At 58.8% G+C, this 136,579-nt stretch overlaps 3 protein-coding genes and 1 long non-coding RNA gene across 5 annotated transcripts; 2 read left to right on the top strand and 2 right to left on the bottom strand.

Annotated features, from left to right (window-relative positions):
- Positions 1-30,410: 30,410 nt before the first annotated feature.
- Positions 30,411-76,797, bottom strand: PNPLA2 (patatin like phospholipase domain containing 2). Its single transcript, XM_068166637.1, has 9 exons — positions 76,444-76,797; positions 49,707-49,939; positions 48,659-48,724; positions 43,811-44,020; positions 42,928-42,988; positions 40,406-40,573; positions 39,835-39,967; positions 38,220-38,342; positions 30,411-36,600 (listed from the first exon to the last, which is right to left on the bottom strand). The coding sequence occupies exons 1-9, from the start codon at positions 76,628-76,630 to the stop codon at positions 36,336-36,338; spliced, it is 1,446 nt and encodes a 481-aa protein (XP_068022738.1). The 5' UTR covers positions 76,631-76,797; the 3' UTR covers positions 30,411-36,335.
- Positions 76,798-90,869: 14,072 nt separating this feature from the next.
- On the bottom strand, positions 90,870-102,135 carry RPLP2 (ribosomal protein lateral stalk subunit P2). The gene is made up of 5 exons (XM_068166630.1): positions 102,030-102,135; positions 101,428-101,551; positions 98,186-98,234; positions 92,505-92,603; positions 90,870-90,988 (listed from the first exon to the last, which is right to left on the bottom strand). Exons 2-5 carry the CDS (start codon positions 101,548-101,550, stop codon positions 90,912-90,914), a joined length of 348 nt encoding a protein of 115 aa, XP_068022731.1. The 5' UTR covers position 101,551; positions 102,030-102,135; the 3' UTR covers positions 90,870-90,911.
- Positions 102,136-106,164: 4,029 nt separating this feature from the next.
- LOC137455642 (uncharacterized) lies at positions 106,165-109,114 on the top strand. Its single transcript, XR_010990860.1, has 3 exons — positions 106,165-106,501; positions 106,979-107,117; positions 109,009-109,114. It is a non-coding gene; the product is annotated as an uncharacterized lncRNA (long non-coding RNA).
- Position 109,115: 1 nt separating this feature from the next.
- Positions 109,116-135,227, top strand: PIDD1 (p53-induced death domain protein 1). 2 transcript variants are annotated; one of them, XM_068166629.1, is made up of 15 exons: positions 109,116-109,380; positions 114,228-114,641; positions 116,053-116,250; positions 117,372-117,426; positions 117,858-118,059; positions 118,645-118,773; positions 120,571-120,750; positions 121,671-121,818; positions 123,628-123,763; positions 123,949-124,027; positions 125,540-125,663; positions 129,326-129,444; positions 129,811-129,921; positions 132,455-132,660; positions 134,500-135,227. In XM_068166629.1, the coding sequence occupies exons 1-15, from the start codon at positions 109,116-109,118 to the stop codon at positions 134,735-134,737; spliced, it is 2,604 nt and encodes an 867-aa protein (XP_068022730.1). In that variant the 3' UTR covers positions 134,738-135,227. The 2 variants fall into 2 exon arrangements, with proteins under 2 accessions (XP_068022730.1, XP_068022729.1); XM_068166628.1 differs by having other exon boundaries at positions 123,949-124,099.
- Positions 135,228-136,579: the final 1,352 nt, after the last annotated feature.

The following is a 136,579-nucleotide window of genomic DNA, read 5'->3' as shown; positions in this document are numbered from 1 at the left end:
AAAGGGCTCTTCCAGTCACAGCAGTTCTGGGAGCTGCATTAGGTGACCCTGAAAGGTCCCTGCCAGCCCAAACTCTTCCCTGAGGCAAAGGAGGGAGTCTGTGTCACCCCACAGGGCTCCGTGCTGCACCCACCAGGGGGGCAACCAACCTCCCAGCCCTGCCCCTCCACACTCTGATTCCCCTTTCCCTCACCAAATCCATCCCAGAGGATGACACCAGCTTCCTGAAGGGACTTTGGACAAGGGCTGGGAGGGCCAGGCTGAGGAACAATGGCTTTGAGCTGGGAGAGAGGAGACTGAGAGAGGAGATGAGGCAGAAATTGTTGAGAGTGAGGCTGGGAGACTCTGGCACAGGCTGCCCAGGGAGGCTGTGGCTGCCTCCTGCCTGGAGGGGTTCAGGACCAGGCTGGATGAGGCCTTGAGCAGCCTGTGCTGGTGGGAGGTGTCCCTGCCCATGGCAGGGGCTTGGAGGTGGCTGAGCTTTGAGCTCCCTTCCAACCCAACCCATTCCCTGGATCTACCTTTGCTGAAAAGCCTGCTCCACAGACCCTTGTTTGGTGCAGGCTGTGCTCCCACCTGCCAACAGCTCAAGCCTGGCAACCTTTCTCTTTCTTCATTTCCAGAGGTGAACAAACAAATCTCTCCCAGCCTTGCCCTGCAGCTTCCTGATCCCACAGCCCAGCAGCCGGCGCCTGCCAGGAGCCAGCCCTGCAGCAAGCCTTCAGCACAGGCAGGCAGCCACCACCTACCCAAAGCCACACTGCTGCCCCCAGAGACTGCCACAGCTCCTCCATCCCACCCACCCCTGGCCAGGCAGTGTCACTGGAGCTCTCCCCACCCTGCCACAGCATCCCCACCACGCTGGAACTGCTCCTCCTGAAGAGGGCTTTGGCTCTGCTGGCTTCGGCTGGGGGGAGCAAGGAGGAAGCATCACCAGGTTCAACCAGACCAAGGGCAGGGTCCTGCAGCTGGGTGGAGGCAATCCCAGGCACAAATGCAGGCTGGGCAGGGACTGGCTGGAAAGCAGCCCTGAGGAGAGAGCCTTGGGGGTGCTGGGGGAGGAGAAGCTCAGCAGGAGCTCTCAGTGTGCACTTGCAGCCCAGAAAGCCAAGCAGAGCCTGGGCTGCAGCAGGAGAAGTGTGGCCAGCAGGGCAAGGGAGGTGATTCTCCCCCCTCTGCTCAGCTCTGGGGAGACCCCACCTGCAGTACTGCCTCCAGTTCTGGAGCCCCTATGACAAGAGGGATGTGGAGGGGCTGGAAGGTGTCCAGAGCAGGGCCAGGAGGATGAGCAGAGGGCTGGAGCTGCTCTGCTGTGAGGACAGACTGAAGGAGGTTGGGGCTGTTGAGTCTGGAGAAGAGAAGGCTCCCAGGTGACCTCATTGTGGCCTTCCAGGATCTGAAGGGGGCTCCAGGAAGGCTGGGGAGGGACTGCTCAGGATCTCAGGCAGTGATAGGACTAGGGGGAATGGAATGAAGCTGGAGGTGGGGAGATTGAGGCTGGAGGGGAGGAGGAAGTTCTTCCCCATGAGAGTGGTGAAGCCCTGGAATGGGTTGTGCAGGGAGGTGGTTGGGGGCCCTGTCCCTGGAGGTGTTTAAGGCCAGGCTGGCTGAGGCTGTGGCCAGGCTGATCTAGTGTGGGGTGTCCCTGCCCATGGCAGGGGGGTTGGAACTGGCTGATCCTTGTGCTCCCTTCCAACCCTGACTGATACTATGATACTATGATTTTCCTCTGGCAATATTTAGGCCAAGACTTAATTCTCAGCAGCTTATAAACCAAAATCCAAAGCACTTGGATTTATTCCCCACACACACACACACACAAGCAGCTGGCAGCCTGGGATCTGTCCCTGTGAGCATCACACAGCCACCATGAGCAGCAACAGCCAGCAGGAAAGCAACCAACTGCCTCAGATCCCTGCAGGGGCTCCTGAGGCTTTGGGCTTCCATGAGACACAAGAGAGCACTGCAGCATCTCAGACAGTGTAGCACAGCACAGAATCCCAGCAGGGTGGAGGCTGGCAGGGTCCTCTGGAGCTCACCCAGTCCAACCCCCTGCCCCAGCAGGGCACCCCCAGCAGCTTGCCCAGCAGCACAATGCCCAGGGGGGGTTGGAAGCTCTCCACACCAGGAGACTCCACAACCTCTCTGGGCAGCCTGCTCCAGGCCTCCAGCAGCCTCACACCAAACAACTTTCTCCTCCTGCTCAGCTCCAACCTCCTGGCTGCCACTCTGTGCCCCTTGCTGTCCCTTGTGCTGTCCCTGGGCACCACTCAGCAGAACCTGGCCCCAGCCTCCTGCCCCCCCACAGCTCCTTTAGCTCTTGCTGAGCATTGCTCAGCTGCCCTCTGGGGCTGCTCTGCTGCAGGCTCTCAGCCCCAGGGCTCTCAGCCGTTGCTCCTCACACCACAGCAGCAGAGGGAGGGGAAGACCAACAAGAAGAAGACTTCATGGCATTGTCATGGGCTGGAGGTGACATCCAACTAGGCCATGGTTGGCCAGCAGTAGGTAAACTCCACTCACTTAGGCAAGCAGTAAATACCCTGAGCTGCTTCCCACTGCTGCTGTGGCTCTTCACCTTCAACAGCAAAGCTGTGGTTGGTAGAGGAGATCTCCAGAGACAGAGAGAGCTCCAGAACATAAGTGAGGCAGGACAGAGCTTTAGGAGTGAGGAGCTGGTGCAGCCTTCCCCCAGCCTTGGCCAGCAGCAGCAGCAGCCATGGGATGGGGGAGGGAAGTGCTGCTCTGGGGGACAGCAAGCAGCAGGCAGGGCTTGCTGGTGTGACACCAAGCATGCTGAGCACACAGCAGCTCCTCTGCTCTCCTGCTGCTAACTATGGGCAGGCAAGAGGCAAACAAACTCCCTCTGCCAGCCCAGCTGCAAGGGAGAGAAGACAGAGGACTTGAGTATCTTCAGGGGGCTACAGGAAGGATCTGGAGGTGCTGGAAGGTGTCCAGAGCAGGGCCAGGAGGAGGAGCAGAGGGCTGGGAGCTGCTCTGCTCTGCAGACAGCCTGAGAGAGTTGGGGGTTGTGCAGGCTGCAGAGGAGAAGGCTCCCAGGAGACCTTCTGGTGGCCTTCCAGGAGCTGCAGGGGGCTGCAAGCAAGCTGGGGAGGGACTTTGGAGGGGTGTCAGGGAGGATAGGACTGGGGGGATGGAGCAGAACTGGAAGTGGGGAGATTGAGATTGGCTGTGAGGAAGAAGTTGTTGGCCAGGAGGGTGGTGAGAGCCTGGCCCAGGTTGCCCAGGGAGGTGGTGGAAGCCTCCTGCCTGGAGGTGTTTGCAGCCAGGCTGGAGGTGGCTGTGAGCAAGCTGCTGTGGTGTGAGGTGTCCCTGCCCATGGCAGGGGGTTGGGGCTGGCTGAGCCTTGAGCTCCCTTCCAGCCCTGACAGCTCTGTGATTCTAGGCCCTGGCTCATGCCACCAGACACCTTGGACCCTTTGTGAGCCAAAGTGCAAGCTGAGGCCCAGGAGCTGGGGCCAAAGCAGACAGCCATGCCTCACCAGCCCCAAGCCTCCTGTCTTCCCCTCCTCTTTTCCAGAGGCTGGTGTGGCAGGCAGCAGTGCCCCACAGGGAGGACAAGCTCCAGCCCCAGGCTGGCATTTAAAGCTCTTCAAACAGGCTCAAGAGGTAAATGACAGAGAGCCAGGGCAGCTCCTCAGCTCAGCTGAGCATTGCTGGCAGCCCCTCCTGCCTCACTGCCCCCTCCAGCACAGGCAGCACTTGTGTGCAGAGCAGGCTGGGCCAGGGACACCAAGCAGGAGTCAGCAGGCATCTGCTGGGCTTGTGCCACTCATTGTTTGACCAGCCAAGATGCCATCCAACCCTGACATGATGAGCAGCACCTTGGCTGCTGCAGCTCAGCAAGGACACCTCAGCAGCAGTGCTGCTGTGCAGTGGGATCCTGGGGGGCAGAGTGTGGCCAGCAGAGCCAGGGAGGGTCTCCCTCCCCCTCTACCCTGCCCTGCTGAGGCCACACCTGGAGTATTGCATCCAGCTCTGGGCTGCCCAGCTCAGGAGGGACAGGAATCTGCTGGGGAGACTCCAAGGGAGGGCTGCAAGGATGCTGAAGGGACTGCAGCACTGCCTGGGGAGGAGAGGCTGAGGGACCTGGGGCTGTTCAGTCTGGAGAGGAGAAGGCTGAGAGGGATCTGATCAATGTCTATCAATAGCTGAGGGCTGGGGGTCAGGAGGGAGGGGACAGGGACAGGCTCTGCTCACTGTGCCCTGGGATAGGCCAAGAGGCAATGGATATAAATAGCAGCACAGGAGGCTCCACCTCAGCAGGAGGAGGAACTTCTGCACTGTGAGGCCTCCCAGAGCCTGGAGCAGGCTGCCCAGGGAGGTTGTGGAGTCTCCTGCTCTGGAGCCTTCCCAGCCCTGTCTGGATGTGTTCCTGTGTGACCTGTGCTGGATTCTCTGCTCCTGCTCTGGCAGGGGGGTTGGACTGGAAGAGCTCCAGAGGTCCCTTCCACCCCCTGACATCCTGTGAGCCTGTGAGACTCAAAAGCAGCAGAGAGCCCAGGACACAGGGTTCATCCCCAGCCCTCAGGAATGCAACCACCACTTGGTGTCCTGCAGAGAAAAGCCAAGCTGGGAGGAGGCAGAGCTCAGGCCTGTGCTGGTGGAGGCTGAGGTGGACACACCAGTGGCCTTCAAGCCCTTCAAGGCAGAATGATGTGCTGCAGCATCAGCCTTTTGCTGGAATCTTTGCACACCTCAGGGGGTTCAGAAAGGCCAAGCACCGGGGTGGGGGCAGCCCCCAGTATCAATCCAGGCTGGGGGGGTGAAGGGCTGGAGAGCAGCCCTGAGGAGAAGCCAGCACCAAGCACTGCCAGCCCAGCCCCAGCCTGCCCTGGGCTGAGCCCCAGCAGTGTGGGCAGCAGGGGCAGGGAGGGGATTCTGCCCCCCTGCTCAGACCTCCCCTGCAGTGCTGGGGCAGCTCTGGAGCCCTCAGCACAGGCAGGGAGCTGCTGGAGCAGGGCCAGAGGATGCTGCAATCATCCTGCCCAAGGAAGAGCTGCCTGGTGGGGAAGCAGCCAGGCACAGGGAGCCCGTGGGACACACAGGCAAGGCTGCTCCAGCTGGGACTGGGGAGCTACAGGGAGGGATGCAGGAAGTGCAAGCAGCTTTAGCTCATCCCAGGAAGCTCCAGAACCTTGGGAACTGGACACTGTCACAGGACACAGCTCAGCCCTGCAGTCATTCCTGGGCTGCATGCAGCAGCAGGACCAGGGAAAGAAGCTTGACCTCTCTGCTCTGAATCTGCCAGAGGCACTGAGGAGCAGGGAATGGCTTGGGCTGGAAGGGACCTCTCAGGCTGCCCCAGTGCAGCCCCCTGCAGCCCCCAGGGACAGCCCCAAGCAGAGCAGGCTGCTCCCAGCCCCACACAACCTGCCCTGCACTGCTGCCAGCCATGGGGCAGCTCCACCTCTCTGGGCAGCCTGGGCCAGGCTCTCCCCACCCTCAGCACCAAACATTTCTCCTTCTCTCCACTCTCCAGCTCCCTCTTGCAGTTCAACCATCCCCCCTTGGCCTGGCCCAACAGGCCCTGCTCCAACCTCTGTCCCCAGCTCTCTGCTCAGCCCTTGGAGCACTGCAAGGCCACCAGAAGGTCTCCTGCAGCCTTCTCCTCTGCAGGCTGCCCAAGGCCAACTCTCTCAGCCTGGCTCCCAGCAGAGGGCTTCCAGCCCTGCCAGCACTGCTGTGGCCTCCTCTGGCCCTGCTCCAGCAGCTCCCTGCCTGTGCTGAGGGCTCCAGAGCTGCCCCAGCACTGCAGGGGGGTCTGAGCAGAATCCCCTCCCTGCCCCCTGCTGCCCACACTGCTGGTTCTGGTTGCCAGCTCAGGTCCAGCTCTTCATCCACAAAGGACACTTCTCACCTGCCTAAGGGCCAGAACTGCCCAGCAGGGATTACCTGCTGAAACTGGCCAGTGTGGTCCCCATCCACCAGAAGGGTTGGATGGAGGGAACCTGGAAACTCCAGGCCTGGCAGCCTGAGCTCAGTGCCAGGGAAAGTGATGGAGCAGATTATCCTGGGGGCAATAACTGCACCTGAAGGATGGCCAAGGGCTCAGGTCCAACCAGCATGGATTCAGGAAGGGCAGGTCCTGCCTCTCCAACCTGAGCTCCTTCCATGCCCAGGTGACTGCCTGGGGGCTGTGGGGCAGGCTGTGGATGTGGTCTGCCTGGACCTCAGCAAGGGCCTTGGACACCATCCCCCACAGCAAACTCCTGGCCAAGCTGTCAGCCCCTGGCTGGGACAGCAGCTCTCTGAGCTGGGTTTAGGAACTGGCTGGAGGCTGAGCCCAAGAGAGTGGTGGTGAATGGTGCCACAGCCAGCTGGCAGCCAGGCACCAGTGGTGTGCCCCAGGGAGCAGTGCTGGGGCCCTGTGCTCTTTAAACATCTTCATTGATGATCTGGAGGAGGGCATTGAGTCAGTCATCAGCAGTAAATTTGCAGCTGACACCAAGCTGGGGGCAGGAGTTGATCTGCTGGAGGGTAGAGAGGCTCTGCAGAGGGACCTTGCCAGGCTGGACAGATGGGCAGAGGCCAAGGGCAGGAGATTGAACACATCCAAGTGCCAGGTGCTGCACATTGGCCACAACAACCCCAGGCAGTGCTACAGGCTGGGGGCAGAGTGGCTGAGAGCAGCCAGGCAGAGAGGGACCTGGGGGTGCTGGTGGATGGTAGGCTGAACAGGAGCCAGCAGTGTGCCCAGGGGGCCAAGAAGGCCAAGGGCATCCTGGCCTGCATCAGGAACAGTGTGGCCAGCAGGAGCAGGGAGCTCATTGTGCCCTGTGCTCAGCACTGCTCAGGCCACACCTTGAGTCCTGTGTCCAGTTCTGAGCTCCTCAGGTTATGAAGGACATTGAGAGACTTGAAGGTGTCCAGAGAAGGGCAAGAAAGCTGGGGAGGGGTCTGGAGCACAGCCCTGTGAGGAGAGGCTGAGGGAGCTGGGGTTGCTTAGCCTGGAGAAGAGGAGGCTCAGGGGAGACCTTCTTGCTCTCTCCAACTCCCTGCAGGGAGGTTGGAGCCAGGTGGGGGTTGGGCTCTTCTCCCAGGCAGCCAGCACCAGAACAAGAGGACACAGTCTCCAGCTGTGCCAGGGGAGGTTTAGGCTGGAGGTGAGGAGAAAGTTCTTCCCAGAGAGAGTTGTTAGCCATTGGAATGTGCTGCCCAGGGAGGTGGTGGAGTCCCCATCCCTGGAGGTGTTCAAGAGGGGATTGGATGTGGCACTTGGAGCCATAGTTTAGTCATGAGGTCTGTGGTGACAGCTTGGACCTGGTGATCTTTGAGGTCTCTTCCAACCTTGGTGATTCTGTGAGACTGTGATACCTGGCAGGAATGAGTATGGAGAGGACTCCAGGGGCACCACAGCTCCCAGGAGAAGCCTCTGTGTGGCTGCTGCTGCCTTGGGCTTGCCCAGGAGCCATGCCTGCAGCCATGGACAGTTTGACCTCTCTGCTGCTGCTGTTAAAACAACAACCAGAGCAGAGGCAGCTGGGGGAAGCTGGTGTCCAAGAAGGTGGTTAACCCATTCCCTGGCCTGAGGGAGCTGAAACAGGCCATCTGCAGGGGTGTGTGACACTTGGGTATCACATGAGAGGCTGGAAGGGACCTCCAGAGATCCTCCAGTCCAACCCCCCTGCCAGAGCAGGGTCACCCAGGGCAGTCTGCACAGGAAGGCATCCAGGGAGGTTTTGAATGTGTCCAGAGAAGGAGACTCCAAACCCTCCCTGGGCAGCCTGCTCCAGGGCTCTGTCACCCTCACACCAGAGAAGTTTCTCCTCATGTTGAGGTGGAATCTTCTCTGTTCCAGTTTGTCTGCATTGCTCCTTGGCCCCCTCCCCTTGCCCCCCACCCCTCAGCTATTGATAGACATTGATCAGATCCAGCTCAGCCTTATCCTCTCCACAGTACACAGCCCCAGGGCTCTCAGCCTCTCTCCATAGAGGAGATGCCCAAGTCCCTAAACATCCTCCTGGCTCTCCCTTGGACTCTCCCCAGCAGGTCTCTGTCTCTCTGCACCTGGGGAGCCCAGCACTGGGCACAGGATTGCAGCTGTGGGCTCAGCAGGGCAGAGCAGAGAAGGATGAGCGTCACAGAAGTGTCAGGGCTGGAAGAGACCTCAAGGCTCAGCCAGCTCCAACCCCCTGCCATGGGCAGGGACACCTCAACACCACAGCAGGTTGCTCACAGCCCACCTCCAGCCTGGCTGCAAACACCTCCAGGCAGGAGGCTTCCACCACCTCCCTGGGCAACCTGGGCCAGGCTCTCACCACCCTCCTGGCCAACAACTTCTTCCTCACAAGCCAATCTCAAGCTCCCCACTTCTAGTTCTGCTCCATCCCCCCCACTCCTATCCCTCCCTGACACTCTCCAAAGTCCCTCCCCAGCTTGCTTGGAGCCCCCTGCAGCTCCTGAAAGGCCACCAGAAGGTCTCCTGGGAGCCTTCTCCTCTCCAGCCTGCACAACCCCCAACTAGGAAGAGCCTCCCCAGCCCTGCTGGCCACACTTCTTTTGCTGCACCCCAGGAGTCCACTGGCTCTCTTGGCCACAAGGAGACATTGCTGTGCCATGCAGAACTTGCTGCCCACCAGCACTCCAAGGTCTTTCTCCACTCAGCCAAGCTTCACCCAGGTAACAGTGGGTATGAGGGTAAAGGTTCACCCCCTCCAGTGAGCTAAGGAGCTGCTGGCAGTGCCAGGCAAAAAAACCCTCTGCTGAAATGCCCTGGAAAAGGATGAAATTCCTGGCCTGAGCAGAGACTCCTCTTGGGATGCAGGAGAGGGGCACAGGTGGAGTCTTTGATGCAGGGACAGAACCCTGCCACTCGTTCAGAGCTGATCCCTCTGAACATCCAAGAGCTGCAGGCTCCAACAGAATCACAGAGTCATAGCATCAGCCAGCTTGGAGAAGAGCTCAGGGATCATCCAGTCCAAGCTGTCACCCAACCCCTCCTGACAGCTAAACCATGGCTCCAAGTGCCACATCCAATCCCCTCTTGAACACCTCCAGGGATGGGGACTCCACCACCTCCCTGGGCAGCACATCCCCAGGGGCAATCTCTCTTGCTGGGAAGAACTTTCTCCTCACCACCAGCCTGAACCTCCCCTGGCACAGCTTGAGACTGTGGCCTCTTGTTCTGGTGCTGGCTGCCTGGGAGAAGAGCCCAACCCCGAGCTGGCTCCAACCTCCCTTCAGGGAGTTGGAGAGAGCAAGAAGGTCTCCCCTGAGCCTCCTCTTCTCCAGGCTAAGCAACCCCAGCTCCCTCAGCCTCTCCTCACAGGGCTGTGCTCCAGACCCCTCCCCAGCTTTCTTGCCCTTCTCTGGACACCTTCAAGTCTCTCAATGTCCCTTCTTAACCTGAGGAGCCCAGATCATCAGCAAATGTGCAGCTGACACCAAGCTGGGGGCAGGAGTTGATCTGCTGGAGGGCAGAGAGGCTCTGCAGAGGGACCTTGCCAGGCTGGACAGATGGGCAGAGGCCAAGGGCAGGAGACTGAACACATCCAAGTGCCAGGTTCTGCACATTGGCCACAACAACCCCAGGCAGTGCTACAGGCTGGGGGTCAGAGTGGCTGAGAGCAGCCAGGCAGAGAGGGACCTGGGGGTGCTGGTCAATGGTTGGCTGAACAGGAGCCAGCAGTGTGCCCAGGCAGCCAGGAGGGCCAAGGGCATCCTGGCCTGCATCAGGAACAGTGTGGCCAGCAGGAGCAGGGAGGTCATTGTGCCCTGTGCTCAGCACTGGTTAGGCCACACCTTGAGTCCTGTGTCCAGTTCTGGGCCCCCAGTTTAAGAAGGACATTGAGAGACTTGAAGGTGTCCAGAGAAGGGCAAGAAAGCTGGGGAGGGGGTCTGGAGCACAGCCCTGTGAGGAGAGGCTGAGGGAGCTGGGGTTGCTTAGCCTGGAGAAGAGGAGGCTCAGGGGAGACCTTCTTGCCTCTCTCCAGCTCCCTGAAGGGAGGTTGGAGCCAGCTGGGGGTTGGGCTCTTCTCCCAGGCAGCCAGCACCAGAACAAGAGGACACAGTCTCCAGCTGTGCCAGGGGAATTTTAGGCTGGATGTTAGGAAGAAGTTCTACACAGAGAGAGAGATTGGCCATGGGAATGTGCTGCCCAGGGAGGTGGTGGAGTCCCCATCCCTGGAGGTGTTCAGGAGGAGACTTGACAGGGGTGCTTGGTGCCATGGGTTAATTGATTAGGTTGGACTTGATGATCTTGAAGGTCTCTTCCAACCTGGTCTATTCTATTCTATTCTATTCTATTCTATTCTATTCTATTCTATTCTATTCTATTCTATTCTATTCTATTCTATTCTATTCTATTCTATATACTTCTATTCTACTCTACTCCTCTTCTCTTCTCTTCTCTTCTCTTTTCTCTTCTCTTCTCTCTTCTCTTCTCTTCTCTTCTCTTCTCTTCTCTTCTCTTCTCTTCTCTTCTCTTCTCTTCTCTTCTCTTCTCTTCTCTTCTCTTCTCTTCTCTTCTCTTCTCTTCTCTTCTCTTCTCTTCTCTTCTCTTCTCTTCTCTTCTCTTCTCTTCTCTTCTCTCTTCTCTTCTCTTCTCTTCTCTTCTCTCCATCCAATCAAATAGCAGATAGCAGAACCCTCCTCTGCCTTTCTCCTTCAGGGAGGGGACAGCCACCACAACAAACCTCAAGCCTCAGGGTTTCTACATGACAGAAAGCTCCAGGAGCAGCCACCAGGCCTGGAATGCTGCTGCCACAAGGCAGGCAGCTGAAGGCCACATGGTCCCTGGTGCCAGGCACAGCTCAGTGCAAGGAGCAAGCAAAGCATGGAGTGGCACTGCTGAAAGAGCCATGGAATGGCATTTGAAAGAGGCATGGAATGGTTGGGGGTTGGGGAAAAAAAACCTTCAAGATCTCCCAGTTTCAGTCCCCCTGCCTCAGAATCCCAGCAGGGGGGGTTGGAAGGGACCTCACCCAGCCCCTCTGAGGCAAACCTGGGAGCAGAAGCTGTCTGAGAGGGGCTGTGGCTCAGCTTGTGCAAGGTGAAACTCTCCCCTGGGACTAAAAGCTGTCACTGCATCAGGAGCCCAAAGGTGCAGGAGGAGAGGAAATGGGGCAGGGGACAGGGATGGTTATGAGAGACAGTGGAGCATCCCCTGACAAAGGGCTTTGGAGCCCAAATGTCTAACTCTTCACAGAGCATGGAGCAGAAAAACCCTCTGGTTTTAAGCTGCCCAGGTCAAGACATGGATGTCCTAAAGAGACAGCCACTCCAAGCAGGCACTGTGCCCCCTCTGCTGCTGCAAGTGTACCCAGCAGGTGTCCAAACCAGTGGGGCACTGGAATCACAGCACAGAATCATAGACTCAATAAGGCTGGAAAAGACCTCAAAGATCATCAGGTCCAACCTGCATGAGAGGGCTTGGAAGGGAGCTCCAGAGCTCATCCAGCCCAACCCCCCTGCCAGAGCAGGGCACCCAGGGCAGAGCACCCAGGAACACAGCCAGGGGGGATTGGAAGGGACCTCCAGAGCTCATCCAGCCCAACCCCCTGCCAGAGCAGGGCACCCAGGGCAGGGCACCCAGGGAATGGCACACAGCAACACATCCAGGGGGGACTGGAAGGGACCTCCACAGCTCATCCAGCCCAACCTCTCTGCCAGAGCAGGGCACCCAGGGCAGGGCACCCAACAACACAGCCAGGGAGGGCTGGAAGCTCTCCACCCCAGGAGACTCCACAACCCCTCTGGGCAGCCTGCTCCAGGCCTCCAGCAGCCTCACACCAAACAACTTTCTCCTCCTGCTCAGATCCAACCTCCTGGCTGCCACTTTGTGTCCCTTGGCCTTCCTCCCACGACAGGGCAAATCCTGACACCCATCCTGCAGAGACTTATAAACATTGATAAGATTCCCTCCCAGCCTTCCAAGTCTAACCACCCCCAGGGCTCTCAGCCTTTCCTCCCCAGAGAGAGGTTCCAGTCCCTGCAGCATCCTCACAGCCTCCACTGGACTCTCTCTCAGCTCCCCCTGTCCCTCTTGAATGAAGCTGAACAACCTGCAGCACCACGCCAGCACCAGCTCAGCCCCTTCATAGAACCACAGAGCTGGCAGGGCTGGAAGGGAGCTCAAGGCTCAGCCAGCTCCAACCCCTCCTTTGTCTGCCTGGCAAGGGGATGGTGTCCTAAAGAGCTCTCCTCGGGCAGGCTGGGTTGGAACTGCTGAATGCTGCTTTTTTGGGGGAGGAGAGGTGGGCTCTGCTGTGAGAAGCAAAGCTGGCTGCCAACCCCCCAGCTGTGGGAGTTAGCTTGCCCTCAAGCATGGCAACAGCAGCAGAAAATAACAGAGCTAGTTGAGGGGATGCTGCAAGCACTAAGGATACAGAAAGGAGAGGGTTTAAACCAGCTGTGCAGCCAGGGCTCTCCCTGGCTCCCCCTGAGCTGCAGTGACACTCATTTGACATTCATGGAAGTGTCAGGGCTGGGAGGGAGCTCAAGGCTCAGCCAGCTCCAACCCCCTGCCATGGGCAGGGACACCTCACACCACAGCAGGTTGCTCACAGCCACCTCCAGCCTGGCTGCAAACACCTCCAGGCAGGAGGCTTCCACCACCTCCCTGGGCAACCTGGACCAGGCTCTCACCACCCTCCTGGCCAACAACTTCTTCCTCACAGCCAATCTCCATCTCCCCACTTCTAGTTCTGCTCCATCCCCCCCAGTCCTATCCCTCCCTGACACCCTTCAAAGTCCCTCCCCAGCTTGCTTGCAGCCCCCTGCAGCTCCTGGAAGGCCACCAGAAGGTCTCCTGGGAGCCTTCTCCTCTGCAGCCTGCACAGCCCCAGCTCTCTCAGGCTGTCCTGAGTGCGGCACCGGCCAAAGCCTGGGGTGCAGCAGGCTGCAGCACTAAGCCTGTGGTCACTGAGCAGCTCCAGCTCCTGCTAAAGCCAGCCCGGAGCAATCCCTGGGCCAGCACAGGACACGGACGGCTCCCAGCTGCGCTCCCGGGGCTGCGGCTCCAGGCGCCTTCCCCCGCGCCGCGCACAGCCCTGGCAGGAACCTGGGACACAAAGTTCCCAGGGAGAACCTCTGCTGAGAGGCAGCAGCTCCCAACCCCCCTGCCGACCTCCCTCTCACCTCATCCCAAGCCCCCACGACAGAGACCTTCCTCCCTGCCCCTCCATCCTGCAGCCAGCCCCCGGTACCTTGGGAGGCAGGAGGGATCTGCTCCCCCCGGCTGGAGCCAGCGCCGGGAGCCCACAGCAAAGAGCCAGCAGAGAACAAACACCAGCGCTGTAAATAGAGGATCAGAGCAGGTCCGGCCTGAGAGGTGTGGTTTGCAACGCTCCCCACGCATCCCAGCCCCTTCCAGCAAGGGCTGGGAGCTGACAGCAGCACCACAAACCCTGCCTCAAGCTCCTGAGCTGAGTTCCCTCTGCCCCTGCACACAGCAGCACCACAAACCCTGCCTCAAGCTCCTGAGCTGAGTTCCCTCTGCCCCTGCACACAGCAGCACCACAAACCCTGCCTCAAGCTCCTGAGCTGAGTTCCCTCTGCCCCTGCACACAGCAGCACCACAAACCCTGCCTCAAGCTCCTGAGCTGAGCTCCCTCTGCCCCTGCACACAGCAGCACCACAAACCCTGCCTCAGGCTCCTGAGTTCCCTCTGCCCCTGCACACAGCAGCACCACAAACCCTGCCTCAAGCTCCTGAGCTGAGCTCCTTCTGCCCCTGCACACAGCAGCACCACAAACCCTGCCTCAAGCTCCTGAGCTGAGCTCCTTCTGCCCCTGCACACAGAAGCACCACAAACCCTGCCTCAAGCTCCTGAGCTGAGTTCCCTCTGCCCCTGCACACAGCAGCACCACAAACCCTGCCTCAAGCTCCTGAGCTGAGTTCTTTCTGCCCCTGCACACAGCAGCACCACAAACCCTGCCTCAAGCTCCTGAGCTGAGTTCCCTCTGCCCCTGCACACAGCAGCACCACAAACCCTGCCTCAAGCTCCTGAGCTCAGTTCCCTCTGCCCCTGCACACAGCAGCACCACAAACCCTGCCTCAAGCTCCTGAGTTCCCTCTGCCCCTGCACACAGCAGCACCACAAACCCTGCCTCAAGCTCCTGAGCTGAGCTCCCTCTGTCCCTGCACACAGCAGCACCACAAACCCTGCCTCAAGCTCCTGAGCGGAGTTCCCTCTGCCCCTGCACACAGCAGCACCACAAACCCTGCCTCAAGCTCCTGAGTTCCCTCTGCCCCTGCACACAGCATCACCACAAACCCTGCCTCAAGCTCCTGAGCTGAGTTCCTTCTGCCCCTGCACACAGCATCACCACAAACCCTGCCTCAAGATCCTGAGCTGAGTTCCTTCTGCCCCTGCACACAGCAGCACCACAAACCCTGCCTCAAGCTCCTGAGCTCAGTTCCCTCTCTCTGCCCCTGCACACAGCAGCACCACAAACCCTGCCTCAAGCTCCTGAGCTGAGTTCCCTCTGCCCCTGCACACAGCAGCACCACAAACCCTGCCTCAGGCTCCTGAGCTCCCTCTGCCCCTGCACACAGCAGCACCACAAACCCTGCCTCAAGCTCCTGAGCTGAGTTCCCTCTGCCCCTGCACACAGCAGCACCACAAACCCTGCCTCAGGCTCCTGAGCTCCCTCTGCCCCTGCACACAGCAGCACCACAAACCCTGCCTCAAGCTCCTGAGGTCCTTTCCAACCTAAGTTATACTGTGATACTGCGAGTTCCCTCTGCCCCTGCACACAGCAGCACCACAAATCCTGCCTCAAGCTCCTGAGCTGAGCTCCCTCTGCCCCTGCACACAGCAGCACCACAAACCCTGCCTCAAGCTCCTGAGCTCCTTCTGCCCCTGCACACAGCAGCACCACAAACCCTGCCTCAAGCTCCTGAGCTGAGTTCCCTCTGCCCCTGCACACAGCAGCACCACAAACCCTGCCTCAAACTCCTGAGTTCCTTCTGCTCCTGCACACAGCAGCACCACAAACCCTGCCTCAAGCTCCTGAGCTGAGTTCCCTCTGCCCCTGCACACAGCAGCACCACAAACCCTGCCTCAAGCTCCTGAGCTGAGTTCCCTCTGCCCCTGCACACAGCAGCACCACAAACCCTGCCTCAAGCTCCTGAGCTCAGTTCCCTCTGCCCCTGCACACAGCAGCACCACAAACCCTGCCTCAAGCTCCTGAGTTCCCTCTGCCCCTGCACACAGCAGCACCACAAACCCTTCCTCAAGCTCCTGAGTTCCCTCTGCCCCTGCACACAGCAGCACCACAAACCCTGCCTCAAACTCCTGAGTTCCCTCTGCCCCTGCACACAGCAGCACCACAAACCCTGCCTCAAGCTCCTGAGCTGAGTTCTCTCTGCCCCTGCACACAGCAGCACCACAAACCCTGCCTCAAGCTCCTGAGCTGAGTTCTCTCTGCCCCTGCACACAGCAGCACCACAAACCCTGCCTCAAGCTCCTGAGCTGAGATCCTTCTGCCCCTGCACACAGCAGCACCACAAACCCTGCCTCAAGCTCCTGAGTTCCCTCTGCCCCTGCACACAGCAGCACCACAAACCCTGCCTCAAGCTCCTGAGCTGAGTTCCCTCTGCCCCTGCACACAGCAGCACCACAAACCCTGCCTCAAGCTCCTGAGTTCCCTCTGCCCCTGCAGACAGCAGCACCACAAACCCTGCCTCAAGCTCCTGAGCTGAGTTCCCTCTGCCCCTGCACACAGCAGCACCACAAACCCTGCCTCAAGCTCCTGAGCTGAGTTCCCTCTGCCCCTGCACACAGCAGCACCACAAACCCTGCCTCAAGCTCCTGAGCTCCCTCTGCCCCTGCCTGCTGCCTGGCTGGGAGGGAGCAGGCTGGTTGCTGAGGTTGGAGGGGATGAAGCACTCAGAAAGCATCTCCCTCACCTCGTGCTGAACTCAGTGGCCTTGAGGAGCTCTCTAATGTGCCTGTGGGTAGCTCACTGCCCACCTCCCAGCCCATTTCAAGAGGGGCAGGGGTGGAAACTCCCCCTAGGAACCTCCCCTCCAGCCTCCTGCCACATTCACAGCGCTGTTTCACAAAGAGAGGGGCAGAGAGCTTAGGAAAAACAAAGGCAGAGCAGAAGGGGAGAGTGCAAGGAGCATCCTTCCAAAGCATCACAGAACACCCCCTGGGGGTGTGGGCTACACCCCAGCATCTTCTCACTAAAGCAGCAGAAGCCACTGACCCAGGCACTCCTCCACCAACACTCAGCCAGGCCAGCACTGCTCACTGACAGCTGGAGATGCCAGTGGGGATTTGATGCTCCACAGGAGCTCCACAGCCTCCTGGCAGCATGAAGATGCCCTCAGCTCTATCAGCTGCCAGTGGAGAGAGAGGGTTGGGCAGCCTGGAGAAGAGAAGGCTGCAGGGAGACCTCAGAGCAGCATTCCAGTACCTGAAGGGCTCCAGGAGAGCTGGGGAGGGACTTCTGAAGAAGGCAGGGAGTGACAGGACAAAGGGTGATGGCTTCAAGCTGCAAGAAGCTGGATTTAGCTTGGGCATTAGGAAGCAATTCTTCCCCATGGGGGTGGTGAGGCACTGGCACAGGTTGGCCAGAGTGGTGGAAGCTCCAAGCCTGGAAGTGTTGAAAGCATTGTTGGATGGGGAGTGGAGCAAGGTGATTCCAGCAGGAGATGTCCCCTGCCCATGACAGGCAGGTTGGAACTGGATCATCTTGGAAGGTCCCTTCCAATCCAAACCATTCAGTGATCCTGTGGTGAAGCCTGAGGGCTCCTTGGAAGGTGACAAAGGATGCTGAGACTCCAGCAGGCTGGGATGGATCTGTCCCCTTTGCTCACCCCTGCCCCAAATGCCTCCTTGTGTCAGCCCTCAAGGATAATATTTGCCCAGCAAACAAGTTCTGCCAGACCAGCCAGGAGTGGGCAAGCCCAGCCCCTCTGGAGAGCAAAACCTCCTTCCCACCCAGTCCCACAGGGACCTGAACAACAGAGACCTTATCAGCCCTCAGAGGAGCCCCAGGCAGCCCCATCCTGCCAGCAGCAAGCCACGAGGGGCTCTGCAGAGAGGAAAGGTAAAGGCAGTGCCCTCCCCAGGGGGTTGAAGAGTAACAAATGCACAGGAAGACTATCACAGAGCTGGCAGAGCTGGAAGGGAGCTCAAGGCTCAGCCAGCCCCAACCCCCTGCCATGGGCAGGGACACCTCACACCACAGCAGGTTGCTCACAGCCACCTCCAGCCTGGCTGCAAACACCTCCAGGCAGGAGGCTTCCACCACCTCCCTGGGCAGCCTGTGCCAGGCTCTCACCACCCTCCTGGCCAACAACTTCTTCCTCACAGCCAATCTCAAGCTCCCCACTTCTAGTTCTGCTCCATCCCCCCCAGGCCTATCCCACCCTGACAGCCTCCCAAGTCCCTCCCCAGCTTGCTTGGAGCCCCCTGCAGCTCCTGGAAGGCCACCAGAAGGTCTCCTGGGAGCCTTCTCCTCTCCAGCCTGCACAACCCCAACTCTCTCAGGCTGTCTGCAGAGCAGAGCAGCTCCAGCCCTCTGCTCCTCCTCCTGGCCCTGCTCTGGACACCTTCCAGCCCCTCCAGAGCCTTCCTGGCACAGAGGCTCCAGAACTGGCCCCAGAGCTCCAGCTGTGGTCTCAGCAGGGTGGAGCAGAGGAGCAGAATCACCTCACAGGGTCTTCAAAACAGTTCTGAGCTCCCTTGAACCATCCTGGAGGGCTCTGTGCTGCCAGAGGCAGCTCTGCTCCGCTCAGACCAGGACAATCTCCTCACCACTCCTCCCAGACTCAGCTTTGCCTCAGCCCCAGGACCTCACATCCCCTGGGGCAGGCTCTGGCAGTGCAGCCCAGGCCAAATCAGAGCCCCAGACAAGCCCATGCCCAGCAAGGTGCCCCCCTCTGAGCAGGAGAGCTTACTCACCACTTTGTTCCAGCCTGGCTGCTGAGGGGGTGCTCAGCACAGACCCCTGGGCTGAGCTGGGGCTGGGGGCTGCTGGAGCAGCACAAGGGAAGGAGCAAACTGCCCCTCTGCACCTCACAGCCTGTCCTGTCACTGCTCTCCTCCTGGGAGCCTTTATAAAGCTTCTCCTAGCCCTGAGCAGAACAAAAGAGCTTCTCAACCACCCAAACCAAACAAACCAAGAGCATTTGGGAGCCAGGCTCAAGAACCCTCCACATCAGGTGGCTAAAGGTCAGGAGAGACAAAAGGGAACTTGTGGTTGCCAGAGTGATGCTAATCCAAGCACAGCTCACATCCTGTGGATGGAGTGGCACAGCCTGAAATGCAAAGGGCTTCACCCACCAGGGCCAAGGAGGGGCTTGGTGTAAGAGAGGCACTTGGACACCACCCCCCCAGGCAGCAGTCCTTGTCCAGGGGAGTGGATTGCCAGAGGGAATTGGATGAAGCCAATCCAAGCATCACTGCAGCTGCCCACAGCTAGGGCAAGACTGAGAGCTCTCAAGCAGGATCAGAGCCCAAGAGGGCTTTGCCCAGCCTGAAGGAGGAGCAGGTTCTGGGCACTGGAGGGAGCTGAGTCACCACTGGCTGCACTTGGGCACAGCAGGGAGGTGGTGAGGAGGGGAGAGAAGCAAGCAGCTGCCCCCAGCCCCAGGCAGCAAATGCTGATCTACTTCTGTATGCTGCCAACATCCCCCTGGCCAGCATCCCACCTGCCCCCTGAGAAGGAGCTGCAGCCATGCTGACCTGCCCCAGCTCCAGCCCACCTCTGGCTCTGCTCTCCCAGCTCCTGAGGGCTCTCAGCAGAGAACCACAGAATGGCTCAGGTTGGAAGGGACCTCAGAGATCATCTGCTCCAACCCCCTGCCATGGGCAGGGACACCTCTGAAACAGACTCAAGCCTCACCCAGCCTGGCTGCAAACACCTCCAGCCAGGAGGCAGCCACAGCCTCCCTGGGCAACCTGGGCCAGGCTCTCACCACCCTCCTGGCCAACAACTTCTTCCTTACAGCCAATCTCAATCTCCCCACTTCTAGTTCTGCTCCATTCCCCCCAGTCCTATCCCTCCCTGACACCCTCCAAAATCCCTCCCCAGCTTTCCTGGAGCCCCCTGCAGCTCCTGGAAGGCCACCAGAAGGTCTTGTGCCAGAGTCTCAGCAGCCTCACACTGAAGAACTTCTTCCTCAGCTCCACTCTAACCCTGCTCTGCCTCAGCTCCAAACCATTCCCCCTTGGCCTGGCTCCAGACCCCCTCAGCAGAAGTCTCTCTGCAGCCTTCCTGCAGGATCCCTTCAGCTCCTGGCAGGCAGCTCTGAGGTGCCCCTGGAGTCTTCTCCTCTGCAGGCTGCAAAGCCCCAGCTCCCTCAGCCTGTGCTTGATGCTTTCCATACAGCCCACAGCACTCTCCAAGAGGGAACAGCCACAAGTGGTCTATTTGCATCCAGCCACTTGAGCTGAGCAGTCGGATTTGCATGGGGAAGCAAAAGGCTCTTTCTGTGGCACAGGAAAGGCAGCACATCAAAAGGCTTTGTGCTAGAGCAGGGATTTGCTCCTCTGGTAGTGCCTGGGGAGAAGAACAGCAAGCTGGAGGCAGGAGTTGATCTGTTAGAGGGCAGAAGGGCTCTGCAGAGGGACCTTGCCAGGCTGGACAGATGGGCAGAGCCCAACAGGATGGCATTCAACAAGTCCAAGTGCCAGGGGCTGCACTTTGGCCACAACAACCCCAGGCAGAGCTACAGGCTGGGGGCAGAGTGGCTGAGAGCAGCCAGGCAGAGAGGGACCTGGGGGTGCTGATTGACAGCAGCTGAACATGAGCCAGCAGTGTGCCCAGGGGGACAAGAGGGCCAAGGGCATCCTGGCCTGCATCAGGAACAGTGTGGCCAGCAGGAGCAGGGAGGTCATTGTGCCCTGTGCTCAGCACTGCTCAGGCCACACCTTGAGTCCTGTGTCCAGTTCTGGGCTCCTCAGTTTCAGAAGGACATTGAGAGACTTGAAGGTGTCCAGAGAAGGGCAAGAAAGCTGGGGAGGGGTCTGGAGCACAGCCCTGTGAGGAGAGGCTGAGGGAGCTGGGGTTGCTTAGCCTGGAGAAGAGGAGGCTCAGGGGAGACCTTCTTGCCCTCTACAACTCCCTGAAGGGAGGTTGGAGCCAGGTGGGGGTTGGGCTCTTCTCCCAGGCAGCCAGCCCCAGAACAAGAGGACACAGTCTCAAGCTGCACCAGGGCAGGTTTAGGCTGGAGGTGAGGAGAAAGTTCTTCCCAGCAAGAGAGATTGGCCATGGGAATGTGCTGCCCAGGGAGGTGGTGGAGCAGCAGCCAGGCACAGGAGCACACAGCACAAATCCTTCTGCCCACAGACTTACAGAAGCAGCCAGGGTGGAAGAGACCTCCAAGGTCATCAAGTGCAACCAACCACCCAACCCTAACTGATCAACCAGACCATGGCACTGAGTGCCTCATCCAGGCTCTTCCTAAACACCTCCAGGCACACTGACCCCAACCCCTCCCTGGGCAGCACATTCCAAGGCCAATCTCTCTGTCTGTGAAGAACTTCTTCCTCACCTCCAGCCTAAACCTCCCCTGGCACAGCTTGAGACTGCATCCTCCTGTTCTGGTGCTGGCTGCCTGGGAGAAGAGGCCACTGCCTGGCTGTCCCTTCACTCACATCCCTCAGGCCCTTCTCTTGCTGTCACCATCCCTCAGGGTGCAGCCACCTCTCCTGGGCTCCAGGTTTCAAAGAGGTTTTGCCACTCTCCCCACAGCTGCCAGGGCAGCATGGAGGCAGAGCTGGCTAGGGCAGGCAGGAGCTGGCCAGGCGTTATCTTATCGGCGCCACGCCGACGCTCGTCTGCCTTCTGGGGCAAAGCTCAGCAGCTCTGCCCCTGCCAAGGAGGGCAGCTGGGCACAGGGCAGCAGCTCCAGCCTGCAGCAACTCACCCCAGAGCGGGGCAGCTCTGCCTGGCCCACCCCACAGACACCCTGCTGTTGAACCCACAAGCAGGAGTGAGGGGGAGCTCAGGCCACATCTCACCTCGGCCTCTGCCAGCACAGCCACCCCAGAGCCTGCCAGCCCACAGCAGCACACAATGGCAGGGCTGGGAGGGGACCTCTGGAGATCATCCAATGGCATCCCCCAGGGATCAGTGCTGGGCCCTGTGCTCTTTAACATCTTCATTGATGATCTGGAGGAGGGCATTGAGTCAGTCATCAGCAAGTTTGCAGGTGACACCAAGCTGAGGGCAGATGTTGGTCAGTTAGAGGGCTGAAGGGCTCTGCAGAGGGACCTTGCCAGGCTGGACAGATGGGCAGAGGCCAACAGGATGGCATTCAACAAGTCCAAGTGCCAGGGGCTGCACTTTAGCCACAACAACCCCAGGCAGAGCTACAGGCTGGGGGCAGAGTGGCTGAGAGCAGCCAGGCAGAGAGGGACCTGGGGGTGCTGATTGACAGCTGCCTGAACATGAGCCAGCAGTGTGCCCAGGGGGCCAAGAAGGCCAAGGGCATCCTGGCCTGCATCAGGAAGAGTGTGGCCAGCAGGAGCAGGGAGGTCATTGTGCCCTGTGCTCAGCACTGCTGAGGCCACACCTTGAGTCCTGTGTCCAGTTCTGGGCTCCTCAGGTTAGGAAGGAGGTTGAGCTGCTGGAAGGTGTCCAGAGAAGGGCAAGAAAGCTGGGGAGGGGTCTGGAGCACAGCCCTGTGAGGAGAGGCTGAGGGAGCTGGGGTTGCTTAGCCTGGAGAAGAAGAGGCTCAGGGGAGACCTTCTTGCTCTCTCCAACTCCCTGAAGGGAGGTTGGAGCCAGGTGGGGGCTCCTGCTCCTGCTGCCCACAGCATTGCTGCTCCACACCAGGCTGCTGGTGCCCCCTGGGCACCCCCTGGCTCATCTCCAGCTGCTGGCACCCAGCACCCCCAGGTCCTTCTCTGCTGGGCAGTTTGCAGCCACTCTGCCCCCAGCCTGGAGCCTTCATGGAGTTGTTGTGACCCAAGTACAGGACCCAGCCCTTGGCCTTGTTGAACCTCAGCCCCTTGGCCTCAGCCATGGACCCAGCCTGGCCAGAACCCTCTGCAGAGCCTCCCAACCCTCCAGCAGATCAAGACAGCCTCCCAGCTTGGTGTGCTCTGCAAGATGACTGAGGCTGCCTCCATCCTCTCATCCAGATCAGTGACAAAGATACCAAAGAGACCTGGCCCCAGTGCTGAGCCCTGGGGAGCAGCCCTGGTGAGCAGCCCCCAGCTGGAGTGAACTCCATTCCCCAGCACCCCTTGGGCCCAGCCAGCTCTTACCCCAGGGCAGCAGATGTCCATGGACAGCCAATCTCCAAGGCAATCAGAAGTCAGCTCAGGGAAGCAAATGAAGAGGATGATTTTCAGACAGAGCTTCCCAGGTCATCCCATGCCTGGCCCATGGGTGTTGGAAGCTTAGAAGAGCATAGCATAGCATAGCATAGCATAGCATAGCATAGCATAGCATAGCATAGCATGGAATAGAATAGAATAAGCCAGGTTGGGAGAGACCTTCAAGATCATCAAGTCCAACCTATCATCCAACACCACCTAACCAACTAACCCATGGCACCAAGCACCCTGTCAAGTCTCCTCCTGAACAACTCCAGGGATGGGGACTCCACCACCTCCCTGGGCAGCACATCCCAATGGCCAATCTCTCTCTCTGTGTAGAACTTCTTCCTAACCTCCAGCCTAAACCTCCCCTGGCGCAGCCTGAGACTGTGTCCTCCTGTTCTGGTGCTGGCTGCCTGGGAGAAGAGCCCAACCCCCACCTGGCTCCAACCTCCCTTCAGGGAGTTGGAGAGAGCAAGAAGGTCTCCCCTGAGCCTCCTCTTCTCCAGGCTAAGCAACCCCAGCTCCCTCAGCCTCTCCTCACAGGGCTGTGCTCCAGACCCCTCCCCAGCTTTGTTGCCCTTCTCTGGACACCTTCCAGCAAGTCAACCTCCTTCCTAACCTGAGGAGCCCAGAACTGGACACAGGACTCAAGGAGTGGCCTAAGCAGTGCTGAGCACAGGGCACAATGACCTCCCTGCTCCTGCTGGCCACACTGTCCCTGATGCAGGCCAGGATGCAATTGGCCCTCCTGGCTGCCTGGGCACACTGCAGGCTCATGTTCAGCCTACCATCAACCAGCACCCCCAGGTCCCTCTCTGCCTGGCTGCTCTCAGCCACTCTGACCCCAGCCTGTAGCACTGCCTGGGGTTGTTGTGGCCAATGTGCAGAACCTGGCACTTGGATGTGTTCAATCTCCTGCCCTTGGCCTCTGCCCATCTGTCCAGCCTGGCAAGGTCCCTCTGCAGAGCCTCTCCACCCTCCAGCAGATCAACTCCTGCCCCCAGCTTGGTGTCATCTGCACATTTACTGCTGATGGACTCAATGCCCTCCTCCAGATCATCAATGAAGATGTTAAAGAGCACAGGGCCCAGCTCTGAACACCTGCCCTGAGCAGAGCACAGGGGAATGCTTGGGGGATCCAAGCAGCTCAGCTTTGCTCAGCCAGATCCAGGACCCAGCACAGGGAAATCCCTCTGGACACCTCTGGCCCAGAGAGGAAGGCCTCAGGACACAGGATGGGGAGAAGAGAAGCCTGCTGGGGAAGGGGCAAGCAGAACATCAGGAGCACCTCCCTGTGAGCTGTCCCACCCCGAAGGCACTGACAAAGCACAAAAGCCTTGCTGCTGGCTTCAAATCTGCTCTTTTGATGTCACTACAAAGGGGATCCTGATCCTGCCAGATACAGATCTCCAGAGCAAGCCAAGCATGGCCATCTCAGACTGCACATGGCCTCAGCTGGGGCTGCTGACTTCAGAGCTCCTTTCCAGCTGAAAGAATTCCATGGCTCCAGGACAGGAACAGGGAAGGGGCTGCCTGGCCCAGGGGGAGAAGACACATTTCCTGCAGCTGAAGTTTGTTGCCACTGTCTCTAAATGCAAGCTGAGCTCCTGCAAGCAGGCAAGGAGGGCTTGGTCCCCTGAGCAGCCTTACCAAACCCAGGAGAGTCAGAGCATGAGTCATGTGTGGGCTCTGGGGTGGAAACCAGAGCCAGCTGATTGCACATCAGGATCAATATCTGCAAAGCTCTCTGACCATGAAGAGCATCATGCATGCTGCTGTGCCCACATCATTTATGTCCCTGCCTGCTGTCCTCAGCCCTACAGGTCATCCTCTGAGGCTGCCTGGCACAGTCACCAGTTGAATCATAGAATCCATAAGGGTGGAAAAGGCCTCAGAGATCATCAAGTCCAAGCTGTCACCCAACCCCTCCTGACAACTCAACCATGGCTCCAAGTGCCACATCCAATCCCCTCTTGAACACCTCCAGGGATGGGGACTCCACCACCTCCCTGGGCAGCACATTCCCAAGGCCAATCTCTCTTGCTGGGAAGAACTTTCTCCTCACCTCCAGCCTAAACCTCCCCTGGCACAGCTTGAGACTGTGGCCTCTTGTTCTGGTGCTGGCTGTCTGGGAGAAGAGCCCAACCCCCACCTGGCTCCAACCTCCCTTCAGGGAGTTGGAGAGAGCAAGAAGGTCTCCCCTGAGCCTCCTCTTCTCCAGGCTAAGCAACCCCAGCTCCCTCAGCCTCTCCTCACAGGGCTGTGCTCCAGACCCCTCCCCAGCTTTGTTGCCCTTCTCTGGACACCTTCAAGTCTCTCAATGTCCTTAGTCCTCCTCTGCAACACAATTCCAGAGCAGAGTTACAGATTCAAGGCCAGGATCAATGAGAAGAATTCCAGATTCAAGGCCAGGATCAATGAGGCCTTGAGCAGCCTGTGCTGGTGGAATTGTCCCTGCCCATGGCAGGGGGTTGGAACTGGATGAGCTTTGAGCTCCCTTCCAGCCCAAACCATTCTATCAGTCTATGATCAGTAGACAGTGGGGTCTTGATTCATTAAAGGCAGCAATGTGGGGTGGGAGGACACAACTGTTCCTGTGTGATGGGGACAAAGCAGCCAGGCTGACTTTCTGACAGGACAGTGTATACCACCCAGCTCAGCTTGCCACAGCAGAGACCAAGGGCAAAGTGATGCTCTGGAGAATGAGAGAGAGGTTTTCTGCCCAGCAAGGTAGCTTTGGATGGATTTTAGACCATCTCATCAAGGATCCAACAATGTTGTGCCTCAGGCCTTCCAGGAGGATGCCCTGGGTTCCCACAGGCATAGAATCACAGGATGGTCTGGGCTGGAAGGGAGCTCCAGAGCTCAGCCAGCCCAACCCCTCTGCACTCAGCAGGGACATCCTCCCCTGGAGCAGGCTGCCCAGAGCCCTCTCCAGCCTCACCTGGAACAGCTCCAGGGATGGAGCCTCAGCCACCTCCCTGGGCAGCCTGCTGCAGTGTTCCATCAGCCTCCTGCTGCAGAACTTGCTCCTAACATCTTCCTGGGTTCTTCCACTCCAGGCCATGGCAGCCTCACAGAACCCACAGCAGTTTCTCTACCTGCTTATACAGAAGCACAGCATGGGAGGGGTTGGAAGGGACCTCCAGAGACCATCCAGTCCCAGCCCCTGCCCGAGCAGGGCACCCAGGGCAGGGCACACAGAACACAGCCTGGTGGGGCTGGAAAGTCTCCACACCAGGAGACTCCACAACCTCCCTGGGCAGCCTGCTGCAGGCCTCCAGCACCCTCCCAGGGTGAGGTATTCCTCATGCTGAGGTGGAAGCTCCTGGGTTCCAGCTCATACCCTTTGTTCCTTGTCCTATTACTGGGCACCACCAAACAGAGCCTGGCACCTTCACCTTGCCCTCACCCCTCAGGTGTTTGTAGACATTGCTCAGATGCCAGGGCAGGGCACACAGAACACAACCAGGGGAGGTTGGAAGCTCTCCACACCAGGAGACTCCACAACCTCTCTGGGCAGCCTGCTCCAGGCCTCCAGCAGCCTCACACCAAAGAAGTTTCTCCTCCTGCTGAGGTGGAACCTCCTGGGTTGCAGTTTGTGTCCATTGCCTCCTGTCCTGTCCCTGAGCACCACTGAGCAGAGCCTGGCTCCATCCTCCAGACCCTCACCCCTCAGGTATTTATAGACATTGCTCAGCTCCCCTCTGGGGCTGCTCCTCTGCAGGCTCTCAGCCCCAGGGCTCTCAGCCTTCCCTCCTCACACAGCTGCTCCAGGCCCTTCAGCATCCTCACAGCCTCCCCTGGACTCTCTCCAGCAGATCCCTGCCCCTCTTGCCCCAGGGAGCCCTGAACTGGCCACAACACTCCAGGTGCCTCCTCAGCAGGGCAGAGCAGATTCCCAGCAAGAAATGCCTCTCAGAAACAATCACTGCTGCAAGGACACAAACAAGCCAGCTGCAGTCCCTGCAGGACCTGGCTGAGGCAAGGCCATAGAGGAGTTCCCAGGCTCCTGAGAGCCCCTGGATGGCCACCAGCCCTCACCTCCAGAACAAGCAAGGGCTTGGTGGGTGACACCAGAAAGCATCACACCCCAGGGAAGCCCAGGTGCAGCAGCTGGGGCCAGCTCCTGCCTCAGTGGAGCTCCCTTCAGCCTGCTTTGCCTCCCTCCTCACTGCCAGGAAGGCCTCTTCCCCACAGGCAGAGGTTCTGCTCTCTCTCAGGCCCTTCAGCAGGCTGCTGAGGGGATTGCAGAGGGGCAGCCCCAGAGCCAAAGCCTCCCCAGGTGCTGTGCTGCCAGCCCCTGCTGCCAGCCCCGTGGTGAAGCCAGCAGGGTGAGAGCTCTCCTGACTGCAGCTCAGGCAGCTCCTCCTTGCTGGAGAACCTTCAGGGAGGGATGGGAGAACAGGAGGCAACAGCAGCACTCAGCCTTCAAACAGGCTCTGCCAGGACACAGAGCAAGGCTGCAGGCTGCGAGGCAGCAGCAGGGCAGGTCCCAGGGCAGCCGCTTGGCTCAGCCCGCTCGGGGCACCCCCGGGCAATGCCATCCCCTGCGTGGGACACCGGCGGGCGGCCGCGGCCGCTTTTCCCCTCGGCTGTCGTCAGGAAGTCCTACAGGAAGGACCTGAGGTTCAACCCAGGAGTTCACCCAAGGGCGTCCCACCACGGCACGTTAAAGGGAAAGAGGCTGCAGCGTGAGGAGAGAGGGAAGCCCTGGCAGCTTTTGCTCCCAAAGAGAAGGAGAAGCAGCGCTAAGGCAGCTGCCACAGGGACCTGCGGCATCCTGGGTGCCTGCACCTGGATCGGGGCAAAAAAAAAACCCCAAAACATTCCCTTATGGGGGGCAAAGGAGAAAAGAGAAGACGGCCACTCAGGGCCAGCACGGCAGAGCAAAGCCCCTGGAGCTCACAGACCGCAGAGCAGCAGCGGAGGGCGGAAAGTGGAAGGGATGGAGCCCAGCAGGGCAGCAGACCCCATGCACGGCACGGTCCCGGGACGGGCTGAGGCAGGAAGGGGCTACGCACAGGGCTGCGGATCCTCCACTCATCCTCCACCGGCAAAGCGCCGCCGGCGGCCAGCTGCGGGCAGGGACACCCCCAGCACCCGCAGCCCCAGCCCTCCGCGCCCCTCACCCCCAGCCGCGGGGCAGGGACGCAGCAGGCGGGGCCCTCGGCGGGGGTGGCCGCTCCGAAACACCTCCGAGGGTCCTGCCCCGCGGCCGGACACAACGGCGAGGGGACCACCCGGCCCCGGGGGGCATGGCGCCCGCGGCTCGCCCGCCCCCGACCAGCCCCTCACGGCGCTTACCTGGCTCTGCGCAGCGGGAGCGGAGCCAGCACCTGCGGCTGCCCTGCCCGGGGGAACGGAGCCGCCGGCAGCGCTGGAGCCGGCCCCGACCCGGAAATGAGCGGCGCCGCGGGCGGGCGGCGAGGGACAGCCGGGGAGCAAAGGGACGGGGCCGGCAGTGAGGGACAGCCGGGGAGCAATGGGACCGGGCCGGCAGTAAGGGACAGCCGGGGAGCAATGGGACCGGGCCGGCAGTGAGGGACAGCCGGGGAGCAATGGGACCGGGCCGGCAGTAAGGGACAGCCGGGGAGCAATGGGATGGGGCCGGCAGTGAGGGACAGCCGGGGAGCAATGGGACGGGGCCGGCAGTGAGGGACAGCCGGGGAGCAATGGGACCGGGCCGGCAGTAAGGGACAGCCGGGGAGCAATGGGATGGGGCCGGCAGTGAGGGACAGCCGGGGAGCAATGGGACGGGGCCGGCAGTGAGGGACAGCCGGGGAGCAATGGGACGGGGCCGGCAGTAAGGGACAGCCGGGGAGCAATGGGATGGGGCCGGCAGTGAGGGACAGCCGGGGAGCAATGGGACGGGGCCGGCAGTAAGGGACAGCCGGGGAGCAATGGGACGGGGCCGGCAGTAAGGGACAGCCGGGGAGCAATGGGACGGGGCCGGCAGTGAGGGAAATCCGGGGAGCTACGGGACTGGGGCGAGCAGTGAGGGAAACCCGGGGAGCTACGGGACGGGGCGAGCAGTGAGGGAAACCCGGGGAGCTACGGGACGGGGCGAGCGGCAGATTGAAAGCCTCCACACGGCCCGGGACAGCCGGGGAGCAATGGGATGGGACCGGCGGCAAGGGAAAGCCGGGGAGCAGCGGGACGGGACCGACTTCCCCCTGAGCCACGCTCCGAGCCGACCCCAGCCACCCCCCACGGGACACGGAACCGGTGGGCCGGGGGCTGCGCTCCCCGCCGCTCCCCAGCACCCTTGGCTGGTGTGTGGAGGAAAGATCAGAGCGGCGGTCGCGGCCCCGAGCGCGGGGTCTTCCTACAGCGTACTGCTGGCGCTGGAGACAAGAAAAGGAACCCAAGGCCCGCAGCAGCGCCAGGCAGAGGCAGGAACCAACCCCAGCCGGTGTGCTGATCCCTGTCCCGGGAATGCCAGCCCACAGCAGCCCTGGAACGATGCCCGGCTCTGTTGCACCAAGGAAAGCTCCCGGGGTTCCCAGAGCCTGAGGGCTTCTGGTTTCCATGTGCCCCAGATGGAGATGGAGATGATAGAGCTTGGTGCCTGACCAGACCAGGCAGGTACACAACAGCCAGCACTAGCTGGTAGAGGGAGGGTGAAACTTCCCCAGGGGATGCTCCCAAATGAGAGAGGTTTCAGGCCCGTGAGCAGCTCTTCCCCAACCCTCTCACAGGTGCCAAAGCCCTGTAATCCCCACCGCAGGGTGCTTTAGAATCACAGCATTGTTTCAGCTCATTGCCTCCAGCTCTACCAAGGCTGGTGCCCAACCAGGTCCCTCAGCACCACACCTCTGCCTCTCTTTAATCCCTCCAGGGATGGGCATTCAACCACCTCCCTGGGCAGCTGTTCCAATGCTTCAGAACCCTTCCAGTGAAGTTTGTTTTCATACCCAGCCTAAAACTTTCCTGGTGAAGTCCTCTTGTCCTGTCAGTTGTTCCATGGCAAAGAGCCCAACCCCCACCTCACTCCAACCTCCTTTCAGGGAGCTGTAGAGAGCAATGAGGTCCCCCCTCAGCCTCCTCCTCTCCCCCTAGCTCCCTCCCCAGCACTGTTCTCCAAACCCTTCCCCAGCTTGGTTGCCTTTCTCTGGCTCTGCTCCAGCTCCTCAGTGTCTTTCTGGTAGTGAGGGGCCCAAAACTGAACCCAGCACTGAAGCTGTAGCCTCACCCATGCCAAATAGAGGAGGAAACTAAGTCCACCCAGAAGCTCCAATGAAACCCAGACCAGTTGCAGTGGCCAGAGACAGCGCAGATCACACTACTGCTCCCCTTCAGGTCACTGCTGTCTACAACTCCCTGAAGGGAGGTTGGAGCCAGGTGGGGGTTAGTCTCTTCTCCCAGGCAACCAGCCCCAGAACAAGGGGACACAGTCTCAAGCTGTGCCAGGGGAGGTTCAGGCTGGAGGTGAGGAAGAAGTTCTTCCCAGAAGGAGAGACTGGCCATGGGAATGTGCTGCCCAGGGAGGTGGTGGAGTCCCCATCCCTGGAGGTGTTTAGGAGGAGATTGGATGGGGGGCTTGGTGCCATGGTTGAGTTGATCAGATGGTGCTGGGTGAGAGGTTGGACTAGATGATCTCAAAGGTCTGTTCCAACCTGGTCTATCCCATCCCATTCCATTCCATTCCATTCCATCCTATTCTATTCTATTCTATTCTATTCTATTCTATTCTATTCTATTCTATTCTATTCTATTCTATTCTATTCTATTCTATTCTATTCTATTCTATTCTATTCTACTCTATTCCATTCCATTCCATTCCATTCCATTCCTTCTCCTCTCCTCTCCTCTCCTCTCCTCTCCTCTCCTCTCCTCTCCTCTCCTCTCTTTCCATTCCATCCCTACTCCTATCCTATCCTATCCTATCCTATCCCTTATTCTATTCTATTCTATTCTATTCTATTCTATTCTATTCTATTCTATTCTATTCTATTCTATTCTATTCCATTCCATTCCATTCCATTCCATTCCATTCCATTCCATTCCCCCCCATTCATTCCATGCTGCTACCCAAGAGGCTTTGGCTCCAGCCAAACCAAACCAAACCCAGCCGAGGGCAGGGCCCCCACCCCCCATGACAAACAAACCCAAGGCAGGCAAAGTCGTCGTGTCCCCCCGCCCCCCCCAGCCAGGTGAATAGACTCAGAAAGGTTTTTATTAGAAGATATATTTCTGCCAAAATAAATAGTTACATTTTCTTCAGCCAAACGTTAGAAAACAACAAGGAACAAAGGGGGAGGGGGGGAGGGAAGCCTTGGCAACTTAATACTGAGCTTTTCAAGTGAGTGTGAAGACTACTGAGTGCCGTTTGCCGTGTGAGGAGGGGGACTCGTGTGTGCTGGTGCTGCTCGAAGGGCAGTGATTGCCACCCGCGGTGCTGTGCTCAAGGGGCTCCTCCAACCCCCCGGCAGCAGTGGAGCCCCCGGCTGTGAAGGAGCTCAGAGGTGCTGCTTCCCAGAGCCAAGAGAAAGCCCCGGGAGAAAGAGGTGTAGAGAGCCAGGTCTCTGTGGCTGCTGTTTGGAAGGAGAGGTTTCCCCTCCCCCTGCAGGGCGCAGATGGAGCAACGTCCCCCGCGGTGGGCAAGGGGGAGAGGAGCGGAGCCGACGCTGCTGCCTTTGGCCAGGCGGCCAGGCAGGGAGCCGCAGGGCCCTGCAAAGGCACAGGGGGTGGAGGAGAGAGACACAAAGCAGGAGAAACCTGCTGCTGAGGCCACGCTCAGTCCTGTCCCCCACCGCCTCCAGCGTGTGCCTGGCACAGATGGACCCCAGAAGGAAAGCACACACGTGGAGCGTGGGCTGCTTCCCCCACACCCACCCCTGGAAAGCAGGAGTGGGTTGCCAGAGTCATTTTCAGGTGGACAAAAAGCACTGGGGGGGAGGAGGGGTGTACAGTGAGCAGCAGGGACATCCAGTGCTGGCCCACAGCAGGTTCTGTGCGCTGCAGATACACAGCCCCAGCAAAGCAGTCAGGAGAAAACCATCCCCAGGTCCTAGAGACAGTGGTCAGAAGTGAAGTCTTCTCTCCTGGCCCTTGGAAAGCAGCCTACAGTGCTTCCAGGAGGGCAGGCAGCAAGCCAAACCCAACCTACCACACAGGGAGGGTGGTCTACAGAGCACGCCACAGCCAGGGGCTCTGGTGCCCAAACCCAAACCCAACTCTACAGCAGGTTAGGGGCAGGTTAGATGCACAAGGAGCTCACCATCAGCCTTGTTAGAAGCAGCCAGGTTGCCACAGGAAGGGGAACAAAACCAAGTGGGTTTCTGGATGCACAGCCCCTGCAGGTAGAAAGGCTTGGGTGGGACTGCTGCAGAGCTCAGATGAATGCTGGAAGCACAGCTGGATGGGGATGGTGTAGTGGTTTGAGCCTGCAGGTAGAAGCAAGGGCTTGGGTGGGGACTGCTGCAGAGCCCAGCTCAATGCTGGAAGCACAGCTGGATGGGGATGGTGTAGTGGTTTGAGCCTGCAGGTGAAGCAAGGGCTTGGGTGGGACTGCTGCAGAGCTCAGATGAGTGCTGGAAGGACAGCTGGATGGGGATGGTGTAGTGGCTTGAGCCTGCAGGTGAAGCAAGGGCTTGGGTGGGACTGCTGCAGAGCCCAGCTCAATGCTGGAAGCACAGCTGGATGGGGATGGTGTAGTGGCTTGAGCCTGCAGGTGAAGCAAGGGCTTGGGTGGGACTGCTGCAGAGCCCAGCTCAATGCTGGAAGCACAGCTGGATGGGGATGGTGTAGTGGCTTGAGCCTGCAGGTGAAGCAAGGGCTTGGGTGGGACTGCTGCAGAGCCCAGCTCAATGCTGGAAGCACAGCTGGATGGGGATGGTGTAGTGGCTTGAGCCTGCAGGTGAAGCAAGGGCTTGGGTGGGACTGCTGCAGAGCTCAGATGAGTGCTGGAAGCACAGCTGGATGTGGATGGTGTAGTGGTTTGAGCCTGCAGGTGAAGCAAGGGCTTGGGTGGGACTGCTGCAGAGCTCAGATGAGTGCTGGAAGGACAGCTGGATGGGGATGGTGTAGTGGCTTGAGCCTGCAGGTGAAGCAAGGGCTTGGGTGGGACTGCTGCAGAGCCCAGCTCAATGCTGGAAGCACAGCTGGATGGGGATGGTGTAGTGGTTTGAGCCAGCCCCTAGCTTAGGTAGTAACTGTGAACAGGAGAAGAAGGTAGTGGGGGAGATCTAATTCAACCCACAACAGATGGCAAGCTGAACTTCTGGTCCAGGAACCTGATCTCTCAAGCACCATACACTGGAGAGCAGACAGGCCTGACAAGCACAGCCACACCTTGGGCTGGAGGAAGAGGAGGAGGAGGAGGAGCTGCTGCAGCTCTTGTTCCTCTGAACCTGGCCAAGTGGAAGTAAAGCAGCAGCAGCTGCCCAGAAGATAACCTGTGCCAGGAGAAGAAAGGCTTGAAGGATTCCATTCAGCACTAACAAACCTCTCCATCTCCACCCCAGAGCCTACCATGAGGGAATTCAGGAGTGGGGCCCGACCTGGACAAGGCACAGCAGAAAGCTGCTCATCAGGAGCAGCCACAGCCCTTTGCCTTTGCAAGATCTTCCCTAAGCTCTCCATGCTCTGGAATGGAGGAGCAGCCAGAATTTCAAGCACAGGTGTGAAGCTTAAGGGAGAGGAAGGTGGTTTGAGATGCTTTTGAGTTGCTTTATCAGAGCTTAAAGCCAGCGAGCCACCAGCCAGAGGGGCAGGAAGGGTTAACTCGGAGTGGTGCTGCCCCAGGGTCCCTCCACACCCTGCCCATTAGCATAGGGAAAACTGCAGGTCCCTCCCTGCAGTCAGGCCTCTCGAGTTAAAGCCAGGCTTTGCTTCGTGCTTGCAGCTTGCAGAGTGCAAAAGCTTCTCTTGGAGAGGTGAACAGAGCCAAGGGCAGAGGGGGGGGGGGTGGGAAACACAGAGAGGCCTTTTGCCTGCAGCCCTGGCAGACAGTGGCCACAGCCCACTTGGTTCTGCTGCAGGAGGAGGGCAGAGAAGGAGATGCAAGGGACAGAAAGGTGCCAAGCTGCCTTTTCTTAGCTGGCTCTGCTGCCAAGAGGATTTTCTTTCCTAGGTTAGTGGTTTACACAATCACTCAGTGGTTCTAGCAGTCCAGGAAGCAGGGATGAAAAAACCCCACCACAACAGTAATAATCAAAAGCAAGTGGTTGCATCATTTTCTCCACCCATGTCTGCACACAAACAAGGCAGAGTCAAAAGGGCAGCCAGCAGCTTGCAAGCACAACATTTGCCTTCCCCAGCTTTGCCCTCGCAGATGTTTGGCTTCTGGATGAGACAGATGCCTTCCTTTCTCGCCATTCAACCCCTGGGTGCCCTTCCCTCAGAGGGAAGGGACCTGGCATGCACCAAGCAGTGGTGCATGTGCCACTGCCCCAGAGAAAGCAGTGCCCCAACCTCCCCTCCCCAGCAAACAGCTCTTCTCCACTCCCACCTTCATCACATTCAGCCTGCTCCCAGCTAACCAACAGCAGCTGCTGGCTGCTTCACTTTGACAGCAACTAACAGCCAGCCAGCAGCAAGCTTTATCCACAGGCTTTAGGCAATCCTCACAGTCCCAGGCTCCTGTTGTGGCTCCACAATCCCAGGTTCCTGGTGTGGTGCCACAATCCCAGGCTCCTGTTGTGGCTCCACAATGCCAGGCTCCTGGTGTGGCTCCACAATCCCAGGTTCCTGTTGTGGCTCCACAGTGCCAGGCTCCTGGTGTGGTACCACAATGCCAGGCTCCTCTTGTGGTGCCACAATGCCAGGCTCCTCTTGTGGCTCCACAACCCCAGGCTCCTGTTGTGGCTCCACAACCCCAGGCTCCTGTTGTGGCTCCACAACCCCAGGCTCCTGTTGTGGCTCCACAATGCCAGGCTCCTGTTGTGGCTCCACAACCCCAGGCTCCTGTCCTGGTTCCAGTATCCTCCCAGGTTTTGGGGTGGGTTTGTTTGGTTTTGGGCTTTTTGTTTGGTTGGTTTTGCTTTGGGGTTGGGGTTTTTTCCCTCCCTCTTCCTGTAGCAACTTCCCTGTGCCTTCATTGCCCAAACTCTGTGAAGCTTCAGCACCAAAGCTGACTGCAGAAGTGCAGGGCTGCTTCAGCAGCTGTGCAGCCCCTTCTGTGTTACACAGGTAGGTTATGCACCCGGGGGGGAGGGTGGGCAGTGGGGGTGACACTCACAACTTCATCTTTGCACTGGGGGTGGGGGGGGGGGTCTCCTGGGCAGTTGCTTTGCCACCACATCTGCCCAGTCTAACTGCCTCCCAGGTGCCAGGGCTTGTCAGAGTCTCCCTCACAAACAGAAGGGTGCTGGGAGGAAGCAGCAGCAGCAGCAGCCACCACCTCAGCCCACCCTGCAGAGGGGAGGGACTCACTGCTTTCTCCAGCTTGTTAGTACAGCCTCTGGGGTTAGTTTTACCTTTCTAAATCGAAAGTGCCAAAAGAGAGCTTCTTAGACATCACCACTGCACATCTAGGCTGTGTCCTTTGGGTCAGCTAGAGCCTGCCTGCTCCCCAGCAGGGGCAGGGGATGTTTGCTTTGGCCAGTGGCGTGCTGTTTGTGCTAGGAGAGGTAGAAGACGCCTCAGGCAGCTAGACAACGCTGGAGACAAAGGCAGCAGGAGCTGCTTGTGTGTCACAGTGCAAGGATTTAAGGTAGAAGCAGATGCAGTCCCCACAGGAAGCCACCTGCTCACCCTGTGAAGGCAAAGAGAGCTCACAGTGGCACAGCAAGTGCCCCCCAGACCACCACCGAGAAGGCAGAAGCTTGCCAGGCGCAGTCCTGCCCTGCTGCAGACCCATGAGCTCTGCTCTTCCCTGGGCCAAGGCTAAAGCAGCCTGCTCCAAGTGGGCTGTGTGTGCTCCCACTCTCCCAGCTGCACTTCCACTTCCCATGCTGCTGCTGGTGCCAGCTGCAGAGCTGTACCTGCCAGCCACACCACGAGCCAGGCGAGCTGTGAGGGCGGCGTGGCTGCAAGCCTAAGTCCTTCTCCCTCCAAAGCCTCAGCATCCAATCTCCTCCAGCAAAAGCTGGAGCTGGTTTGGCAGGAGAGCCCTTCTGTACCAGCCACTTGGAATTCCCTTCAGCTGCATGGTCCCTCGAGGAGCAAAGGGCAGCTCCTGTCAGAAGCAGCCCCTTGCCCAGCACTTGCTGTCACACTCCACCACAAGCCCAGCACCACCTCACCTTCCTACAAGCACTTCACACTGCTTCAGCTGCTAGCTCAGCCTGACAGGGAGGCTGAGCTTTTCCAGGGCAACCCCCAGGCTAATTCCATTCCTGGTGACAGGAATGGGGCCTCAGACTCCACACACTGCCCTGGAAAACGACCCCAAACACTCTGCCTACATCACCTGATTCCAGGCAAACCCAACGACTCGCTCAACACTTCCCAGCTCCAGCTGCAGCAGTCCCCTGAGGACAAAAGTCAAAGAGGGAGAGACCATGACAACATGAACCAACTCTCACTGCATTCTGCAGTCCCAGGGCAGTCTGCAGCAGGGCCAGGCCCTGGCCTCTGGTGGGGATGCAGCCAAAGGACAGAGGAAAGGAAGGGTCTTCAGCAAAAGGAGGGAGAAAAACTGGAGAGGAGATTTGGAAGCCGTGAGGAAAAGTGGTTGGGCCAGAGGCTGTTTCACCTTTCAGCAGCACAGAGAGCTAAGGGATGCCAGGGGGCTGCAGGAAACCCAAGAGCCACGCTCTGGAAAGCAGAGGAAGCTGAAAGCTGTGAGCCTGAGAGCGTCATCTACCTCCTGGCGATTTGGCAGTCGGAAGCCAGCGGCTGGTCAAAGTGCATCGGTGGGGACAGCCCAGCTGGGGCAGCCTCAGCCTGGCCACCAGCAATGGCCAGGCCTCACCACAGGCCTGAGGCAAGGTATCAACCCCCCAAGAGCCTCTGAAGGCAGAGGGGCCCCTGCCTGGCCCAGCGGGCAACGAATGGCTACAGTCAGTTCCAGCAGCACCCCCCAGGGAAGCCTCCTCGGCAGCATGCTCAGGGGCACAGGGCAGGCTGCTGCTGCTGCTCGGGGAGGGGACTGCTCCTTCCCTTTCCCACCCACCCTCCTCCCCCAGCAGGAGCAGGCTCAGAAGAGTGGCAGGCACTCTTTTGCACAGTCTAGAGGTGGCAGCTTTATCTGGAAGCCCTCCTGAGGGAAGAGGGAGGCCTGCATGTCCACGTTGATGCAGAGCAAGCCCAGCATGAGCTGGCGCTGGTACTCCTCCCACTTCATCATGACATCAGAGAGGGAGCGGTTGCTTCTCATCCACATGGGCAGGGCCTCACCACAGGCAGGGGCAGGAGAAATGGACAGGCTCTGGGGTCTGCCAAGCTCCAGATGGTAGTAGAGCCTGAAAGGCAAACACATGCAAAGAGTCAGCACATGAGGAGACTCAAGCAGGTCACCAGAGAGTAGAGTAGAGTAGAAGAAGAGTAGAGTAGAGTAGAGTAGGAGAAGAGAAGAGAAGAGAAGAGTAGAGTAGGAGAAGAGAAGAGAAGAGAAGAGAAGAGAAGAGAAGAGAAGAGAAGAGAAGAGAAGAGAAGAGAAGAGAAGAGAAGAGAAGAGAAGAGAAGAGAAGAGAAGAGAAGAGAAGAGAAGAGAAGAGAAGAGAAGAGAAGAGAAGAGAAGAGAAGAGAAGAGAAGAGAAGAGAAGAGAAGAGAAGAGGAGTAGAGTAGAATAGAATAGAATTAAACAGGTTGGAAGAGACCTTTGAGAGCATTGAATCCAACCTATCCCCCAGCACCATCTAATCAACTCAACCATGGCACCAAGGGCCTCATCCAGGCTCTGCCTAAACACCTCCAGGGATGGGGACTCCACCACCTCCCTGGGCAGCACATTCCCATGGCCAATCTCTCTTTCTATGAAGAACTTCTTCCTAACATCCAGCCTAAACCTCCCCTGGCACAGCTTGAGACTGTGTCCTCTTGTTCTGGGGCTGGGTGCCTGGGAGAAGAGCCCAACCCCCACCTGGCTCCAACCTCCCTTCAGGGAGTTGCAGAGAGCAAGAAGGTCTCCCCTGAGCCTCCTCTTCTCCAGGCTAAGCAACCCCAGCTCCCTCAGCCTCTCCTCACAGGGCTGTGCTCCAGATCCCTCCCCAGCTTTGTTGCCCTTCTCTGGACACCTTCCAGCAGCTCAACATCTTTCCTAACCTGAAGGGCCCAGAGCTGGACACAGAAAGAGCACAGCTCCAGAAAGACAGAGCTGGTTTGTCCCAGCCCTGACTGCAGGCATCTCTGTCAGAAGCCTTTGTGTGTGCCACACTCCCTCCCCTTCTCATCTCCTGGTGAGTCAGACCAGGAGCTCTCTGGGTGAGAAGACTCTTCTTTAGCCTGGAGAAGAGGAGGCTGAGGGGGACCTCAGTGCTCTACACAGCTGCCTGAAAGGAGGCTGCAGTGAGGTGAAGGTGTCCAAAGTGTCCAAGCCCACAGGCTTCTCTTCTCCCTGCTGTCAGGTGACAGGAGGCTGCTGTTGGTCTCTTTTCTCAAGTAACTAATGATAGGCTGAGAGGAAATGGCCTCAAGCTGTGCCAGGGGAGGGTTAGGTTGGAGATGAGAACACATTTCTTTGCTGCAGCAGTGGTCAGGGCCTGGCAGAGGCTGCCCAGGGAGGTGGTGGAGTCCCCATGGCTGGAGGTGTTCAAGAAGCCTGGGGCCATGGTTTGGTGGCCATGGTGGGGGTGGGTTCTGGATGACCTTAGAGGGCTTTTCCAACCCCAACAACTCTCTGGTTCATTGCAGGCTGCCCTGTGACAGGAAGAAGGCAGGGGACCATGTGCTGAGTCTATCCAACAGATAAGGAAGCCATGAGGCCATGGTCCAGGCCTGCACTTTGGGCTGGGCAGTAAATCCTTCTGGTCAGTCTGTGCCTTCCCCTGCTCCACTGCAGTGGAGGTTGTGGAAGGCAGAGGGGAAAGGGGGAAAGGGAAGGCTGCTCCAGAGGAGGGCAGGGGAGGAAAGCTGCCATACCTGGCTGAGAGGTGGCTGCCCAGCTTCTTCTTGGCTTTCTTCATAAGGTAGTTGAAGATCTCAGTCACCTGCTCCCTCATCCATCTAATATCCTCAGGGATGTCTGGGAGCCATTCCAGCAACCTGGGGAGAGAGAGCCATCAGCTGGGCCACACGAAGGACAGGCTGGCAAGAGCACCACAGCAGCCTCCTGCCCAGAGCTGCTCAGGGCTTTCAGTGACACAGGCACTGGGAACCACTCACAGCAGCCACAGGATTAAGGGGAGAAGCTGTGGAGGCTGAGAACAGTCCAGGAACTTCTTCTTTCCCATCCTCTTCCTTCATCTTCACATTTGAAAGAGGATTTCCCCTAAAGCTATCTCCTGCCAGAGACCTTTCAGAGCAGCAGTCTGACCCCTGCCCTCCCAGCCAGGGCAATGCAGAGCTGGCAATGGCTGCAGCCACTCAACCCCTTGCTCCAGGGGGCCCACAACCCTCTCCTGTGGTCCCTGACTTCAGGCCTGCACTCCCAGCTCAGAAATCTCTCTCCAGGCTCCAAAATTCATCACTCTTTTCTAGGGCAAGTTCCAGCAGACAACCATCTCCCCTCAGGCTGAAGATTTTGCTCTAGCTAAATGCCACAGAAAGGTAGGGAATATTCTGCGTGGCCCTTTCTCCACCCTCACATCTCTGGTGAGTGGCAGGAACTCTGTTCCCTGGAACTCCCTGAGCTAGCACTTACAGGATGGCCAAAGGATCAGGCCCAGCCAGCATGGATTTAGGAAGGGCAGGTCCTGCCTGACCAACCTGAGCTCCTTCCATGCCCAGGTGACTGCCTGGGGGCTGTGGGGCAGGCTGTGGATGTGGTCTGCCTGGACTGCAGCAAGGCCTTGGACACCATCCCCCACAGCAAACTCCTGGCCAAGCTGCCAGCCCCTGGCTGGGACAGCAGCTCTCTGAGCTGGGTTAGGAACTGGCTGGAGGCTGAGCCCAGAGAGTGGTGGTGAATGGTGCCACAGCCAGCTGGCAGCCAGGCACCAGTGGTGTGCCCCAGGGAGCAGTGCTGGGCCCTGTGCTCTTTAACATCTTCATTGATGATCTGGAAGAGGGCATTGAGTCCATCAGCAGTAAATTTGCAGCTGACAGCAAGCTGGGGGCAGGAGTTGATCTGCTGGAGGGTAGAGAGGCTCTGCAGAGGGACCTGGACAGGCTGGGCAGATGGACAGAGGCCAAGGGCAGGAGATTGAACACATCCAAGTGCCAGGTGCTGCACATTGGCCACAGCAACCCCAGGCAGTGCTACAGGCTGGGGGCAGAGAGGCTGAGAGCAGCCAGGCAGAGAGGGACCTGGGGGTGCTGGTTGATGGTAGGCTGAACATGAGCCAGCAGTGTGCCCAGGCAGCCAGGAGGGCCAAGGGCATCCTGGCCTGCATCAGGAACAGTGGAGATCTCTTCCAACCTGGTTTATTCTATTCTATTCTATTCTACTCCATTCCATTCCATTATATCCTATCCTATCCTATCCTATCCTATCCTATCCTATCCTATCCTAGATCCAGTTGTGTCCATTCATGCTCCACCAAACACCCTGCTGCCCTGGGCAGGCCTCCAGGGAGGGAAGCAGGCAAAGGCTCACCTGACAGTGAAGGAAACTGCAGACTCCAGAGGCAGCATGTAGGGCACCATCATTGCCGTGGCCACACGGATAGGCAGCATGTTGGTGATGCCATTCAAGAAGCTTCTCCTTTCAGCACAAGCCTCCAGAAGAGCTGAAGGCAGAAGAGAGCACAGCTGAAACCCCACAAAGGGATTATTCCCTTTCCTGGCCACACCCTAGAAGTTGCCCAGACTGATGTCCCCCCTCCCCACCTTCCACTTCTCATGGAAGCCTTGCTTCAGGCTGGCAGCTCCCTGAGCACAGCTTTTAGCTTTACCAGGCTCCCAAAGGAGTCAGCAACAAGAGCTCCTCCCCTCTGCACCGTGCAGAGCACTGTCAAAGAAGCCAAACTCTCCCAGTTCAGCCTCCAGAGGGCAAGCCACACCTTATCTAAGAGGCCCCAACTTCAGCTGGCCATCAGCAGGTGCCAGTTCAGTGCCTGGGTATGTCCACTCCCAGCCAGGAGCAGCACCCACGCTCCCCAGCCAGCCTCTGAGGTGGAGCTGGCAGCACAGGGAGGTTGCCTGGGCTCTCTCCCTTTGGGTCCTACCTTGGTTGAGTCTGGGAGGCAAGTGTTCAAATATGTGCTCCTCAACAACAGCAAGAGCAGTATTGTCTTCAGGCTGGTCCTCAGCTTCTGCTTCTTCCTCTTTCTTCTCTCCTGGAGGGGCTTCTATGGCAAGGAGAGGCCGGGCAGGGCTGGGACGATGAAGGAGGCCTGAGGAGAGAAGTCACACCATAAAGATACCAACCAACTGTCCTGCCTTGGAGTGCCAGTGCTCACATCCCCCTAGCCCTCCCCAGACACACAGCTATCAGACCCAGCCTCTTTAGCTTCCATCTGTTGTAATGCCACTGCAGCACCATAGAAAGGATGGGCTGGAAGGGACCTCCAAAGCTCATCCAGCCCAACCCCTCTGCACTCAGCAGGGACATCCTCCACCAGATCAGGTTGTCCAGAGCTCTCTCCAGCCTCACTTTGAATATATCTCCAGGGCTGGGGCCTCAACCACCTCCCTGGGCAACCTGTTGCAGTGTTCCACCACCCTCATGGTAAAGAACTTCTTCCTCTCATGAAGTCTTAATCTGCTCTGCTCTAATTTGAAGCCATTTCCCCTCATCCTATCACTGCAGGCCTTTGCAAACAGTCTCTCTCCATCCCTCTTGTAGGCTCCCTTCAGGTACTGGAAGGTTGCTGTTAGGTCTCCCTGGAGGAGATGCTAGTCAGTGTCCTTGCTGATTTGAGATGATCCTCTCCTTCCTTTATTTAGAATAAACCAAACCAGGTTGGAAGAGACCTTCAAGATCATCATGTCCAACCCATCAACCAATCCAACCCACCTAAACAACTAACCTATGGCACCAAGCACCCTATCAAGTCTCCTCCTGAACACCTCCAGTGATGGGGACTCCACCACCTCCCTGGGCAGCACATTCCAATGGCCAATCTCTCTTTCTGTATAGAACTTCTTCCTAATATCCAACCTGAACCTCCCCTGGCGCAGCTTGAGACTGTGTCAGCTTCCTGCTGACTGCCTGGCTTGGAGTAAGAGCCTGTAGCACTGCCTGGGGTTGTTGTGGCCAATGTGCAGAACCTGGCACTTGGATGTGTTCAATCTCCTGCCCTTGCCCTCTGCCCATCTGTCCAGCCTGGCAAGGTCCCTCTGCAGAGCCTCTCTACACTCCAGCAGATCAACTCCTGCCCCCAGCTTGCTGTCAGCTGCAAATTTACTGCTGATGGACTCAATGCCCTCCTCCAGATCATCAGTGAAGATGTTAAAGAGCACAGGGCCCAGCACTGCTCCCTGGGGCACACCACTGGTGCCTGGCTGCCAGCTGGCTGTGGCACCATTCACCACCACTCTCTGGGCTCAGCCTCCAGCCAGTTCCTAACCCAGCTCAAAGTGCTCCCGTCCAAGCAAGCAACTCGCACTTTTCCCCATAGAGAGCCGGTTGGCAGCGTTCTGTTGCTGTAATCTGCCAGTCTTGCAGGCAAGATTTGCCTCCCGCAGCTTAATCCAGAAGCAGAGCTGCATGGCTGCATGGCTGCATGGCTGCATGGCAGCACGGCTGCTCTGATCCGCGGCAGGCTCTCCGCGGCAGGCGCTTGTTCCGCCGCACGCTGCCACTAGGTGGCAGCAAAGGCACTGGCGCCCAGCTACAGCCCGGGGCACGGCGCCGCGCCGCGCCGCCCTGCGCCCAGGGGTAGGGCTGGAAGGGACCTCCGAAGATCCAACCCCCAGCAACACAAAGGTCACCCCCAAAGCAGGGACACCTAGGGCAGGAACGCATCCAGATGGGGCTTGAAAATCTCCAGAGAAAGAGCTGCTGCTGCCCAGGAAGGTGGTGGAGTCCCCATCCCTGGAGGTGTTCAAAACAGGCTTGGATGTGGCTCTTGGAGCCATGGTTTAGCTGTCAGGAGGTGTTGGGTGACAGCTTGGACTTGATGATCTCTGAGGTATTTTCCAGCCTTACTGATTCCATGATTCTATGAAAAGAGACTCCACAACCTCCCTGGGCAGCCTGCCCCAGGGCTCCAGCACCCTCACACCAAAGAAGTTTCTCCTCCTGCTGAGGTGGAACCTCCTGGGTTCCACTTTGTATTCGTTGTCCCCTGTCCTATGACAAGACACCATTGCCAAGAGCCTGGAGCCCTCATCCTGACATCCACCCCTCAGATATTTGTAGACATGGATCAGAGCCCCTCTGGGGCTGCTCCTCTCCAGCCTCAACAGCCCCAGGGCTCCCAGCCTTTCCCCATCAGACATGTGCCAGGCCCTTCATCATCCTCACAGCCTCCACTGGCCTCTCTCCAATATGTCCCTGTCCCCCTTGAACTGAGGAGCCCAGAACTGGACACATTACTCCTGATGTGGCCTCAACAGGGCAGAGTAGAGGGGGAGGAGAACCTCCTTTGCCCCGCTGGCCACACTCTTCGTGCACCCCAGGAGACCATTTGCCTTCTTGGCCAGAAGGTCACACTGCTGTCCCATGGATACACTATCGTCCCTGTGCACCCCTGAGTGGCCCAGAAGAAGAAGTCAGTGCAGGCAGGCACAGCCAGAGGCTCACCATTCCTCTTGAGGAAGTGCAGTGCATCCCGGTAGCCCTGCTTGCACATGTCCCGCAGCACCTGTGGGCAGAGGAAGGCAACAGCAGCTCAGGTGGGGGCTGCCTGCTGCAGCACAGCAGACACCCAGCTCACTCCTGGCTCCAGAGGAATTCTCCTCGCTCCTGAGCTGTCCCAAGGTCAAATCCCACCCTTGCCAGCCCTTCTGGGGCTGTGAGCAGCAGTGGCAGGCGTGACCTGAGTGCATGGGATATGGGAATCACAGATTGGAAGGGGCTCCTGGAATCTGACCTGTGCATGGGCTTAGAGCTGCAGCCACCTCAGTTCCCTGTCTGGGGCTGATGCTGCTGTGGGCAACCTTCCCTGAATCGCTGTGACAAGCAGCCCAGGACTGTGGCCACCGAGTTTGTGGACAAAGCCAGCTAAGACTGGAGAAGGGGCAGGGAAATCCTGGCCAAGGCATTCAGCAGAGGAGCAGAGGCTGGCTGCGCCCCTGTGGCAGAGCCCCCTGAGGCTGCGCTGGCTCAGGCAAAGCTGCCTCTCTTTCAGGAGAGAGTCAGTGGCTGCAGGCTGGGCTGGCAGCTCCATCCTGACCTTAAAGCACTCAAGAGCACGTTGGTTGGGGTGGCTGGCACAGCCTTGTTTACAGCTGAGCCAGGCTGCTGGGGGGCGTGCCAGGGGAACGCTTTCCGAGCAGCTGCCACCAGCCGAACCCCAGCTCACGAGGGCGAAGCAGGCGGCCCTCGGCTGCGGATGGGCAGGGCCTGCCAAGTCCCCGGGCTGGTAATGTCAAGGTCAAAGCCCAGCCAAAGGGCAGAGACACAGCTAGGAGCCTCTGGAAGCTTCTGCCCGAGCGCCTGCCGGCCGTGGCGCCGCCAGACCCACCTGCGGCTCCGGGGGAAAGAGGGCCTTGGAGAGGCGGTAGAGGTTGCGCAGGTTGAACTGGATGCTGGTGTTGGTGACCCTCAGCTCGTGCATGTTGGTGGAGCTGTCCCGGGGGCAGATGTCACTCTCCCCTGAGAAGGGGGACACTGTGATGGTGTTCTTCAGCTCATACTGGGGCAGGTTGTCAGAGATGCCTCCGTCCACGTACCTCTGCCGGCGAGACAAAGGCAGCGCCCGTCACTCCCAGGCTTTAGCCGCGCTGGGCCCCTGCTCAGAGGGCTTTGTCCAAGCTGGGGGCACGAGTGAGCCCAGCCAGCAGCACTGCAGGAGTCAAAACCCTCCCTTTTGCTCTGGGCCCTCCTGGCCAGGGTGAGGTGTGCTGGCCATGAGCATGCAAAGAGAAAAGCACTGGTGGGAGGGCTGCCTTGCTCCGCTGCGGGACCTGCCTGCTGTCCAGCTCAGTAGTACAGAGCATGGAACTACTGTTTGGGCTGGAAGAGACCTTTCAGATCACATCCAGTCCCACCAGCACTGCCAGGGCACCTCTGAACCATGGCCCTCAGCACCACATCTGCACAGCTTTTCAATCCCACCAGGCATGGGGACTCCACCACGGCCCTGGGCAGCCCGGGCCAGGGCCTGGCAAGCCTTTTGGGGAAGAAATGGTTCACCATGTCCAACCCCTACCTGACTGCAGCCTCCTCTCAGGGAGCTGTAGAGAGATTCCACTGCTCTGCCCACAGCCTGACCCTGGGGGACCAACAGCTCAGCTCCTCCTTGCCCTGCTCTCCCTCAGCCAGGCTGCCAGAGCCACTGCTGGCATCTGCTGCAAGTCTCCCCTCAGCCTCTTCTTCTCCAGGCTGAACACCCCCAGCTCCCTCAGCTGCTCCTCCTCAGCCCTCTTCTCCAGACCCTTCCCCAGCTTGGTTGCCCTTCTCTGGCCCTGCTCCAGCACCTCAATATCCTTCTTGGAGTGAAGGTCTCAAAACTGAACCCAGCATCAAGCTGTGGCCTCCCCAGTGCTGAGTCCAGGGGGACAATCCCTGCCCTGCTCCTGCTGCCCACAGCATTGCTGCTCTAGGCCAGGCTGCTGGTGGCCTCCTTGGCCACACTGCTGGGGCATTGCCTGCTATGCTACACCACCAGCAAGTCAGCACTGTCCCAAGCTGTCACTCTGTGCCATTTCCTATTTGTGTTGAGAAGGAGCAGGCTCAGAGCCTCTGGGCAGCAGGGGCACGATGCAAGGGCAGGAGCAGCAATCCCACACATGCTGGGAATCTGCTTGCTGTGCTGTGCTGTGCTAACAGAGCAGAAGGGACTTTGGGTTGGCCCCTGACAGGCTTCCTCTTATCAGGGAACGTCCTGTTCCTACGTAGCACAAACACATCTGCAGGAAGGGCAACCCCAGCAGCCTGCACTCAAGGGAGGAGCAGGAGCTGTGCAGGAGCACAACTGCACAAGGAGCTGAGTAAGACAGTTCCTATCACAGGCCTTTGGCACAGTGAGCAACACAGAGGAGATAAAAGGAAGAGGACATTGGTCCAGCCAAAAGAGCAGGAGGCTGAGACCTTTGCAGAGCAACAACTCAAGCTCTGGGTGAACCTTGGTTACAAAAGAGCTCTGCTGACTTTGGATCAGGGCTGATCTTCCCTTCTGCTGCCTGGAGCCCTCTGGATAGGCTCAAAGTCATAGACTCAGAGAATGGGTTGGGCTGGAAGGGACCTTAAAGACCATCTAGTTCCAAGCCCCCTGCCATGGGCATGGACACCTCCCACTAGACCAGGCTGCCAGCCTGGCCTTGAACACTTCCAAACACCCAAAACCTCCCTGGGCAACCTGTTCCAGGGTCTCCCCAGCCTCACTCTAAAGAGCTTCGGGGCTTCAGGCACATCTGGAGCTAGAGCCCTCTGGCTGACTCCCTCTGCAAGGATGAGATCAGGCTGGGTGGGCAGAAGCAGGCAGCAAAGCAAAGCAGGCAGCACCAGCTTTGTTTGAGGACTCATAGAAGGTGGCTGGAGGGAAGTGTTTTGGCCACTGAAGGCCACCCTGGTGAGGCCACAGAAGTGCACAGCCCCTGAGGGGGGCATCAGCTGCACACAGAAAGGAGGCTTCACTGCAGCAAAGCTGAGAGGCAAAGCCTTCTGACTGCAGAGAAACCCAAGGGCAGCTGTGCAGACCCTGATCCCTGGTCCCCCCTTCCCCAGGGAATGCTGATTACTATCCCTCCCTCCAGCCAGCTGCTGCTCCTTGGGATCTGGTCCAGCAAGCCAAGCCTGACCACCCTCCAACTCCTGAGGGCACAGTGCTGGAGCTCTGTGGGTGAGCAGCAGCAGATTTTGGGGGGGTGGCTCATGACTGGAGTCATCTCTGTAAGCTAGGAGGAGGTACACTGCCCAAGCTCTCCCCTGGGCTCTGCTGACACCACACAGGGGCTGTCCTCACAGTGGCTCTCTTCTCTTGTTGGAGGTGTTCAAGGCCAGGCTGGATGGGGCCTTGAGCAGCCTGGGCTAGTGTGAGGCAGGGGGGGTTGGAACTAGATGGTCTTTAAGGTCTCTTCCAACCCAAAGCATCCTATGAAGCTCTGATTCTCTGGGGCACTGAAGCTCATTCCCTTATGTCCTGTGCACAGGGCCTGGTAATTCGCTTGTTGAGCCTCATCAGGGGTTCAGCTCAAGCCTAGAGGGTGGGGAGAGGTCAGTTACTGACTCTTCCACCTCTTGGTATCATAGTATCATTCAGGGTTGGAAGGGAGCACAAGGATCATCCAGTTCCAACCCCCCTGCCATGGGCAGGGACACCCCACACTAGATCAGCCTGGCCACAGCCTCAGCCAGCCTGGCCTTAAACACCTCCAGGGACAGGGCCCCAACCACCTCCCTGCACAACCCATTCCAGGGCTTCACCACTCTCATGGGGAAGAACTTCCTCCTCCCCTCCAGCCTCAATCTCCCCACCTCCAGCTTCATTCCATTCCCCCTAGTCCTAGCACTGCCTGAGATCCTGAGCAGTCCCTCCCCAGCCTTCCTGGAGCCCCCTTCAGATCCTGGAAGGCCACAATGAGGTCACCTGGGAGCCTTCTCTTCTGCAGACTGAACAGCCCCAACTCCTTCAGTCTGTCCTCACAGGAGAGGTGCTCCAGCCCTCTGCTCATCCTCCTGGCCCTGCTCTGGACACCTTCCAGCCCCTCCACATCCCTCTTGTCATAGGGGCTCCAGAACTGGAGGCAGTACTGCAGGTGGGGTCTCCCCAGAGCTGAGCAGAGGGGGAGAATCACCTCCCTTGCCCTGCTGGCCACACTTCTCCTGCTGCAGCCCAGGCTCTGCTTGGCTTTCTGGGCTGCAAGTGCACACTGAGAGCTCCTGCTGAGCTTCTCCTCCCCCAGCACCCCCAAGGCTCTCTCCTCAGGGCTGCTTTCCAGCCAGTCCCTGCCCAGCCTGCATTTGTGCCTGGGATTGCCTCCACCCAGCTGCAGGACCCTGCCCTTGCTCTGGTTGAACCTCCTGAGGTTGGCTTGTGCCCACCTCTGCAGCCTGTCCAGCTCCCTCTGGATGGATCCCTTCCCTCCAGCTGTCTGCTGCACCACACAGCTTTTGAGATCTCTTTCTTTCCTCCCCCCCTCCCCCTTCTTCAACATCCAGCCTGCTGGGCTTCCAGAGCTCAGAGAAGTGAACACAAAAGCAAAGATCAGGAGGAAGGCAGAAGATGGTTTTCACACCCTGCACACAACCAGACTGCCCTGAGAAGTGGTCCTCCTGTCTGTCTGTCCACCTGTCCTGTGGCAAGCAGTCACCCTGGCCATGCCAGCAGCCACACAGTCCTGCTTCACAAACCCTCTCCCAGGCTCACACCCAGCCCAGGCTAACCTTTCCCCTCACAGCCTCCCCTCCAGAGACACAGAGCCAGGGTTTTCTGGGGAAGAGGCAGGAATTCATTTCCTCATCTTATTTGTTCCCTCCATGCTTTCCCCTGGGAGGAACCTTGGCAGGAGAAGGCACCCCTCAGCGTGCCAGGTCAGCTGCACATTCCACCCCCCTGCTGTTGCAGGCAGCCTGGAAGCTGAGAGTTGTGCCTGACCCACACTGACCTCAACTAGCCCCAAAGAGGCAGCAGGTGAGAGGCACCACTGTGGGCCACAGCCCTGCCTGCAGCTGCTGAGCCAGAGCCAACCATTGCTGATTCTGGCAGCTCTGCCTCTCCCTCCAAGAAGGACACTGAGGGCTGGAGCAGGGCCAGAGAAGGGCAACAGAGCTGGGGAAGGGTCTGGAGAGCAGGGCTAGGGGGGAGCAGCTGAGGGAGCTGGGGGTGTTCAGCCTGGAGCAGAGGAGGCTGAGGGAGACCTCATTGCTCTCTGCAGCTCCCTGAAAGTTGGAGTGAGGTGGGGGTTGGACTCTTCTGCCATGGAACAAGTGACAGGAAGAGAGGAAATGGCCTCAAGTTGCACCAGGGGAGTTTTAGGCTGGATGTGAGAAGAAACTTCTTCACTGGAAGGGTTCTGAAGCATTGGAACAGCTGCCCAGGGAGGTGGTTGAATGCCCATCCCTGGAGGGATTAAAGAGAGGCAGAGGAGTGGTGCTGAGGGACCTGGTTGGGCACCAGCCTGGGGAGGGTTAGAGAGTGGTTGGACTCAATGACCTCCAAGGGCTTTGCCAACCAAAGGGTAACTGCAAACAGCAGTGGCCTGAAGGCACATCCACTGTGGGAAGTTGCTCATTTGGGGCTCTCTCCTAGCTCTTCAGGCTGGCAGCAGCCAGGTGAGCAGACTGCTCAGATGGAGCAGCAGCACTTCTGCCTTCCCCTTCCCCAGGGCATGATTTAATGAAGGAGGGAGCACCTCAGAGCCCTACTCACCACTCCACGGAAGGTTGGAGGTATCAGCCCACAGTAGACAGGGATGAAGGTGCTGCAGACACAGGCCTGGAGGAGAAAGAGAAGGTGAGCAGCAGCTCCACATTACTGACCCCATTACTCCCCTCAGGCACATGCTGATAGGCCAGCAGCAAGGCCAAGGGCATCCTGGCCTGCATCAGGAACAGTGTGGCCAGCAGGAGCAGTGAGGTCATTGTGCCCTGTGCTCAGCACTGGTTAGGCCACACCTTGAGTCCTGTGTCCAGTTCTGGGCTCCTCAGGTTAGGAAAGAGGTTGAGAGACTTGAAGGTGTCCAGAGAAGGGCAAGAAAGCTGGGGAGGGGTCTGGAGCACAGCCCTGTGAGGAGAGGCTGAGGGAGCTGGGGTTGCTTAGCCTGGAGAAGAGGAGGCTCAGGGGAGACCTTCTTGCTCTCTCCAACTCCCTGAAGGGAGGTTGGAGCCAGGTGGGGGTTGGGCTCTTCTGCCTGGCACCCAGCACCAGAACAAGAGGACACAGTCTCAAGCTGTGCCAGGGGAGGTTTAGGCTGGAGGTGAGGAAGAAATTCTTCCCAGACAGAGAGATTGGCCATGGGAATGTGCTGCCCAGGGAGGTGGTGGAGTCCCCATCCCTGGAGATGTTTAGGAAGAGCCTGGCTGAGGCACTTGGTGCCATGGTTTGGTTGATCAGAAGGTGTTGGATGACAGGTTGGACTTGATGCTCTCTGAGGTTTTTTCCAACCTGGTCTATTCTATTCTATTCTATTCTATTCTATTCTATTCTATTCTATTCTATTCTATTCTATTCTATTCTATTCTATTCTATTCCATTCTGTTCAATTCTGTTCTATTCTATTCTATTCTATTCCATTCCATTCCATTCCATTCTATCCTATCCTATCCTACTCTATTCTATCCTGTTCTATTCTACTCTGTTCTACTCTATTCTATTCTAGTCCAGTCCAGTCCAGTCCATTCCATGACACTGGGAGGCCAAGGCAAGGCAGGAGTGGAGGAATGTCCTGCCTGGCCCTGTGCAGGAGGCCTCCACTCACCTGGATCAGCTCCTCCTTGGAGTTGAAGTCGGACAGGATGACATTTTCTCCATCAGAGACGCGGGTGAGGGAAATCCCCAGGCGCCCTGCTGCGACTTCGTGCCCATTCTCCGGCACAGCCTTGGACAGGCAGCTCCTGATGGTCTTCACCAAGTTGAAGGAGGGATGGAGTGGGCCCAGGAACCTCTTCCTGGCTTCCTTGGAAGCTCGGATAATGCTGGCACCAGCCTCACCTGCAGCGAGAGGAAGAACAACGCTCTGTAAGGCTGCTCCTCAGGCCACACCTGGAGTCCTGGGAGAGCTGCAGGGAAGGGATCCATCCAGAGGGAGCTGGACAGGCTGCAGAGGTGGGCACAAGCCAACCTCAGGAGGTTCAACCAGACCAAGGGCAGGGTCCTGCAGCTGGCTGGAGGCAATCCCAGGCACAAGTGCAGGCTGGGCAGGGACTGGCTGGAAAGCAGCCCTGAGGAGAGAGCCTTGGGGGTGCTGGGGGAGGAGAAGCTCAGCAGGAGCTCTCAGTGTGCACTTGCAGCCCAGAAAGCCAAGCAGAGCCTGGGCTGCAGCAGGAGAAGTGTGGCCAGCAGGGCAAGGGAGGTGATTCTCCCCCTCTGCTCAGCTCTGGGGAGACCCCACCTGCAGTACTGCCTCCAGTTCTGGAGCCCCTGTGACAAGAGGGATCTGGAGGGGCTGGAAGGTGTCCAGAGCAGGGCCAGGAGGATGAGCAGAGGGCTGGAGCACCTCTCCTGTGAGGACAGGCTGAAGGAGTTGGGGCTGTTCAGTCTGGAGAAGAGAAGGCTCCCAGGTGACCTCATTGTGGCCTTCCAGGATCTGAAGGGGGCTCCAGGAAGGCTGGGGAGGGACTGCTCAGGATCTCAGGCAGTGATAGGACTAGGGGGAATGGAATGAAGCTGGAGGTGGGGAGATTGAGGCTGGAGGGGAGGAGGAAGTTCTTCCCCATGAGAGTGGTGAAGCCCTGGAATGGGTTGTGCAGGGAGGTGGTTGGGGCCCTGTCCCTGGAGGTGTTTAAGGCCAGGCTGGCTGAGGCTGTGGCCAGGCTGATCTAGTGTGGGGTGTCCCTGCCCATGGCAGGGGGGTTGGAACTGGCTGATCCTTGTGCTCCCTTCCAACCCTGACTGATCCTATGAAATCTGGTCACTAAGGACCAGCCAAGCAGTGCACTCTTGGGGCAGGAGGGTCCTGCAGGAGGAGAATGTGAGGAGAAGAGTTAATGTGAGCAGAAGAAAAGAGACCTCCTTCCAGTGGCTAAAACTGCTCTCTGAACTGAAGCTTTGATCCTGGGGAAAGACTACCAAGCAGCTCCCAAATGCCTCCATTTCCCTTCCCAGCTGCAGAAAGAAGGCAGCAGAACCAAAGCAGCCAAGTTAGAGCCAGGTTAACAAATCCATGGAGGTAAGAGCAGCACCACCCCCAGGGCTCTGGTGACACATCCCTCCCTCTTGCAATGCCAGCAAGGAGTTGTCCAGCCACACAGCCTGGGAATCTGATTCTGGGCTGGGGAAACCCATCAACACCAGCAGCTCCAGCACACAGCCAGCTGGCCCCTTGGACAGGACTCTGGGCTCAGGATTTTAGGCAGTGGGAAGTAGGAACTTAGCAGAAAATCCAAGTTCCCTGCTCTGGAGCAATTTTTAGCACTGTAATCCCAGTCTTCTGCTCTGTCCTGCAGCAAGGTTTAGCAGCCTAATTCTGATCTCTCCTAATTAGCAGTAAGCCACTGAGCCCTGCCCTGCTCCAGAGGGGAGCCACATGCACAACACTCTTTCCCACATGGAGGAAGTCAGCCCCAGAGGAATTATTGATCAGAACTCAGAGACTCACTGAACTGTCAGGGCTGGGAGGGAGCTCAAGGCTCAGCCAGCCCCAACCCCCTGCCATGGGCAGGGACACCTCACACCACAGCAGCTTGCTCACAGCCACCTCCAGCCTGGCTGCAAACACCTCCAGGCAGGAGGCTTCCACCACCTCCCTGGGCAACCTGGGCCAGGCTCTCACCACCCTCCTGGCCAACAACTTCTTCCTCACAGCCAATCTCCAGCTCCCCACTTCTAGTTCTGCTCCATGCCCCCCAGTCCTATCCCTCCCTGACCCCCTCCAAAGTCCCTCCCCAGCTTGCTTGGAGCCCCCTGCAGCTCCTGGAAGGCCACCAGAAGGTCTCCTGGGAGCCTTCTCCTCTCCAGCCTGCACAACCCCAACTCCCTCAGGCTGTCTGCAGAGCAGAGCAGCTCCAGCCCTCTGCTCCTCCTCCTGGCCCTGCTCTGGACTCATAATGCTCCTTAAGGCATCCTTCACATGGGACAAGGGAAGGAAAGGCACAAAGAAACCACACCAGAGCCAAAACCTGAGTGAAAGAAGGCTAAGGGTCTCCTGGGGGGTGCAGCAAGAAGAGTATAGCCAGCAGGGCAAGGGAGGTTGTCCTGCTCCTCTCCTCTGCCCTGGTGAGGCCACATCTGGAGTGTTGTGTTCAGTTTTGGGCTCCCCAGTCCAAGAAGGAACCTGGAGAGGGTACAGCAAAGGGCTACAAAGCTGCTGGGGGCACTGGAACATCTCCCTGGTGAGAGAAGGCTGAGAGCCCTGGGGCTGCTTGGTCTGGAGAAGAGCAGCCTGAGGAGGGGTCTCAATGCTCAGCAATGTCTCAGGGGTGGAGGTCAGGAGTGTGTGACCAGGCTGTGTTCAGTGGTGTCCAGGGGCAGGCCAGGCACAGACTTGAACATAAAGCCCATCTAAAAATGAGGAGGGACTTCTTTAAGGGTAGTGGAGCCCTGGAGCAGGCTGCCCAGAGAGGCTGTGGAGTCTTCTCTGGAGGTTTCCAGACCCACCTGGATGTGTTCCTGGATCAGCCTGCCCTGGCAGGGAGGTTGGACTCCAGTGATCTCCAGAGGTCCTTTCCAACCCCTACCATTCTGTACTTCTGTGAAGCCCAGCCCTGCAGCATGGCCACACAGGCCAGGACACTCCAAGTGCTGAGCCCCTGGCTTCGGGGAAGGCCCCATGGGAGGGGGCTGCTGAGCTGTGGGGACAGGCTGGGTGCCAGGGCTGTGCTGAGAGAGCTCAGCCCAGAGGTGGTGCTTGGAGAAAGCTGCTTCCAGACTTGGCACCTCTGCCTGCAGAAAGGGACCTAGGGGTGCTGGGTGACAGCAGCTGAACAGGAGCCAGCAGGGTGCCCAGGGGGCCAAGAAGGCCAAGGGCATCCTGGCCTGCATCAGGAACAGTGTGGCCAGCAGGAGCAGGGAGGTCATTGTGCCCTGTGCTCAGCACTGCTGAGGCCATACCTTGAGTCCTGTGTCCAGTTCTGGGCTCCTCAGGTTAGGAAAGAGGTTGAGATGCTGGAAGGTGTCCAGAGAAGGGCAACAAGGCTGGGGAGGGGTCTGGAGCACAGCCCTGTGAGGAGAGGCTGAGGGAGCTGGGGTTGCTTAGCCTGGAGAAGAGGAGGCTCAGGGGAGACCTTCTTGCTCTCTCCAACTCCCTGCAGGGAGGTTGGAGCCAGGTGGGGGTTGGGCTCTTCTCCCAGGCAGCCAGCAGCAGAACAAGAGGACACAGTCTCAGGCTGTGCCAGGGGAGGTTTAGGCTGGAGGTGAGGAGAAAGTTCTTCCCAGAGAGAGTTGTTAGCCATTGGGATGTGCTGCCCAGGGAGGTGGTGGAGTCCCCATGCCTGGAGGTGTTCAAGAGGGGATTGGATGTGGCACTTGGAGCCATGGTTGAGTTGTCAGGAGGTGCTGGGTGCCAGGCTGGACTTGATGAGCACTGAGGTCTTTTCCAACCTTATTGATTCTGTGATTCTATGATTTGACAGCAAGACTGAAAACAACAGCAGTGAAACCAAGCTGATGACTACTTGGGTTAAGAATGTGAGCTGGAAGCCTTTGAAGGCAAACAAGTGCCAACAGTGCCAGGAACAGCCTGGCTCAGCCTTTGAGGGAAGGCTCCAGTTGCAGCTGCCTCCTCTGCCACCATTCCACAGCCCAGAGGGCAAAGAAGAATTACTGCTCCTTAGTGAGTTCACTCTTTGCAGACTCCCTGGCTGGTTGCTGCTGTTTCCAGAATCACAGCAGTGTTTGGCTTGGATAAGCTCTCCAAGGTCATCCAGACCAGCCCTCAACTGCAGCCCCACCATGGCCACCAAACCCTGGCCCCAGGGGCCATGGCCACAGGAACCCCTCCAGCCATGGGGACTCCACCACCTCCCTGGGCAGCCTCTGCCAGGCCCTGACCACTCCTGCAGCAAATTTCTCCTCCTCTCCAACCCAAGCCTCCCCTGGCACAATTCCAGGCCAGTTCCTCTCCTTCTATCCCCTGAGACTGGGGAGCAGAGCCCAACCCCCAGCTCCCTGCAGCCTCCTCTCAGGGAGCTGCAGAGAGCAAGGAGGTCTCCCTCAGCCTCCTCTGCTCCAGGCTGAACACCCCCAGCTCCCTCAGCTGCTCCTCCCCAGCCCTGCTCTCCAGACCCTTCCCCAGCTCTGTTGCCCTTCTCTGGCCCTGCTCCAGCCCTCAATGTCCCTCTGGGAGTGAGGGTCCCAATACTGAACCCCTGGCACAATTTCAGGCCATTTTGTCTCCTTCTATCACCTGAGACTGAGGAGAAGAGTCCATCCCCCACCTCTGCACCCATGCCTACACCCAGGAGCTTCAGCTGCAGGAGCCCTGTGCCTGTGTTGGACGTGGCTGAGGGCAGCAGTGCTGTGTGGGAGGGATGGGCACAGGGAGCTCTGCAGCACCAGCAGCTTTCCTGGAAATAAAGCTGGCCCAGGGGTCAGCCAAAGGAGGCAAGGCTAGGGAGGGAGATCCATGACAGATCACAAGCCCTCTTGGAAGGACCTGGAGGTGCTGGAAGGTGTCCAGAGCAGGGCCAGGAGGAGGAGCAGAGGGCTGGAGCTGCTCTGCTCTGCAGACAGCCTGAGAGAGTTGGGGTTGTGCAGGCTGGAGAGGAGAAGGCTCCCAGGAGACTTTCTGGTGGCCTTCCAGGAGCTGCAGGGGGCTCCAAGCAAGCTGGGGAGGGACTTTGGAGGGTGTCAGGGAGGGATAGGACTGGGGGGGATGGAGCAGAACTAGAAGTGGGGAGATTGAGATTGGCTGTGAGGAAGAAGTTGTTGGCCAGGAGGGTGGTGAGAGCCTGGCCCAGGCTGCCCAGGGAGGTGGTGGAAGCCTCCTGCCTGGAGGTGTTTGCAGCCAGGCTGGAGGTGGCTGTGAGCAACCTGCTGTGGTGTGAGGTGTCCCTGCCCATGGCAGGGGGTTGGAGCTGGCTGAGCCTTGAGCTCCCTCCCAGCCCTGCCAGCTCTGTGGTTCTATAAATACATTTGGGAGAGAGCAGGAGAGAAGGTGACAGTGGTTTAATCCTATTACCACCAGAAGTGCTCTTCCAGGAAAACCAGCTCAAAGCTGGCTCACAGCCTGCTGGAGGCAGCAGCTGAATGAGATGGTCCAAGGATGAGTCCCTACCAAGGCTCAGCCACAAGCTGGCAATTATGACAAGGAAAGGTTTTGGGGGGATCTGGTGATTCAGGGCACAAAAGTGAGGCAAGAATCCTCAGTTAAGTTCCTCCTCCCTTACTGAGGCAGGTACCAAGGGGCAGAGGCAACCACTGGTGGCTGGAAAACATCTCCCCCTTCCTCCATCAACCAAGCAACCAACACTTCTCCCTGCACACCTGTACTAAGCCAGTGTCAACCTGTGGAACACTCCACCTGCAGCAGCACAGCCCTGCCCCTTCTCCCCTGCCCCCACCAGCAGCTGCTGTGACACAGGAGCCCCTGCAGGGCCAGCAGCCTTATCTCAATTGCAGCACTGCTGACGCAGAGGAGCATCAGGCAGCTGTGTCCTGAACCACCTTGACCTGTCCCTTCCTCCCAGAGCAGGGGAGGCCACCTGCTCCACCTCTGCTGCTCCATCCTCTGCTCCTTCTGCAGCAAGTCACAGTCTCACAGAATCACCAAGGTTGGAAGAGACCTCACAGATCACCAAGTCCAAGCTGTCACCACAGACCTCATGACTAAACCATGGCACCAAGTGCCACATCCAATCCCCTCTTGAACACCTCCAGGGATGGGGACTCCACCACCTCCATGGGCAGCACATTCCAATGGCTAACAACTCTCTCTGGGAAGAACTTTCTCCTCACCTCCAGCCTAAACCTCCCCTGGTACAGCTGGAGACTGTGTCCTCTTGTTCTGGGGCTGGCTGCCTGGGAGAAGAGCCCAACCCCCACCTGGCTCCAACCTCCCTTCAGGGAGTTGGAGAGAGCAAGAAGGTCTCCCCTGAGCCTCCTCTTCTCCAGGCTAAGCAACCCCAGCTCCCTCAGCCTCTCCTCACAGGGCTGTGCTCCAGACCCCTCCCCAGCTTTCTTGCCCTTCTCTGGACACCTTCAAGTCTCTCAATGTCCTTCTTAAACTGAGGAGCCCAGAACTGGACACAGGACTCAAGGTGTGGCCTAACCAGTGCTGAGCACAGGGCACAATGACCTCCCTGCTCCTGCTGGCCACACTGTTCCTGATGCAGGCCAGGATGCCCTTGGCCTTCTTGGCCACCTGGGCACACTGCTGGCTCATGTTCAGGCAGCTGTCAATCAGCACCCCCAGGTCCCTCTCTGTTTGGCAGCTCTCAGCCACTCTGACCCCAGGGTTACAGGGACCTGGAGGCAGCTGCTTTGGAGCTCTATCAAGCCAGCTTCACCTGAGCTTACTGAGAGGTGAGTGGCTGACCTGCTGGGAAGCAGCTCTGCAGAGAAGGAATTTGGACAAGGTTCCCATGAGCCAGCACTGTGCCCTCGTGGCCAGGAAAGCAAATGATCTCCTGGGTGGCATTGAGAAGCCTGTGGCCAGCAGGTCCAGAAAGGTTCTCTACCCCCTCAGCCCTAAGGAGGTCACACCAAGAGCCCTGGGTCCAGTTCTGGAGTCCCCAGTCCCAGAGGGCCAGGGAACTGCTGGAGAGAGCCCAGGGCAGGCTGCAGAGCTGCTGAGGGGCCTGGAGCAGCTCTGGGAGCAGCAAAGGCTGAGAGCCCTGGGGCTGAGAGCCTGCAGCAGAGCAGCCCCAGAGGGCAGCTGAGCAATGCTCAGCAAGAGCTAAAGGAGCTGTGGAGGGCAAGAGGCTGGGGCCAGGCTCTGCTGAGTGGTGCCCAGGGACAGCACAAGGGACAGCAAGGGGCAGAGAGTGGCAGCCAGGAGGTTGGAGCTGAGCAGGAGGAGAAAGTTGTTTGGTGTGAGGCTGCTGGAGGCCTGGAGCAGGCTGCCCAGAGAGGTTGTGGAGTCTCCTGGGGTGGAGAGCTTCCAAAACCTCCTGGAGATGATCCTGGACACGCTGCTGGGGGTGACACCCATCTGCCAGCCAGCAAAACCAGAGCTGACTCAAAGTATTTCAAGTAGGGGGGGAATGAAAGGCAAGCCTAAGAGACAAACAAAACCAGGAGGAGAGCAGAGTGAGGAGGGAGAGGAACACTCCAGGCAGCAGCTAGTGGCACTGTGGCCCACTCCTGCCCCTGCTGTTTCTTCTGGACAAGCTCCACATCTGCACCAGGGCCAGCACTGCTCTGGCTAGTGCAGCAGCACACAGAATGCAGACTGGGAGGGGAGGGGAGGCTCTCCCCAGGGCTGGAGAAGAGAGGATGACACAGAGAGTGGCTGGATGTAAGGCCAGCGTCTCCTGCCCCTGCTAGGCAGGGGGCACAGCCAGGAAGGTCCCAGCTGGCTGCAGGTGCCTGGATGAAGGGGGCAGGCAGGGCAGTGGGCAGGTCCTCACTAAACCTCCTTCTCATGGCACACCACCAGGCACCCAGGTGGACTCCTGCCTCCACTCCAGCAGCACAGGGGGCACCACTCCTCCCTCCTCAGGCCCATCACCCAGCTCAGGCTCCAGGCTGCCCAGGCACACCAAACCCCAACCCTTTGGAAGGAAGTCAGCTAGCAGAAGGTGGCACAGGAGCTCTGGACATTCCCCCCCAGCCCGAGAGCCCAATGCCTTGTTGGTGTGGATGGCATGGAAAAGCTCCTCTGAGGGCAAGGCTGCCAGGACAGGAGGCAGCTCCTCTGTACTGCAACCAGGGACCTCCTCCTGGAGCTGCTTGAGTTCTGCTATCTGCTGAAGAGAGGTCTGTGTGACACTCAGATTCACACCAGGCTGGGAGGGAGCCTCCAAGGGCATCCTGTGCCACCCCCTGCCATGGGCAGGGACAGTTCCAGCCAGAGCCCAGAGCAGGCTGCCCAGGGACACAGCCAGGCTGAGCCTGAATGGCTCCAGGGATGGAGCCTCAACCACCTCCCTGGGCAGCCTGTGCCAGAGCCTTCCCAGCCTCCCTGGGCACAACTCCCTCCTGAGGTCCATCCTGAATCTGCCCTGCTCCAGTTCCAAGCCACTGCCCCCTGTCTGATCACTACAGGCCCTTCTAAACAGTCCCTCCCCAGCAGAGATTCTCCCTCCAGGAGGCCCCAGCTACAGTCTTCACACTCTGCTTTCAGCTCAGAAGGTTGCCTGACATCACTGGAGTCCTTGTGTCCCCTGCTGGCAGCTCCCCTCCCAGAGCTGAATGTCGGAATAGGATGAGTCAGGAGGCACCAACCAGCATGATCCCCCTCAAGGTCAGCCCAGCCTGCTTGCCTGCCCCTTTCTGTCTCAGCTGTTGCTGTACCTCACCCATGGAAGAGCTAAAAGCCAGTCTCCAGATGATGAGCACAGGTTCTTCCTGAGCACAAGCTGCCCCAGCTCAGCACCTGCCTCCTCTCCAAGCCCTCAGAGCAAGCCATGCCCATGCTCTTCCTGCCCAGCCTCTCCTCCAGCAGATGATGGAGTCCTAAGTAGAACAGTCCCTGGCCCCACAACAGCAGGCTGTAAGCAAGGAGGCACTGAACCAAGCCCTGGCAAGCTGAGCTCCAGAAAATAATTAACAGAGACCTTCACTGGCTGCTTCCACACAGGGCCTGCTCCTTCACCCATGGCACAGGGCATGGCAACACACTGGGGACCCAAGGCCAGCCCCTGTGGGCAGCAACCACAGCTTGTGCAAGCTCCTTCTGCTTGGCAGGACCTCTGCTCCTCTTCCCACACTCCCACTCAAGCAGCCTGGTTTCCACTGACTGCCCCAAGAGAGCAAGAAGCAGGCAGCCCTCCAGCTGAGCCAAGCTGAAGCAAAGCCAGCATGTCCTCAGTGGGAACTTCACCCCAGATGCTCCCCAGCTGCCTCCCAGCCAGGCTGCAGGGATGGCAAAGGGGAGCCCAAAGACAGACTGAAGTGAGAGCTATGGCTTATGAGCTGCAGTGAGAAGTTTCCAGGGGGTAAGTGGGAAGCTGCAGCTGGTGGCAGCTCCTCCATTCCAGGGTGAAACCCTGCACAGGTGCCTGAAAGCACTGCCAGCAACTGTACACTCCTAACACAGAGGAGCAGCCCTGAGGAGGAGGGCTTGAAGGGTGCTGGGGGTGCAAAGCTGGAGATGAGGCAGCACCAAGCACCACCAGCCTAGCCCCAGCCTGCCCTGGGCTGAGCCCCAGCAGTGTGGGCAGCAGGGGCAGGGAGGGGATTCTGCCCCTCTGCTCTGCTCAGACCCCCCCTGCAGTGCTGGGGAAGCTCTGGAGCCTGCCACAGCTTGGTGTCATCTGCAAATTTACTGATGACTGACTCAATGCCCTCATCCAGATCATCAATAAAGCTATTGAACATGATGGGGCCCAGCATTGCTCCCTGGGGCACACCACTGGGGCCTGGCTGCCAGCTGGCTGTGGCACCATTCACCACCACTCTCTGGGCTCAGCCTCCAGCCAGTTCCTAACCCAGCTCAGAGAGCTGCTGTCCAAGCCAGGGGCTGACAGCTTGGCCAGGAGTTTGCTGTGGGGGATGGTGTCCAAGGCCTTGCTGAGGTCCAGGCAGACCACATCCACAGCCTGCCCCACAGCCCCCAGGCAGTCACCTGGGCATGGAAGGAGCTCAGGTTGGAGAGGCAGGACCTGCCCTTCCTAACTCCATGCTGGCTGGGCCTGAGCCCTTGGCCATCCTTCAGGTGCAGTTATTGCCCCCAGGATAATCTGCTCCATCACTTTCCCTGGCACTGAGCTCAGGCTGCCAGGCCTGGAGTTTCCAGGTTCCTCCATCCAACCCTTCTGGTGGATGGGGACCACACTGGCCAGTTTCAGCAGGTAATCCCTGCTGGGCAGTTCTGGCCCTTAGGCAGGTGAGAAGTGTCCTTTGTGGATGAAGAGCTGGACCTGAGCTGGCAACCAGAACCAGCAGTGTGGGCAGCAGGGGCAGGGAGGGGATTCTGCTCAGACCCCCCTGCAGTGCTGGGGCAGCTCTGGAGCCCTCAGCACAGGCAGGGAGCTGCTGGAGCAGGGCCAGAGGAGGCCACAGCAGTGCTGGCAGGGCTGGAAGCCCTCTGCTGGGAGGCCAGGCTGAGAGAGTTGGCCTTGGGCAGCCTGCAGAGGAGAAGGCTGCAGGAGACCTTCTGGTGGCCTTGCAGTGCTCCAAGGGCTGAGCAGAGAGCTGGGGACAGAGGTTGGAGCAGGGCCTGTTGGGCCAGGCCAAGGGGGGATGGTTGGAAGTGCAAGAGGGAGCTGGAGAGTGGAGAGAAGGAGAAATGTTTGGTGCTGAGGGTGGGGAGAGCCTGGCCCAGGCTGCCCAGAGAGGTGGAGCTGCCCCATGGCTGGCAGCAGCGCAGGGCAGGTTGTGTGGGGCTGTGCTCCAGCTGGGGGTGCCCCTGCTGCCTGCAGAGCTGTTGTACCAAGTGGCCTTTAGAGTTCCCTTCCACCCAAACCAGTCCCCTGCTTCTGCTGTGGCTGGGGGGGGTGGCAGGGAGCAGCAGAGCCTTTAAGGCACTGAGTCTCTGCACATCTCCCTGAGAGGCAACAGCATTGAGGAACATCATGTCCCAGCACAAGCTGTTCTGCTGGGGCTCCCCTCACTGCTGGTGTGCTGAGCTGCTGATCTCTGGTCATTTGAAGGGGGGTTGCTCAATCCTCCTCTCCTGTAGCCTGCTCTCAGATAAGAAACAGCTCAGCTGCCTTGGCTCCTGATAAGAGGTAGAGGAAGGAAGCTTTCCTTTGGTTTTGTAACACAGAGGTAGGAAACACTTCCCCCACCCCACCCCACCTTCCCCCAGCCTGCAGCCAGCCCTGATGCTTGCCTGGCTGGTCCCTGTGGCAGAAACTCTCCCGGCAGGGGCTGGAAATCAGGAAGGAGTTTTGTTTGTAAAGAATCTGAGCAACTGGGGAAGAGAAGGCTCTGGGGAGAACTCAGAGTGACCCTCAAGAGGAGCCTGCAAGAGAGCTGAGGAGGGACTGCTGGCAAGGGCTTGTAGGGCTAGGACCTGGGGAGGTGGATTGAAGCTTGAGGAGGGGAGACTGAGAGTGGAGAGGAGGAGGAAATTGTTGAGAGTGAGGCTGGGGAGACTCTGGCACAGGCTGCCCAGGGAGGCTGCAGCTGCCTCCTGCCTGGGGGTGTTCAGGGCCAGGCTGGATGAGAGCTGGGCTGGTGGGAGGTGTCCCTGCCCATGGCAGGGGCTTGGAGCTGGCTGAGCTTTGAGATCCTTTCCAACCCAACCCATTCTGTGAGTCTCTCCCACTGTGCTGATGGCTGAGGGCTACAGGTCCTACCAGAGCAACTCAGAGAAACACTGAACAGTTCAGGCTGGAAGGGAGCTCAGAGCTCAGCCAGCTCCAGCCCCTGCCATGGGCAGGGACACCTCCCACCAGCACAGGCTGCTCAAGGCCTCATCCAGCCTGGTCCTGAACCCCTCCAGGCAGGAGGCAGCCACAGCCTCCCTGGGCAGCCTGTGCCAGAGTCTCCCCAGCCTCACTCTCAACAATTTCTTCCTCCTCTCCACTCTCAATCTCCCCTCCTCAAGCTTCAATCCCTTCCCTCTCATCCTATCACTCCCAGCCCTTGTTCCAGAGTCCCTCCCCAGCATTCCTGTGGCTTCCTTCAGGTACTGGGAGGAAGGAAGGATGCCCAGGGCTCCTGCTCTGCCTGTGAGAGCAACACCTCTGAGCACCCCGGTGGGGCAGGTGGAAGCACCAAGAGGAAGAGACAGCTCTTCAGGTAGGCAGGGCCAGCTCCTGCAGCCACAGGCAGATGCTACAGCAAGGGCTCAGCCCACAGCCCTTTTGGGCTCAGGCTCCCAGGGCTCAGCCTTGCAAAACCCAGACACAAACAGTGCCAGAGGGCAGCCCGTGGCAGGAGGGCTGACGCCATGCAGCTGCCTCACAGCCAGGAGCCTCCCTCTGAACAGCTTTGCTGCCAAGGAGTTCATTTTGCTCTGCCAAGTAAAACTGGGGCAAGACAGCAGCAAGCTGCTGGCCACTTGACCTGTTCAAAGCCAGGGCAAAAGGAGATGTGTTCCCCACCCTGAGCCAAAGGGGACAGGTGCTGGTGTGCCCTGCAGGGAATGGAGGAGCCACAGCTCTTGCCACAGCCTGCACGTGGGGAGCAGATGGTCTGCTCTGAGGCTACCCCAGCCTCTGCCTCTTGCACAGAGAGCTCACCCAATGTGCCTGCCCCTGCCTGCTCCCTGCAGCCCAGTGCCTGCCTCTGCCTGCCCCTGCCTGCTCCCTGCAGCCCAGTGCCTGCCCCTGCCTGCTCCCTGCAGCCCAGTGCCTGCCTCTGCCTGCCCCTGCCTGCTCCCTGCAGCCCAGTGCCTGCCCCTGCCTGCTCTCTGCCTGTTCCCTGCAGCCCAGTGCCTGCCCCTGCCTGCTCCCTGCAGCCCAGTGCCTGCCCCTGCCTGCTCCCTGCAGCCCAGTGCCTGCCCCTGCCTGCTCCCTGCAGCCCAGTGCCTGCTCCTGCCTGCTCCCTGCAGCCCAGTGCCTGCTCCTGCCTGCTCCCTGCAGCCCAGTGCCTGCCCCTGCCTGCTCCCTGCAGCCCAGTGCCTGCCCCTGCCTGCTCCCTGCAGCCCAGTGCCTGCTCCTGCCTGCTCCCTGCAGCCCAGTGCCTGCTCCTGCCTGCTCCCTGCAGCCCAGTGCCTGCCCCTGCCTGCTCCCTGCAGCCCAGTGCCTGCCCCTGCCTGCTCCCTGCAGCCCAGTGCCTGCTCCTGCCTGTTCCCTGCAGCCCAGTGCCTGCTCCTGCCTGCTCCCTGCAGCCCAGTGCCTGCCCCTGCAGCCCAGTGCCTGCTCCTGCCTGCTCCCTGCAGCCCAGTGCCTGCCCCTGCCTGCTCCCTACAGCCCAGTGCCTGCCCCTGCCTGCTCCCTGCAGCCCCCTGTCACAGCTCAGATGCCCACTCCGTGCCCCATCTCCCCCTCAGGTGGGCTGCTCTACTTTATAGACAGGAAAAGGCTTTAGGAGAAGGGACAGAGGAGCTCTCAGGCTTGGCTGCACCTCTGAGGAAACCTTTGCACCAGACCTTGCCACACCAAAGCCTTCCCCAGGCCACTGGGGGGCTGCAAGCCCAGGCCCACTCTTGCAACACAAATGGGAGAACAGCCACAGCCATTGCTGCCAAAGAACACAAGAGGCAGCTGGGCTCAGGCAGGCAGCCAGGACCATCTCTGTCCCCACCACAGCAGCAATCACTTCCCACTGGCCTCAGCTCTCCACCACTGCAGGGCCCTAACAGGAGGCTTAAGGCTGCTCTGCTGTTGCCTACAGCAGGGAGAAGTTAAATGGCGCAACAGGAGGTGAAGACGAGCTGCTCAGCACCACAGGCCAGCCACATCCCGTCCTCACCCATCCACCCATCCCCCCCTGCCCGTGCCACAGTGTCCCTGAGGTCACAGGGGGTGACAAGAAGAGGGCATTCAGGGAGGGCACAGCTCAGAGGGCTGCGGAGCCACAGCAAGGCTCAGGGCTTCGAGCCCCCGCAAGGCAAACCCCCAGCCAGCAGCAGCAGGGCAGAGGTGGGCGGCAAAGCCCCCTGCAGACACACAGCACTTCCTTCTCCTCTGCCCTGCAGGGCTGCAGCAGTGGAACCAGGGCGAGCTGTCGCTCTGCTGTGAGTGAGAAACGCTGCCAGGAAGCCTGCAGGGGCTGCTCGGAACAGGAAGCGGTGCAGGAGGCTCAGCCTCACCCCCGCAGCCTGCTCCTCACCCCACCTCGCTCCTCAGCGCTGGGTTGCAGACCAGCACCACCCCCCCACAGGGACAGAGCACAGGGGAGGCATCACCAGAGCCCTGCCAAAGGAGAGGCCAGTGCCAGAGGCCAGCAGGCACCTCTGCCAGGCACCTGCGCCGCACACCGGCGGGCACCGAGTGGAGCGAGCAGGCTGACATCGCCTCTGCTCCCAGAGCCTGGGACACCACCAGCAGCCTTCAGCTGCACCCCACGGCAGCCACTCCCCTCAGCTGCCTCGCCGAGGCCACAAGCAAGGCCCACAGCCAGCTTCTGCTGGCTTGGACTGCTGCCAGCTGCCCTCCTGAGGCTGGCAGCGAGCGCTGTGCGTCCAGCGGAGAGGCCAGCAGGGACATGGAATCACACAATCAATACAATCAACAATGCCACTGAATCAGTAGAACCAATGGAACCACAGAATCAATAGAACCAATAGAATTACTAGAATCAACAGAATCAATAGAACCACAGAATCAATAGAATGACTAGAATCATCAGAATCAACAGAATCACAGAATCAATAGAATCATTGGAATCACAGAACCACAGAACCAATAAGGTTGGAAGAGACCTCAGAGGTCATCAAGTCCAAGCTGTCACCCAACACCTCCTGACAACTAAACCATGGCACCAAGTGCCACATCCAATCCCCTCTTGAACACCTCCAGGGATGGGGACTCCACCACCTCCCTGGGCAGCACATTCCAATGGCTAACAACTCTCTCTGGGAAGAACTTTCTCCTCACCTCCAGCCTAAACCTCTCCTGGCACAGCTTGAGACTGTGTCCTCTTGTTCTGGTGCTGCTTGCCTGAGAGAAGAGCCCAACCCCCACCTGGCTCCAACCTCCCTTCAGGGAGTTGCAGAGAGCAATGAGGTCTCCCCTGAGCATCCTCTTCTGCAGGCTAAGCAACCCCAGCTCCCTCAGCCTCTCCTCACAGGGCTGTGCTCCAGACCCCTCCCCAGCTTTGTTGCCCTTCTCTGGACACCTTCCAGCAGCTCAACCTCTTTCCTAACCTGAGGAGCCCAGAACTGGACACAGGACTCAAGGTGTGGCCTAAGCAGTGCTGAGCACAGGGCACAATGAGCTCCCTGCTCCTGCTGGCCACACTGTTCCTGATGCAGGCCAGGATGCCCTTGGCCTTCTTGGCCCCCTGGGCACACTGCTGGCTCCTGTTCAGGCAGCTGTCAATCAGCACCCCCAGGTCCCTCTCTGCCTGGCTGCTCTCAGCCACTCTGTCCCCAGCCTGTAGCACTGCCTGGGGTTGCTGTGGCCAAAGTGCAGCCCCTGGCACTTGGATGTGTTCAATCTCCTGCCCTTGGCCTCTGCCCATCTGTCCAGCCTGGCAAGGTCCCTCTGCAGAGCCCTTCAGCCCTCTAACTGACCAACATCTGCTCCCAGCTTGGTGTCATCTGCAAATTTGCTGATGACTGACTCAATGCCCTCATCCAGATCATCAATGAAGATGTTAAAGAGCACAGGGCCCAGCACTGATCCCTGGGGGATGCCACTGGTCCCTGGCCTCACCAGTTACAAGTGATAGGATGAGAAGGCCACCAGCCTCCAGGCCTGGAGCAGTGTGGGCAGCAGGAGAACAGAGACTGCCTCTCTGCACTCAGCACTGGGGAGGCCACACCTTGAGGGCTGGATTCAGTTTTGGGGCCCTCACTACTAGAAAGACATTGAGGGGCTGGAGCAGGGCCAGAGAAGGGCAACCAAGTTGGGGAAGGGTCTGGAGAGCAGGGCTGGGGAGGAGCAGCTGAGGGAGCTGGGGGTGTTTGGTGTGGAGCAGAGGAGGCTGAGGAAGACCTCATTGCTCTCTGCAGCTCCCTGAGAGGAGGCTGCAGGGAGCTGGGGGCTGGGCTCTGCTCCCCAGTCTCAGGTGACCCTCAGGGGAGGGTCAGGTTGGGCATTATAAGAAACTTCTTGACTGAAAGGGTTCTCCAAGCCTGGCCCAGGCTGCCCAGGGAGGTGGTTGAGTGCCCACTCCTGGAGGTGTTTCCAAGAGGCAGAGCTGTGGTGCTGAGGGCCATGGTTTGGCACCAGCCCTGGCAGAGTTAGGGAATGGCTGGACTGGGAGATCTTCAGGGTCTTTTCCAACCTGAAGGACTGTGTGATCTTAAGCATAATTAGCAGTGAAATGGTTAATTTGGTCCCATAAAGAAGCTTCCACCAATCCCAACACTGCTTTAGGTAATTCAGTGTAGCTCCTGTGCTGACAAGCCCCCTCTCACTGGGCTCCAACTTCACCCATGCCTGGTGTAACAATGGCAGCCTGGATCCACAGCCTGCCTCCACCATCACACAATCATGGAATGCTTTGGAAGGGACTTTGAAGTTCACCTAGTTCCAGCCCCACCCCCAGCCTAGGACACCTTCCACTAGATCAGACCCTGTCCAGCCTGGCCTTGAACACCCCCAGGGAGGTGGAAAAGACCTTTAAAGACCATCAAGCCCAACCATGACTTAACTCTCCCCAGCCTGGTGCTAAACCATGAGGCACTGGCAGAACTTCCCTGCCAGATCCAGCCCTGAATCAGCAGCATCCACTGAAGGCAGCAGGAGCAGCTCCTGTCATTAGCACATGTAAAGGGCTGCCAGATTCACTCCCACCTCCACACACCACCTCCTCCCCTCCAGCATGCTAAATTAGGAAACCCACAGGCCTGGCAGCTCAGAGACACTGCCAGAGCCTCCAAGGCTCTGAATGGGACTCCTTCCTTTCATCCTCAGCCAAAAAGCCTCCCAAAGCAGGACCATCCAAACAAACTGCAGTGGAGGAAGAGGAAGGCTCACTCTCAGAGGAAATCCTCCAGGCACCTCACAGCCAAAAGCCTGAGGGAGCTGGGGCTGCTCAGCCTGGAGAAGAGGAGGCTCAGGGGAGACCTTCTTGCTCTCTCCAACTCCCTGAAGGGAGGTTGGAGCCAGGTGGGGGTTGGGCTCTTCTCCCAGGCACCCAGCAGCAGAACAAGAGGACACAGTCTCATGTTGTGCCAGGGGAGGTTTAGGCTGGAGGTTAGGAAGAAATTCTTCATAGACAGAGAGATTGGCCATGGGAATGTGCTGCCCAGGGAGGTGGTGGAGTCCCCATGCCTGGGGGTGTTCAAGAGGGAACTGGATGTGGCACTTGGAGCCATGGTTGAGTTGTCAGGAGGTGTTGGGTTGTAGGTTAGACTTGATGATCTCTGAGGTCTTTTCCAACCTTATTGATTCTATGACTCTAAGAGCTGCAGAAGCCACTTGATGAAGCTTGCTGGTTGCCAGACAAAAGCCATCCATGGAGCTCTGGCCTTCACCTGCACCAGAAAGCAGCAGTTATGGTGCCCAGTTGTTGGCAAATGCCAGAGGCCAGCACAAAGCCCTGGGCCCTACCAGCCCCACATCTGTCACACCCCAGGTACCAAGGACAGAGTGCAGGCCACCTGCCTGGCCTCCTCACTGCTGGCATCCCACAGAGCACAGCTGGCTCCAGCCCCTCAGCTCAGTCCCTTCCTGCAGAACACCAAGGGCAGGGCTCCCAGACACACTGCTGCACAGCAGCACAGCTCCAGGGGCAGGAGAATCACAAGCAGCTCTTGTAGCACAGGTGCCAAGCTCTCTCCTCCCTTCCTTCCTGCAGCCTTTGAAGCTAAACCAGGCAGGGCTGACTGATCTCCAGCACCTTTGCTACACTCCCAGGCTCACCAGGTCCCTCCTTTCTGTGTGCTCCTTGGAGGGGATGCTCTACTGCTCCAGATCCTATCACTCCAGGACACCTTCTGCCTTTTTCCAAGGACAAAGACTCATTTAGGGCACTCCACATAGAATCACAGAATTGGTTTGGTTGGACAAAACCCTTTAAGATCACCAAGTCCAACCTTCAACCCAGCTTCAAGCTCCAGGGCTTGCTGGGGAAGGGGAGGTGCAGTGGTGCTGTGTGGTGTGCCATGGGGCTGCTTGCATGGCAGTGTGACCTCTCTTCCCTGGGAGAATGTTCCCTGCTTCCTGACAAGTTCTGTACTCATAGAATCGTTAATGTTGGAAGAGACCTCTGAGCTCATCCAGTCCAACCATAACCCAGCCCCACCATGGCCCCAGGTGCCATGGCCACAGGGTTCTGGAACCCCTCCAGCCATGGGGACTCCACCACCTCCCTGGGCAGCCTCTGCCAAGCCCTGACCACTCTGGCAGCACACATTTTTCCTACCATCTGCTTTTCACCAGCTCTTACTCCAAGCCAGGCAGTCAGCAGGCAGCTGACACAGTCTCAAGCTGCACCAGGGGAGGTTCAGGCTGGATGTTAGGAAGTTCTTCACAGAAGGAGAGATTGGCCATTGGGATGTGCTGCCCAGGGAGGTGGTGGAGTCCCCATCCCTGGAGGTGTTTAGGAACAGCCTGGATGAGGCACTTGGTGCCATGGTTGAGTTGATCAGATGGTGCTGGGGGATAGGTTGGACTGGATGATCCCAAAGTTCTCTTCCAACCTGGTTTATTCTGTTCTATTCTATTCTATTCCATTCCACTCTCTTCTCCTACCCTCCCATCAAATGGCACTGTGCCCTTCCCCAGCTTTGTTGCCCTTCTCTGGACCTGCTTCCAGCCCCCCAATGTCCTTCCTGGAGTGAGGAGCCCAGGCCAATTGGGTACAGGGGGATGATCACTTCCCTGCTCCTGCTGGTCACACTGGGGCTGATAAGGGAGAGGGTGCTAGCATCACCTCACCCTCTGCTCCCCACCACAGAAAGCAGCAGCAGCTTTCCTGTTTCCAGGGATCTCCAGGATGCTGCCCACAGATGGCAGGCCTGTATGCACAGCAAGTGCCTCTCCCCACAGAGAGTGAGCTGCTGCTGCTCAGCTCAACAGCTTTTTCCCCCAGCAAGGTCCTTTGCAGGAGCCACAAACACCCAGCTCCTGTGTCTCGAGCTGTGAGGAGCCACACAGGCCATGGAGCTTCCCTCCCTGTGCCTGGGGAGAGCTACAGACCTCCTCACACAGCCAGGCAGGGCAGCATCACATCCACTGCCCCTGGGATAAGCCTCCTCTGGCCAGCAGAAACTGGCACTGCTCTGAGAGCTCCAGAGAGACTAAGCTGATTTATTTCCCTCTCTCAATCTGGGATTTGGTGTTAGACTACACACAGAGAAAGCAAAATAGCCTCTGGGACTTGGCCTTCAGCCCTTGCCTGCACAAACTTCAGAAGCACAACATTTGAGATGCTGCTACCCTTATCTGCATTGCAAAAGAAAGTTGGTTGGTCTGTGGCTTCTTTTTCTTGCCTCTCCTGCAGTTCAGCAGGGTGAACATGGTGACAGCTGACAAGAACACCTGAATGAGAAGCTCAGCAGGAGCCAGCAGGGAGCACTTGCAGCCCAGAGAGCCAAGCAGAGCCTGGGCTGCAGCAGCAGAAGTGTGGCCAGCAGGGCCAGGGAGGGGATTCTGCCCCTCTGCTCCACTCTGCTGAGACCACAGCTGGAGCTCTGGGGCCAGTTCTGGAGCCTCTGTGACAGGAAGGCTCTGGAGGGGCTGGAAGGTGTCCAGAGCAGGGCCAGGAGGAGGAGCAGAGGGCTGGAGCTGCTCTGCTCTGCAGACAGCCTGAGAGAGTTGGGGTTGTGCAGGCTGCAGAGGAGAAGGCTCCCAGGAGACCTTCTGGTGGCCTTCCAGGAGCTGCAGGGGGCTCCAAGCAAGCTGGGGAGGGACTTTGGAGGGTGTCAGGGAGGGATAGGACTGGGGGGGATGGAGCAAAACTAGAAGTGGGGAGATTGAGCTTGGCTGTGAGGAAGAAGTTGTTGCCCAGGAGGGTGGTGAGAGCCTGGCACAGGTTGCTCAGGGAGGTGGTGGAAGCCTCCTGCCTGGAGGTGTTTGCAGGCAGGCTGGAGGTGGCTGTGAGCAAGCTGCTGTGGTGTGAGGTGTCCCTGCCCATGGCAGGGGGTTGGAGCTGGCTGAGCCTTGAGGTCCCTTCCAGCCCTGACACTTCCATGAATGTCAAATGAAGTGTCACTTCAGCTCAGGGGGAGCCAGGGAGAGCCCTGGCTGCACAGCTGGTTTAAACCCTCTCCTTTCTGTATCCTTAGTGCTAGCAGCATCCCCTCAACTAGCTCTGTTATTTTCTGCTGCTGTTGCCATGCTTGAGGGCAAGCTAACTCCCACAGCTGGGGGGTTGGCAGCCAGCTTTGCTTCTCACAGCAGAGCCCACCTCTCCTCCCCCAAAAAAGCAGCATTCAGCAGTTCCAACCCAGCCTGCCCGAGGAGAGCTCTTTAGGACACCATTCCCTTGCCAGGCAGACAAAGGAAAAACTGTTGTTCAACTGTGAGTCACCAGCACAGCCTGGGCCCTTCTCCTCAGCTTTGCAGTGATGACAGGTTCCCATCACTTCATCCCATCCAGAGCCAGCACACCCAATCCTTGACAGCTCACTGGAGTGAGGTGATTGAAGACCTCTGACCACAACATATCCTCTGCTCTCTATTAGAGAGGGAAGAATCCCTATTCCAAGAGGGATCTGGAGGGGCTGGAAGGTGTCCAGAGCAGGGCCAGGAGGATGAGCAGAGGGCTGGAGCACCTCTCCTGTGAGGACAGACTGAAGGAGTTGGGGCTGTTGAGTCTGGAGAAGAGAAGGCTCCCAGGTGACCTCATTGTGGCCTTCCAGGATCTGAAGGGGGCTCCAGGAAGGCTGGGGAGGGACTGCTCAGGATCTCAGGCAGTGCTAGGACTAGGGGGAATGGAATGAAGCTGGAGGTGGGGAGATTGAGGCTGGAGGGGAGGAGGAAGTTCTTCCCCAGGAGAGTGGTGAAGCCCTGGAATGGGTTGTGCAGGGAGGTGGTTGGGGCCCTGTCCCTGGAGGTGTTTAAGCCCAGGCTGGCTGAGGCTGTGGCCAGGCTGATCTAGTGTGGGGTGTCCCTGCCCATGGCAGGGGGGTTGGAACTGGATGATCCTTGTGCTCCCTTCCAACCCTGACTGATACTATGATAAGAATCTGACATTGGTTGAATTTTAGCATCACTTGTGAGCCAAAAGAGGACAGTCTGGTCATGTCATGCCCAGTCCTACTGACCAGGCTCAGTGGCTTGAGGATTTATTCAGGCAAGTGAGCATCCTCGGAGCCTGGAGCTTGGGAAAAGCTGCAGGATTGGAGCTACCTGCAAAGGAGGAGGCTGCAGAGCCAGCACAAAAGCACTTGGAATGATCAGAGGCCTGGAAGCCCTCTGCCATGTGAGGAAAGGCTGAGAGGGCTGGGTTTGTTCAGCCTGGAGAAGAGAAGGCTCCAGGGACACCTTATCACCACGGAGCAGGACACCAAGGGTGGCTAGAGGAGGATGGAGACTCCCTTGGGACACAGAGTCCCGTGGGGCAGACAGGGGCTGCTGGGGACAAGCTGCTGCTGGGGAGATTCCCATTGGACTGCAGAAGAAAATGTTTCATGGGAAGAGTCAGACCTTGGGATCACTTCCCAAGGGCAGCAGTGGAGTGCCCTGTACTGGACAGTCTGAAGGGTGCTGGGCCAGCTCCTGGTAACTCCACCATCACCTAGAAAGGCTGGAGCCCATGACGCCTGGGGTCCCTTGCCATCAGGCACTGTGTGAGCCCATGATGCCTGGGGTCCCTTGCCATCAGGCACTGTGTGAGTCTGTGGTTCTCAGCTGCTTGGCCTATAAAGGTGCATTTCCTGGCGTGCTGGGCTCTCCACAGAAGACACAGACCTGACAGAAAGCCAAGGCCCCAGGACAAGAAGTGATTCATGCTCCAACACTGCAGTGTGCACAGTCAGAGAGCTTGTAAACATGCAAGGCTTTGCCAAGCAGTGACAGCAGGAGGAGTAATGGCCTCAAAGTGGAGGATGCTTGATTTGAATTGGGCATGAGAAGGAAGTTCTTCCCCATGAGGGTGGGGAGACACTGGAACAGGTTGCCCAGAGAGGAAGGTTGTGGAGACTTCAAGCCTGAAGTGTTCAAAGCCAGGTGGATGGAGGCTTGGGCAACCTGGTCTAGAGTAGAGGTGTCCCTGCCCAGGGCAGAGGGGTTGGGACTGGATGATCCTTAAGGTCCCTTCCAGTCTAAACCATTTTGTGATTGTAGTAGGAAACAACCAACCAGCAGCAGTGCTTTTCCGTGCCAGTGACCAGCAAAGCTGGAGAGAGCAGTTCAGATGTGGCACAACACCACTGCTGCAGCCCTGGAGGGTAAATCCAACATCCCTACAACTTACTGGTGGAGGTCACATCAGATGAGGTGAAATCAGAGCTAGATGAGGTCATACCAGACCATAAATACCTCCTAGGTTCCCATTTAGATGTAAGGTCCTCTGTCTGCCCAATGCTGTTTCATTTGCTGTTCTCAAATGGGCCTCTGAAGTCCACAGAGGGCTCTGAAGGCTGCAGATCATTTTGGTCAGGCCCCTCAGCCCAGTGTTAGCCCACAGCAAAGCCTTGCTGCCATGTACAAATGAGGGCATTTTGGCCTTTCTGCTCTTCACTCAGGGAGGGGACCTCAGTTCCAGGCTGAGCTGGACACATGTAAAGGCCAACAGGAAAAAGGCAGAGAAGAAGTGGGACCTCACACTCTGAGACCCAGGAAAAATCCTGGTCTCAAAGGACTAAGTAAGTCTAAGTAAGTCTCAGTCTATTTAGTTCCATTTGTGAGCTTAGGGGTTGTAGACAGGCAGAGGTTGGTCTCTTCTCCCAGGCAGCCAGCACCAGAACAAGAGGACACAGTCTCAAGCTGTGCCAGGGGAGGTTTAGGCTGGAGGTTAGGAGGAAGTTCTACACAGAGAGAGAGATTGCCCACTGGAATGTGCTGCCCAGGGAGGTGGTGGAGTCACCATCACTAGAGGTGTTCAGGAGGAGACTTGACAGGGTGCTTGGTGCCATGGGTTAGTTGGTTGGGTGGTGTTGGATGATAGGTTGGACACGATGATCTTGAAGGTCTCTTCCAACCTGGTCTATTCTATTCTATTCTATTCTCCAGAACCAAGAAAAGCCCCAAAGGAAGAAGGTTTCTTCTAGTCCTCCCCAGGAAGTGTTTATCTTCACCCAGCAGAGCCTCCTTGAATTCAGAGCCAAGTACCAATGCCTGAAGGCACCAACCTTATCTGCACCCCACCAAACAAGCAAGGGCTCTGCAGAAGTGCCCTCTGCTTGCCACCCTACTGAGCACTCCCATCCAATGGGCAGGGGTGTCAGAGCCCACAGGCTTCTCTTCTCCCTACTCTCAGGTGATAGGAGAGGAACTGGCCTCAAATTGTGCCAGGGGAGGGTTAGGCTGGAGAGGAGGAAAAATGTCTTTGCTGCCAGAGTGGTCAGGGCTTGGCAGAGGCTGCCCAGGGAGGTGGTGGAGTCCCCATGCCTGGAGGGGTTCAAGAAACCTGTGGCCATGGTGGGGTTGGGTTGATGCTTGGACTGGATGATCTTAGAGGTCTCTTCCAAGCCACACAATTCTGTGCCTCTATTGCACCTCCTCCCAGCTGCACAGCAGACACTCAGGTCCTCTGACAGCCCATAGTGTGAATCACTGCTCTCCCATCCAGGCTGCAGCTGCACCTTTTGCCCTGTCCCCTTCTGTCCTATGAGCTCATCCTAACCCCTGGACCTCTGCCTGCAATCTGCAGTGTCAGGAGGCTTTATGACAGGGACAAAGAGCAGCAGTACCACATCCCAAACAAACATCCCCTCTGCTTTTACTTTCACAAGTCAGCTCCGTGCCCTTGGGGCTGCTCTCTGCCCACCACACACGCCAGGCACACAGGCAGAGCCAAAAGAAAGCCACCCCAGGGAAGTCAGATTGAGGCAGGGTGAGAACCCAAGCCTTGGCTGGCTCTAGACAGCATGGTTTGCCCTCTTTCAGGAGGGAGGTGAATGCTGCCTAGAGGGTGGTCCCTAACCCACTCCTCTTTATCAAGCCTCCCCTTATGCCCCTCAGCAGGGAGTGGGGAAACTTAGTCTAGCCCTGATTCACAGAAAGCTCTCTGCCAGGCTGGGCAACTCCCTGAGGGCAAGGCCTGGCACTGTGTGGCTGCTCCAGACCTATAAATAGATGTGATAACAGACCTGCTCAGCACTGTAATGACACCTGAGCAAGGCAAGTGACCTGGGCACTGCCATCACGCCGTCTCGCGTCCCTGCCACACCTCCAAGTGACACAGGGACCACTCTGAGAGCCAAGTGGGCAGCCACCCCCTCAGGGCTTAGCAGAGGCAGATCACAGCTGGACCTGAGGACCCCAAAGGGCTTTTCCAAGCCAAAATGATTCTGTGATTCTATAACAGAAGCAACAGCAAGCGAAGCAACCAACCTGGCAGCTGTCAGCAAAGGCCCCCTGGAGCACAAGGGCTTAAAGAAGGCCTTTCCCTCTGCCCATGATAAAAGTCAGCACCACAGCAGGACAACAGCCTCTGAGGTCCAGGCTGGGGGTTGAGCTTCTCATTAAGCTCCAGGAGCAAGGGTTCACACTTCAGTAACTTCAGGTGCCAAGGAGGGGGAAACTTCAAAGCTAACTGCACAGAGAAAGCTAACTCTTGCTGCAGGAGGGCTGCGTGGCCAGACTCCAACCCACCCCCAAGGAACAGGGAGCACCATGGAGAGACCCCTGTGAGCAAGAGGAGAAGAGCTCAAACAGCAAGCAGCTCTGGCTTCCCTTGGCCCTAGGAGGGACTTGTCATTCTCTGAGACTGGAGCCACCTGAGCCTCTCCCATCCCATTCACCTTCCAGGTTTAGCAAGCACAGAAACTGATCCTGCTCTCAAACCCAAAGCTTTCAAGTACAGATCCTCGCACCTGCTTGCTCACCCCCCCCCCCACCCCACCCTGCACACACACCTCCCCATATGCAAACCAGCTCCACTTCAAAACAGAGAAACCCACAGGCACCACACACCATCCTCTTCACAGGGTGGAAAAGATCTTTTACATCCCAAACTCCAACCACTGCTGAGCTACCAAGTCTGATGGTAGCTCCCCAGGCATGCCCTCAGCTGGGACAGACTGCACTGCAGGCCTGCACCAGAGAGAACTCCTTAAGCTTTCTTCTTCTGTACATCTCCAGATGTAGCTTTTGCACAGGGCAAGGAAACGACTCAGCACCCTACACCCCCTCTACTCTGCCCTGCTGAGCCTGCAGCTGGAGTACTGTGTCCAGTCCTGGGCCCCTCAGTTCAGGAAGGGCCTCAGGGAACTGCTTGAAAGAGCCCAGCACAGAGCCACGAAGATGATTAGGGCAGTGGAACATCTTCCTCATGAGAGCTTGAGGGAGCTGAGGGCTCTGGAGCATGGAGAGAAGGAGCCTGAGGGGTGACCTCGTTCATGTTGATAAAGCTGTGCAGGGTGATGCCCAGGGGCTGGAGCCAGGCTCTGCTGGGGGATGCCCAAGGACAGCACAAGGGGCAGTGGTGGAAGCTGAGGCAGAGGAAGCTCCATGGAAACAGGAGGAAGGATTTTGTCACTGAGGGTGACAGAGGCTGCCCAGGGGAGTTGTGGAGTCTCCCTCTCTGGAGATATTCAGCACCTGCCTGGCTGTGTTCCTGTGTGACCTGCTCTAGGTGCCCCTGCTCTGGCAGGGGGTCAGACTGGATGAGCTTTTGAGGTCCCTTCCAGCCCCTAACATTCTGTGACTCTGTGTAATAACCTTCTGGCTGAAAGAAAGGGGCTCAGAATCAAGAGCTAGCTACTCATAGTTACTCAGAAGCGCTCCTCCACTCCAACCTGGCCACACAACACACTGCTTGAAGCCTTCATTCCAGCCACTCCACCGAGGGCTGGTGCCCACACAGCAAGAGGTCATCGAATCACAGGGTGTTAGGGCTTGGAAGAGACCTCTGGAGATCATCCAGTCCACCCCCTCCTGCCAAAACAAGGGCACCCAGGGCAGGTCACACAGGGATACATCCAAGTGGAGTCTGAAAGTCTCACAGAGCAGGAGACTCCACAACCCCTCTGGGCAGCCTGCTCCAGGGCTCAGCACCCTCACACCAAACAACTTTCTCCTCCTGTTGAGGTGGAACCTCCCGGCTTCCAGTTTGTGTCCACTGCCCTTCGTGCCATCACAGGACACCACCCGAAAGAACCTGGCCCCTTCCTCTTGCCACCCACCCCTCAGAGATTTACAAGCACTGATCAGACCCCCTCTCAGGCTGCTCCTTCTCCAGGCTAAGCAGCCGCCAGGTCTCTCAGCCTTTCTTCCTGGGAGCGATGTTCCAATCCCTTCACAGCTCTCCCCACTGCCTTCTCTCCTCACCATCAGCCCCCACCAAGACCTCGAGCAAACTAAACCCTGAACCCACGTCCCCATGGGCGTCGGGGGGGGGGCGCAAAAGCAGGGCCCCCTCTCTTGACCTGCCTTGCTCTGCGAGGCTGAACCCTCTACCCACCCTGCGGGGTGCTGGAACCCATCGCCTCTCCGGCTTACCCGAGGGACCTGGCGGCGGCGACGGCGGCGGAGTTGGGGGGGGGGGACACGACAAGGCGTTAAGAGGGTGAATAAGGAACTCGAAAGGAAGGAAGGCAATAAAAAGCTCACAAACACAGCGCCGCCCGCATCGGGGAGCGGCGGAGCGCTGCTTCCACCCTCCCAGCGCTGCTGCGACGATAACCCAGGCGGCGGCGGCTGGCGAGCCGGGGCTGGGGGGGAGCTGGCGAGCCGGGGGGGGGCTGGCGAGCCGGACGGCTCGCCAGCCCCCCCCCGGCTCGCCAGCTCCCCCCCCAGCTCGCCAGCTCCCTCCCCAACCCCGGCTCGCCCCTTGCTTACCGAGGCAGGCGCCGCTAACGAGGGCGGTGGCGGTGAGCGCCCCGGCGGAGGCGCCGTACACCTTCTTGGCGTTGGCGACGAGGAAGGGGGCATGCTCCTGCAGGCAGCTGGCCACCCCGATGTGGTAGACCCCCAAGAAACCGCAGCCGGCGAAGGAAATATTCCAGGGGGAGTCCAGGGGGAACATGGCCTCCGCGCCCCGCTGCCGGCGGCAGAGGTTGCGGTGAGGAGGAGGAGGAGGAGGAGGGTGAGCCGCGGGGGCTCCGCTCGCAGCGCAGCGCGCCGCCCCGACGGGAGAGACGGGAGGCTCGGAAAGGCGGCCGATGAGGGACGGCAAAGGCTGCCGTTGGGTTGCCGGGGGCCGCCGGCGAAGCTTTTATGAGGTAGCCCCCGCCGCGGACCCGCCCTCGGCTTGCGGAGGGGCCGAGCCGGGGGAGGGCGCCGTGGCTGCCGGCCGTCGGATCGGCCCCTCGGCGCGCCCCCGGTTGGGGCGGGCGGAGCGCGGCTCCTCCTTCCAACCCTTCCTCCGGTGAACCGCGCTCCCAGCGCGGGTCCTGAGGGTATTGCAGGGGTGGCAGCGGCTGCTTTCAGGGGCAGAGGCTAAACGGGCGCCCTCACGGCACCCCGAGGCAGGCGGCAGCCTGGCATCCCATCGCCAAACGTGCTGGTTCGAGTTTCCTGTGGCCGCGATGGGTTTGACTAGGACAGAACTAAGTTCTTCTCACCCTTTGTTTTGGCATACAGCCCCTGGGCAAGACATAGGAGAGGAAGGGAAAAGCTGAGGGAGGCAAGGTTCAGCACAGCACAAGAAGCATAGAAGCAATAAGGTTGGAAAAGACCTCAGAGAGCATCAAGTCCAAGCTGTCACCCAACACCTCCTGACAACTCAACCATGGCTCCAAGTGCCACATCCAAGCCCCTCTGGAACACCTCCAGGGATGGGGACTCCACCACCTCCCTGGGCAGCACATTCCAATGGCCAATTCCTACTTCTGGGAAGAACTTTCTCCTCACCTCCAGCCTAAACCTCCCCTGGCACAGCTTGAGACTGTGTCCTCTTGTTCTGGCGCTGGGTGCCTGGGAGAAGAGCCCAACCCCCACCTGGCTCCAACCTCCCTCCAGGGAGTTGGAGAGAGCAAGAAGGTCTCCCCTGAGCCTTCTCTTCTCCAGGCTAAGCAACCCCAGCTCCCTCAGCCTCTCCTCACAGGGCTGTGCTCCAGACCCCTCCCCAGCTTTCTTGCCCTTCTCTGGACACCTTCCAGCAGCTCAACCTCTTTCCTAACCTGAAGGGCCCAGAACTGGACACAGAAAGAGCACAGCTCCAGAAAAACAGAGGTGGTTTGTCCCAGCCCTGACTGCAGGGATCTCTGTCAGAAGCTTCTGTGTGTGCCACAAGAGTCTCGATGTCCTTCTTAAACTGAGGAGCCCAGGACTGGACACAGGACTCAAGGTGTGGCCTAACCAGTGCTGAAGAGGCATCAGTGACACCTGAGAATTCAAAGCAGTGCCCACAGAGCAGGAGTCCCAGCTGGATAGCTGGAAGTCATGGAGATCAGAATGGAGCTCTGTGGTGAAGAGCCCAACCCCCACCTGGCTCCAAGCTCCCTTCAGGGAGTTGGAGAGAGCAAGAAGGTCTCCCCTGAGCCTCCTCTTCTGCAGGCTAAGCAACCCCAGCTCCCTCAGCCTCTCCTCACAGGGCTGTGCTCCAGACCCCTCCCCAGCTTTGTTGCCCTTCCCTGGACACCTTCAAGTCTCTCAATGTCCTGGAATTGAGGAGCCCAGAACTGGACAAGGCAAGCCCATGGCACATCACGACAGAACAGCACTGGGTAAGAGACCAACACCATCAGGAGGTCAAAACTGCTTTCAGGTTCTGGAAAGATCCCCTTCTCACATGCAATCCAGACCACAGTCATTTCAGCAAGCAGATAAGGGTGAGAGCTTGCAGGGACATCCAAAGCAAGAAGGCCAATGGGGTCCTGGGGTGTATTAAGAGGAGTGTGTCCAGCAGAGCCAGGGAGGTTCTCCTCTGCCTGTGCTCTGCCCTGGTCAGACCTCATCTTGAGTACTGCCTTCAGTTCTGGGCTCCCCAGTTCAGAAGGGACAGGGATCTGCTGGAGAGAGTCCAGCAGAGGGCCGCAAGGGTGATTAGGGGACTGGAGCACTGCCTGGGGAGGAGAGGCTGAGAGCCCTGGGGCTGTTCAGTCTGGAGAGGAGAAGGCTGAGAGGGATCTGATCAATGTCTATCAATAGCTGAGGGCTGGGGGTCAGGAGGGAGGGGACAGGGACAGGCTCTGCTCAGTTGTGCCCTAGGATAGGACAAGGAGCAGTGGATGGAAACTGCAGCACAGGAGGTTCCACCTCAGCATGAGGAGGAACTTCTGCACTGTGAGCATCCCAGAGGCCTGGAGCAGGCTGCCCAGAGAGGTTGTGGAGTCTCCTGCTCTGGAGCCTTCCCAGCCCTGTCTGGATGTGTTCCTGTGTGACCTGGGCTGGATTCTATGCTCCTGCTCTGGCAGGGGGGGTTGGACTGGATGATCAATTTGGGTCCCTTCTAACCCCTGGCATCTGTGACCCTGTGAGCACAGCAAGAGAAGAAGCTGCTGGACTCAAAGCAAGGAAGGAAGGTCAGCAGGAGGGAGGTTTGGAGGGTTGCAAAACAAAAAGCATCAAGAGGTTGTTTTAACAGATTCACCAAGGGGCAAAGGCACTTTCTACCAAAGCTTAAGGGAAAACAAACCAGGCAAACAGAAAACCTGATTTAATCTTGGCATGGATGTGCCTTATAACTGCTCAGAAATGTCTCCTTTGGGAGGCTGTTATGCCTTGCCCTAGCAGGTCTCAAAGCAATCAGCCAAGCCTTCCTCCCCACAGGGATTTCCCAGTTCTGTTAGGGGAGATCCCCCAAGCAGGCCTCCTCCTTTCCTCTCCAAATCTCCTCTCAAAGGACACAGGGCAGGCTGGCAGCCCCCCTGCAGAGGGACCAGACAGGCTGTAAGAGCAGCCTCAGCTTACTGCCTCGCAGCTGGCTGGAGCTGCCTCCCAGGTAACCCTTCTACAGAGCCCACATTTGAGCTCAGCTTGGGCCTCATGCTCCAGCCTTAACCAGCAGAGCTCATGAAGCACTCACACTTTCCATCCACCAAAGAGGCAGGAGTCAAACCTTATCTTTCCTCCAGGTCCTACCCTGGAGCCCACCCCCTGACCTAGCTGCCAGGTACTCCCCTTGGTCTGTATTAGCTCCATCCTGGAACACCTCAAGAGCTAACTCCACTTATCTCAAGCCCTCTGCTTATGCCCCATACCTGCCCTTCCCTCTCTCCCTCTCATACCACTACTTGCTTTTGTAATTTCCTTCCTCCCCTGTGTTTGAGGTAGTTGCACAACCCTGGTCAGCCCTCACCTCCTCCACCTGAAGAGCTGAGCCTTGGGACACTTGAGCCTTGACTCTCTGAAAGGGCTTTAACACCAAAACACCACAGGGCTTTCACCCCACACACCCCTGGTGACACAAAACCTGGTGTAGCCAAAACCAAAGGGAAAATTGTGTCTTGCTGTTTCCAGAGCAAGGATTGGGCTGCAGAAGATGCAGTCAACAGGCTGTGACTAGAGATCAGCTGGACAGGAGCAGGCAGTGTGAGCTTGCAGCACAGGAGGCAAATCACATCCTGGGCTGCATCCAAAGCAGTGCTGCCAGCAGAGCCAGTGAGGTGATTCTGCCACTGGGCTCTGCTCTGGGGAGACCTCACCTGGAGTGCAGGGCTGGAGCCCTCAGCACAGGAAGGACCTGGAGCTGATGGAGAGGCTCCAGAGGAGGCCATGAGAATGCTCAGGGGGTTGGAGCAGCTCTGCTCTGGGGCCAGGCTGAGGGAGCTGGGGGTGTTCAGCCTGGAGAGGAGAAGGCTCCAGGCAGACCTCAGAGCAGCCTGCCAGGACCTGAAGGGGCTACAAGCAGGCTGCAGAGAGACTGTGCCCAAAGGCCTGCAGGGACAGGCCCAGGGGCAATGGCTTCAGAGCAGAGCAGAGCAGATGGAGATTGGATGTGAGGAACAAGTTCTGCAGCAGGAGGCTGCTGGAACACTGCAGCAGGCTGCCCAGGGAGGTGGCTGAGGCTCCATCCCTGGAGCTGTTCCAGGTGAGGCTGGAGAGGGCTCTGGGCAACTCAACTGCAGAGGGGGTTGGACTGGATGGCCTTTGGATGTCCCTTCCAAGCCAGACCATCCTGTGATTCTATGATCAGTGACAGAACTGATCACTGAACCTTGCTTGCAGACTCCTCCCCAGCACTGGTAACCATGAGAACAACTTTGCCTTGCAGCCAGAGCTGCTTCCTCTTTTGCTCAGCGTTTCACAAGCCTCCAGGTTCCCCCTCTGCCTGGGTGAAAAAAAATAGCATCAGCCACAGGAAGGTTGGAGTTAGTTTCACTTGATTTCCCAACAGCAATTTCATCTGGGGTTGTTTACATCCTGCTGCCTTGGCCCTCCAGCTTACCTCTGTGAGGAGGTTAATGCTGCTCCAGGGGACAGGCACCACGTCAGCAGTAAGCTCTGCTGAGTGCCCCACGGGGGACTGGCACTGCCAGGCTGGGGAATTATCCCCCTCAAACTGATCTTTGTCTCCCCAGCTAGAAAGCACTGCCCTAATCCTGCAGCTGCTGCTAACCCTGCAGTGAGCCCTGTCAGCAGGGTTCCCATGGCAGCTCCTCACATGGCTCAAACTCCTGCCGCAGCCCTGCCAGCTGGCTCCTGCCTGTGCACGTTGGGGTGCCAGGCAGCTCCTCATGCAAGCTGCCTTTGCTCCCTCTGTGTCCTGGGACAGCAAAGGGGGAGCAGTTGGTACACAGGAGATAAGGCTGCACGAGCAAACAGTCTGTTTGCTTTTAAGGTAAGACCTTGGCTGTGGGCAGCCAAGGACAATGCAGGTTAAAGGGAGGCTTTAAAGAGGCAGGTGGTCGTGCTGTTGTCTCCAGCATGTCACCTGGCTGGCTCCAGCATGTCACTTGGCATTGCTGACTGGGGCCACTGGTGGTGCAGACCACCCCAAGAGCTGTCAGCATCTCTGGAAGCCAGACTCTGATGATGCCTTTTGTCCTTACCTGTGATGTTTGTGTGTGCCAGGCAACCCCACAAACACCTGGGACTTGCTTCTGCAGAGCAGAGAATCACAGGATTGCCAGGCTTGGGAGGGAGACCTCACACCACAGCAGGTTGCTCACAGCCACCTCCAGCCTGGCTGCAAACACCTCCAGGCAGGAGGCTTCCACCACCTCCCTGGGCAGCCTGTGCCAGGCTCTCACCACCCTCCTGGCCAACAACTTCTTCCTCACAGCCAATCTCAAGCTCCCCACTTCTAGTTCTGCTCCATCCCCCCAGTCCTATCCCTCCCTGACAGCCTCCAAAGTCCCTCCCCAGCTTGCTTGGAGCCCCCTGCAGCTCCTGGAAGGCCACCAGAAGGTCTCCTGGGAGCCTTCTCCTCTCCAGCCTGCACAACCCCAACTCTCTCAGGCTGTGCTCAGAGCAGAGCAGCTCCAGCCCTCTGCTCCTCCTCCTGGCCCTGCTCTGGACACCTTCCAGCACCTCCAGATCCTTCTTGTAATAGCATCTTCTGAGGCAACCAACAGTGCCCTTGTCCTGCTCCCTTGGGGCTGAGCTTCCCTTCTAGGAAAGCTGCTGCAGAGGTCTCTGTGCTGCGTACACCAGAGGCAGAGTTCAGCAGGGCTGCCTGCGTGAGCGAGGCAGCTTGCAACACGGGGCCTCAGCAGGAAGAGTGGAACCAGATGGCCCCAGGGAGCCATTGCTGATTGCTCTCCAGTAGTGTCCAGGACGTTCTCCCTGCTTTCCAAGTAGTGGAGACGCCGTGTCCCACCCCCTGCCCGTGCTGCTGCTCAGGGCTGGGGCTCAGGCTGTGAGGTGTCGCAGGGTTTGTGTGCCAGGGAGGAAAGCTCACGTGTTTCAGCACCCAGCCTCTGATGAAATCACTCTCCCTGCAGCCAGCCTCCTGATGATCAGCTCTGGCTGTGAGCTCTGGGCACAAGGCTTTGCCTTCCCTTCAGTGCCTTCGAGCCTTTATGTAAGAATCAGTCCTAGAATGGGTTGGAAGGGAGCTCACAGCTCAGCCAGCTCCAAGGCCCTGCCATGGGCAGGGACACCTCCCACCAGCACAGGCTGCTCAAGGCCTCATCCAGCCTGGTCCTCAATACCTCCAGGCAGGAGCCAGCCACAGCCTCCCTGGGCAGCCTGTGCCAGAGTCTCCCCAGCCTCATTGGCAAGAGTTTCTTCCTCATCTCCAGTCTCAGTCTCCTCTCTCCCAGCTCACAGCCATTGCTCCTCATCCTATCACTGCAGGCCCTTGGCAAAAGGCAGGAAAAGAAGTCAGGAAATATCTTGTCTAGCTCAGAGGGATGCTGCAAGGGCACAAACAAGCAAACACATCCCAGTTTCCTCTCAGAGTTTCATGCAAGGCAACTCATCCACCCCTCTGTCACCCTCCCCTGTGGATGGCAGTGTCAAGGCTGAAGAATATGAGAATCATAGAATCAATAAGGTTGGAAAAGACCTCAGAGATCATCAAGTCCAACCTGGCACCCAACACCTCCTGACAACTCAACCATGGCTCCAAGTGCCACATCCAATCCCCTCTTGAACACCTCCAGGGATGGGGACTCCACCACCTCCCTGGGCAGCACATCCCAATGGCCAATCTCTCTCTCTGTGTAGAACTTCTTCCTAACATCTAGCCTAAACTTCCCCTGGCACAGCCTGAGACTGTGTTCTCTTGTTCTGGTGCTGGGTGCCTGGGAGAAGAGCCCAACCCCCACCTGGCTCCAACCTCCCTGCAGGGAGTTGGAGAGAGCAAGAAGGTCTCCCCTGAGCCTCCTCTTCTCCAGGCTAAGCAACCCCAGCTCCCTCAGCCTCTCCTCACAGGGCTGTGCTCCAGACCCCTCCCCAGCTTTCTTGCCCTTCTCTGGACACCTTCCAGCAGCTCAACCTCTTTCCTAACCTGAAGGGCCCAGAACTGGACACAGAAAGAGCACAGCTCCAGAAAAACAGAGCTGGTTTGTCCCAGCCCTGACTGCAGGGATCTCTGTCAGAAGCCTTTGTGTGTGCCACAAGAGTCTCGATGTCCTCCTTAAACTGAGGAGCCCAGGACTGGACACAGGACTCAAGGTGTGGCCTAACCAGTGCTGAAGAGGCATCAGTGACACCTGAGAATTCAAAGCAGTGCCCACAGAGCAGGAGTCCCAGCTGGATAGCTGGAAGTCATGGAGAACAGAATGGAGCTCTGTGGTGAACTCCATCCAGAGCACCAAACAGGTCTGCAGCAGCCTTGCAGGCTCATCCCTGCTCAGGTACAAAGACACCAGGGGACAAAGTGCTTTGTAACTGGGTATGGGGCAAGAAAGTTCGATGGAATGTGTGTGGGGACTTGGAGCAGAGCTCTCCCCAGGCCTTGGCAAGGGCTGCCTGCAGGATGCCTAAGTGAAAGGCAAGACAGCCTGTGCCAGTGTCATGAACACTCTACTGCCAGGCCTCTCTCCAAGAGCTGCCCTTAAAAGCTCTTTCTCTAAACAATTAACCAAAAGTCCTTCTGCTTTTCAGAGCAGATTGAGCCACAGGTTCCATCACAATCAAAAATCCCTGAGAGTCAGGCTGGGGAGACTCTGGCACAGGCTGCCCAGGGAGGCTGTGGCTGCCTCCTGCCTGGAGGGGTTCAGGGCCAGGCTGGATGAGGCCTTGAGCAGCCTGTGCTGGTGGGGAGCAACTTCATCCAGTGGGAGGTGTCCCTGCCCATGGCAGGGGGTTGGAGCTGGCTGAGCTTTGAGCTCCCTTCCAGCCCAACTGGATGATCCTTAAGGTCCCTTACAACTCAATCCATTCTATGAATCCATGATGCCCTTGCAGGAATGTGAAGGTGGTGAGAGGACAGCCAGCACAGGATGAGGTCCACAAATCAAGGTGTAACAGGTCATAGGAAGAGAAAACCAGGGAGAAGTAACTCTAGCTGCAGCTGTAATCCTCCCATGGTCACAGTAGCCAGCAGCTGGCACCAGAGGTTTTCTCTCATCCCACAGACCTGGGCACAGCAAAGCTCACAGAAGGGCTGCAGCACCTCTGCTGTGGAGACAGCCTGAGGGAGTTGGGGTTGTGCAGGCTGGAGAGGAGAAGGCTCCCAGGAGACCTTCTGGTGGCCTTCCAGGAGCTGCAGGGGGCTGCAAGCAAGCTGGGGAGGGACTTTGGAGGGTGTCAGGGAGGGATAGGACTGGGGGGGGTGGAGCAGAACTAGAAGTGGGGAGATTGAGATTGGCTGTGAGGAAGAAGTTGTTGGCCAGGAGGGTGGTGAGAGCCTGGCCCAGGTTGCCCAGGGAGGTGGTGGAAGCCTCCTGCCTGGAGGTGTTTGCAGCCAGGCTGGAGGTGGCTGTGAGCAAGCTGCTGTGGTGTGAGGTGTCCCTGCCCATGGCAGGGGGTTGGGGCTGTGTGATCCTTGAGGTCTCCTCCAGCCCTGGCAGTTCTGTGATTCCATGATAAGACCTGGCACAGACTGAGAGAGAATCTTCTCACTGAATATCTAAAGGGTGGAGGTCATGAGGATGGGGCTGGACTCTTTTCAGTGGTGGCCAGGGATAGATTAAGGGGCAACAGGCACAAACTGGAACCCAGAAGGCTTCACCTGAACATTAGGCAAATCCTCTTTGGTGTGAGGGTGCTGAGCCCCAGGGCAGGCTGCCCAGAGAGGTTGTGGAGTCTCCTTATCTGGAGCCTTTCAAAACCTGCCTGTGCAGGCTGATCTGGGTGCCCCTGCTTTAGCAGGGATGTTGGACTGGATGATCTCCAGAGGGCCCTTCCAAGCCCTTCCATTGTGTGATGCTGCAGGAGCTCAGTGCCACTGAACCGAGCTGCTGTGTGCATGGCAACAGCCCTGCTGCAGGGTGCTGTAAGAGGGCAGGTCATAGTATCATAGTACCAGAATCAGTCAGGGGTGGAAGGGAGCACAAGGATCATCCAGTTCCAACCCCCCTGCCATGGGCAGGGACACCCCACACTAGATCAGCCTGGCCACAGCCTCAGCCAGCCTGGCCTTAAACACCTCCAGGGACAGGGCCCCAACCACCTCCCTGCACAACCCATCCCAGGGCTTCACCACTCTCATGGGGAAGAACTTCCTCCTCCCCTCCAGCCTCAATCTCCCCACCTCCAGCTTCATTCCATTCCCCCTAGTCCTATCACTGCCTGAGATCCTGAGCAGTCCCTCCCCAGCCTTCCTGGAGCCCCCTTCAGATCCTGGAAGGCCACAATGAGGTCACCTGGGAGCCTTCTCTTCTCCAGACTCAACAGCCCCAACTCCTTCAGTCTGTCCTCACAGGAGAGGTGCTCCAGCCCTCTGCTCATCCTCCTGGCCCTGCTCTGGACACCTTCCAGCCCCTCCACATCCCTCTTGTCCTAGGGGCTCCAGAACTGGAGGCAGTACTGCAGGTGGGGTCTCCCCAGAGCTGAGCAGAGGGGGAGAATCACCTCCCTTGCCCTGCTGGCCACACTTCTGCTGCAGCCCAGGCTCTGGTTGGCTTTCTGGGCTGCAAGTGCACACTGAGAGCTCCTGCTGAGCTTCTCCTCCCCCAGCACCCCCAAGGCTCTCTCCTCAGGGCTGCTTTCCAGCCCGTCCCTGCCCAGCCTGCATTTGTGCCTGGGATTGCCTCCAGCCAGCTGCAGGACCCTGCCCTCGCTCTGGTTGAACCTGGGGATGCTTCCTCCTTGCTCCCCCAGCCGAAGCCAGCAGAGCCAAAGCCCTCTTCAGGAGGAGCAGTTCCAGCGTGGTGGGGATGCTGTGGCAGGGTGGGAGAGCTCCAGTGGCACTGCCTGGCCAGGGGTGGGTGGGATGGAGGAGCTGTGGCAGTCTCTGGGGGCAGCAGTGTGGCTTTGGGTAGGTGGTGGCTGCCTGCCTGTGCTGAAGGCTTGCTGCAGGGCTGGCTCCTGGCAGGCGCCGGCTGCTGGGCTGTGGGATCAGGAAGCTGCAGGGCAAGGCTGGGAGAGATTTGTTTGTTCACCTCTGGAAATGAGGAAAGAGAAAGGTTGCCAGGCTTGAGCTGTTGGCAGGTGGGAGCACAGCCTGCACCAAACAAGGGTCTGTGGAGCAGGCTTTTCAGCAAAGGTAGATCCAGGGAATGGGTTGGGTTGGAAGGGAGCTCAAAGCTCAGCCACCTCCAAGCCCCTGCCATGGGCAAGGACACCTGCTCCAGCCCTCTGCTCATCCTCCTGGCCCTGCTCTGGACACCTTCCAGCACCTCCAGATCCCTCTTGCAATAGAGGGTCCTGCCTCTGGGCTCCTGCAGCAGCCACGCAAGCCGATACCCTGGGGTGAGTTACATCTCAGAATCCCACATCTCAGCACCACTCTTTGCCACCTGAAAGGGCAAAAGGAGCAAGGAAGGAAACACAGCTGTGGCTGCAGCTCTCCCACCGCCAAACCGCTGCCTCCTGGAGCATGGCAGGGACCAAGCGGCAGCAACTCCCTGAGCGCCGCCAGGATCGGCAGAGGCCGAAGGGGAGGAGAGGGCCTGCCACTGTCTCCTCCTGCAACTCTTTCCTGCAGAGGGCACAGAAGGTTTGTTGCTTACATGTTGAGGCCCAGGGGTCCAGCATCACACACTCTCTCCCTGGGCTGCAGCACAGCAAGGGCTGTTTCCTCCCAGGACACCCCAGGGAGCTGAAATCACAGTCTCACAGTCTCACAGAATCACCAAGGCTGGAAGAGACCTCGAGGATCACCAAGTCCAACCTGGCACCACAGACCTCATGGCTAGACCATGGCACCAAGTGCCACATCCAATCCCCTCTTGAACACCTCCAGGGATAGGGACTCCACCACCTCCCTGGGCAGCACATTCCCATGGCCAATCTCTCTGGCTAGGAAGAACTTTCTCCTCACCTCCAGCCTAAACCTCCCCTGGCACAGCTTGAGACTGTGTCCTCTTGTTCTGGTGCTGGCTGCCTGGGAGAAGAGCCCAACCCCCACCTGGCTCCAACCTCCCTTCAGGGAGTTGGAGAGAGCAAGAAGGTCTCCCCTGAGCCTCCTCTTCTGCAGGCTAAGCAACCCCAGCTCCCTCAGCCTCTCCTCACAGGGCTGTGCTCCAGACCCCTCCCCAGCTTTCTTGCCCTTCTCTGGACACCTTCCAGCAAGTCAACCTCCTTCCTAACCTGAGGAGCCCAGAACTGGACACAGGACTCAAGGTGTGGCCTCAGCAGTGCTGAGCACAGGGCACAATGACCTCCCTGCTCCTGCTGGCCACACTGCTCCTGATGCAGGCCAGGATGCCATTGGCCCTCTTGGCCCCCTGGGCACACTGCTGGCTCATGTTCAGGCAGCTGTCAATCAGCACCCCCAGGTCCCTCTCTGCCTGGCTGCTCTCAGCCACTCTGACCCCAGCCTGTAGCTCTGCCTGGGGTTGCTGTGGCCAAAGTGCAGCCCCTGGCATTTGGACTTGTTGAATGCCATCCTGTTGGCCTCTGTCCATCTGTCCAGCCTGGCAAGGTCCCTCTGCAGAGTTCTGCTACCCTCCTGCCCCCAGCTTGGTGTCATCTGCAAATTTGCTGCTGACTGACTCAATGCCCTCCTCCAGATCATCAATAAAGCTATTGAACAGGCTGGGGCCCATCACTGCTCCTGGGGCACACCACTGGGGCCTGGCTGCCAGCTGGCTGTGGCACCATTCACCACCACTCTCTGGGCTCAGCCTCCAGCCAGTTCCTAACCCAGCTCAGAGAGCTGCTGTCCCAGCCAGGGGCTGACAGCTTGGCCAGCAGTTTGCTGTGGGGGATGGTGTCCAAGGCCTTGCTGCAGTCCAGGCAGAACACATCCACAGCCTGCCCCACAGCCCCCAGGCAGTCACCTGGGCATGGAAGGAGCTCAGGTTGGTCAGGCAGGAACTGCCCTTCCTAAATCCATGCTGGCTGGGCCTGATCCCTTGGCCAGTTGTTCCCCCTTGGCTGTCACCCCTCTCTCCTCTCAGAAGCATTTGCCATGCTCTGCCCAGGGACTCACAAGCAGCACAGCTGTGGCAGCCAGGGATTTCTTTAGCCAAAATAGCTGTTAGAGCAGCTCTGCAGCACGGGCTGCTCCAGCTCAGCTCTTTCTGACCCTACCTGTGGGGACCTGCCACGGGAAGAGCATGCTGTGTGCCACCTGCACAGCCAGTGGGGACAGCCAGGCTGCAGCAGCCAGCAGGGGAAGGCTGTGTGCCACCTGCACAGCCAGTGGGGACAGCCAGGCAGCAGCAGCCAGCAGGGGCAGGCTGAGTGCCACCTGCACAGCCAGGCAGCAGCAGCCAGCAGGGGCAGGCTGAGTGCCACCTGCACAGCCAGGCTGCAGCAGGCAGCAGGGGAAGGCTGTGTGCCACCTGCACAGCCAGGCAGCAGCAGCCAGCAGGGGAAGGCTGTGTGCCACCTGCACAGCCAGGCTGCAGCAGCCAGCAGGGGAAGGCTGTGTGCCATCTGCACAGCCAGTGGGGACAGCCAGGCTGCAGCAGCCAGCAGGGGCAGGCTGTGTGCCATCTGCACAGCCAGGCTGCAGCAGCCAGCAGGGGAAGGCTGTGTGCCACCTGCACAGCCAGGCTGCAGCAGCCAGCAGGGGAAGGCTGTGTGCCACCTGCACAGCCAGGCTGCAGCAGCCAGCAGGGGAAGGCTGTGTGCCATCTGCACAACCAGGCTGCAGCAGCCAGCAGGGGAAGGCTGTGTGCCATCTGCACAGCCAGGCTGCAGCAGCCAGCAGGGGAAGGCTGTGTGCCATCTGCACAGCCAGGCTGCAGCAGCCAGCAGGGGAAGGCTGTGTGCCACCTGCACAGCCAGGCTGCAGCAGCCAGCAGGGGAAGGCTGTGTGCCACCTGCACAGCCAGGCTGCAGCAGCCAGCAGGGGAAGGCTGTGTGCCACCTGCACAGCCAGGCTGCAGCAGCCAGCAGGGGAAGGCTGTGTGCCACCTGCACAGCCAGGCTGCAGCAGCCAGCAGGGGAAGGCTGTGTGCCATCTGCACAACCAGGCTGCAGCAGCCAGCAGGGGAAGGCTGTGTGCCACCTGCACAGCCAGGCTGCAGCAGCCACCAGGGGAAGGCTGTGTGCCATCTGCACAACCAGGCTGCAGCAGCCAGCAGGCACCTGTCAGCAGCACCACCTAGAAGGTACTTTGTTAAACAAAATGTCCTGTCCAGTCAAGCCAGTGTGTTCTGGGCACACCAGGGACCAGTTCCACCACTCCCCAGCAAGCATTCTCCTCACTAAAGAGGTGGGTTGGGTTTTTGTCCAGAGGAAGGTGATTCATGCCCTGGTGGTTCAGCTCTGCCAAACAACTCCACTCTGAACAACATCCTTCTATAGGCTGGGGGAGGAGTGGCTCAAGAGAAGACTCCAGGAGAAGGCCTTGGTGGTGTCAGGTGGTGACAAACTCCCCAGGAGCCAGCACTGGGCCCTGGCAGCCCAGAGCCAGCTGAGTGCTGAGCTGCAGCCAGAGCAGGGAGAGCAGCAGCACAGGGAGGTGATTCTGCCCCTCTGCTCTGCTCTGCTCAGCCCCCACCTGCAGCACTGCCTCCAGCTCTGGGGCCCCCAGCACAAGAAGGACCTGGAGCTGCTGGAGAGGCTCCAGAGGAGGCCACCAAGGTGAGCAGAGGCTGCAGAACCTCCCCTGTGGGGCCAGGCTGGGAGAGCTGGGGCTGTGCAGCCTGGAGAAGGCTGCAGGGAGACCTCAGAGCAGCCTTGCAGTGCCTGAAGGGCTCCAGGAGAGCTGGGGAGGGACTCTGGACAAGGGCTGGGAGTGCCAGGCTGAGGAACAATGGCTTTGAGCTGGGAGAGAGGAGACTGAGAGTGGAGAGGAGGAAGAAATTGTTGAGAGTGAGGCTGGGGAGACTCTGGCACAGGCTGCCCAGGGAGGCTGTGGCTGCCTCCTGCCTGGAGGGGTTCAGGACCAGGCTGGATGAGGCCTTGAGCAGCCTGTGCTGGTGGGAGGTGTCCCTGCCCATGGCAGGGGGCTGAGAGCAGATGGATCTTGGAGGTCCCTTCCAACCCAGCCCCTGATGCCTGACCTTTGTGTCCCATCCACAACAGGACTGGTTTTGTCCCAGATGTGACTCCCAGCACACTCAAGCATTTCACTGCTGCTGTTCCTGTAGCAGGTTAAATAGATCCTGGGAAACATACCTCATACAGCACAGAGGGGGCTCCCCCCTGAGGCACTGGGATGGGAGAGCATGTGGAAGGTGAATGCCCCAGCACAGTCAGCACCCAGGGCACACAAACTTAGCCACTCCCTGCAGACCTTGAGGGAGTGGAGTCCCAGGGGGTGTGGTAACCTTCAGACACCCACTTGAGACAGCAAGGAGGCAAAGCTGTGTCAGAGCAGCTGCCTGAGGCCAGGAGCACCTCTGTGCCTGAACAACAAACTCCCCAAAGCATTTTAACCAAAGACCTTTAATAATTTCTCTACCAAACAGCTAATCAAAGAGGCCAAATCCCATATCATCATCTGACTCCTCTGACTCCTCCTTCTTCTCTTCCTTCTTCTCCTCAGCTGAAAGGCAAACAAAACAAGACCAAGACAATGGTTAAGTGTTGGCATTTGGGGCACCACAGGCTTCCAAGAGAGACATTTTGGTGGCCTCAGCTTTTGTCCTATTGGTGTTTTGCTCTCTGTGGTTCTTCTCATTCCCTTCCCTTCCCTCAACCAGGGGACACAGACACTGCTGCTGCCCAGCCAGCATGGATTTAGGAGGGGCAGGTCCTGCCTCTCCAACCTGAGCTCCTGCACTGCCCAGGTGACTGCCTGGGGGCTGTGGGGCAGGCTGTGGATGTGGTCTGCCTGGACTGCAGCAAGGCCTTGGACACCATCCCCCACAGCAAACTCCTGGCCAAGCTGTCAGCCCCTGGCTGGGACAGCAGCTCTCTGAGCTGGGTTAGGAACTGGCTGGAGGCTGAGCCCAGAGAGTGGTGGTGAATGGTGCCACAGCCAGCTGGCAGCCAGGCACCAGTGGTGTGCCCCAGGGAGCAGTGCTGGGCCCTGTGCTCTTTAACATCTTCATTGATGATCTGGAGGAGGGCATTGAGTCAGTCATCAGCAAATTTGCAGCTGACACCAAGCTGGGGGCAGGAGTTGATCTGCTGGAGGGCAGAGAGGCTCTGCAGAGGGACCTTGCCAGGCTGGGCAGATGGGCAGAGGCCAAGGGCAGGAGATTGAACACATCCAAGTGCCAGGTGCTGCACATTGGCCACAACAACCCCAGGCAGTGCTACAGGCTGGGGTCAGAGTGGCTGAGAGCAGCCAGGCAGAGAGGGACCTGGGGGTGCTGGTTGATGGTAGGCTGAACAGGAGCCTGCAGTGTGCCCAGGGGGCCAAGAAGGCCAAGGGCATCCTGGCCTGCATCAGGAACAGTGTGGCCAGCAGGAGCAGGGAGCTCCTTGTGCCCTGTGCTCAGCACTGGTTAGGCCACACCTTGAGTCCTGTGTCCAGTTCTGGGCTCCTCAGTTTAGGAAGGACATTGAGAGACTTGAAGGTGTCCAGAGAAGGGCAACAAAGCTGGGGAGGGGTCTGGAGCACAGCCCTGTGAGGAGAGGCTGAGGGAGCTGGGGTTGCTTAGCCTGGAGAAGAGGAGGCTCAGGGGAGACCTTCTTGCTCTCTCCAACTCCCTGCAGGGAGGTTGGAGCCAGGTGGGGGTTGGTCTCCTCTGCCAAGCACAAAAGGCTTGGATGTGGCACTTGAAGCCATGGTTGAGCTGTCAGGAGGTGCTGGGCATTAGGCAATAGCTTGGACTTGATGATCTCTGAGGTCTTTTCCAACGTTATTGATTCTGACTGTATGCTGCTGACATCTGTCTGAGACTTGGTTCTAAGCCAGACCAACCTTAAGCTGGAGAAAGAGCAAATTCTCCTGAGAGCCCAAAGGCAGAGGACTGCTCAGCTTCAAGCACACAGAGAACTGCCAGAGGTGACTCTGATCCAAGCCTTGGGAAGCCCTCAGATTTGGAGGTCAGTTGTGAAAAGAATCTTACAGGGAGCTAAGTGGAGCTGCCCTGGGACCAGTCTGTACTCACCTGCAGCAGGGGCAGCAGCAGCAGCAGGAGCAGCAGAGCCTCCTCCAGCAGCCACAGCTACAGCTCCCCCAGCAGGCATGCTGGCCAGCTTACCATTACCTGAGCAAGGGGGGAGAGAGATCCAACACTCAACACAAACAGCAAAGTACAGGGCAAGGAACAGAGGTGAGAGTGCACAACAGACAGCTGCTGCCTGATGGACTGGAGCCCTGGGGCCAGCACTGGAGCCTCTGTGCCAGGAAGGCTCTGGAGGGGCTGGAAGGTGTCCAGAGCAGGGCCAGGAGGAGGAGCAGAGGGCTGGAGCTGCTCTGCTCTGCAGACAGCCTGAGAGAGTTGGGGTTGTGCAGGCTGGAGAGGAGAAGGCTCCCAGGAGCCCTTCTGGTGGCCTTCCAGGAGCTGCAGGGGGCTCCAAGCAAGCTGGGGAGGGACTTTGGAGGGTGTGAGGGAGGGATAGGACTGGGGGGGATGGAGCAGAACTAGAAGTGGGGAGATTGAGATTGGCTGTGAGGAAGAAGTTGTTGGCCAGGAGGGTGGTGAGAGCCTGGCACAGGCTGCCCAGGGAGGTGGTGGAAGCCTCCTGCCTGGAGGTGTTTGCAGCCAGGCTGGAGGTGGCTGTGAGCAAGCTGCTGTGGTGTGAGGTGTCCCTGCCCATGGCAGGGGGTTGGAGCTGGCTAAGCCTTGAGCTCCCTTCCAGCCCTGCCAGCTCTGTGACTGTGTGACACTGTCAGCTGACAGGAACAAGAGGAACAAAAGCACAAACTACTCAGAAGTGCTTATCCCAAGGCTCCTCACTGCCCATTATCAGCCAAGTCTCCTTCTGGCCTATAAGCCCTGTGGCAAACTCTCCTCATTTCACAGCTACAGAGCATTCTGTGCTCTGAGAGTGCAGCTTGACATCCCAGGAACTGACAGCTCCAACAGCCCTCAGCAGGAGCACCTGGGCAGCACTGGCTGCATCCTTCCACCTGCCACTAAGGGTATGGAGAGCTGTGAGGGCAGGACTGGATCACACTTCAGGAGAGAATCACTGAATGGGAGGGCTTGGAAGGGACCTCTGGAGAGTCCAAGGCCCCTGCCAGAGCAGGGCACCCAGAGCAGGGCACCCAGGAACACAGCCAGGTGGGGTTTGAATGTCTCCAGAGCAGGAGGTGGTGGAGTCCCCATCCCTGGAGGTGTTCAGGAGGGGATTGGATGTGGCACTTGGTGCCATGGTTGAGCTCTCAGGAGGTGCTGGGTGACAGCTTGGACTTGATGACCTCTGAGGCCTTTCCCACCCTCCTTGGCTCTGTGATCCTGTGTGGCTCTCTCAGGACTTTGGCTGTGGGACTCCAGCAGCAGCAGCAGCTTTAGCCTTGTGCAGCTGTGGGGCTGTGCAGAGGCCTTCTTGCTGCCCTCTCCTCAGCATTTGATGTGCCAGGGAGGGGAGCAGCTCAGTGCTGGACCCTGCAGCCTCTCCTCATGGAGTGATGGAGCCCTAGGGGCTGGAAGGGCTCTCCAGAGATCATTGAGTCCAGCAACCCTGCCAGAGCAGGGGAACCAAGGCAGGGCACAGAGGAACACAGCCAGGTGGGGTTTGAATGGCTCCAGAGCAGGAGATCCACAACCTCTCTGGGCAGCCTGCTCCAAGCTCCAGCAGCCTCACACCTAAGATGTTTCTCCTCATGCTGAGGTGAAGCCTCCTGGGCTCCACTTTGTGTCCACTGCCCCTTGTCCTGTCCCAGGACAGCACTGAGCAGAGCCTGGCTCCCTCTTGCCATCCACCCCTCAGGTGTTTATAGACAGTGCTCAGATCCCTCTCAGCCTTCTCTGCAGGCCCTCAGCCCTCCCTCCTCACACAGCCCTTCAGCATCCCCAGAGACTCCCCAGGACTCTCTCCAGCAGTTCCCTGTCCCTCCTGACCTGGGGAGCCCAGAACTGGACAGAATATTCCAGATGTGGCCTCAGCAGTAGAGGAGGAGGAGAGCCTCCCTTGCCCTGCTGCCCACACTCCTAATGCACTCCAGGACACCACTGGCCTTCCTGGCCACAAGGGCACATTGCTGTCCTGTGGGCAACTTGCTGTTCATGGCAAAGACTGAGGGACTTTCAACCCACCTCCAGCACCCCATGAACCCTCCTGCACCTCCTCTGAGATCAGCACACTGCTTCCTGCTGGCCTCTGCAGAGCCAGCTGCTCCCCTGGCATCCCCCTTTGACACACCAAGGCTCCCCTGGCCCCCAGAGCCTCTGCCCACATTCCACTTCTGGGAATCAGTTGCTAAATAAATCCTCCTCACTCCCAGCCCCACTGAGGCAGCCAAGTACACAAACAGCCTTCATCTGCATGGCAGGCTGTTCCAGGAAACCACTTCTTTAAGGGCAAAGAGCCTTGCAGGGAGGGCAGGAGAGCTGGCAGCACGTGCAGCCCAGCTGCCCCAGCTCTGCCCAGCACAAACCCCTCTCCACTCACTCCTCAGAGCAGCAAGGCCCAGCCAACCTGGAAGCAAGCAGGTCTCAACACTGCCTTCTGCCCTCAGCATGTGCAAAGGAATCAGTTCAGCCAACACCTCTGCACTGCCTCAGCCCTGCTTCATTGCAGCCCCATGGCCAGGTCATGCTAGAAGGGGCAGCTCTGGGAGGAGGCAGCAGGGAAGAGCACAAAGATTCTACACTAAGCCAGCACTTGGGAGCCTGATCTGGGAGAAGGGGAAAGCCAGGACTGGGGAGCTCTGAAGAGAGGTGACCTGGAGACAAAGGTGGGGAAGGGTGTGGGGAAGGGTCTGGGGAGGAGCAGCTGAGGGAGCTGGGGGTGTTCAGCCTGGAGCAGAGGAGGCTGAGGGAGACCTCATTGCTCTCTGCAGCTCCCTGAGAGGAGGCTGCAGGGAGCTGGGGGCTGGGCTCTGCTCCCTAGTACACAGTGACAGGGGAAGAGGAAATGGTCTCAAGTTGCAGCAGGGGAGGTTTAGCTTGGCCATGAGGAACAATTTCTCCCCTGAAAGGGTTGTCAAGGCCTGGCCCAGGCTGCTCAGGGCAGTGATTGAGTCCCCATCCATCCCTGGAGGGGTTTCAAAGCCCTGGGGATGTGGTGCTGAGGGCCATGGTTCAGTGGTGCCCTGGCAGGGAGCTGGGGTTGGGCTCTGCTCCCAAGTGTCAACACAAGAGGAATGGCCTCAAGTTGCCCAGAGGAGGGTTAGGTTGGACAGGAGAAGAAACTTCCTCTCTGAAAGGGCTCTCAAAGCCTGGCCCAAGCTGCCCAGGGAGGTGGTGGAGTGCCCATCCCTGGAGGGGTTTCCAAGAGGCAGAGCTGTGGTGCTGAGGTTTAGCCCCAGCCTTGCTGGGCTTAGAGAGTGGTTGGGCTGGGTGACCTTGAGGGGTCTGGAGAGCAGGGCTGGGGAGGAGCAGCTGAGGGAGCTGGGGGGGTTCAGCCTGGAGCAGAGGAGGCTGAGGGAGACCTCATTGCTCTCTGCAGCTCCCTGAGAGGAGGCTGCAGGGAGCTGGGGGCTGGGCTCTGCTCCCCAGTCCCAGGGGACAGGAGGAGAGGAACTGGCCGGGAATTGTGCCAGGGGAGGGTTAGGTTGGAGAGGAGGCAAAATGTCTTTGGTGTCAGCGTGGTCAGGGCCTGGCAGAGGCTGCCCAGGGAGGTGGTGGAGTCCCCATGGCTGGAGGGGCTCAGGAACCCTGTGGCCATGGCAGCTGGGGCTGTGGTTTGATGCCCATGGTGGGGCTGGGTAGGACAGGATGAAGTCAAAGAGCTTTTCCAACTCAGACAACTCTCTGATCCTCTCATCACAGAGGGTGGGACTGTGCCCTAAGTGTGGACTGCCATCTACATTCCCTGCTGCTTACATCCAAGCCTCTCCTTGCCTTACAGAGCTGGTGCACACAAGTGGCTTTCCTTTGCATTAGGAAGGGAAAAGCCTGCCAGGGATCTCAAGGGCAGGTAATTCTTCCTCTGCTCTCCTTGTCCAGAAAGCCAGGCCATGAGCAGCCCACCAGCAAGCTCACACAGCTCCCAGCTTTCCACTTTAATGTGGTCCACAAGCGAAGCCCAGCAGGTACTGACACCAACCTGCAGGGCATTAGAATGGACCTGGGGCTGCCTGGGGGGGCTGGGCCTCAACCTCAGCCCCACTGAGGAAGGAGCAGGGAGCTGGCAGCAGCCTGGGCCCAGGCTTGTTCAACATCTCTGTGGGTGCCAGGGACAGTGGCACTGAGTGCAGCCTCAGCAGGGTTGCTGATGACACCAAGCTGTGTGGGGCAGCAGACAGCTGGAGGGAAGGGATCCATCCAGAGGGAGCTGGGCAGGCTGCAGAGGTGGGCACAAGCCAACCTCAGGAGGTTCAACCAGACCAAGGGCAGGGTCCTGCAGCTGGGTGGAGGCAATGCCAGGCACAAATGCAGGCTGGGCAGGGACTGGCTGGAAAGCAGCCCTGAGGAGAGAGCCTTGGGGGTGCTGGGGGAGGAGAAGCTCAGCAGGAGCTCTCAGTGTGCACTTGCAGCCCAGAAAGCCAAGCAGAGCCTGGGCTGCAGCAGGAGAAGTGTGGCCAGCAGGGCAAGGGAGGTGATTCTCCCCCTCTGCTCAGCTCTGGGGAGACCCCACCTGCAGTACTGCCTCCAGTTCTGGAGCCCCTATGACAAGAGGGATCTGGAGGTGCTGGAAGGTGTCCAGAGCAGGGCCAGGAGAATGAGCAGAGGGCTGGAGCTGGTTTAAACCCTCTCCTTTCTGTATCCTTAGTGCTTGCAGCATCCCCTCAACTAGCTCTGTTATTTTCTGCTGCTGTTGCCATGCTTGAGGGCAAGCTAACTCCCACAGCTGGGGGGTTGGCAGCCAGCTTTGCTTCTCACAGCAGAGCCCACCTCTCCTCCCCCAAAAAAGCAGCACTCAGCAGTTCCAACCCAGCCTGCCCGAGGAGAGCTCTTTAGGACACCATCCCCTTGCCAGGCAGACAAAGGAGAAGCTGTTGTTCAACTGTGAGTTACCAGCACAGCCTGGGCCCTTCTCCTCAGCTTTGCAGTGATGACAGGTTCCCATCACATCATCCCATCCAGAGCCAGCACACCCAATCCTTGACAGCTCACTGGAGTGAGGTGATTGAAGACCTCTAACAACAACATATCCTCTGCTCTCTATTAGAGAGGGAATAATCCCTATTCCAAGAGGGATCTGGAGGGGCTGGAAGGTGTCCAGAGCAGGGCCAGGAGGATGAGCAGAGGGCTGGAGCACCTCTCCTGTGAGGACACACTGAAGGAGTTGGGGCTGTTCAGTCTGGAGAAGAGAAGGCTCCCAGGTGACCTCATTGTGGCCTTCCAGGATCTGAAGGGGGCTCCAGGAAGGCTGGGGAGGGACTGCTCAGGATCTCAGGCAGTGATAGGACTAGGGGGAATGGAATGAAGCTGGAGGTGGGGAGATTCAGGCTAGATGTGAGGAGGAAGTTCTTCCCCATGAGAGTGGTGAAACCCTGGAATGTGTTGTCCAGGGAGGTGGTCGAGGCCCCGTCCCTGGGGGTGTTTAAGCCCAGGCTGGATGAGGCTCTGTCCAGCCTGATCTAGTGTGGGGTGTCCCTGCCCATGGCAGGGGGGTTGGAACTGGATGATCCTTGTGCTCCCTTCCAACCCTGACTGGTACTATGATACTGTGATACTATTTCTGTGCTCTCAGGCCTGCTCCCCAGGCAGCTGTGTGGCACCCAGGCTGTACTCACCCTGAGCAATCACATCCTCGATGTTCTTCCCATTCAGCTCACTGATGACCTGGGGACATGAAGTGGAGAAGGGCAGCAGTTTGCAAACAGCAGCAGCAGCAGGAGCTGCACACAGACAAACACTCAGCAACCCCCCAGGCAGTGTTTCCATCCTCCCTGCCCAGCCCCAACACTCCCTGGCTCCCTCTGGAAGGAAGAAAGCTTCACTAAGCCTTTCACCCTTTCCCCTCACAGCTTGTTCATCACATCTGTCCCAGGGAAGTCCTAACAGGCCCAAGGAGCTTGCAGTAAGGACATCCAGCTGTGGTGGAGCCCATTGGGAACCCCCAGCAATGCTCACCAAGGGGCTGGTAAAACATCTTGCTTAATCCCCCCCCTCTGGAAGGGCTCTGAACCACTTGGCCCTGGAGCAGGAACCACAAGGGCTGGTTCCCAGCACTGGCCAAGTGTCCCAGGCAAGCTGGCAGCTCTACCCCTGCCCTGGAACAGAGAGTCCCAGCTGCAATCACCACAGCTCTGCTCCAGCCTGGGAGGAGGGAAGCAGAAGACAAACCCCAGCATGCCAACAAAGCAAGCAGTTCAAAACCCAAGAGGTGACAGCCCTGACTGCTGAGCCCCTGCTGGCAGGGCCCTGAGCTGAGCCCCCACAGGGCTTCACCCAAAAGCCTTCCCCCAGGCACCTCCTGCTCAGACAGGCTGGGATGGGACCAGGCCTGGCCTGTGTCCTGGCTTCAATCAGAACAGAAGTGTTTGAGGGCTTGCCCAGACTGACACTGGGGCAAGATGCAGCCAGTGCAAACAGGAAGGGACCCAAACAAACCCCAGGGAAGCTTTCTGGATGCTACGCTGCTTTATGAAGGCACTGGCTGTACAGCCAGGACTGAAAGCCTTGGCACTCAGGGAGGGGCACCCCAAGGATGCTGTCAGCTCAGCTGCCCACCACCTGCTTGGGCCTGCTTGGGCTGGCATCCAACATATCCAAGTGCCAGGGGCTGCACTTTGGCCACAGCAACCCCAGGCAGAGCTACAGGCTGGGGGCAGAGTGGCTAAGAGCTGCCAAACAGAGAGGGACCTGGGGGTGCTGGTTGACAGCTGCCTGAACATGAGCCTGCAGTGTGCCCAGGGGGACAAGAAGGCCAAGGGCATCCTGGCCTGCATCAGGAAGAGTGTGGCCAGCAGGAGCAGGGAGGTCATTGTGCCCTGTGCTCAGCACTGCTCAGGCCACACCTTGAGTCCTGTGTCCAGTTCTGGGCTCCTCAGGTTAGGAAAGATGTTGAGCTGCTGGAAAGTGTCCAGAGAAGGGCAAGAAAGCTGGGGAGGGGTCTGGAGCACAGCCCTGTGAGGAGAGGCTGAGGGAGCTGGGGTTGCTTAGCCTGGAGAAGAGGAGGCTCAGGGGAGACCTTCTTGCTCTCTCCAACTCCCTGAAGGGAGGTTGGAGCCAGGTGGGGGTTGGGCTCTTCTCCCAGGCAGCCAGCACCAGAACAAGAGGACACAGTCTCAAGCTGTGCCAGGGGAGGTTTAGGCTGGAGGTGAGGAGAAAGTTCTTCCCAGAGAGAGTTGTTAGCCATGGGAATGTGCTGCCCAGGGAGGTGGTGGAGTCCCCATCCCTGGAGGTGTTCAAGAGGGGATTGGATGTGGCACTTGGTGCCATGGTCTGGTCATGAGGTCTGTGGTGACAGCTTGGACTGAATGATCCTTGAGGTCTCTTCCAACCTTGGTGATCCTGTGCTACTTTAAAACACTGCCTGCAGCTGGGCAGTAACTTGGCTTCCCCTCCCCCTCTCTGGAAACACTCCCCATACAAGCATGGGCCAGGGGCTGAGATCATCCTTGGGGGCTCACATTCCATTCTCAAGTCCACAAGGCTGAGAGTCTGCTCTGAGACAAGCAACATTCTCAGGAACACATTCTTCTTACCACCCTTGGCTTACAACACAGCCACTTCAGCAGCTATGTATCCCAGAACCACAGAGGGTTAGGGGCTGGAAGGGACCTCTGGGGATCATCCATCCAACCCCTGCCAGGGCAGGGCACCCAGAGCACATCCAGGGGGGATTGGAAAGGCTCCAGAGCAGGAGACTCCACAACCTCTCTGGGCAGCCTGCTCCAGGCTCTGGCAGCCTCACAGGGACAAAGGTTTCCCTTCTGTTCCCCTGGCAGCTCCTCTGCTCCAGCTTGCCCCCAGTGCCCCTTGTGCTGTCCTTGGCCATCCCTGAGCAGAGCCTGGCTCCAGCCCTGCACAGCTTTATCCCCAGCACTGAGGGCAGCCCTCAGGCTGCTCTGCTCCCAGCTCCCAGCCCCAGCTGCCTCAGCCTGGCCTCACAGGAGAGGTTCCACTGCCTGCAGCAGCTCTGTGCCCCTGGGCTGGACTCTCTCAAGCAGTTCCCTGAGGTCCTTCTGCAACTGAGGGGCCCAGAACTGAACACAGTATTGCAGATGTGGCCTCAGCAGGGCAGAGTAGAGGGGGAGAAGAACCTCTCTGGACCTCCTAACCACATCCCTTCTGATGCAGCCCAGGCTGCCCTTGGCCTTCTTGGCCACCAGGGCACATTGCTGGCTCAGGGGCAACCTTCTGCCCACCAGGACCCCCAGGTCCCTCTCCTCTGTGCTGCTCTCCAACAATCCATGATGGTACATGGCCCATGTTATAGTTTGCCTGTTTCTTGGTAAAGAAACAAATGCTTCTTCCCAGCCCAGGCCCTCAAATGTTAGCTCTGAGTCAATACTGGCCAAAAGCCCCAATTAGGGATCAGCTAGACATGAATCTCACACCACACATTAGGTCAGACCTAACAGTCAACAACACACACTCAGCTGCAGCCAAGGAGCCACTGAAAACTCTTAAGGCTAAGTCAGAAGCCAGCAACAGCTAAGAAAGATCTTCATGCAGGGCAAATGTTAGATAAGAAAGCAAACCTCTACAAAGCCCCTGGTAAAACAGTTCTGAGGGGCTAAGTGTTTCAAACAGTCACAGAAGATGATCAGAGAGCAGAGGGTTTGAAGGGCAGGCTGGAGGTGGCTGTGAGCAACCTGCTGTGGTGTGAGGTGTCCCTGCCCATGGCAGGGGGTTGGAGCTGGCTGAGCCTTGGGGTCCCTTCCAACCCTATGATTCTATGACCTGGACACAATAAAGACTAAATCACAGCAGGAGGGCAGCTAAAGGAACACTGAGACCAAGGGAACAGCTCCAGTGCCTGATGCTGAGTGGGACAGGAGCCGCGGGAATCAAGAGGCAGCACTACCTTGTTCATGCGTTCATCATCTGTCTCGATGCCAACGCTGTCGAGGATCTTCTTCAAGTCCTTCGACGTGGGAGATTCGTTGCCACCGAGGACGGCGAGGAGGTAAGCTGCGACGTAACGCATCCTCCGGAGGGCAGAGAGGGACATTCAGTGCTCAGGATCGGGTTACGCCTTCCGAGGAAGATTCACCTCCTCGCCGAGAGACGCAGACCTCACCCTCCCGGCCACAACCGCTCTGCTCCCAAACCGCAGCTCAGCAGAGGCGAGGCCGCACACAGCGCGGATCCCGCACCGCGCCGGGCTCCCAAGCGATGCTATCCCAACCCCGAGCAGCCAGCGCGGCCCAGCCCCGCCAATCTCTCCCTGGAGAAGACAGCATCGCGGCCCTATGGAGCTCTATGCCCTCCCCCGACATCCCCGCCCGGGCTCCCCGCGCCTCAGCCTGTCCCGTCCCTCCACAGGCCCAGGCCGGGAGAGCACATGGCCGCCATCTCCCCCCCCGCTCCCCGCGCCAGTGGTCCAGCCCGAGCCTCGGGGGCGGCAGCGGGCCGAGCACGGCCGTTCCCGCGGGGCGGGAAGGGAAGGGACCGCCGCCCGCTTACTTGTAGGAGGTGACGGGGGAGGCAGGCAGGCCCGGGACGTGCGTGCGCGATGGCGGCTCGGCGGCGAAAGGGAAGGGGCGGTGCTAGGGCCACGCCTTCTTCCTGTCACCCTGCAACAACGCACGCTGCCATTGGGCTGTGCCGGCGGGCAGCGGCCAATAGGGAGCAGCGGGTGGCGCGGGCCGCCGGGCAGGCAGCCGCGCGGGCAGCGGAGCATGCGCAGAGCAGAGCTGGGGCGCGGCGTGGCCGGGCTGGGAGCGGGCTGGGAGCGGGCTGGGAGCGGGCTGGGGGTGTGCGCCGCCCCGGCAACACAATTTCCGCTTCCAGGGCTTTTTTTCCCCCACCCAAATTGCGATATCTGCGCGGGTTAGACGCTGCCACCCGCCGGGCTGTTCTCTGGCGGGGTCGGCGTGGCCTCGCAGGAAGCGTTAACCCCCTCCTGTCGAGCCTGGCTGCTCGTGGCTTGGAGGGGTGGCTGCTGCCCTGGGTTAAGAGCTGGCTGGGCTCAAGGAGTGCTGGGGAATGGAGTTCACTCCAGCTGGGGGCTGCTCACCAGGGGTGCTCAGAACTGGGGCCAGGTCCCTCTAATGTCTTTATCACTGATCTGGGTGAGGGGATTGAGGCAGCCTCACCAGGTGACACCAAGTTAGTCCCAAGTGTTGACCTGCTGGAGAGTTGGGAGGCTCTGCAGAGGGATATGGACAGGCTGGATCGATGGGACAAGGACAGGGGGGTGAGATTCAACAAGGCAGAATGCTGGGTACTGCACTTGGGTCATAATAACCCCAGGAGTGCACCAGGCTTGGGGCTGGAAACTGCACAGCAGAGAAAGACCTGAGGAGAGCCTGAAGGAGCTGGGATTGCTTAGCCTGGAGAAGAGGCTCAGGGGAGACCTCATTGCTCTCTCCCTGAAGGGAGTTTGGAGGCTGGTGGGGGTTCGGCTCTTCTCCCAGGCAGCCAGCACCAGAACAAGAGGACACAGTCTCAAGCTGTGCCGGGGAGGTTTAGGCTGGAGGTGAGCAGAAAGTTCTTCCCAGAGAGATTGGCCATGGGACTGTGCTGCCCAGGGAGCACATCCTTGGAGGTGTTTAGCAAGAGCCTGGATGAGGCACTTGGTGCCATGGTTTAGTTGATTAGATGGTGTTGGGTGACAGGGTGGGCTTGATGATCTCAAAGGTCTTTCCCAACCTGGTCTGGTCTGGTTCGGTTTTGTTCCTATTCCATTCCTATTCCATTCCTATTCCATTCTATTCTATCAATCAACAGCTGCCAGTGTGTGCCTAGGTAGCCAAGAAGGCCACCAGCATCCTGGCCTGGGTCAGCAATGGTGTGACCAGCACATCCAGAGCAGGGATTGTTCCCTTGTACTAAGCACTAGTGAGGCCACAGCTTGAGTACTGGGTTCAGTTTTGGGGCCCTTGCTCTAAGAAGAACTTTGAGGGTTCGGAGCAGGGCCAGAGAAGGGCAACCAAGCTGGGGAAGGGTCTGGAGAGCAGGGCTGGGGAGGAGCAGCTGAGGGAGCTGGGGGTGTTCAGTGTGGAGGATGCTGAGGGCGACCTCATTGCTCTCTGCAGCTCCCTGATATGACAAAAGGAAGCAGCCTTAAGTTGCACCAGAGGGGGCTTAGGTTGGACATGGGGAACAATTTCTTCCCCCAAAGGGTTGTCAAGGCCTGGCCCAGGCTGCCCAGGGCAGTGATGGAGTCTCCATCCCTGCAGGGCTTCCAAAAGTGTAGATGTGGTGCTGAGGGCCATGGTTTAGTGGTGAGCTGGCAGTGCTGGGTTCATGGTTGGCCTTGCTTATCTTAAAGGTCTCTTCCAGTCAAAAGGACTCTGTAAGGCTGGAGCCAGGTAGGGGTTAGTCTCTTTCTCCCCAGGCCCAAGTGACAGGCTGAGAGGAAACAGCCTCAAGCTGCACCAGGGGAGGTTTCCATGAGGAAAATGTGTGAGGTGAAAGGGTTGCCAAGGCCTGGCCCAGGCTGGCCAGGACAGTGGTGGAGTCATAGAATCATTAAGTTTGGAAAAGACCTCAGAGAGCATCAAGTCCAAGCTGTCACCCAACACCTCCTGACAACTAAACCATGGCTCCAAGTGCCACATCCAATCCCTTCTGGAACACCTCCAGGGATGGGGACTCCACCACCTCCCTGGGCAGCACATTCCCATGGCCAATCTCTCTCTCAGTGAAGAGCTTTCTCCTCACCTCCAGCCTAAACCTCCCCTGGCACAGCCTGAGACTGTGTCCTCTTGTTCTGGTGCTGGCTGCCTGGGAGAAGAGCCCAACCCCCACCTGGCTCCAACCTCCCTTCAGGGAGTTGGAGAGAGCAAGAAGGTCTCCCCTGAGCCTCCTCTTCTGCAGGCTAAGCAACCCCAGCTCCCTCAGCCTCTCCTCACAGGGCTGTGCTCCAGACCCCTCCTTGGAGGGATGTGAAAGACACAGAGGTGTTGCTGGAGGACAGGAGTCAGCCCCGGACCTGGCAGCGCTGGGTCGGATGAGCAGAGCTCCGCCCCGGGGAGGGGAAGAGCAGGGAGCAGCGGCTCAGGCTGGGCAGGCAGGCGCTGGTTACCCTGCGGCATGGCCTCACCATGGTGGGCACAGCAGTCACTGCCCGGCCTTGGGGCACGGGATTTCTGCCTGGGTTAGGGAAATGAATGAAAGTGGAAGGTTAACGTCGTGTCAAAGGGCACCCGACCCGAATATGCCACCAGAGCTTCAGCAGCCGGGCTGTGGGGAGCCTCTGGCTGGCCCTGGCTTGCTACCCCAAGCGCCCTGTGTGGGCGAGGGCACTCTCCACTGCTCTGGAAGCTGCATTGCTGCCAAAAAACACCCGAGGCACCCAGCCCCACCCCAGAAAACACCCGAGGCACCCAGCCCCACCCCAGAAAACACCCGAGGCACCCAGCCCCACCCCAGAAAACACCTGAGACACCCAGCCCCACCCCAGAAAACACCCGAGGCACCCAGCCCCACCCCAGAAAACACCCGAGGCACCCAGCCCCACCCCAGAAAACACCCGAGACACCTCCAGCTGGAGGCTGGAGCCCCTTCGAGGCAGCAAAAACCTGGCTGGGGCAGAGCAAGGGCTGGCTCCCAGCGCTGTGCCCTTCCAGGGGCTAGAGGCTGGAACCCTCCCGGGGCAGCAAAAACCTGGCTGGGGCAGAGCAGGGGCTGGCTCCCAGCCCTGTGCCCTTACAGGCTCACAGCCCCCCACTCCTGCTCCCCCATTCTCGCCCCAGCTCCCTCATTCCCATTCAAGCTCCCCCATTCCCACTCCAGCTCCCCCATTCCCACTCCAGCTCCTCCATTCCCACTCCAGCTCCCCCATTCCCACTCCAGCTCCTCCATTCCCACTCCAGCTCCCCATTCCCACTCAAGCTCCTCCATTCCCACTCCAGCTCCCCCATTCTCGCTCCAGCTCCCCCATTCCCGCTCCAGCTCCCCCATTCTCGCTCCAGCTCCCCCATTCCCATTCAAGCTCCCCCATTCCCACTCCAGCTCCCCCATTCCCACTCCAGCTCCCCATTCCCACTCCAGCTCCTCCATTCCCACTCCAGCTCCCCCATTCCCACTCCAGCTCCCCATTCCCACTCCAGCTCCTCCATTCCCACTCCAGCTCCCCCATTCCCACTCCAGCTCCCCCATTCTTCTCCCAGCTCCCCCATTCCCACTCCAGCTCCCCCATTCTTCTCCCAGCTCCCCCATTCTTCTCCCAGCTCCCCCATTCCCACTCCAGCTCCCCCATTCCCGCTCCAGCTCCCCCATTCTTCTCCCAGCTCCCCCATTCTCGCTCCAGCTCCTCCATTCCCACTCCAGCTCCCCCATTCCCGCTCCAGCTCCCCCATTCTTCTCCCAGCTCCCCCATTCCCACTCCAGCTCCCCCATTCCTGCCCCAGCTCCCTCGCTGAGTTTTCGGGGACACGTTTCCCCCCGGTTCCTGCGGGCTGAGCTCACGTCTGAGCCCAGGGGAGCAGCACCGGGACCGCCCGAGGTGCCGAGGCTGTGGCGGCTGGAGGAAAATCTCCTTCCGTGACACTATCGTGACATTATCGTGACACTGCCGTGACAGCTTGCCCGGGGCCGCCTGCCCCTCGTCCCGCCGCATCCGGTACCTCCTCCGCCTCGTCCCGCCCCGGCAGTGCTGCTCCCGCTGAGCTTTCAGGAAGCGCCGGAGCCCGGCCGGGCCGGGGGGAGCCCAGCCTGGGGACAGCCGAGGGGACCCCAACCGGGCACGGCCAAGCCGAGGGGAGCCCAACCCGGGGACAGCCGGGCGGAGGGGACCCCAACCCGGGCACGGCCGAGGGGACCCCAACCGGGCACGGCCAAGCCGAGGGGAGCCCAGCCCGGGGACAGCCGGGCGGAGGGGAGCCCAACCCGGGCACGGCCGAGGGGAGCCCAACTGGGCACGGCCAGGCGGAGGGGAGCCCAAGCGGGCACGGCCGAGCCGTCGGGAGCCCGGCTCCGGGTGCGGAGGGGTGAGGAAGCCGCGGTCGTGCTCAGCGGGGCACAGAGCCGCTGGGCAGCTGCGGGTCCTGCCGGGGGGTCCGCGGGGGCCGGCTGAGGGGTCCTGTGTGGGGTGATGGGGCCCGGGGCTGGCAGGTGGGGACAGCCCGGGGCTGGCAGGTGGGACCAGCCCGGGACAGCCTGGGGCTGGCAGGTGGGACCAGCCCGGGACAGCCTGGGGCTGGCAGGTGGGGCCAGCCCGGGGCTGTATGCAAGGAGCCTGCCCCTGTGCTGCGCACACGCCTGGGGCTGCCTTTGCGCTCTCCCAGCATCTCCAGCCCGGCCAGCCTGGAGCTGTCCTCAGTTCCCTGAGCATCAGCAGGTCTCCGAAGCTGTGGCAGATGGCCTGTGAGAGAGCTCTGTGTGTGTGCTGCACGCAGCCTTTGTGTCGGCAGTATTTACCTTGCAGGCATTTGCATTTCCCTCCTCTTCTCTCCTTGTGTGTCCAGGAGGTGTCTGCGCTGGTGAGGCCTCACCAGGGGTACTGGGTTCAGTTCTGGGCACCCCAGCTCAAGAAGGACAAAAAACTGCTGGAGAGAGTCCAATGCAGGGCCCCTGAGATGCTGAGGGGACTGGGACAGCTCTCAGGTGAGGAGAGGCTGAGAGAGCTGGGGCTGGGTAGCCTGCAGGAGAGGAGGAGGCTGAGGGGGAATGTGATCAATGCTTGCAAATATCTGAGGAGTGGTGTCAGGAAGATGAGGCCAGACTCTTCTCAGTGGTCCCCAGAGTCAGGACAAGAGGTAATGAGCACAAACTTGAACATAGGAAGTTTCATCTCTAAACAATGGGAAGAAGCTTCTGGACTTTGAGGGTGGCAAAGCAGCCCAGAGAGGTTGTGGAGTCTCCTCTCTGGAGGCTTTCAAGCCCTGCCTGGATGCATTCCTGTGTGACCTGCCCTGGGTGACCCTGATCTGGCAGGGGAGTTGGTCTGGATGTTCTCCAGAGGTCCCTTCCAACCCTTACAGTTCTGAGGTGGAGGGAGCTGGGTGTGATGCCTCCCCTCAGACTGTGCCTTGGAAACCCAGAGCTGCCACATCCCACAGTGAGCAATAAGCAGTGCTCCTCACGGTGGCATTAGCTTGCTCCTGCTGGCCCTGGCCCTTAAAGCCATTGTGAGTTTCCTTTGTAGCTCTGCCTCACTCACTCACTCACTCAAAAGAAACCTCTCTTTACCTGTTTGAGCCATGGCAGGGCTTAAAACCAGCTCCAAATATCCCCAACTCTAAAGCAGTTTAGTTGCCAAGCTCAGGAGGAGTTGCAAAGGATCAAGTGAGGGGAAAGAGCAGGAAACAGAGGACTTGGAAGCAGGAAGCAGAGGACTGCTGGAGTGAAAGCAAAGGAGGTGCTTTGCTCCTCTTTGTGCTCACCAGCGTGCTCTGGTGAGAGTGGCTGGCTGGGGGGGAAGGCTTCCCCCCACTAAGAGGGCAGAGGAGTAATTCATTTGTTTAGATTTCATACCTCTGCTCCTTTAGGTTTAAATCCTTCTTAGCCAGCAGGATGTGAAAGCTACTTTTTCCTTCATCCAGGGAGGGTGCTGCTAGGGAAGGGAGGGAGGGTGCTGCTAGGGGAGGGAGGGAGGGCAAGCTGCTCACTGACTGGCTGTGGCTCCACACTCACTTTGCTGCCTTACAGCATCCCCCCAGAGGCCAATCTGCGACAGCCCCCAGCCCACTGCACAGCCCAGGGCCCTGGCCCTGCCTTTCCTAACCCCATCCCTGGCCCTCTCACATTTGCTCTGCTGCCCTTTGCCTGTTTTTATCTACCCTCCCTCTTATCCCCTTATGAAACCGAGTGCTTTGAGGACCCGTGGCAGCCTCTGGGCTTTGCTCCAGGCTTGGGTCTCCCTGCCCTGGTTTCCCCCTCACTTGTAAAGCTTCCCACTAAGGCACTTTGAAATCTGCTTAAGGCATTGGCAGCATTTCTGTCTTTTAATGTTAATATTGGGGTTTGGTCTGATGGGGAGAGCTTAGAGCAGCCTTCTAGTACCTGAAGGGGCTCCAGGAGAGCTGGGGAGGGACTTTGGACAAGGGCTGGGAGTGCCAGGCTGAGGAACAATGACTTTGAGCTGGGAGAGAGGAGACTGAGAGTGGAGAGGAGGAAGAAATCATTGAGAATGAGGGTGGGAAGACTCTGGCACAGGCTGCCCAGGGAGGCTGTGGCTGCCTCCTGCCTGGGGGTGTTGAGGGCCAGGCTGGATGAGGCCTTGAGCCACCTGTGCTGGTGGGAGGTGTCCCTGCCCATGGCAGGGGGGTGGAACTGGATGATCTCTAAGGTCCCTTCCACCCCAACCCATCCTGTGAATCCATGAATTGCTTCTCTCCCTGCCAAGAGGAGAATCCTCCGTGGCATCCATCACCCCCCAACGCTTTCAGTGCCACTGGTGCCATCCTTCCTGCCCTCTCCCTGTGATGATAAACTGTTTCCAGCCATTCTGGGCTGGGGCAGGAGGCCTTCATTGTGCATTTGTCTTCTCTTTCAGAGCCATCATTCCTCCTCCTCCTCTTCCCAGCTGCCTCATGGTGCTGCCTGTGCCTGCCTGCCTGGCAAGTCAGAGCATGTCCAGACCCCGTGGGCGAGACGTAGAACATGGCAAAGCTGCCGGGGCTGGGGGATGAACGTGGGGAGGGGGCTGGGGGGGCTCCTGGGCTGGCTGACTGGTGCCTGGCAGACCACAGGCTGAACCTGGACGTGTACCCAGAGGGCTGCCGCCGCTTCCTGCGCCTCTTCGAGGGGCACCGGCCGGAGGTGCTGCGGGTGGAGTTCCTCCGGCTCAGCAGCAACGATCCCCTCCTTGGCACCACGCTGGGCATCCTCCCTCAGCTGCACTGCCTCAGATCCCTGGTGCTCAAAGGTAAAATTCCTGGGTCCTCTCACCACCCCAACTTCCCTAGGCTTAGGGCTTTTCTAACCCTTCTCTCCACAGCTGGAGGACAGAGTGCCCTTGGGATTGGTTTGTCCCAGGGCCCCTTGCTCCAGCCTGCAGATTCCAGCAGGGTTCAGCTTCCAGCCTCCTTCCTTTTATTTCTGCAGCTGCCTGGGGACCAGGGTGTCGAGTCTGCTTGGGCAGATACTGCAATCTTTGTCCTGTAGCCACCCTCTAGAAGGGCATTTCTTGCAGTTAGAGGAGAGGAGGATTGCAAGGGGTTGGGATCTGGAGCAGATGTTCAGCCTCTCTTTCATGTTTTTTTTGGAGCTGTCTTTGCTGTATTTCCATCCAAATCAATCCCAGCTTGACCCTTGCTCAGTGTCAGCACAGTGCAGAGCTCAAGACAAAGGCTGCTCAGCATTTGATCAGCATCAAGATGTGCTCCTGATTTGACAGGCTTTAGCCCTATGAATATGAGATCCCTCTCTGCCTTGCTCATCTCTCTGTTGCAGCAGGAGCTCACCATAAAGGTACAATTTCTGTGCCAGGCTGAGTTGTTTGCTCTTTGGGACCAGCATTTGGAGTCTGCTTGGGTGGATGCTGCAACATATCCTGTAGCCACCCTCTAGAAGAGCATTTCTTGCAGTTAGAGGAGAGGAGGATTGCAAGGGGTTGGGATTTGGGGTAGATGTTCAGCCTCTCTTTCATGGTTTTGGAGCTGTCTTTGCTCCAAACCCAGCTTGATCCTTGCTCAATGTCAGCACAGAGCAGAGCTCAAGACAGAGGCTGCTCAGCATTTGATCAGCATCAAGGTGTGTTCCTGATTTGACAAGCTGTAGCCCTATGAATATGAGATCCCTCTCTGCCTTGCTCATCTCTCTGTTGCAGCAGGAGCTCACCACAAAGGTACAATTTCTGTGCCAGGCTGAGTTGTTTGCTCTTTGGGACCAGTGTGTGGAGTCTGCTTGGGTGAATGCTGCACCATATCCTGTAGCCACCCTCTAGAAGAGCATTTCTTGCAGTTAGAGGAGAGGAGGATTGCAAGGGGTTGGGATTTGGGGGAGATGTTCAGCCTCTCTTTCATGGTTTTGGAGCTGTCTTTGCTCCGATCCCAGCTTGATCCTTGCTTAGTGTCAGCACAGAGCAGAGCTCAAGACAGAGGCTGCTCAGCATTTGATCTGCATCAAGGTGTGCTCCTGATTTGACAAGCTGTAGCCCTATGAATATGAGATCCCTCTCTGTCTTGCTCATGTCTTTGTTGCAGCAGGAGCTCACCACAAAGGTACAATTTCTGTGCCAGGCTGAGTTGTTTGCTCTTTGGGAACAGCATTTGGAGTCTAGTTGGGTGGATGCTGCACCATATCCTGTAGCCACCCTCTAGCAGAGCATTTCTTGTAGTCACACAAGGAGAGGAGGATTGCAAGGGGTTGGGATTTGGGACAGATGTTCAGCCTCTCCTTCATGTTTTTTTGGAGCTGTCTTTGCTGTGTTTCATCCAAATCAATCCCAGCTTAATCCTTGCTCAGTGTCAGCAGAGAGCAGAGCTCAAGACAGAGGCTGCTCAGCATTTGATCAGCATCAAGGTGTGCTCCTGATTTGACAAGCTGTAGCCCTATGAATATGAGATCCCTCTCTGCCTTGCTCATCTCTCTGTTGCAGCAGGAGCTCACCACAAAGGTACAATTTCTGTGCCAGGCTGAGTTGTTTGCTCTTTGGGTCCAGTGTGTGGAGTCTGCTTGGGTAGATACTGCAACCTTTGTCCTGTAGCCACCCTCTAGCAGAGCATTTCTTGCACTTACCCAAGGAGAGGAGGATTGCAAGGGGTTGGGATTTGGGGGAGATGTTCAGCCTCTCTTTCATGGTTTTGGAGCTGTCTTTGCTTCAATCCCAGCTTGATCCTTGCTCAGTGTCAGCAGAGAGCAGGGCTCAAGACAGAGGCTGCTCAGCATTTGATCAGAGCTGTGGCTCAGGCTGTGCAGCCAGGCTGTAGGAACTGTCAGCCCTATGAATATGAGATCCCTCTCTGCCTTGCTCATCTCTCTGTTGCAGCAGGAGCTCACCACAAAGGTACAATTTCTGTGCCAGGCTCAGTTGTTTGCTCATTGGGAGGTGGAATTTTAACAGAGGGAGGGATAAAAAAGAGGTTTTGGGCCAGAATTCAGGGTTCTGGTTAAACACTGTAAAGTCTGAGGTTTGATTCTTTACCTGCCTCAGATTCCTCATGTGGATAATGTGCTTTATCTTTTCCCCTCTTGAGTGAGGTGAGGACAGTGGCAGTGCCTGCTCCCAGGCTTGGTTTGTGACCCCCCCAAGCAAGGCTGAAGTGCAATCACTAAGCCCTACAAGCTGCCAGTTGGGCTGGGCTCAGCTTTTACCCTCAGGCAGCACTAAAAACGTTTGTTTGCCCCTCTGCTGTGTGTGGTGCAGACATCAGTGGAGGCAGAGGAGGCAATGCTGAGGAAAGGAAGACTCCTGGAAGTTTCCTCTTACTTGCTTGGCTTATTCTGTGTGGGTGCAGCCCCTCTCCAACTTGAGTGTCACAAGCTGAGGTGGAGAACTTGTGTCCATCCCTCCCTGTGCTCTCTGGCCTGCACAATGATCAATTACCTGCTTTGATCCCCCTACTTCCACTGCTTGCCTCATGTCTGCTCTCCAGTTGTGCAAGGGCAGAGCTCAGTCATTGACTGGGTTGGGTTGGAAGGGAGCTCAGAGCTCAGCCAGCTCCAAGCCCCTGTCATGGGCAGGGACACCTCCCACCAGCACAGGCTGCTCAAGGCCTCATCCAGCCTGGTCCTGAACCCCTCCAGGCAGGAGGCAGCCACAGCCTCCCTGGGCAGCCTGTGCCAGAGTCTCCCCAGCCTCACTCTCAATGATTTCTTCCTCATCTCCAGTCTCACTCTGCCCTCTCCCAGCTCCAAGCCATTGCCCCTTGCCCTGTCACTCCCATGACTCAAGGCTGTTTGTCCCTCAGCAGCACAGACACAGCCTGGAGAGTGAGGAATGTCTCCTTAGTCCAGCCACTGATGTGTGTTGGTGGGGAAGGAGTGTGGGAGGCCCTGAGGACTATGGTAGCTGTGTGGCATGGCCTGGCTCTTTCTGAGCTTCAGCTCCAGGTGTGTTTAGCAGAGCCCTACTGGTTTAGCCTCTCTTGATTTCTCACCAAGCCTTCCCCATTATATCCCATGTGCTGCTCAGGACATGGAGGCAAGGAGCAGAACCCCTACTGCTCTGTGAGTGATTTGTAGTCAGAGCTGCTCATTATAGGTCCTGCCTGACCAGCCTGTGCTCCTTCCATGCCCAGGTGACTGCCTGGGGGCTGTGGGGCAGGCTGTGGATGTGGTCTGCCTGGACCTCAGCAAGGCCTTTGACACCATCCCCCACAGCAAACCCCTGGCCAAGCTGTCAGCCCCTGGCTGGGACAGCAGCACTCTGAGCTGGGTTAGGAACTGGCTGGAGGCTGAGCCCAGAGAGTGGTGGTGAATGGTGCCACAGCCAGCTGGCAGCCAGGCCCCAGTGGTGTGCCCCAGGGAGCAGTGCTGGGCCCTGTGCACTTTAACATCTTCACTGATGATCTGGAGGAGGGCATTGAGTCCATCAGCAGTAAATTTGCAGATGACAGCAAGCTGGGGGCAGGAGTTGATCTGCTGGAGGGTAGAGAGGCTCTGCAGAGGGAACTGGACAGGCTGGGCAGATGGGCAGAGGCCAAGGGCAGGAGATTGAACACATCCAAGTGCCAGGTGCTGCACATTGGCCACAGCAACCCCAGGCAGTGCTACAGGCTGGGGTCAGAGTGGCTGAGAGCAGCCAGGCAGAGAGGGACCTGGGGGTGCTGATTGACAGCAGCTGAACATGAGCCAGCAGTGTGCCCAGGCAGCCAGGAGGGCCAATGGCATCCTGGCCTGCATCAGGAACAGTGTGGCCAGCAGGAGCAGGGAGGTCATTGTGCCCCTGGACACTGCACTGCTTAGGCCACACCTTGAGTCCTGTGTCCAGTTCTGGGCTCCTCAGGTTAGGAAAGAGGTTGAGATGCTGGAAGGTGTCCAGAGAAGGGCAACAAAGCTGGGGAGGGGTCTGGGGCACAAGGCTGGGGAGGGGTCTGGAGCACAGCCCTGTGAGGAGAGGCTGAGGGAGCTGGGGTTGCTTAGCCTGGAGAAGAGGAGGCTCAGGGGAGACCTTCTTGCTCTCTCCAACTCCCTGAAGGGAGGTTGGAGCCAGGTGGGGGTTGGGCTCTTCTCCCAGGCAGCCAGCACCAGAACAAGAGGACACAGTCTCAGGCTGTGCCAGGGGAGGTTCAGGCTGGATGTTAGGAGGAAGTTCTACACAGAGAGAGTGATTGCCCATTGGGATGTGCTGCCCAGGGAGGTGGTGGAGTCCCCATCCCTGGAGGTGTTCAGGAGGAGACTTGACAGGGTGCTTGGTGCCATGGGTTAGTTGTTTAGGTGGTGCTGGATTGGTTGATAGGTTGGACTTGATGATCTTGAAGGTCTCTTCCAACCTGGCCTGGTCTGGTCTGGTCTATCCTATCCTATCCTATCCTATCCTATCCTATCCTATCCTATCCTATCCTATCCTATCCTATCCTATCCTATGCTATCCTATCCCATCCCATCCCATCCCATCCCATCCCATCCCATCCCATCCTATCCTATCCTATCCTATCCTATCCTATCCTATCCTATCCTATCCTATCCTATCCTATCCTATCCTATCCTATCCTATCCTAACCAGCAGCTCTCCATCTTCTGGGTCTGTGCCTCAGAGTCTCCCAGGTGAGGCTGCTGAGGTATCCCTGTAGCACGCTGACCTCTTCCTCCCCTTCCCTCCACACCCAGGTGGCCATACCAGGGATGAGTTTGGTTCGTGCCAGCTTGGCTCCCTGAGCAGCTTGCCCCCAGGTGTTGGGAGCCTGAGGTGTCTCACCCACCTGGATCTCAGCTTCAACAGCCTCTCTACCCTGCCCAGCTGCATCCTCCATCTCCCCAGCCTCCGTGTGCTGCTGCTGAGCCACAACAGCCTGGTGGCGCTCCCGGAGGACTTTGGCTTGCTGAGCAAGCTGACTTTCTTCTCTGCTATGAAAAACCAGCTGAAGGCCTTACCTCAGAGCATTGGGCAGCTGGGAGAGCTGCAGGAGCTGGATCTCTCTGAAAATGCTTTGGAATTCCTCCCTGAAGAGGTTGGGAACCTGCAGAGCTGCACAGAACTGGATCTCTCTGGGAACCGCCTAGCCAGCATCCCTGACTCCTTAGGTGAGTGGTTCCTAGGGGAAGAGGAGAGGGGGTGGGGAGCTCTTGGGGCACTCTTGGAGCCCTGAGCTCTTGGGGCACTCTTGGGGCCCTGAGGTGCTTGTTCTCTGGTAGCAAGAGCCATCTGTTAGGTTAGAGCCAAAGGGAAGTGATGTCCTGGAGGAACATGCTGAGGTCACTCAGTCTCTTGGAGCATCAGCAGCTCTGGACCAGGCTTTCTGCTTCTGTGAATCACCCAGGCTGCAAGGATTTGGGGGTGCTGGTCAACACCTGGCTGACAATGAGCCAGGGGGTGCCCAGCTGGCCAAGGAGGGCGACCAGCAGCCTGTCCTGTGGCCAGCAGGAGCTGGGTAGGGATGGTGCCCCTGGAGTGGGCTCTGGTGAGGCCACACCTTGAGGGCTGGGTTCAGCTTGGGACCCTCACAGAGGGGAAGTGAAGATGGGATTCCTAGGGAATGGGTCAGGAGAGGCCCCTCAAGGGCTCCACCCTTCTTAGGAGAGCTGAGCATCAGTTCCTGGGCTTGCAGCTTGGCCCTGAGGCTGTGGTGGTTCATGCTACAAGCACAGAGAGCAATCAGAGGTCACTCCTGGCTGGTGTCAGGAGCAATGTGGGCAGCAGGAGCAGGGCAGGGATTGTGCCTCTCTGCTGGGCACTGCTGAGGCCACACCTTGAGTGCTGGGTTCAGTTTGGGCTCCTCACTCCCAGAAGGACATTGAGGGTTGGAGCAGGGCCAGAGAAGGGCAACAGAGCTGGGGAAGGGTCTGGAGAGCAGGGCTGGGGAGGAGCAGCTGAGGGAGCTGGGGGGGTTCAGCCTGGAGAAGAGGAGGCTGAGGGGAGACTTGCAGCAGATGCCAGCAGTGGCTCTGGCAGCCTGGCAGAGGGAGAGCAGGGCAAGGGGGAGCTGAGCTGTTGGTCCCCCAGGGTCAGGCTGTGGGCAGAGATCTGGAATCTCTCTACAGCTCCCTGAGAGGAGGCTGCAGGGAGCTGGGGGTTGGGCTCTGCTCCCCAGTCTCAGGGGACAGAAGGAGAGGAACTGGCCTGGAATTGTGCCAGGGGAGGCTTAGGTTGGAGAGGAGGAGAAATGTCTTTGGTGTCAGAGTGGTCAGGGCCTGGCAGAGGCTGCCCAGGGAGGTGGTGGAGTCCCCATGGCTGGAGGGGTTCCAGAGGGGATTGGATGTGGCACTTGGTGCCATGGTCTGGTCATGAGGTCTGTGGTGCCAGCTTGGACTCGATGCTCTCTGAGGTCTCTTCCAGCCTTGGTGATTGTGTGGCTCTGTGAAATGATGCTCCCTGGTGCCTTGGCCATGCTGTGCTGCTGTGTGGTGGGCAGGGTGGTGCTGGGGCTGGGGCTGGGGCTGCTGTGCACTGAACAGCAGGGGGGGAGGGGTCCTCACTGCTCCCTCTCCCCCCCAGGCCGCCTGAAGTCCCTGCGGAGGCTGCACCTGCACAGCAACCTGCTGCTCAGCGTCCCTGCCTCCCTGGGCAGCCTGCCCAGCCTGGCCAGGCTGGACCTGCAGAACAACTGCCTGAGGGCTGTGCCCCCCGAGATCCACAGCTCCCCCTTCGTGCACCTCCGCGGCAACCCCCTGGGGCAGCCCGCCCCGGGCCCTGGTGAGTGCCAGCCTGCTGCTGGGGAGCAGCACAGAGGGACCTGGGGGTGGGCAGCAGCTGAACAGCAGCCAACAGGCTGCCCAGGGGGACAAGAAGGCCAAGGGCATCCTGGCCTGCATCAGGAGCAGTGTGGCCAGCAGGAGCAGGGAGCTCATTGTGCCCTGTGCTCAGCACTGCTCAGGCCACACCTTGAGTCCTGTGTCCAGTTCTGGGCTCCTCAGGTTAGGAAGGAGGTTGAGATGCTGGAAGGTGACCAGAGAAGGGCAACAAAGCTGGGGAGGGGTCTGGAGAGCAGGGCTGGGGAGGAGCAGCTGAGGGAGCTGGGGGTGTTCAGCCTGGAGCAGAGGAGGCTGAGGGAGACCTCAGTGCTCTCTGCAGCTCCCTGAGAGGAGGCTGCAGGGAGCTGGGGTTGGGCTCTGCTCCCAAGTATCAACACAAGAGGAAGTGGCCTCAAGTTGCCCAGAGGAGGGTTAGGTTGGACAAGGGGAGAAACTTCCTCTCTGAAAGGGCTCTCAAAGCCTGGCCCAGGCTGCCCAGGGAGGTGGTTGAGTGCCCATCCCTGGAGGTGCTTCCAAGAGGCAGAGCTGTGGTGCTGAGGGCCAGGGTTTAGCCCCAGCCTTGCTGGGCTTAGGGAGTGGTTGGGCTGGGTGACCTTGAAGGGTTTTTCCACCCAACACAATTCTGTGACTCTGTGATTCTGCTTTACCCTTCCCTCCTGCTCTCCTGTGCTTCCAGGCTGCAGTGGAGCAGCTCCTTGTCCCAGCTGAGGGTGAGGAATGAGCAGCAATCAGCTTTCCCAGTGGTGCTGGCTCCCAGGGGTGGCCCCAGGCAGTCAGACTTGGCCCTGAGAGCTGTGGGGGTGGCAGGCTGAAATGGTTTCTGATTGCAGCTGCCTCTGAGGGTTCCTGGGGCACAGTCAGCATCTTGGGACCCCTCAGCCTCTTCCATCCTCTCCCTGGTGCTCCATCTGAGTCCTGCTGCAGCTTGGGCAGGGTTCTGTTGGCAGCTTCAGGCAGATCAGGATGAAGGCAGAGCTGAACTGTGAGTGCAGCCTTTCCTCTCTGCCCTGACTGGAGTCAGCTCTGTCTCCCCCTCCTGCCCAAACCTTCTTCTTGCCACAGATGAATCCAGCGCTGGGGGGCTGCAGAGACTCTTCCTTGCATCAGAGGAGGGCAGGTAGGCTCTGTTATGAACGGCTTGGAGTGCAGAGGTGTGGGGAGGTCCCAGAGGAGCTTGGTGCATGGTGGTATTGCACCTGTGGGGAGGAGCTTGTGGCCCTGGTAGACCAGCAAAGGTAGGAGGTTCCTCTGAAGTCACTGCAGAGTGTCATACACAGCTTCACAGACTGCCCTGGGTGGGAAGGGAGCCTCCAAGGGGGTCTTCTCCCACCCCTCTGCAGGCAGCAGGGACAGCTCCAGCCAGAGCCCAGAGCAGGCTGCCCAGGGACACAGCCAGGCTGAGCTTGAATGGCTCCAGGGATGGAGCCTCAACCACCTCCCTGGGCAGCCTGTGCCAGGCTCTCCCCAACCTCCCTGGGCAGAACTCCCTCCTGATGTCCAAGGAACTTCTTCCTTGTGGCCAATACATTGGTGCATTTCTCCTGGAAGCTTCACAGTCACCTCTGAAGGCTGCAGAGTGGTCCTGGCCTGCGGCATCCGTTTCTACTTCCCACCTGGGGCTGCACCCGAGCCTCTGCAGATCCACTTCCAAACCCTGGCACCAGACCCTCAGTGGGTGAAGCTGAGACATCATGATGTCCTGCTCAGCAGAGTCCTGGAGCTGCAGCCTCATGGGGTCCAGTTCCAGCAGGTGAGGACACATCCAGGCCACCTCCTGAGCAATCTGCCTCGGCAGGAGCTTGGCAGGGTCTGCTGGGAGAACCTTTTGGGACTTGTGGGCCAGCTCCCCTTATGGCTGCTGCTTCTAAGTAGCTGCAGGGCTGCTAAGACTCAAGAGAGGACACAGCCAGCTCCCCTGACACTGTGCTGGTCTGGCTCTGCTGGGGCTGAGCTATGGCCCTGCTCCTGTGCCAGAGGGTAAGTGCTGTCCCAGCTGTTCCAGCCTTTGGCCCAGGGGAGTGGTCTGAGTCCTTCCCTAGCTGCTGCACTTTGTGGTCTGCACTCCAGCATTCCCAGCAAGGCTGAGAGCAGCTCCCTGCAGGGGTTGGTTTGCCCTTTGTGCCCACAAGCAGCTGATTGTTGTTCCTGCTGTCACACTGCACCTGACATCCCCTCCCCGGGGGCTGCAGGGCAGAGCAGGCTCCCGGCTCCTGCTCCTCTCCTGCTCTACGGGGCCAGGCTTCACCCTGCCCCTTGGCTGCACAGGAGGCCAGGGAGCAGGGCTGGGCTGGGGCTGCTGCTGCCTGTCAGTGGCTGATGGATGCTCTCTGGGCAGGAGGTGCAGATGTGGATGCCCTATGCCTGGCCTCAGAGCCTTCAGCAGCGTGAGGTGGTGGTTCGCACCTGCAGCGGGCAGAGCTGGAGCGACCTGCGGACCAGAGTGGAGCACAGGAGGAAGTCAAAGGTAAGCAGCTTGGCAGGACCCTGGCACACCTGCTTCCTGTCCTCCCTGCCTTTGGCCAGCCCACAGTGAGCCCTTTGAAACCTCCCACAGGCTGTGCTTGGACCACTGGAGTCCAGCTCCAGCTTGGCTCTCTCCTGGAGGTTTGTGTCCTGAAGGGGCTGAGCTGCAGCCTGCTGTGCTTCATCCCTCCTGCTGCTGCCACCTGCTGGGAGGGCTGCCCCTGGCCCTTCCTCAGCACAGCCCTGGGCAGGAGGAGAGGCTGAGGCAGCTGGGGTTGCTCAGCCTGGAGAAGAGGAGGCTCAGGGGAGACCTTCTTGCTCTCTCCAACTCCCTGAAGGGAGGTTGGAGCCAGGTGGGGGTTGGGCTCTTCTCCCAGGCAGCCAGCACCAGAACAAGAGGACACAGTCTCAAGCTGTGCCAGGGGAGTTTTAGGCTGGAGGTGAGGAGAAAGTTCTTCCCAGCAAGAGAGATTGGCCTTGGAATGTGCTGCCCAGGGAGGTGGTGGAGTCCCCATCCCTGGAGGTGTTCAAGAGGGGATTGGATGTGGCACTTGGTGCCATGGTTTAGCTGTCAGGAGGTGCTGGGTGACAGCTTGGACTTGATGCTCTCTGAGGCCTTTTCCAACCTTATTGATGCTGTGATCCTATGCTGCTGCAGCTTCTGCCCAGCCCTGGGGTGCCTGGGTCTGGGGTAGAGAAGACAGCAGGGGGGAGTCAGATGAGTGCTGATGTGTCTGCAGTCCTCATCAGGGGAGGCTACAGTTCTGCATTTACAAGCCCAGGCCTGGGCTGAAGGGCTGAGTGGAATTGCTTGCTAGGAAAGGTTTTAGAGGGGAAGTGAAGATGGGATTCCTAGGGAATGGATCAGGAGAGGCCCCTCAAGGGCTCCACCCTTCACAGGAGAGCTGAGCATCAGTTCCTGGGCTTGCAGCTTGGCCCTGAGGCTGTGGTGGTTCATGCTACAAGCATTCTTGGAGCCCTGAGCTCTTGGGGCACTCTTGGGGCCCTGAGCTCTTGGGGCACTCTTGGAGCCCTGAGCTCTTGGGGCACTCTTGGGGCCCTGAGGTGCTTGTTCTCTGTTAGCAAGAGCCATCTGTTAGGTTAGAGCCAAAGGGAAGTGATGTCCTGGAGGAACATGCTGAGGTCACTCAGTCCCTTGGAGCATCAGCAGCTCTGGACCAGGCTTTCTGCTTCTGTGAATCACCCAGGCTGCAAGGATTTGGGGGTGCTGGTCAACCCCTGGCTGACAATGAGCCAGGGGGTGCCCAGCTGGCCAAGGAAGGCCACCAGCAGCAGGGGCTGGGTAGAGATGGTGCCCCTGGAGTGGGCACTGGTGAGGCCACACCTTGAGGGCTGGGTTCAGCTTGGGACCCTCACAGAGGGGAAGTGAAGATGGGATTCCTAGGGAATGGATCAGGAGAGGCCCCTCAAGGGCTCCACCCTTCTTAGGAGAGCTGAGCATCAGTTCCTGGGCTTGCAGCTTGGCCCTGAGGCTGTGGTGGTTCAGGCTACAAGCACAGAGAGCAATCAGAGGTCACTCCTGGCTGGTGTCAGGAGCAATGTGGGCAGCAGGAGCAGGGCAGGGATTGTGCCTCTCTGCTGGGCACTGCTGAGGCCACACCTTGAGGGCTGGGTTCAGTTCTGGGCTCCTCACTCCCAGGACATTGAGGGCTGGAGCAGGGCCAGAGAAGGGCAAGGAAGCTGGGGAATGGTCTGGAGAGCAGGGCTGTGATTCTGTGCTTCTTCCCCTGGCTCTGCTGTGCACTGATGTGTGGCTGTGTGCTTCCTCCTCCCTCAGAAGCCTGTGGCTCACTGCAGTGTGCTTCACTTCTCCTGGTTCCTGGTGGTGTCGCGGCTGGTGCAGGACGAGTGCCGGGTGCCGGCCCAGGGCACGCTGCTCTTCTCCAGCCTGGACCCCAGCATCAAAGTCACCTTTCCCCCTGGAGCCACCAAAGACCCTCGCAGTGTCAGGCTGCAGGTAACTCAGCCTTGAGTGCAGGCTCTGCTCAGGCCCAGTGCTGTGCCTGTCCCATGGCAGGAAGGGACCTGAAGGGAAGGAGGAGGCTGAGGGGAGACCTGTTGGCTGCTCTGGAACTCCCTGGAAGGAGGTTGGAGTCAGCTGGGGCTTCAGAGCTCCATGCAATGGCTTGGCTTGGAAGGGAGCTCAAAGCTCAGCCAGCTCCAGCCCCCTGCCATGGGCAGGGACACCTCCCACCAGCACAGGCTGCTCAAGGCCTCATCCAGCCTGGTCCTGAACCCCTCCAGGCAGGAGGCAGCCACAGCCTCCCTGGGCAGCCTGTGCCAGAGTCTCCCCAGCCTCACTCTCAACCATTCCTTCCTCCTCTCCACTCTCAGTCTCCTCTCTCCCAGCTCAAAGCCATTGTCCCTCAGCCCTTGTCCAGAGTCCCTCCCCAGCTCTCCTGGAGCCCTTCAGGCCCTGCAAGGCTGCTCTGAGGTCTCCCTGCAGCCTTCTCTTCTCCAGGCTGAGCAGCCCCAACTCTCCCACAGGGGAGGTTCTGCAGCCTCTGCTCATCTTGGTGGCCTCCTCAGGACCCTCTCCAACACATCCATGTCCTTGTCCACTGGTTAACAGCTCACTGAGTCAGACTGGGGGCATTATCTGTGTGCATCTCCTTCCAAAGCCACCCCTCTAGAGCCAGAGGCTCTGTAGAGTTTGTAGACAGTGCTGAATGCTTCTGTCCCACCTTGGTCTGCCCCAGCCTGCCAGGTTGGCAGCAGCAGCAGGGCAGACATCAGCCAAAGCTCACTGTGCTTCCATTGCCCACCAGCCCCTGAGCCAAGAGCAGCATTTGCCTGCTGGGTGCTGAGCTGAGCAAGCCATGAGGAGGTTTTGGGGTGCCTGACTGCTCTGCTCCCTGGGCTGCCTTCCACATGTAGGTGCTGCCTGTCTCTGCAGAGGAGCTAGAGGACATCACAGCTGACCAAGGGTGCAGAGCCAGTCCCTTGCTCTGCCTCTCCCAGGACTCCCTGCAGGATTTCTTCAGGCCAGTGAGGATTCAGCTGCCTCTCCCACCAGGGGTCACAGGTCAGTTACCCCAAAACTGGCAGAGAGGGACTCTGTGTGAAAGTTCTGCAGCTTCTATACTGAGAGAGTGCTGCAGCCCAGGTGGGCAAGAAGGCCACCAGCAGCCTGGCCTGGAGCAGCAATGCTGTGAGCAGCAGCAGCAGGCAGGGACTGTCCCTCTGGACTCAGCACTGCTGAGGCCACACTTTGAGTGCTGGGTTCAGTTTTGGGTCCCTCACTCCAAGATGGACATTGAGGAGCTGGAGCAGGGCCAGAGAAGGGCAATGGAGCTGGGGAAGGGTCTGGAGAGCAGGGCTGGGGAGGAGCAGCTGAGGGAGCTGGGGGTGTGCAGTGTGGAGAGGGAGGCTAAGGGGAGACCTCATTGCTGTCTGCAGCTCCCTGAGAGGAGGCTGCAGGGAGCTGGGGTTGGGCTCTGCTCCCAAGTGACAAGTGATGGGATGAGAGGAGATGGCCTCAGGTTGCCCCAGGGAAGGTTTATGTTGGGTTGGACATGAGAAGAACTACCACAGGAAGCTTCTTCCCTAAAAGCCTTCCCAAAGCCTGGCCCAGGCTGCCCAGGGAGGTGGCTGAGTGCCCATCCCTGGAGGTGTTTCAGAGAGGCAGAGCTGTGGTGCTGAGGGCCATGGCTTGGCCCCAGCCCTGGCAGAGCTGGAGACTGGTTGGGCTGGGTGAGCTGAAAGGGCTTTGCCAGCCTGCATGGATCTATGATTCTGTTGTTCCAGAATGTTCTGGAAGCAATGGAGCAGCCTCCTCCTGTTATTGCTGCTCTTTGTTGACCCAACTTTAGTCCTAGATCCTGAAGAGAAAGCCATGAGCCTTAATGTGGTGCTTTTGAGCCATGACTCACCCAGAAGTGTGGCCATGAAAAGTGCCAGGGGCTGCACATTGGCCACAGCAACCCCAGGCAGTGCCACAGGCTGGGGCAGAGTGGCTGAGAGCTGCCAGGCAGAGAGAGACCTGGGGGGGCTGGTTGATGGTAGGCTGAACATGAGCCTGCAGTGTGCCCAGGCAGCCAAGAGGGCCAAGGGCATCCTGGCCTGCATCAGGAACAGTGTGGCCAGCAGGAGCAGGGAGGTCATTGTGCCCTGTGCTCAGCACTGCTCAGGCCACACCTTGAGTCCTGTGTCCAGTTCTGGGCTCCTCAGTTTAGGAAAGATGTTGAGATGCTGGAAGGTGTCCAGAGAAGGGCAACAAAGCTGGGGAGGGGTCTGGAGCACAGCCCTGTGAGGAGAGGCTGAGGGAGCTGGGGTTGCTTAGCCTGGAGAAGAGGAGGCTCAGGGGAGACCTTCTTGCTCTCTCCAACTCCCTGAAGGAAGGTTGGAGCCAGGTGGGGGTTGGGCAGCAGAACAAGAGGACACAGTCTCCAGCGGTGCCAGGGGAGGTTCAGGCTGGATGTTAGGAAGAAATTCTTCATAGAAAGAGAGATTGGCCATGGGAATGTGCTGCCCAGGGAGGTGGTGGAGTCCCCATCCCTGGAGGTGTTTAGGCAGAGCCTGGATGTGGCACTTGGTGCCATGGTTTGGTTGATCAGATGGTGCTGGGTGATAGGTTGGAGTTGATGATCTTGAAGGTCTCTTCCAACCTGGTCTGGTCTGGTCTGGTCTGGTCTGGTCTATTCTATTCCATTCTATTCTATTCTATTCTATTCTATTCTATTCTATTCTATTCTATTCTATTCTATTCTATTCTATTCTATTCTTCTATTCCCTTCTGTTCTATTCCCTTCTGTTCTATTCCCTTCTGTTCTCTTCCCTTCTGTTCTCTTCTCTTCTCTTCTCACTTCTCTCTCTCGGTCGCTGTTGTCACCAGGGCTCAATCTGGACCGCTCCAGGCTGCATCTTCTGCACGGTGACCTGGAAGGGCAGAGCTGGGAGGACATCACCAGCCAGGTGGTGCTGGAATTCACTCATCTTTATGCAGTGTTTGAAGTCTCTCACTTCTCCTGGTGAGTGCAGGCTTAGTGCTGAGGCCAAGCAGAGCCCTTCCTCTGCCTGGCTTTTCCCGCAGGCTGAGCAGGGATCGTGCCACGAACCCTTTGCCCTCTGCCACTCAGGCCCAGCTTAGCACTTTGCCTCTCCTCATCTCATGGGTGGCAGGACCCCTCCTTTCCCTTAACCCCTTCTCTGCCAGGTACTGGCTGTGGTACACCACCAAGAGCTACGTGGGAGGCATTGCCAGGAAGGTCTACGAGCGGCTGCGGCTGTACCAGGTGAACTTCATCGCCCTGCAGAGGAAGAAGGACCCTGAGCAAGTCCTGCTGCAGTGTGTGCCCAAGCACAAGGTCAGGCCTGGCTTGCACTGCCTTGCTCCTCAGCTTCCTGCACCTCCCTTTGTAGGAGGTGAGGGCAGCAGTGGTGCAAGGGGTCCTGGTCACTGCCCCGGGGGCGTGGAACAGCTCCAGCTGTCATCTGTCTGGGCTGCTGTGAGGCCTTGGACTCAGTCCCCCAGCAGCTGCTGCTCTCTCAGCTGGAGAGATGTGGGTTTGAGGTCTCAAACTGATGGAGCTGCAGATAGAATAGAATAGAATAGAATAGAATAGAATAGAATAGAATAGAATAGAATAGAATAGAATAGAATAGAATAGAATAGACCAGGTTGGAAGAGACCTTCAAGATCATCGTGTCCAACCTATCATCCAACACCATCTGATCAACCAAACCATGGCACCAAGTGCCTCATCCAGGCTCTGCCTAAACACTTCCAGGGATGGGGACTCCACCACCTTCCTGGGCAGCACATTCCCGTGGCCAATCTCTCTGTGTAGAACTTCCTCCTCACCTCCAGCCTAAACCTCCCCTGGCACAGCTTGAGACTGTGTCCTCTTGTTCTGCTGCTGGGTGCCTGGGAGAAGAGCCCAACCCCCACCTGGCTCCAACCTCCCTTCAGGGAGTTGGAGAGAGCAAGAAGGTCTCCCCTGAGCCTCCTCTTCTCCAGGCTAAGCAACCCCAGCTCCCTCAGCCTCTCCTCACAGGGCTGTGCTCCAGACCCCTCCCCAGCTTTCTTGCCCTTCTCTGGACACCTTCCAGCATCTCAACATCTTTCCTAACCTGAGGAGCCCAGAAGTGGACACAGGACTCAAGGTGTGGCCTAAGCAGTGCTGAGCACAGGGCAGGATGACCTCCCTGCTCCTGCTGGCCACACTGTTCCTGATACAGGCCAGGATGCCCTTGGCCTTCTTTGTCTCCTGGGCTCACTGCTGGCTCATGTTGAGCTGCTGTCAACCAGCACCCCCAGGTCCCTCTCTGCCTGGCTGCTCTCAGCCACTCTGGCCCCAGCCTGTAGCTCTGCCTGGGGTTGTTGTGGCCAATGAGTAGACTTTGGAGGATGTCAGGGAGGGATAGGACTGGGGGGGATGGAGCAGAACCAGGAGTGGGGAGACTGAGATTGGCTGTGAGGAAGAAGTTGTTGGCCAGGAGGGTGGTGAGAGCCTGGCCCAGGCTGCCCAGGGAGGTGGTGGAAGCCTCCTGCCTGGAGGTGTTTGAAGCCAGGCTGGAGGTGGCTGTGAGCAACCTGCTGTGGTGTGAGGTGTCCCTGCCCATGGCAGGGGGTTGGAGCTGGCTGAGCCTTGAGCTCCCTCCCAGCCCTGGCAGCTCTGTGGCTCTATGTTGAAGGGACCTCCCCTTGCTGAAGGTGAGAGGACCATGGTGGGTGCAGGGCCCTGGGTCAGGGGACAGCTATGCTTCAGGAGAAAGCTGAGGTGCTGTGTTCTTATCCTGAGCAGGTTGAGGCGGTGCTGAAGAGGCTGCAGGATCGCTACAGAGGCCCTGAGCCCTCGGAGCTGGTGGAGATGTTCGAGGGGGAGCAGTTCTTCGCGGCCTTCGAGCGCGGCATCAGCGTCGACGCAGGTCTGCTGCCGCCGGGCTCCGTCCTGCTCCTGCCTCCCCTGCTGCCCCAGCCCTGCCTCTGCTCCTCCCAGCAGCTCCACTGCCCCGTGGCACTGCCCTCTGTCCCCAGCAGCCTGCCCATGGACGTTGAACTTGGAGTGACAGAATTGGTGTGGTTGGCACAACCCTCTGAGGTCATCCTGTGCAAGGGGCAGCCCAGCCCCGCCGTGCTCAGCCAGCCAGCTGCCATGGCCACTCCTGGCTGCAGCACCTCCAGCCATGGGCACTCCACCACCTCCCTGGGCAGCCTCTGCCAGGCCCTGACCACTCTGCCACCAAATTTTTCCCCCTCTCCAACCTAAGCCTCCCCTGGCACAACTTAATCCCATTTCCTCTTGTCCTGTCTCTAGTTCCTTGGGAGCAGAGCCCAAGCCCCAGCTCCCTGCAGCCTCCTCTCAGGGAGCTGCAGAGAGCAATGAGGTCTCCCTCAGCCTCCTCTGCTCCAGGCTGAACACCCCCAGCTCCCTCAGCTGCTCCTCCCCAGCCCTGCTCTCCAGACCCTTCAAGGTCACCCAGCCCAACCACTCTCTAAGCCCAGCAAGGCTGGGGCCAAACCCTGGCCCTCAGCACCACAGCTCTGCCTCTTGGAAACCCCTCCAGGGATGGGCACTCAACCACCTCCCTGGGCAGCCTGGGCCCTTTCAGAGAGGAAGTTTCTTCTCCTGTCCAACCTAACCCTCCTCTGGGCACCTTGAGGCCATTTCCTCTTGTGTTGACACTTGGGAGCAGAGCCCAACCCCAGCTCCCTGCCAGGGCACCACTGAGCCATGGCCCTCAGCACCACATCCCCAGGGCTTTGAAACCCCTCCAGGGATGGATGGGGACTCAATCACTGCCCTGTGCAGCCTGGGCCAGGCCTTGACAACCCTTTCAGGGGAGAAATTGTTCCTCATGGCCAAGCTAAACCTCCCCTGCTGCAACTTGAGACCATTTCCTCTCATCCTGTCACTGTGTACTAGGGAGCAGAGCCCAACCCTCACCTGGCTGCAGCCTCCTCTCAGGGAGCTGCAGAGAGCAATGAGGTCTCCCTCAGCCTCCTCTGCTCCAGGCTGAACACCCCCAGCTCCCTCAGCTGCTCCTCCCCAGCCCTGCTCTCCAGACCCCTCCCCAGCTTGGTTGCCCTTCTCTGGACACAATTCAGCCCCTCAACATCCTCTTTGGAGTGAGGGCCCCAAACTCCTCCCAATCCCTGCTCACCCAGCTGTTATGTCTTCTTTTGCCTCCAGAAGAGCTGCTTGCAGGACTTCATCTCTCCTGCTGCTGCAGCCTGCAGAGGGCAATAGCCAAATGTGTTTATGTTATGGCTGCTCTGCTCCTGCAGCCAACTCTCCTCCTTCTGGCACCTTCAGTGGTGCCCACTGAGATCTAATGAATGTTGTCTGGGTTTGAGAGAACACCTACAAAGGTGGTTTGACTTGGAGAAGGTGTTTCTGAAGTAATCCAGAGGAAAGAATTCTTCCCAATGGAGCCAGCAGGAGAGGGGGAAAAAGGGAGCAGGGCCAGAACTCCAGGGGGTGGTTTCTGGCCCAGTGGGGCCACAAGTGGTGCAGAACCTGGACACACAGCTCAGTGCCTCTGGTTAAGCACAGCCCTGTGAAGAAGAACCACAGAGCTGGCAGGGCTGGAAGGGAGCTCAAGGCTCAGCCAGCTCCAAGCCCCTGCCATGGGCAGGGACACCTCACACCACAGCAGCTTGCTCACAGCCACCTCCAGCCTGGCTGCAAACACCTCCAGGCAGGAGGCTTCCACCACCTCCCTGGGCAGCCTGGGCCAGGCTCTCACCACCCTCCTGGCCAACAACTTCTTCCTCACAGCCAATCTCAAGCTCCCCACTTCTAGTTCTGCTCCATCCCCCCCAGTCCTATCCCTCCCTGACACCCTCCAAAGTCCCTCCCCAGCTTGCTTGGAGCCCCCTGCAGCTCCTGGAAGGCCACCAGAAGGTCTCCTGGGAGCCTTCTCCTCTCCAGCCTGCACAACCCCAACCCTCTCAGCCTGTCCTCACAGGAGAGGAGCTCCAGCTCAGTGCAGTGGAGTTCAGGAGGCCAGAGCCTGTCCCTCTGTCCTGCTTTAGTCTGGCCTCCAACTTAATTCCCAGCTAATGACAGGGTGGATGCTGTGCCTGCCTCTCTTTATGCCTATCCCTAGTTCTGCAGCCACTGCAGAAGAGCTGAAGAGAGAGGTGACCTCTTCTGTGCCTTACCAGCTGCTCTTGCAGCTACTTCTGCCCCAGGAGGGTTGAATGGACCAAGGATTGGAGGGCAGTGTCCAGGGTGGACTTTTGGACTCCTTCTGAACGTCTTGCTTCCATTCTTGGACTTGCTCTCCACCTTGTGGCCATTCTCCTTTGTCTCCCCAAAGAGCTGGTTCCTCCCCAGCCAGCATTTTCTGCTACCCAGCAAGGAAGGGAGGGGATAATTCTTTCAGGCATGAGTAGAAGGAGCAAGGAGTGGCACAGAGGCTGCTTGCAGGGGGTGGGCAGCTGGCCAAGCTTCACAAGCTGCACTTCTGCACAGGCTGAGGGTTTGCTGCTTCTCCTCACTCTGGGGGAGGCTAAGGGGAGACCTTCTCTGTCTCCAGCCCCCTGGAAGGAGGTTGGAACAAGCTGGGGGTTGTCTTTCCTAACAAGATGAGGGTGGGCTGAGGAGAGCCTCAGGAGGCTCAAGAAGGCAAAGTGCAAGGTCCTGCCCCTAGCTCAGGGCAGCCCTCAGCACCCATCCAGGCTGGGGGTGAGGAGGTTGGGAGCAGCCCTGCAGAGAAGGCCTTGGGGGTGAAGCTGGGGGGGAGAAGCTGGAGAGGAGGCAGCAATGGGCACTGGCAGCACAGAAGGCCAAGGGCAGCCTGGGCTGCAGCCAAAGCAGTGTGGCCAGAGCTGGAGAGAGGATCCTGCCCCTCTGCTCTGCTCTGGGGAGACCTCACCTGCAGGGCTGGGGCCAGCTGTGGGACCCCTAGTACAGGAAGGACATGGACCTGATGGAGCAGGTCAGAGGAACAGGCTGGGAGAGCTGGGGCTGTGCAGCATGGAGAGGAGAAGGCTTCAGGGAGACCTCAGAGCAGCCTTGCAGTGCCTGAAGGGCTCCAGGAGAGCTGGGGAGGGACTCTGGACAAGGGCTGGGAGTGCCAGGCTGAGGAACAATGGCTTTGAGCTGGGAGAGAGGAGACTGAGAGTGGAGAGGAGGAAGAAATTGTTGAGAGTGAGGCTGGGGAGACTCTGGCACAGGCTGCCCAGGGAGGTGGCTGAGGCTCCATCCCTGGAGCCATTCAGGCTCAGCCTGGCTGTGTCCCTGGGCAGCCTGCTCTGGCTGGAGCTGTCCCTGCTGCCTGCAGGGGGTGGCACAGGATGCCCTTGGAGGCTCCCTTCCAATCTGATGCAGTCTCTGCAAGTCTGTGAAGTGGCCTCCAGCTGCCCCAGGGGAGGTTTAGGTTGGAGCTGAGAAGAAACTTCCTCCCTGAAAGGCTTCTCCAAGCCTGGCCCAGGCTGCCCAGGGAGCTGGCTGAATGGCCCTGCCTGGAGGTGTTTCAGAGGCTCAGAGCTGTGGTGCTGAGGGCCAGGGTTTGGCAGGGGACTTGGCAGAGTTAGAGAGTGGTTGGGGCTGGTGGGCTGAGAGGCTCTTCCCCCTGCCCAGACCGCCCTGACTGCGTGGACGGACGCCTGGCCTTCATCTTCTACTCCCACCTGAAGAACATGAAGGAGATCTATGTGACCTCACCTGTGGACAGGAAAGGCCAAGCTGTCAAAGGCCAGGTGAGCAGCCAGCTCCACTGCCTGTTTGTGGCTCCTTCAGCAGCAGCACTGCTGGGGCAGTGCTCCTCATGATCACCCCTGGGCACAGTTCCCTTCCCCTTGGCTCTGCCTCTCCCTGGCTAAGGCCTGAGCAGGAGCTCCCTCCTGGCTTGGCCCTGGCTGGCATTGCTGCCACAAGGGCTGAGCTCTGGGCACTGAGGCCAACCTTTGTGGCAGAGCCTCAGTGCTCCTCCCAGCTGCACTGAATGTGGAGGCTCTCATGGACTGAGGAAGGCTGGATTCAGCCTTCCCCAGGCACACAGCCCATGGTGCAAACAGCCTTGGCCACCCTGCTGGAGCCTCACTGCAGCTTTTCTCTTTGCAAAGGTCTCCTTCTACCGAGGGGAAGTCCCCAAGAGCATCCCTGAAGATGCCAGCAGGAGGAGGAGGAGAGGACCAGACTCCCTCTGGCTTGCCACTCTGCCCATCAAACTGCCTGTGAGTTGGTTTGTCTGCTAGAGAAGGATTCAGCCAGGGGGGCAAGGAGCCCAACCCTCCTGCACAGCACACAGAGAGGCTGTGATGGATGACAGCCAGGAAGGGCTGCCCCCCCGTGTCAGGGTCACAGCCACTGAAGGTGAGGGTGGAAGGGACCCCAAAGTTCAGAGATTCACAGCAGGGTTGGGCTGGGAGGGAGCTCAAAGCTCAGCCAGCTCCAGCTCCCTGCCATGGGCAGGGACACCTCCCACCAGCACAGGCTGCTCAGGGCCTCATCCAGCCTGGTCCTGAACACCCCCAGGCAGGAGGCAGCCACAGCCTCCCTGGGCAGCCTGTGCCAGAGTCTCCCCAGCCTCACTCTCAGCAATTTCTTCCTCCTCTCCACTCTCAGTCTCCTCTCTCCCAGCTCAAAGCCATTGTTCCTCAGCCTGGCACTCCCAGCCCTTGGCCAGAGTCCCTCCCCAGCTCTCCTGGAGCCCTTCAGGCACTGCAAGGCTGCTCTGAGGTCTCCCTGCAGCCTTCTCTCCTCCAGGCTGCACAGCCCCAGCTCTCCCAGCCTGGCCCCACAGGGGAGGTTCTGCAGCCTCTGATGATCTTTGTGGCCTCCTCTGGAGCCTCTCCAGCAGTTCCATGTGCCTCTCATGCTGGGGGCACCAGCATCACCTGCTCCAACCTCTTCTAGAAGAGGTCTCCATCCTCTGTCCCTGCTCCACCTTCACCTCATCTCTCCTGGAAGTGGGTGGCCAGAGACACCAAGATCTTAGAATCACAGAGTCCCAGGCTGCCTTGGGCTGGCAGGGACCTCTCAGGCTCATCCAACCCAGCCCCCTGCAGCCCCCAGGGACAGCCCCAGCCAGAGCAGGCTGCTCCCAGCCCCACACAACCTGCCCTGCACTGCTGCCAGCCATGGGGCAGCTCCACCTCTCTGGGCAGCCTGGGCCAGGCTCTCCCCACCCTCAGCACCAAACATTTCTCCTTCTCTCCACTCTCAATCTCCCTCTTGCAGTTCCAACCATCCCCCCTGGGCCTGGCCCAACAGGCCCTGCTCCAACCTCTGTCCCCAGCTCTCTGCTCAGCCCTTGGAGCACTGCAAGGCCACCAGAAGGTCTCCTGCAGCCTTCTCCTCTGCAGGCTGCCCAAGGCCAACTCTCTCAGCCTGGCCTCCCAGCAGAGGGCTTCCAGCCCTGCCAGCACTGCTGTGGCCTCCTCTGGCCCTGCTCCAGCAGCTCCCTGGCTGTGCTGAGGACCCCAGAGGTGGATGCAGCACTGCTGGAGCTGGGTCATTGAAAATGCTCTGTAAAGAGAAGGGGAATGTGCAGTGGGAGCCAAGGCTGGGGCAGTGGCAGCTGATGTTTTGCAGAGGCAGTGAGCACTGCTGGTCAGTGCCAGTGCAAGTGCTCCTTGCTTCTTGCAGCCTGATGCCTCAGCCCCCAGGGCTTCCTTCCTACCCATCAGAAGAAAGGAAATCCATAGAATCATGGAATTCTTCTGGCTGGCAAAGCCCTCCCAGCTCACTCAGCCCAACCAGTCTCCAGCTCTGCCAGGGCTGGGGCCAAGCCATGGCCCTCAGCACCACAGCTCTGCCTCTTGGAAACACCTCCAGGGATGGGCACTCAACCACCTCCCTGGGCAGCCTGGGCCAGGCTTTGGGAAGGCTTTTAGGGAAGAAGCTTCCTGTGGTAGTTCTTCTCCTGTCCAACCTAACATAAACCTTCCCTGGGGCAACCTGAGGCCATCTCCTCTCATCCCATCACTTGTAACTGGGACAGGGAGCTGCTCCACTGCAGCCTGGAAGCACAGGAGAGCAGGAGGGAAGGGTAAAGCAGAGTCACAGAGTCACAGAATGGTTTTGGGTGGAAAAACCCTTCAAGGTCACCCAGCCCAACCACTCTCTAAGCCCAGCAAGGCTGGGGCTAAACCCTGGCCCTCAGCACCACAGCTCTGCCTCTTGGAAACCCCTCCAGGGATGGGCACTCAACCACCTCCCTGGGCAGCCTGGGCCCTTTCAGAGAGGAAGTTTCTTCTCCTGTCCAACCTAACTCTCCTCTGGGCAACTTGAGGCCACTGTCTCCTGTGTTGATACTTGGGAGCAGAGCCCAACCCCCAGCTCCCTGCAGCCTCCTCTCAGGGAGCTGCAGAGAGCAATGAGGTCTCCCCTGAGCCTCCTCTGCTCCAGGCTGAACACCCCCAGCTCCCTCAGCTGCTCCTCCCCAGCCCTGCTCTCCAGACCCTTCCCCAGCTTGGTTGCCATCCTCTGGCCCTGCTCCAGCTCCTCAATGTCCTTCTTGGCTTGAGGAACCCAAAACTGAACCCAGCACTCAAAAGTGTGGCCTCAGCAGTCCAGAGGGACAGTCCCTGCTCTGCTCCTGCTGGCCACAGCATTGCTGCTCCAGGCCAGGCTGCTGGTGGCCTTCCCATCCCATCACTTCTAAGTGGGGAGAAGAGGCCACCCCCTGCCCTGGCTGCTGTCAGGTGTGGAGCCCCTGCAGACACCCTGGGTTCAAGCATTGCCTCTCTGCTCTCTCTCACACAGCAACTGAAACCCTGCTGGGCTGAGAGCTCTGGGGCCCTGAGTGGCTTCTCCTTGCCTGCCCTGAACCTGGGCAATGCTGAGACTGGCTACCTGACCCAGGCCAACCTGCTGAGCATCGCCAGGCGCCTGGGAGCCGACTGGCAGAGCGTTGGCCTCAGCCTGGGCCTCACCTACCAGCAGCTCCAGCGCATAGGCTACAACAACAGGTAAGGGAGAAGCCCCTGGGCAGCAGCCAGCCAGCAGCTCTGGGGCACCTGCAGCCCAGCAGCAGCAGCAATGCACATTTCTCTGCTTGAAAGCTTTCCCACTGCCTGCAGCCTCAGCTTGGTTCTGAGACTCAGAGAATCAGAGATCCCTGGAATGGGTTGGGCTGGGAGGGAGCTCAATGCTCAGCCAGCTCCAACCCCCTGCCATGGGCAGGGACACCTCCCACCAGCACAGGCTGCTCAAGGCCTCATCCAGCCTGGTGCTCAACACCTCCAGGCAGGAGGCAGCCACAGCCTCCCTGGGCAGCCTGTGCCAGAGTCTCCCCAGCCTCACTCTCAACAATTTCTTCCTCCTCTCCACTCTCAGTCTCCTCTCTCCCAGCTCAAAGCCATTGTTCCTCATCCTGGCACTCCCAGCCCTTGTCCAGAGTCCCTCCCCAGCTCTCCTGGAGCACTTCAGGCACTGAAAGGTTGGAAAGCCCTCCAAGGTCATTGAGTCCAACCTTCAACCCAACCCCACCACAGCCCCAGCTGCCATGGCCACACGTCCTGACCCCCTCCAGCCATGGGGACTCCACCACTTCCCTGGGCAGCCTCTGCCAGGCCCTGACCACTCTGACACCAAAGACATTTTTCCTCCTCTCCAACCTCAGCCTCCCCTGGCACAATTCCAGGCCAGTTCCTCTCCTTCTATCCCCTGAGACTGGGGAGCAGAGCCCAACCCCCAGCTCCCTGCAGCCTCCTCTCAGGGAGCTGTAGGGAGGCAACATCACCTTCCTGACTGGAGAAGTGCTTCTCTCCTCTGGCTGTTAGAAAGCAAAGCCTTGCATCTGACAAGCAGGGCTGGGAAATGCCAAACCTGAGGAGCTTTGCTCAGGTGGGTGGCACTCCTGGACTGTTGTGGCATCTGGACCCCTGGCCAGCCTCCCTCTCTGACAGTGAGCTCTGCTCTGTGGCATTCATGGTGAATGCCTTCTCTATTCCAAACCACATCATGGGACATGCAGGCAGAGCAAAGAGCTGCAGCAGCAGGAGAGGGATGATCTTTGTTGTGACCAAAGCTCTGCTCCTGTGGGGAATTTCCAGTCACAAGCAGAATGCTTTCATCTGGTATTCCACAGAATCCCAGAGCCCAGCACAGCAGGGGCTGGAAGGGACCTCTGGAGCTCACCCAGCCCAGCCCCTGCCCCAGCAGGGCACCCCCAGCAGCTTGCCCAGCAGCACAGTGCCCAGGGGGGCTTGGAAGGGACCTCTGGAGCTCACCCAGTCCAACTCTCTGCCCCAGCAGGGCACCCCCAGCAGCTTGCCCAGCAGCACAGTGCCCAGGGGGGGTTGGAAGCTCTCCACAGCAGGAGACTCCACAACCTCTCTGGGCAGCCTGCTCCAGGCCTCTGGGACCCTCACAGTGCAGAAGTTCCTCCTCATGTTGAGGTGGAACCTCCTGTGCTGCAGTTTCCATCCATTGCTCCTTGTCCAGGGCACAGTGAGCAGAGCCTGTCCCTGTCCCCTCCCTCCTGACCCCCAGCCCTCAGCTATTGATAGACATTGATCAGATCCCTCTCAGCCTTCTCCTCTCCAGACTGAACAGCCCCAGGGCTCTCAGCCTCTCCTCCCCAGGCAGTGCTGCAGTCCCTTCAGCATCCTTGCAGCCCTCCCTTGGACCCTCTCCAGCAGATCCCTGTCCCTCCTGAGCTGGGCAGCCCAGAGCTGGATGCAGTATTCCAGGTGTGGCCTCAGCAGGGCAGAGCAGAGGGGGAGGAGACCCTCCCTGGCTCTGCTGGCCACACTCTGCCCCCCAGGAGCCCCTTGGTTACTTTTGTGTTTCCCCTTTTTCTTCAGGGAGGACCTGGACAAGCAGATCCTGGAGATGCTTTTCTGCTGGGCTCAGCAGAACTGGGAGGACCCTGAGTGTGTGAGCAGGCTGGTGGGAGCCCTGCGGGAGGGCGGCCGGCAGGACATCGCCCAGGAGGTGGAGGCCGCCCTGGAGCTGGGCAGGCACAAGTACAGAGAGTCCCTGCGCAGGGTGGGCCTGCAGCAGGAGAGCAGCACCGAGGACTCGGCCATAGCCACCATGTAGCACCCAGCAGGCTGCTCTCTGGGCTCACTCTGACTGACTGGAAGGCCCTGGGGCTCCCCTCACAGTCTCACAGTGTCACCAAGGTTGGAAGAGACCTCAAAGATTATCAGGTCCAACCTGGCACCACAGACCTCATGACTGCACCATGGCACCAAGTGCCACATCCAATCCCCTCTTGAACACCTTCAGGGATGGGGACTCCACCACCTCCCTGGGCAGCACATTCCCATGGCCAATCTCTCTTTCTATGAAGAATTTATTCCTAACCTCCAGCCTAAACCTCCCCTGGCACAGCTGGAGACTGTGTCCTCTTGTTCTGGTGCTGGGTGCCTGGGAGAAGAGCCCAACCCCCACCTGGCTCCAACCTCCCTTCAGGGAGTTGCAGAGAGCAAGAAGGTCTCCCCTGAGCCTCCTCTTCTCCAGGCTAAGCAACCCCAGCTCCCTCAGCCTCTCCTCACAGGGCTGTGCTCCAGACCCCTCCCCAGCTTTCTTGCCCTTCTCTGGACACCTTCAAGTCTCTCAATGTCCTTCTGAAACTGAGGAGCCCAGAGCTGGACACAGGACTCAAGGTGTGGCCTCAGCAGTGCTGAGCACAGGGCACAATGAGCTCCCTGCTCCTGCTGGCCACACTGTTCCTGATGCAGGCCAGGATGCCATTGGCCCTCCTGGCTGCCTGGGCACACTGCTGGCTCATGTTCAGGCAGCTGTCAACCAGCACCCCCAGGTCCCTCTCTGCCTGGCAGCTCTCAGCTACTCTGCCCCCAGCCTGTAGCACTGCCTGGGGTTGCTGTGGCCAAAGTGCAGCCCCTGGCACTTGGACTTGTTGAATGCCATCCTGTTGGCCTCTGCCCATCTGTCCAGCCTGGCAAGGTCCCTCTGCAGAGCCCTTCCTGCCCTCTAACTGACCAACATCTGCCCCCAGCTTGCTGTCATCTGCAGATTTGCTGCTGACTGACTCAATGCCCTCATCCAGATCATCAATGAAGATGTTAAGAGGATGGGGCCAGGGATGGGCCCTCAAGGGCCAGTGGCTTCCCTAGGGTGTGAGCAGAGCGTGGAGCACCCTTGGGTCTCTGGGGACCCAGCTCTGCCGAGGCCAGGCAGCTGTGAGTGTGCCCTGCTGTGCTCCTGCCTCTCAGCCCTCAGCTGCAGAAGGGTGCAGCCAGCCAGAGTGAGGTGCCTGCCAGGGGAGCCGTGGCTGGAGCAGCCTGCACTGCAGCCACCCTCCTGTTACCTCTATTTATTTGTAACTTACTCCTGACTCTGGGTGATGCTGGAAGCCCTGGCAGGGAGCACCTGGGGCTGTGCTCCAGGGCTTGCTGGGGAAGGGGAGGTGCAGTGGTGCTGTGTGGTGTGCCATGGGGCTGCTTGCATGGCAGTGTGACCTCTCTTCCCTGGGAGAATGTTCCCTGCTTCCTGACAAGTTCTGTACTCATAGAATCATTAATGTTGGAAGAGACCTCTGAGCTCATCCAGTCCAACCATAACCCAGCCCCACCATGGCCACCAAACCATGGCCCCAAAGAGCCATGGCCACAGAGCTCTGGAACCCCTCCAGCCATGGGGACTCCACCACCTCCCTGGGCAGCCTCTGCCAGGCCCTGACCACTCTGCCACCAAAGACATTTTGCCTCCTCTCCAACCTAAGCCTCCCCTGGCACAATTTCAGGCCAGTTCCTATCACCTGAGACTGGGGAACAGAGCCCAACCACCAGCTCACTGCAGCCTCCTCTCAGGGAGCTGCAGAGAGCAATGAGGTCTCCCTCCCTGGCTCTGCCAGGCTGCCAGAGCCACTGCTGGCATCTGCTGCAAGTCTCCCCTCAGCCTCCTCTGCTCCAGGCT

Source organism: Melanerpes formicivorus, unplaced genomic scaffold (genome assembly GCF_026170545.1).
Source record: "Melanerpes formicivorus ecotype bairdi unplaced genomic scaffold, bMelFor1.0.p_v2 SCAF_103, whole genome shotgun sequence".
Taxonomy (NCBI): Eukaryota; Metazoa; Chordata; class Aves; order Piciformes; family Picidae; genus Melanerpes; species Melanerpes formicivorus.
The sequence above is the reverse complement of the archived record's forward strand: the minus strand, read 5'-3'. Positions and strand labels throughout refer to the sequence as shown.

Bases quoted from the DNA above. Each gene is read 5' to 3' on its own strand.
- PNPLA2 (XM_068166637.1), bottom strand. From the start codon at position 76,630: ATGTTCCCCCTGGACTCCCCCTGGAATATTTCCTTCGCCGGCTGCGGT. The intron at 49,940-76,443 runs GTAAGCAAGGGG...CTCTCGCTGCAG, and splicing joins CGTTAGCGGCGCCTGCCTCG to GTGAGGCTGGTGCCAGCATT. The intron at 40,574-42,927 runs GTGAGCCTCTGG...TTCTCTCCTCAG, and splicing joins GCACTTCCTCAAGAGGAATG to GCCTCCTTCATCGTCCCAGC.
- RPLP2 (XM_068166630.1), bottom strand. From the start codon at position 101,550: ATGCGTTACGTCGCAGCTTACCTCCTCGCCGTCCTCGGTGGCAACGAA. The intron at 98,235-101,427 runs GTAGTGCTGCCT...TCATGTCCCCAG, and splicing joins ATGATGAACGCATGAACAAG to GTCATCAGTGAGCTGAATGG. The intron at 92,604-98,185 runs GTGAGTACAGCC...CCCCTTGCTCAG, and splicing joins CGAGGATGTGATTGCTCAGG to GTAATGGTAAGCTGGCCAGC.
- PIDD1 (XM_068166628.1), top strand. From the start codon at position 109,116: ATGGCAAAGCTGCCGGGGCTGGGGGATGAACGTGGGGAGGGGGCTGGG. The intron at 116,251-117,371 runs GTGAGTGCCAGC...TTCTTGCCACAG, and splicing joins GCAGCCCGCCCCGGGCCCTG to ATGAATCCAGCGCTGGGGGG. The intron at 118,774-120,570 runs GTAAGCAGCTTG...CTCCTCCCTCAG, and splicing joins AGCACAGGAGGAAGTCAAAG to AAGCCTGTGGCTCACTGCAG.